The sequence below is a fragment of the Oncorhynchus masou genome, chromosome 12 (genome assembly GCF_036934945.1).
Source record: "Oncorhynchus masou masou isolate Uvic2021 chromosome 12, UVic_Omas_1.1, whole genome shotgun sequence".
NCBI classification, from domain to species: Eukaryota; Metazoa; Chordata; class Actinopteri; order Salmoniformes; family Salmonidae; genus Oncorhynchus; species Oncorhynchus masou.
Window position 1 is genome coordinate 52,514,616 of NC_088223.1, and position 144,179 is coordinate 52,658,794.

General features: G+C 43.6%; 3 protein-coding genes and 1 non-coding gene across 8 annotated transcripts in view; 1 reads left to right on the forward strand and 3 right to left on the reverse strand.

The window, feature by feature from the left end:
• Nucleotides 1-29,566: 29,566 nt before the first annotated feature.
• Nucleotides 29,567-86,459, forward strand: LOC135550378 (serine/threonine-protein kinase PAK 3). 4 transcript variants are annotated; one of them, XM_064981108.1, is made up of 17 exons: nt 29,567-29,765; nt 56,869-57,062; nt 61,726-61,815; nt 62,065-62,165; nt 62,617-62,770; nt 62,956-62,993; nt 64,128-64,190; nt 65,953-66,096; nt 66,719-66,893; nt 67,411-67,474; nt 80,359-80,407; nt 80,584-80,696; nt 81,039-81,156; nt 81,270-81,369; nt 81,508-81,704; nt 81,817-81,954; nt 82,155-86,459. In XM_064981108.1, the coding sequence occupies exons 2-17, from the start codon at nt 56,891-56,893 to the stop codon at nt 82,242-82,244; spliced, it is 1,806 nt and encodes a 601-aa protein (XP_064837180.1). In that variant the 5' UTR covers nt 29,567-29,765; nt 56,869-56,890; the 3' UTR covers nt 82,245-86,459. The 4 variants fall into 4 exon arrangements, with proteins under 4 accessions (XP_064837180.1, XP_064837181.1, XP_064837182.1 ...); XM_064981109.1 differs by lacking the exon at nt 64,128-64,190; XM_064981110.1 differs by lacking the exon at nt 61,726-61,815.
• On the reverse strand, nt 49,198-49,251 carry LOC135551170 (U7 small nuclear RNA). Its single transcript, XR_010457216.1, has one exon. It is a non-coding gene; the product is annotated as a U7 small nuclear RNA (small nuclear RNA).
• Nucleotides 86,458-114,447, reverse strand: LOC135550377 (calpain-5-like). Its single transcript, XM_064981107.1, has 12 exons — nt 114,315-114,447; nt 105,274-105,469; nt 103,827-103,958; nt 103,171-103,379; nt 102,871-103,063; nt 102,179-102,369; nt 101,964-102,041; nt 98,401-98,719; nt 88,036-88,238; nt 87,786-87,907; nt 87,523-87,659; nt 86,458-87,369 (listed from the first exon to the last, which is right to left on the reverse strand). The coding sequence occupies exons 2-12, from the start codon at nt 105,436-105,438 to the stop codon at nt 87,187-87,189; spliced, it is 1,932 nt and encodes a 643-aa protein (XP_064837179.1). The 5' UTR covers nt 105,439-105,469; nt 114,315-114,447; the 3' UTR covers nt 86,458-87,186.
• A 26,401-nt stretch (nt 114,448-140,848) lies between these two features.
• The window catches only part of LOC135550379 (neuronal migration protein doublecortin-like), an 82,994-nt gene continuing 79,663 nt past the window's right edge, over nt 140,849-144,179 (reverse strand). For both annotated transcript variants that reach the window (XM_064981114.1, XM_064981112.1), the window contains 2 exons: nt 143,508-143,605; nt 140,849-143,341 (listed from right to left, as the gene is read on the reverse strand). In XM_064981114.1, the coding sequence (XP_064837186.1) occupies nt 143,285-143,341; nt 143,508-143,605 (155 nt within the window). In that variant the 3' untranslated portion in view covers nt 140,849-143,284. The remainder of the gene's footprint in view (nt 143,342-143,507; nt 143,606-144,179) is intronic.

Below are 144,179 nucleotides of genomic sequence, written 5' to 3' on the forward strand. Positions count from 1 at the left end.
AAGTTAGTCATTGTGTTAAATGTCAGTTGCATCTGGTATTGAGTTGTGTTCCATCCAGGAAGGAGGCTGGACACTCTGGCTCTCTGTTCTACCACTTTGAGTTTTGCTATGAATGGCGTGTATCTCACATGTGTCGACAGCTTGACACCATGTCTCCCTTTGTGCTCCAATTTACTGGATAGAAGAGGGTCTCCCCCCTGCTCTAATCTAAGGGAGGGTAGAGGGTACCTGTCCCCCCTCTCTCTGGTTCTCTTTTCTCATGCTAATGAACTGCCGGACCCGGGGCACCATCTGCCCTCCCTGAGGGTTGAGGTCCCAACCGCTCCAGACGGGCCCTCTTTGTTGCTGTGAGTCCAGGCAGAACGCTGAGGTCCATGTGCTTCCCTTCCTGTGGCCCGTCAGACGAGAGCAGAGCCGATCCTCCATTAGGAGCACGAGCCTGGAGCCTGCCCAAGTATGGTGACTGAGGCAGGGGAGCGCTGAAACGGAAGAGAGGACAGCCAACTCGCGTGCCCCTGTTTCTCGGCCAACAGTTTTCCTTTCATTCATGTCTGTCTGTAGTGAAGAGGGACGGGGGGGATGGGGGGGGGGGGGGGGCAATCACCGTCTGTCCTCATCCATTTTATGTGAAGGAGCATAGTAGCTATTAGGAAACACTGGAGTGTGTGTGTCGTCTAGCTGCAGTGGATTACATGTTCAGCATTGTTGGAATAATAGTTTAATAGTAGTATAATGATTCATCTTAGCAATTAAGATAATTAATCTTAGTTCTGTCATTTGGATGGGCCAGCTGTAATGATCGATTCTGTCGCTATATCGTAGCTCTGTTCAGCGTCCTGAAAACCTTATGGCTTGGTGCCGCTTTGACCTGGTGACAATTAGATGGATGTTCTGCTCTCTAAGGAGCCACGACTAGGGGCCCCATTCAAAGCTTTGGGGGCCAATTTGTGCAACAAATAGCCAAATCTATTTCTTTCAATGATTACCATTGCCATGATTCATTCCCCATCTCCTCTCTTTCTTCTCCTCTCATGAGAGAGAGAGAGAGAAACTATTATAATCAAATATGAATATTATGTTAGAATAAATTGCAATGAATTATTATGACAGATCTTGACCAATCTAGATGGTGTGTGTTGCCATAGGGAGCTCCTGTATCTACCTACTGGTTTAAGCAGGCCTCCAGACCAGACGGCCCCAGTGAACTTTTAGGTAAGTGAACTTGTTATTGAACCCATGCACAGCTCCATGGCACGTAGATTATGCATTGCCGTTGGGTCTGAAAGTGTTGTCCTCTTCGTTTGCAAAACTCCCGTTGAAAAAGCTGCTGCTGGCTGCATTGAGATTAGTTATTGAACTGGTTTAGCCAAGGGAAACAAGGCAGCTTCAGTGTCACATCACACAATAGCCCAGCTGTCAGGGGGAGGGGCTTGCTCAGGCCAGAGCCGTCACGGATAGGGTCTTTGTGTCAGACCTTGCTTGCTGATAGGTGCGCTCTACGAATTCATGCGTCTCTATGCTAGCAGGCACACCACACGCTGATTAATATTGACACAAGGCTTGATTGAGGGCAGGCAAGTGAGCATGGTGGGGGAGGGGCGCAGCTGGGTACATTCATAAATGAAGACTTGGAAAAAAAGAGGCAGGGAGAAGCAGCCTATAGTGTAGTGTTTAATTCTTAGGTTTAGTCTTCAACTCAGCAGGGTTTGTGATATGAAGATACCAGTGGAGGCTGGTGACATGAAAAATGGAGGAGGATGGGAGACCCACGATGTCGGCGTGGAACACATGCAGACGTCAAAGTGTTTCAAAAATTGTCAAATAGTAATTATTTTAACCAAAGCATTTAATAAAGACATTTATACTACAATATTATAGGGAATGGGAATGAGAGGGCTACTGACACTGTTTTGGGAAGGGATCACAGCAGTGATTGAATCAAGGTATGTGTCATTGGCTTGCGTACTGGGAACGGAGTCAGGTACAGGAGAGCAGAGAGTTGTGAACATGCGCACACTTTATTTAGGCAGGAGAAACCAACAGACGGACGCCACTGCAAATGTGCACACAGTCACAATAATATTGTATAAACACAATAACATACCTCGTGAAATAAAACCACGGAATAAACTCATACCAGTAAAGTGGGTCAACATAGACATGTAACACAAAACAATCTCACACAAAGACATGAGGGGGAACAGAGGAATGAATACATGTAGTGTGATTGGGGAATGAAAACCAGGTGTGCAGGGAACAAGACAAAACAAATGGATAAATGAAAAATGGACCTGCGATGGCGAGAAGTCATGGCAGTATGAGGCATGAGTTGAGGTGTTCAGAGGCTTGACTTCAGTGTAGGACAGGATTTGACTGGGAAGACAAAAAAACAATAGATAAAAGACCTAAGAATAAGTTATAGTCCAAGCAAGGAGTAAAATCATTGATGTGTAATAATGTGATTGTGTGTGCGTATGTGATTGACTCTACATACAGTAAAGAGAGAACATTTACAGGGGGACACAGTGCTTAGAGAGGAAACATTCAATGTGCCAGTGGATGAGCGGGCACATGAAACGTGGCTTCAATTCATGTCAGGAGAGAGTTGACAATGGTAGTGGAGTGGAGCTGTCATCACCTCTTAAACAGGGAACAGGAGGGGTCTTAGCTGTAAATACAAATAGCCGATACATTCCAATACAGCTGCGCCATCGTAGGTTGAACAACAAGTTTCTCCATGAAGTCAAACACAGACTGCGCATCTCGCCCACTTGACACTTCAAAGTAGCCCAAGAAACGTTCCTGAATAAAGCCCTGATCATCCACATACCCGACGATAACTGACAACTTCAAGCAGACTGGTGTCACCATAGGTCCCAGTGCGGTGGGGCAATTTTTACCCCTTGGGGCCTGAAGTTTTTCCTTATATGTTAACCTAACAAGAAAAACTATAAGGTATGACAATGATTAATCAGTTGTAAAAAGGTTATTAGAAGGGCTATAATGGGACCAGTTTTTCCTAATCAGATGGGGGGAGGGGGCTGAAAACCCTGTCAAGCTGCAGCAACCTTATACTTGTTCATATGAATTATATTTAGACTAGATTAGGGGAGGGGACTTCCTCTACCCAGACACAGAGACAACAACGGATAGACAATAGAACTCACAGGGCTGAGCTTGCTTTATGCATGTTTGCATCATGCATGCCTATTCAACTGTAGGCCGTATAACATTTTTACTCACATCTGTCATCACTATTATGTTGGATTAAAAACATATAGGCAGCCTAGCCAGCCCAATTTTGAATATAAACCAAATTTGATCACATTCACATTTTCTCCTGACACAAAAAATGGACGATAAATACAACATTATCAATTAGTTACCCTGACCAAATGGCCAGCGCACTTAGGCTGTATGGATTTGCTCTTGTTAGTAGCCTACAGTTGATCAGACTGGAGAATTGTCTCGTTCTCATCCCATACATGTCAGATCTTTATTTTGTATTGAACCTTTATTTAACTAGGCAAGTCAGTTAAGAACAAATGCTTATTTACAATGACGGCCTACCAGAAGACAAAAGGCCTCCTGTGGGGACGGGGGTTGGGATTAAAAATTAAATACAAATATAGGACAAAACACACATCACGACAAGAGAGACACCACAACACGACATAAAGAGAGACCTAAGAAAACAACATAGCATGGCAGCAACACATGAAAACACAGTATGGTAGCAACACAACATGGTAGCAGCACAACATGGTAGCAGCACAAAACATGGTACAAACATTATTGGGCACACACAACAGCACAAAGGGCAAGAGGGTAGAGACAACAATACATCTCACAAAGAAGCCACAACTGTCAGTAAGAGTGTCCATGATTGAGTCTTTGAATGATGAGATGGAGATAAAACAGTCCGATTTGAATGTTTGTTGCAGCTCGTTCCAGTTGCTAGCTGCAGCGAACTGAAATAGGAGCGACCCAGGGATGAGTGTGCTTGGGGACCTTTAACTGAATGTGATTGGCAGAACAGGTGTTGTATGTGGAGGATGAGTGCTGCAGTAGGTATCTCAGATAGGAGGGAGTGAGGCCTAAGAGGGTTAAGATATCTCTAATGTTTAGGTGTAGCCTAGGCTGCTGCAACATTTATAGAATACATTTTTGCTTGGGTCTGTCTGGAGTGATTGTGTTATACAGGAGGAAAGTGGAAAGGCTACTTGAGCACGCGCGGGAAAATGCGCTGCGTCAACCTCTCTCTTTGATCTAATTTTTAATGGATGATGCGATGGAAGCTATCAAATCATTCTTAACCCATTTAATCCCAAATTTTTCCCAGACATGAAAATATGAAAATATTAGTAACCCTTTGAAATAATCAATCATTATTTATTTACATTTTCATGGAAAAGTAAGTCAAAAAGTGTGTTTTATGGTAGGTCACAATTGTGACTGGTGGGATAATGTGATGAATACTGAATGAACATATTTCTCCTATAGAGTCATCCAAATTCTTATACAGTTGAAGTCAGAAGTTTACATACACCTTAGCCAAATACATTTAAATTCAGTTTTTTTTTTACCATTTCTGACATTTAATCCAATAAATTCCCTGTCTTAGGTCAGTTAGGATGACCACTTCATTTTATGAATGTGAAATGTCAGAATAATAGTAGTGAGAATGATTTATTGCAGTATTTATTTCTTTCATCACATTCCTAGTGGGTCAGACGTTTACATACACTCAATTAGTATTTGTTAGCATTGCCTTCAAATTGCTTAACTTGGGTCAAACATTTCGGGTAGCCTTCCACAAGCTTCCGACAATAAGTTGGGTGAATTTTGGCCCATTCCTCCTGGCAGAGCTGGTGTAACTGAGTCAGGATTGTAGGCCTCCTTGCTCACATATGCTTTTTCAGTTCTGCCCACAAATTTTCTATAGGATTGAGGTCAGGGCTTTGTGATGGCCACTCCAATACCTTGACCTTGTTGTCCTTAAGCCATTTTGCCACAACTTTGGAAGTATGCTTGGGGTCATTGTGCATTTGGAAGACCCATTTGCGACCAAGCTTTAAATTAACATCCTGACTGATGTCTTGAGATGTTGCAAAAAATATATCCAAATTATATCCATAATTTTCCTACCTCATGATGCCATCTATTTTGTGAAGTGCACCAGTCCCTCCTGCAGCAAAGCACCCCCACAACATGATGCTGCCGCCCCCATGCTTCACAGTTGGGATGGTGTTCTTCGGCTTGCAAGCCTCCCCCTTTTCCTCCAAACATAACAATGGCCATTATGGCCAAACAGTTCTATTTTTGTTTCATCAGACCAGAGGACATTTCTCCAAAAAGTACGATCTTTGTCCCCATGTGCAGTTGCAAACCGTAGTCTGGCTTTTTTTATGGCGGTTTTGGAGCAGTGGCTTCTTCCTTGTTGAGCGGCCTTTCAGGTTATGTTGATATAGGACTCGTTTTACTGTGGATATAGATACTTTTGTACCCGTTTCCACCAGCATCTTCACAAGGTCCTTTGCTGTTGTTCTGGGATTGATTTGCACTTTTCTCTATGAGACAGAACGTGTCTTGTTCCTGAGCGGTATGACGGCTGCGTGGTCCCATGCTGTTTATAATTGTGTACTATTGTTTGTACAGATGAACGTGGTACCTTCAGGGGTTTGGAAATTGCTCCCAAGGATGAACCAGACTTTTGGAGGTCTACACTTTTTTTTCTGAGGTCTTGGCTGATTTATTTTGATTTTCCCATGATGTCAAGCAAAGAGGCACTGAGTTTGAAGGTTGGCCTTAAAATACATCCACAGGTACACCTCCAATTGACTCAAATGACAAATTTTCTGGAATTTTCCAAGCTGTTTAAATGCACAGTCAACTTAGTGTATGTAAACTTCTGACCCTCTGGAATTGTGATACGGTGAATTATAAGTGACATAATCTGTCTGTAAGCAATTGTTGGAAAAGGACTTGTGTCATTGTTATGTTCTGACCTTTATTTCCTTTGTTTTGTCATTATTTAGTATGGTCAGGGCGTGAGTTGGGGTGGGCAGTCTGTTTGTTTTTCTATGATTTTGGGATTTCTATGTTTCGGGCTAGTATGGTTCTCAATCAGAGGCAGGTGTCATTAGTTGTCTCTGATTGAGAATCATACTTAGGTAGCCTGGGTTTCACTGTTTGTTTGTGGGTGTTTGTTTCCGTGTCTGTGTTTTTCCTTAAGCCATTTTGCCACAACTTTGGTACTGTTGCGACCAAGTTTTAACATTCTGACTGTTCTTGAGATTTCACGTTTATTGTTTTTGTATTCAGTTGTGTTCATGTTAAGTATTTCTTATTAAAAGAACCATGGACACTTACCACGTCCGCATATTTTTGGTCCTCCGATCCATTTTCCAAAAAAGTACGATCTTTGTCTCCTCTTCAGACGAAGAGGTTTTGGAGCAGTGGCTTCTACAGTCATGCACAAAGTAGATGTCCTAACCGACTTGCCAGAACTATAGTTTGTTAACAAGACATTTGTGGAGTGGTTGAAAAACAAGTTTTAATGACTCCAGCCTAAGTGTATGTAAACTTCCGACTTCAACTGTATACACACATTATATATCATAGAGGTAGGTTTCAGAACCAAGTGCACAATTAGTTTGTGCATCACTATTTTGAACTACGATCAGTCAGACCTACTGCCATAACAGTATGTCTTGAATCAATTGATCCTCTTTTCCAGAAACATTTCAGTCATTTTGAGTCTGTTTGTTTTTCTATGATTTTGTGTTTTTTTCCCTTGTCATTGTTGTCTCTGATTGAGAATTATTGACTTTTCTTTTCTGGGTGAGTCCGTTGTACTGCTTTTCCTCACTGTTTTGGTTTTGGTTCCGTTTTTGTTTTTGTACTTTTCTAAGTATTTCTTATCCCCAGAGTCCGTTGAACATATTGACGTTTTCAGATTTATTGTTTTTTTTTCTTCTCCTTACCTCTCCTCTTATTGACTTTTCTTTTCTCCCCAGAGTCCGTTGAACTGCTTTCCTTACCCATTTATTGACTTTTCTTTTCTCCCCAGAGTCCGTTGAACTGCTTCTCCTCACCCTTTATTGACTTTTCAATTTTTCTCCATCAGAGTCCGTTGAACTGCTTCTCCTCACCCTTTATTGACTTTTCTTTTCTCCCCAGAGTCCGTTGAACTGCTTGTCCTCACCCTTTATTGACTTTTCTTTTCTCCCCAGAGTCCGTTGAACTGCTTCTCCTCACCCTTTATTGACTTTTCTTTTCTCCCCAGAGTCCGTTGAACTGCTTCTCCTTACCCTTTATTGACTTTTCTTTTCTCCCCAGAGTCCGTTGTACTGCTTCTCCTCACCCTTTATTGACTTTTCTTTTCTCCCCAGAGTCCGTTGAACTGCTTCTCCTCACCCTTTATTGACTTTTCTTTTCTCCCTAGAGTCCGTTGAACTGCTTCTCCTCACCCTTTATTGACTTTTCTTTTCTCCCCAGAGTCCGTTGAACTGCTTCTCCTCACCCTTTATTGACTTTTCTTTTCTCCCCAGAGTCCGTTGAACTGCTTCTCCTCACCCTTTATTGACTTTTCTTTTCTCCCCAGAGTCCGTTGTACTGCTTGTCCTCACCCTTTATTGACTTTTCTATTTTATTGGCTTTTTCAGTCCTTTTTCATTCACTCTCATCTCCTTTTCTACTGGTATATCTTGAAGCACTCAATGTGCGGTGGCGCTTTGCATTTCTCACATGCATAGGTAGTGCGTTTGTCACAATGACGACATCTCTGGAACCGGTGCATCGTGTTGATTGGCCAGTGAGAACCTTTGTCATATCTTTCCTGATCTTCAACAGGAGCAGCCAATAGAGATCTCCTTCCGTGGCTCAGTGGTTTCGTGAGAAACTTTTGCACGAGAGACTGTGCCACTATCCATGAGAAGGTGAGCAGGTTGATGGTCCCTCCCATAACATCTCTGTAAAATAAATGGCTGTTCACGAGTGCACTGTTGGGACACCACCATTTTTTAGGCCTGATGGAGATATAGTATCTTGAAACCTGTTGGTTGTGAAGTTCAAAACCACCCATGTGGTCATTCTATCCGTTGATGCATTTTGTTTGTGGGACTTTGTCAAAAGGCACGTCCCTCCTTGTTCCATCTCTTGACAGAGGTCTCACTGCATTTCTCCTCCATGCTTGATGCCACTGTGACAGTGTTATTGTCTTTCTAACAGACCAGCAACTTGTCTCCTTGGTTCAGAACCTCAGAGGTTCCCCGAGGTAATTTCATGAAGTCCTTCTGTGGCTTGAATGGGACATCAAACAGACGATTTTGCCTCATCGTTCCAGAGCGCCCATATCCTCTTTTTGTCATTTCATCGAGGAGTGGTTGTCATGAAGGAACTTGCAACCTTGAGGCACCTGAGATTTCTCTGCAACACCAAGAACGACACTGGGTCCATCACCCAACCCAGTCTCAGGGAGGAGAGTGTAGGGTGGTGAGGGGTAGGTCATCATCACTGATAATGTTGTTCCTGTCATGATCTGTTTGCATAGGTTCAGCATATGCATTCAACAGCCTGGCTGGCAAATGGCCTGTCTCCCCCTCATAGTCCATATCTGACCCATCGCTATCACAATCTCTGAGGGATAACTGCAATGTTGCATGCCTTGTCTGGGCAGTCACCTAGATCCAACATATCCAGAACTTGACTCAAAGTGAAACTAAAAGAAAGAACAGAGTAGAAAGTTAGGCAGAACAAGAACTATGTGTATAAGTATGTGTATACCTGGATGCACTGTGTTATCCCACCGGTCACTATTGTTGCCGACAACATGTCTACTCATTCTATGACCACACTGAACAAAGCCGAGTAATTGCAAATGCATGCGTACCAAAAATCTCTGTCCTATCTTAATGTTAACATACTTTACTAACCTTATGTTTGGGAGTTTGATGCAGCCATCCTCTTCTCATGATGCAACCAGGAAGTAAACAGCTCTGGTCATGTGACAATTTACACTAAAAAGGTGACACTGAATATATTTCATTGAGACCCTTTACTATTTCAATATTTGCCGGAAATGCATTGATATATCATTCAGTAAAAAAAAAACTAAAAAAAACAAACTTTTTTTTACGATCACTATTGTGACTGATTTAAATAGGATTAAATGGGATTAAATAGGTTAATTGATTTCGACATCCCCGAACACACAGTAGAAAGTTCCATATGTTCAGCAGGTAAAGCATCGTGAAGTGCAATTACAGCTGCAAGCTCCTTGTAGTTGCACTTGTTAGAGGAACTTTCCCTCTCGTCGTGTCCTTCTTGCGTGCCCCAAAATGCAGTGGTGTTGATAAGCGTCTTGAGAACACCCCTGTTTCTTCGAACTTTCTCGTCGTGTCGCGTAGTTTGAATACGCAGACCTTCGTCAGGATCGATGCGTCTTTTCCCCAGAAGCTTGAATCTGATGTCGGCATGTATATATACTCCCTGATTTTGTTTTGCCGTTTAGCTGAACGATCGATGTTCTTCAAGTCACTGTAACCCTCTTTTGCCCCCAAGACTCAGACCTTCCCAAAAAGCAGGCAAATCCAGCAATACAGGCAGCTTGATGAAAGGCTCCATGTTAACCAGGTATACTTTTGATACCAGTTGGTATTGAACGCCCTCAACTTTCATCCTTCTTCATGAAACTAATCTCAGGCAGAGGTCACGCCTCGGTTTTAATTTGCACCTTTTCCGTGTACCCCAGAGAATGAAAGGGGTTCCTCAACAAAATCTCAACAACATTTGCGGTAGTGTTGGCGGCAAAAACTGTCCACTCAAGCTGGTAGCTAGCTAGATACTGCTACCTGATGGTCCTCCCCTGAGGAGCCTCCGCTGGAAGACACATATTTGGAGAGTCATGGCCAAAGATATGTGGTCACCTGCTCGTCAAACATGTCATGGTCACAACTACGGAGTTGGTCAACCCCTTTGCTGCTACAACAGCCTCCGGCCTTCTGGGAAGGCTTTCCAATAGAACATTGCTGCAGGGGCGATTAGGCCTGGCTCCTAGTCGGAATTCCAATTCATCCCAAAGGTGTTTGATGGGGTTGAGGTCAGCGCTCTGTGCAGGCTAGTCATGTTCTTCCACACCAATCTCGGCAAACCGTTTCGGTTTCGCTTTTTGCATGGGGGCATTGTCATGCTGAAACAGGAAAGGGCCTTCTCCAAACGGTTGCCACAAAGTTGGAAGCACAGAATCGTCTAGAATGCCATTGTATGCTTAAGGGAAATATTTCCCTTGACTAAGGGGCCTAGCCTGAACTAAAAAGAAACCAGCGCCAGACCATTATTCCTCCTCCACCAAACTTTACAGTTGGCACTTTGCATGCAGGTAGTGTTTTCCTGGCATCCTCCAAACACATATTTTTCCATTGGACTGCTAGATGGTGAAGCGTTATTCATCACTCCAGAGAGTGCATAACCACTGCTCCAGAGTCCAATGGCAGCGAGCTTTACACCACTCCAGGCGACACTTGGCATTGCACATGGTGATCTTAGGCTTGTGTGCGGCAGCTTGGCCATGGAATCCCATTTCATGAAGCTCCTGACGAACAGTTATTGTGCTGAAGTTGCTTCCAGAGGCAGTTCGGAACTCGGTAATGAGTGTCGCAACCGAGGACAGACTATTTTTACGCGCTATGCGCTTCAGCACGCAGCTGTCCCGTTCTGTGAGCTTGTGTGGCCTACCACTTTGCGGCTTAGCCGTTGCTGCTCCTAGACGTTTCCACAATAACAGCACTTACAGTTGACTGGGGAATGTCTAGCAGGGCAGTAATTTGACAAACTGACCTGTTGGAAAGATGGCACCCTATGACTGTGCCACGTTGAAAGTCACTGAGCTCTTCAGTAAGGCCATTCCATTGCCAATGTTTGTCCATGGAGATTGCATGGTGGCGAGCTCGATTTTATACACCTGTCAGCAACGTGTGTGGCTGAATTAGCCTGAATCCACTAATGGGTGTCCACATACTTTTGTATATATAGTGTATGTCCCACAGATCAAAAGATATGATACTGTTTGCTGATCAAATGCAATAGCAGCCTATATATTGGCAACCTATTTCCAAAATATATTACGTTTTCAGAGTAGAGGGTCTAATTTTTGACATCAGACGTATAAGAGAGCAGATCAAGGTGCACAGGACGATGAAGCTGTTCATGTTCTCTTTTAGAGATGGATGTCCAGCCACATCCTCGTCAGATGGGGATTTGAGTCTGTAGTTCTTCTTTAAATCTGATAATGCCACAAATGGTGTTGACGTGACATGGTGCTCTCTCTCACTCACACACACACACACACACACACACACACACACACACACACACACACACACACACACACACACACACACACACACACACACACACACACACACACACACCCACCCCTCCCCCTGGGTCCCAACCCACTGCTGGTTGAATCAATGTTGTTTCCATGTCATTTCAATGAAGAAAATGTAATGTGATGATGTTGAATCAATGTGGAAAACTGATTGGATTTGAAAAAAGTAATCAATGTAAGAGAATTTTGTATTTTTTTTCCCACACAATTCTTTATCTAAATCCAATGACATGGTGAAATGTTTTGTTGATTTCACGTTGAATTCACGTTAGTTGACAACTCAACTAAATGTAAATCAAAACGAGACGTTGAACTGACGTCTATGCCCAGTGGGAAGTGTCCACTTAACAACACCCCCAGCCTTATTTTTTATTCAAAGGTGTGTCTCATAGCCTCCCTCTGAACAGCACTTGAGGTGTCCTTGTTGAACGAACCATATTGCAGAAGGATATCCTGCGACCCGCCACACCAATGATCTATTTCTAATACGTTGTGTGGTACTTGGCTTGACTGATGTCTGCTCTGGCTGATCAAGTATTGACTTTGCCTGTGACGGACAACACACTTTTTAAGATCAAAGCTTTCTGGTTAGACTTTGAAAAGGCAATACGCCCTACAATACTGTCTGATTATTCTACCAAGGGCCTTTGAAGAAATATTCCCCTAAACATTTTAATTTAATGAAATGGAAAGTTACACCTTGTGTTATGAGAACAGTTGGATTTGCACACAAATCAGAATGAGCATTCACACTCATTTCAGCTTGCAGGGTGGAATAGGCTACGATGATAAATATAGCTCAGAGTTATGGACTGAGCATTTCCCTGACAAAGAGAGAAAACTGGGTACATTAGAATGAGGGGGAACCTCTTCTTCCACATTGGGAGTGTTTGAAAGTGAACTGAGCTGAGGCCTCCTGTCTGACTGAGCTGTAGTAGTATTGTCCTCTATTTCCTCCCCAGTAAACAGAAGGCTCTGGTGGTGTGAGTCCCCAGGGCTTGGAGTGGAGGGCAGCTCTGTTGACTTTGGTAACATGGGACTAGCTGAATTATTCAGGCATCACAGCGGGCAACCCTATGAAGAGCAGCTGCTATCTCCACCACTAAACTACAGGACCACGCAGGAGAGGCTCGTCCGTCTCCAACTCTCTAGGCCGCATGGTAGGCATATGTACATTTGTAGAGGACCAGTGTAGTTATGGGGTGTTTTCTACTGCTAATAATGAAGATGAAGGGTCCAGGTTTCTTTTTGCCTTGGCGAAAGAGTTCCTCACCAATACACCAATACAGTTGATACATAATCTGATGTGTGAGAACAGGACACACACATTATTCCCTATAGTCTCTTCCACCCTACACGGTTAGGAGATTGCCTCAGGCTGTGCTTCATTTGCTTTTTCATTGTTTGTCTAAGGGCCAAGTTCCCACCTGTTTCCCAGAAAAAGTAAAACATGCAAAGTGGAAAGAAAGGATAAGAGCACAAAATGGAAGGATATTTCTGCAGTTACGAATTGGGAGTGAAAGTAGGTCTTGTGTGAAACTTTATTCAAAAGGGCCTCAGATATATCCACAGTGACAAAAACCTTACCATGAAGTAAATATACGGTTTACTTACAGTTATTTGTTTCAATATCTCACATGTTGGATTCACCTGAATCTCAAAAGCTTGAGGAACCAATTACACAAGAGAGACAGAAAGGTTGACTGGCAAATGAGGTGAGCCCCTCCCTTCACGATAAGGAGAAACTCGCCGTCCTCTGGTCATTCTCACCTCTTCCTCATGAAGAGTAGTACTCTGAGCTCTCCTCAGCACAACTTGATCTGTTTTCCTGTTCAACTGTGAGGTTATACCACCGAGCACAGGTTTTTCAGCTCTCTTCTTCTGTGTTGGGGGACTTTACCGAAAGGAACATTTTCGCTTTTGGTAAGAATGAGCTTTTCCCGCTTTTTCTTCCATTTGCCTCCTGTGGTAGCTAGCGTCACACGGCGAGATACTGAAACTTGACTAGAGTAGCTGCAAGGCTAAGTTAACCTGGCTATCCTACCGACTAGCTTTTCTACCTGGAAGGGTAGAATTACTCTCTTTCTCATTTATCTCAACCCACTACTGTGCCACGTTGAGTAGACCGACTGTCTATCTATTCACTGCCTATCGGTCGAGAGTCACACTTTTGTTTGTCGCAAGACTAACAAAGCACTAGCTTCCTTTGGCTAACATTGTGCTAACTAGCTTGGCTACTCACCCATGTGGCTAACACTAGCTACGTTCACATTGTTAAAGGATTATCTTTTTCTGGCTAGCACTGTGCTAACTAGCTAGGCTATTAGCCCATGTGACGAACACCAGTTACGTTTCATTTTGTTCTCAGATTAGCAGTTTTTTAGCCATATCAGGCAAAGGCACGCACCCCCTGTATGTCGTTTGCTTGGGTCTCGTACACGTGCAGGCAGCGTTTGACGACCCCCAGTAATGCGTCCATTGTAGGTTTGAGCGGGGAGGCTACCTCACAGACTCAACCCTCATAGCCCGATGTCTTGGACGGCTACCCCGAGGACATTAATCCACTCGTCCAGGACTTGGCCCTGGAGACGAGGGAAGGGGATCTCGTCATGGTGAGGGCCTCCTCCAGGCAGCGGAGGAGGAAGAGGACATGGAGGCGCCCTGAGAAACAAGGGGCTGAGAGTTTCCACCTACATAGATGGCTTGGCTCCCCATCCCGGGAGCAAGTGGTTAGAGACACGACTTCCCTTGTAACCCACCTCTCTGAGTTAGGTTTCAAGATCAATCAGATAAAGAGCTGTTTGGTGCCAACAAGAATAGAATACCTAAACATAATGCTGGATTCTCTCTCTTAACAGGCAACACTCTCGGAAGACAGTGCCTCTCCCTGGTTCACAGGAGGAGCGCTCGGTCAAGTTCAGAGCGTGCCTCTGAGTGCTGGGGTTGATGGGGTCCATCTCATTAGTATCTCTTGGCCTACTGAGGATGAGAGACTTCCAATGCTGGGTCCGCATGTCTCTTGGCTCTCTGACACTGGAAAGCCCCTCGATCTTCATTCCTGGCACTCCCCAAGGGCTAATGGCAATGAGGAAGGTGGTGACGACAGACGCGTCACTCGTGGGCTGGGGCACAGTTCACGAGGGGAATGTAATAAGCGGAGTGTAGACCCCACAACTCCACATTGCTCACATAAATTACCTCGAATTGCTGATAGCTGCCTGAGGTGTGGGAGCCCGATGAGCCAGCTAAGGCGTGGAAGCCCAATGAGCTAGCTGGGGCATCCCCGGATCCATTAGCGACGGCACCTGGACCCGACGTCACCAACCAAAACAAAACCCCAAACCTCCCTGATACTTCCTTTAGTGGTGACAGTATTCTGTAAGGATCAGCGCTGGAGACGAGAGGTAGGTACAGGAAGTGAACATTTAATGAAACACGGAGATGAAACCGAACAGGAACCACATCTGGAAAGGGTGAAAATCATGACATCAATGCTGATACAGGGAACAAAGTGAGGAGCAGACAGATATAGCGGAGGTAATCAACAAAGTAATGGAGTCCAGATGAGTCCAATATTGCGCAGCTGCGCGTAATGATGGTGACAGGTGTGTGTAATGAAGGGCAGCCTGGCGCCCTCGAGCGCCAGAGAGGTGGAGCGGGAGCAGGGGTCACACACTGTAAGGAAACAAGTGGTATATTTTTGAGAAATGGTGTGACCAAAAATAGATAATTCCTTACCATTTTAGGCTTTTTGCAAGACCTTATAACAGAGGGAAGGCTCTCTCCACTGTTAATGTTTCTCTAGCCGCTATCTCAGTCTGTCCTAAAGGCTTTGACAATAACATGGTGAGAAAACAACCCTTGTTATGTCATTTCATGAAGGGGTGCATTGCTTACATCTAGTTTCCAAGCCTTTAGTCCCATCATGGGATCTGTCTATTGTGATTGTGGCTATTTCACAGCAGCATTTTGAGCCTCTGGAAATCATGGAGATTATATATCTCTCCTTTAAGACCTCTCCTTTAAGACCGCTTTACTGCGAAGCGAGTGAGTTATCTACATGCTCTGTCAGGTCACCATTGGTGCCTACAGTTTGCCCAGGTTTTTTTCAAGTTTTCATGTTGCCCAACCTTGCCTTTATGCCTAAGGTTAGCAGCAATTACAATTGTCTCGCCTTGGAACTTGTGGCTTTCCACCCCCGCCCTTCCCTTCTACTGAAGACGAGCGGCTCCACCGTTTATGTCCAGTACGCGCGTTGCGCATACGCTTGGATATGACGAGAGCTTTGCGCAAGTTCTACCAACTCTTTGTGTCCTGGGCACCTCCCTGCAAGAGGAGGCCCCTCTCTCGTCAACAGTTATCACATTGGATTGTGGAAGCTATTATTTTGGCCTGTAATAGCAAGGATTTACAGCCTGCGGAGGGACAACTCATTCCACAAGAGGTATGGCTAACTCTTGAGCATTGTACAAGGGCATCTCCTTACAGGAGATTTATTATGCGGCTTGTTGGGCATCCCCTCACACTTTTATGAAGTTCTACTGACTAGACATCACTGCACCTTTATTGGCGTATACTGTCCCCGGTGTTTGGGCTTCTAAGGGTTGACATGTTGAGGCTGCATGTTGCAATACGGGAGTTGGCCATATCCACATATGAGATATCGGAACGAATAATTAAGGGAACTCAAGGCTACTTAAGTAACCCAGGCTCTCTGATATTATGAGAGCGATATCTCACCGCAATCCCCTACTCGCAAGAGTGTGAGAAAGTTGGGCATGCTCGAGAATGACCAGAGGGCGGGCAAGTGGCTCCTTATAATGAGGGGATGGGCTCATTTACCACTCGACCTGTCTGTCTGTCTGTCTTCTTCGAGTTTCTGAGATTCAGGCGAATCCCACATGTGAAACATCTCACTCGTAATATCAGAGAACCTTTGTTACAGAAGTATAATGTATTCCATTCAATATGTGTGTGTGTGTGTGTGTGTGTGTGTGTACTTTTATGTGGGTGTGTATGTAGAGAGTAAACATTACATTGGGTTTATGACTAATATGTGTCATTGAGTGTCTGAGACAGAGGCCCGCTGACCTAATTCGATGCTTTATGTGTAATCTCTTTCATACCCATACACACTGACAGAGGATAGTTTGGTTCCCCTGCTGGTGAACATGGCTGCAGAATGGGTATCAGTCTCATGTGAGCGTGACAACATTGTCTGTTACTGTACATGGTTAAGCCCAAACCACAGTTTGGTGAGTTAATCTGTAGTGGTAAAACACAGTGTTAAAGCCTTAAAGACAGATCACTAAAATATCCACTTAACCCCCCCCCCCCTCCCCTCTGGTTCTCCTCCATAATCCCCTGTATAGACTAGACTGGTGGCTCCAGCCCTGACTCCCACTGACCACACCACTCAGACCAGCTGCCCTGTATAGTATGACATCTACATATGGTATACAGTAGGTGTATGGAGTATGTGCATTATCATGCTCAATACTATTACATAGTTATTATACTATTTTGTCGACTTAAATTGTAGACATTTGATCTTTCTCTCACCCCTGCAACCCCCGCTCCTCCCAGATCTATGCTTCTGTCAGGCGTCTATTTGGGTGAGTGGAGAAGTACTGTAATCAGGTGTGTCTTTTGAGTGCTTCTAATGATTAAGCCGAAAATGGACGTGAGATGGAGGTAACTGTCATTTTACCCCCTTACCAAACAACCCATTTACTCATCCTGGGTAAACCCACTGAAATATTTGTATGCCACATATTCTCTGAGAATTGAGTCAAATCACACCGTGTAATTGATTATGTTTCCTGTCTCACCCAATTGACCATAGAATTACATATCAAATATGTTGATTTTGCTTGATCCCATTGAGATGTTTATAGAATTCTGTTGTTATACTGTCTTCTACATATTACACTTCCATCTAGACATTAAACAGCCTCTTGCATGAATCCTACGAGGAAGAGGGGAGTGAGCCAGTTTTCCTAACCATTCATTAGCTGTGTTAAGCATTTCAAAGGGAGATAGAGAATGATCAAGGGCTTCAGTGATATCTAACTGGCCATGGTGAAAACACAGAACTCTACCCCACCTAAAGAGAGAAGAAGAAGCTTGTCTTTATTGTGTGAGGAAACTAGATTCCCTCCCATTTCCCCTGTCATGCAAATACCTGGCCTCGCCAGCCCTCCCCCTCCTCCTCCATCCCCTGCGGCCCTGCAAATGAGGCAGGTTTCGGATTTAGGAGTGGCCTGCCCTGTGCAGGGGGAGAACCTCAGACAATAGCCTTCCTCCATGCCACTAAAGGGGAGTTAGTAGCAGTGTAGATGTGGCCCAGCCAGTAACGGCACAGTGCCCGTGTCTCATGGTTAAAACATGTAACTCTGTCAAAGAATTCCCCCTATCCTCCCGTTGGGCTGAGCTGACAGGCTGCAACGCTTGTAATCATATCAGTCTGAAGACACGTACACGCGTGACCTTTAGACCTGCAAGGTCCTGTGAGACTGATATTTACCCACGCACGTAGCACTTTTCAACGTTTCAATAATATGAACACAGCCGCTTTTATTCTGCAATACTACCATAGGTCCGGGTGTCAAAACCTTCGCCTTTTTAATCACACGTTTGTGTATTACGTATGTGTGCAGTACTGATCATCTCTGTGCCCCGCACCTCTCTGATTCAGAGGGGTCGGGTTAAATGCGGAAGACACGTTTCGGTTGAATGCATTCAACCGAAACGTTCAATGTACGTTTAATGTATTTATACAGCCCTTTTGAAGGTATCTTTATTGGTGCAACCGACTCGTTATGCCCTTTCTTTTATCTGAAATGGTCCTTGTCTGAAAGTCTGTGTGGTGCAATCTGGGCAATGAGAAACCTATCCCTACATAGTAAGCCAACTTAAATAGAATAAGTAATAAATAATAATACAACAAAAATAATGGATACAAGTATTTTTGCACAAGAACTCAGACTGGAAGATCTAAAAGTAAAACCAAGTGAAACATTATTTTTTTAAAGTATGGGTAAAGATGGAACTTATGTGGTTTCTATAGGTAAGATGGTGACAGTGATTGAGAATGGGGTGAATAATGGGATATTGTCACGGCTTTCGTCTGTAGAAGGAGGAGCGGACCAAAATGCAGCGTGGTTGTTATTCATTTTACTTTAATAAAGAAACTGTACACGAAAAACTAACACAACAACAAACGTGCAAAAACCTAAAACAGTCCTATCTGGTGCAAAACACAGAGACAGGAACAATCACCCACAAACACACAGTGAAACCCAGGCTACCTAAATATGGTTCCCAATCAGAGACAATGACTAACACCTTGAGAACCATATCCGGCCAGACATAGAAATAGACAAACAAGACATCCAACATAGAATGCCCACTCAGATCATATCCTGACCAATCAAAACATAGAAACATACAAAGTAAACTATGGTCAGGGTGTGACAGATATTCTTGATATATGAACTTTCCTTGCAATCAATCTCAAATCCTTTTTGTCTTATGACATGTAAATGTGATGTATTGATGCAAATTGTATCTTTTAATAAAAAATAAAAAAAGCTGAATATACAGGATATTGGAGAGAATCTATAAAATAACAATACGTAGACTATTAAGTATGGAATCTTTTTTTTTTTGCAAAACAACTGTCTGAAAGAGAAAAACAACTGAAAGAAATGTATTTTCTTTTAAAGCTAATTTTGTCAAAATAAATAAATAAATATGTAAAGGGCATCAGCAGTAGATTATCCTACCCATTAAGCGGTAGATAGTAGTAGCCTGCATTAAACTCACTATGCTCTTTATTCATTTTACTTCCCATAATTCTCCTTGCCCGTAGAGGCTAAAATGAGGTCAGACACTCAGGACCTAATGGTCTGCTACCCTGCGTTATTTTCTCATTACAAACTACTACTACCGCTGCTACAAAATCATTCATCTCTTTGGGACACGGTGATGATAGGAAGAAAACAACAGCTAATTATTGAATAACTCAACAACAGATTCATATTGTAGCCTATTGATACTAAATATAAGATCACGATCATATTTTAACAGCTTTTTAGAATACTGTGATATTATTTTGGCCCAGCAAAGTAAATAATCCAGAGCGATTGCGTTTTACATCACTTAAGAAGGCTTTGATATCATGGCTTCTCTTCCAGAATAACTCTGAAAATAATTGAGTACCCCCCAGCGAGGGGTGATATTTTCAAACACACCATCGCGTAGCAGAGCAGGCTCTTCCCCAGACAGCTGAATATAGGCCCCAGTGGATCAGCGGGAGGCTATTACTTGGGGCAGGGGTAGTGGGAGTACAGTTCTGTAACACTGCAGCACCACAAAAGTGCCCCGCTGTCCACCAGCAGCATATAACCAACATGACTGTGTCATTTACTGCAAATGACAGTTATTGCTCGTACAGTTATGTTATGTAGCAGTAACCATGTACCACCTATTTAATAGTCTTGTCACAGTACAGACTCTTGTACATTGGCAGGGGGGGCAGTCAGTGCTACTCTAGCATCCACTATACTACACTACACTCTACTACAACCCTAGTGATGATAATATGGCCGCCTTGTGAGCAGAGGCAGCGGATGGGGTTACCATGACAACCTGCAGTGATTCATTGCAGTATTCAGTCTGGCTAGGTTGCAGGTGGGGGGGGGGGGGGGGTAGTTAACAGTCTTAGCAGCGAATGAAGGAAATTCTGATGAAAGTTAGAGGATATTTTTTATTTTTTCAACAAAGGTAAAGGACAGTAATGAACAGTATGAACATACAGTATGAGGGCCAGGTTAGGTTGTCTCTTCCTCTCTGTAGTCCGTCACCTCCTCCAGGTAAGTTTGGTGGTGGTACGCTTGCAATGGCTGCCTGGCATTGTGATGCAATCATTTCCATGGGAATGTAGAATGTTCATTCAAATGAGACTAACTGAAGGGTCTCCTACAATGGAACGTATTTTTTGTAATAATAATAATAATAATAATAGTTTTATATTTCTATAGCGCTTTTCATAGAATCTCGAAGCGCTTCAAGAGCAAAAAACAAACAAGCAATATTTTACCTTTATTTAACTAGGCAAGTCAGTTAAGAACAAATTCTTATTTTCAATGACGGCCTAGGACGGCTGTTCCATTCATTCTATTTCTATGGTTGTTAGCGATGTAGGCTTCTCTGACTCCTCCTACATGGTCTGTCACATTGTGGTGACCTAGTGACCCCCTCAGGGTTGTCATGATGTCATCCCTCATGCACTGTATCCTGGTGGCTGTGGTTCTGGCTGTTGGCAGTGTTCTGGCACTAGGTTTGAGGTGGAGGTGATGTTTTGGCTGTGGTGTGAAGTACTTTTGGCTGTTGTGCCCTTGCTGTGGACTTGGATGTGGTACAGCTGATATAGATTTGGCTGCTGTGTGGCTGCTGTGTGGCTGATGTAGATTTATTTGGCTGCTGTGTGGCTGCTGTGTGGCTGATCTAGATGTGGCTGCTGTGTGGCTGCTGTAGATTTGGCTGTGGAGGTTGTGGAGGCTGCTGTCAGAGGATGCCCTGGTGACTCGTAGATCTCGTATAGCGGGCCAATTCCAGACAGCTGGTGCTCATTACTAAATGTCACCACAGAGGGAGATGGGCTCACTGAACTGTGTCATAGAGGATATGTATAGGTTTCATTACATAAACCTGATCGGCAGCTCTGTGATGTGAGTAATGTGTGTTGCAGGCTAACCTGTCCTGACCACAGCATTCACCACTCTCCTTCACCAAGACGCCGTGTCTCTAATAGGGCTGGTCTTCTGCTCCGTTAGGTCCTCTGGGCTCACAAGAGATCCTGTGTGAAATATAATGAGAATTGTACAGCTCAGTGGATAGGGCCTAATACTGTACAGCGTATACACTGAGTGTACGAAACATTAGGAACACCTTTCTAATGTTGAGTTGCACCCCCTTTTGCTCTCAGAACAGCCTTCAATTAGGGGCATAGACTGTACAAGGTGCGGAAAGCGTAAGACAGGGATGCTGGTCCATGTTGACTCCAATGCTTTCGACAGTTGTATCAAGTTGAATGGATGTCCTTTGGGTGGCGGACCATCCTTGATTCACGCGGGAAACTGTTGAGCGTGAAAAACCCAGTAGCTTTGCAGTTCTTGACACACTCAAACCATTGTGCCTGGCACCTACTACCATAAACCCATTCAAAGGCACTTCAATATTTTGTCTTGCCCATTTACCCTCTGAATGGCACACATACACAATCCATGTCTCAATTGTCTCCAGGCTTAACAATCCTTAAAAATCTCCTCCCTTTCATCTACATTGTTTTGAAGTGGACTTAACAATCAAGGCGAAATAAGATGGTTGTGGACGGAATTGCAGAATCTCCACAGGAGACCTTGACGGAGTCTGAGGACAAAGTGAGGGAAAAGATTGTTGAGAAATTGAAGATAGACCACAGGAAGATTGAGGTGCAGCGTGCCCACACGATTGGAAAACCCACCACTTGTCCACGTGATAGGCCCAGGCCAAAAGTGGTCAAGTTCCTGAGATTCAAGGACAAAGTAGCTGTTCTGGAAAGAGCCAAGAACTTGAGAGGAACATACTGTATATCTTCCTTAACGAGGACTATCCTGAAGCTGTGCGCCAGAAGAGGAAAGAACTTCTCCCAGCCATGAAAGCTGCCAGAGCGCGTGGGGACATTGCTTACATCCGCTATGAGAGGCTCATTGTCCACCCTCCCTCCCAGAAGCTTGGAAGGGATGAGAGAGCCAAGCCTATGGGTTCATAGCTTCAACCCTGCAGCACACACCCACACACACACCAATTGATTAATGGACTGCTGAATGTATATATATATATATTTTTATCCTGCTTTGTTTGCTCTTTTCCATATTATGTCTGTCTCTGATAAGCTACCCAAGAAAGGGCTGAAAATGGGCCATATTCATTTATGTAGCCTTAGAAATTAGGTTAATGAAATCAATAACTTTATTACATCCGATATATTATCCATTTCTGAGACTCACTTAGATACTTCATTTGATGATACAGAAGTAGCAATATAACAGCTATAGAAGAGACATACATTATTATGGGGAGGTGTTGCTGTATACATTCAGAGCCATATCTCTGTAATGCTTAGATAAGATCTTATGTCAAGTGTTATTGACGTGTTGTGGTTGCAGGTTCACTTGGCACATCTAAAGCCTTTTCTTTTGTGGTGTTGCTATAGGCCACCAAGTGTTAACAGTCACTATCTAAATAATATGTGTGAAATGCTTGATAGTGTATGTTATGTAAACAGAGAGGTATACTTTCTTGGGGACCTGAATATTGACTGGTTTTCATCAAGCTGTCTGCTCAAGAGGAAGCTTCTCACTCTAACCAGTGCCTGTAATCTGATTCAGGTTATTAATCAACCTACCAAACACTACAGGAACAAGATCATCCACATGTATCGATCAGATTTGTACTAATACTGTAGAACTTTGTTCTAAAGCTGTATCCGTACCCATTGGATGCAGTGATCACAATATAGTGGCTATATCCAGGATAGCCAAAGTTCCAACAGCTGGACCTAAAATAGTGTATAAGAGATCATACAAAAGATTTTGCTGTGACTCTTATCTGGACGATGTTAAAAATATTTGTTGGTCTGATGTGATTAATAAGGAGCATCCAGACCCTGCACTTGATGCATTTATGAAATTGCTTCTTCCAATTATTGATAAACATGCACCTGTTAAGAAACAGGGTGTTTGAACTCCTGACCCCTCTCCTGACCCCTCATGTCTCAGCCTCCAGTATTTATGCTGCAGTAGTTTATGTGTCGGGGGGCTGGGGTCAGTTTGTTATATCTGGAGTACTTCTCCTGTCCAATTTGGTGTCCTGTGTGAATATAAGTGTGCGTTCTCTAATTCTCTCCTTCTCTCTCTCTTTCTCTCTCTCGGAGGACCTGAGCCCTAGGACCATGCCCCAGGACTACCTGACATGATGACTCCTTGCTGTCCCCAGTCCACCTGGCCGTGCTGCTGCTCCAGTTTCAACTGTTCTGCCTTATCATTATTCGACCATGCTGGTAATTTATGAACATTTAAACATCTTGGCCATGTTCTGTTATAATCTCTACCCGGCACAGCCAGAAGAGGACTGATTGAAATCAACTTTGGAGAACTGGAAATGAAATTATGGACAGAAAGACAAATTCAACTCCATTTCATTGAATCAGATGGCTTATTCATCACAAAACCATTTGATTTTGGCAATTCTTCATTCTTCATTACTTCATTGACAAAGTGGGCAAACTTAGGCAGGAAATGCCAACAATTAACAGTGAACCATCGTGTTCCTGCATTTAAAAAAATAATTGCAAGTTTGAATTTTCTAAAGTTAGCGTGGGAGAGGCGGAAAAAGTTTTGTTATCAATCAATAATGACAAACCTCCTGGCATTGACAACTTAGATGGAAAGCTACTGAGGATGGTAGCTGACTCTATCTTGAATCTGAGCCTAGAGGAAAGTCTTTGTCCTCAGGCCTGGAGGGAAGCCAAAGTCATTCTGCTACCCGAGAGTGGTAAGACGGCCTTTACTGGTTCTAACAGCAGACCTATAAGCTTGCAGCCAGCTCTTAGCAAACTGCTGGAAAAAATGGTCTTTGACCAAATACAATGCTATTTCTCTGTAAACAAATTAACAACAGACTTTCAGCATGCTTATATGGAAGGGCACTCAACATGTACTGCACTGACACAAATGATTAATGATTGGTTGAAAGAAATTGATAATAAGAAGATTGTGGGAGCTGTACTGTTAGATTTCTGTGCAGTCTTTGATATTATTGACCATAACCTGTTGTTGAGAAAACATATGTGTCATAAAATCAAATCACATGTATTTATATAGCCCTTCTTACATCAGCTGATATCTCAAAGTTCTGTACAGAAACCCAGCCTAAAACCCCAAACAGCAAGCAATGCAGGTATATAAGCACGGTGCCTAGGAAAAACTCCCTAGAAAGGTCAAAACCTAGGAAGACACCTAGAGAGGAACCAGGCTATGAGGGGGGGCCAGTCCTCTTCTGGCTGTGCTGGGTGGAGATTATAACAGAACATGGCCAAGATGTTCAAATGTTCATAAATGACCAGCATGGTTAAATAATAATAATCACAGTAGTTGTCGAGGGTGCAACAGGTCAGCACCTCAGGAGTAAATGTCAGTTGGCTTTTCATAGCCGATCATTGAGAGTATCTCTACCGCTCCTGCTGTCTCTAGGGGGGTAAAAACAGTAGGTCTGGGACAGGTAGCACGTCCGGTGAACAGGTCAGGGTTCCATAGCCGCAGGCAGAACAGTTGAAACTGGAGCAGCAGCACAGCCATGTGGACTGGGGACATCTTGGAGTCATCATGCTAGGTAGTCCTGAGGCATGGTCCTAGGGCTCAGGTCCTTCGAGAGAGAGAAAGAAAGAAAGAGAGAATTAGGGAGAGCATACATAAATTCACACAGGACACCGGATGAGACAGGAGAAATACTCCAGATATAACAGACTGACCCCAGCCCCCGACACATAAACTACCTCAGCATAAATACTGGAGGCTGAGACAGGAGGGGTCAGGAGACACTGTGGCCCCATCCGATGATACCCCCTGACAGGGCCACAGGCAGGATATAACCCCACCCACTTTGCCAAAGCACAGCCCCCACACCACTAGAGGGATACCTTCAACCACCAACTTACCATCCTGAGACAAGGCAGAGTATAGCCCACAAAGATCTCCACCACGGCACAACCCAAGGGGAGGCGCCAACCCAGACAGAAGACCACATCAGTCACTCAACCCACCTCTGCCATATCGTGGATTCAGGGCTATCTATCTAATAGAACCCAACATTTAAAAAATGGAAGCTTCTCTACTGTCAAACATGTAAAGTGTGGTATAATGCAGGGAAGCTCTCTAAGCCCTCTACTCTTTTCTATATTTACCAATGACCTGCCACTGGCATTAAACAAAGCATGTGTGTCCATGTATGCTGATGATTCAACCATATACTGTATGCATCAGCAACCACAGCTAATAAAGTCACTGAAATCCTTAACAAAGCGTTCCAGTCTGTTTTGGAATGGGTGGCCAGTAATAAACTGGTCCTGAACATCTCTAAAACTAAGATCATTGTATTTGGTACAAATCATTCCCTACTGTAAGTTCTACACCTCAGCTGAATCTGGTAGTGAATGGTGGGCTGTTGAACAAGTTGAGGAGACTAAATTACTTGGTGTTACCTTAGATTGTAAACTGTCATGGCCAAAACATGTAAATTCAATGGTTGTAAAGATGGGGAGAGGTCTGTCCGTAATAAAGAGATGCTTTGCTTTTTTGACACCACACTCCAAAAAGCCTCGTCTTGCAGGCTTTAGTTTTGTCTTATCTTGATTATTGTCCAGTTGTGTGGTCAAGTGTTGCAACCTAGTTAAGCTGCAGCTGGCCCAGAACAGAGCAGCATGTCTTGCTCTTCATTGTAATCAGAGGGGGCTGATATAAATACTATGCATTCCAGTCTCTCTTGGTTATTAACAGTTGAGGGGAGACTGACAGCATCACTTCTTCTTATAAGAAACATGAATGTGTTGAAAATCCCAAATTGTTTGCATAGTCAACTTAGACACAGCTCTGGCACACACATTTACCCCACCAGACATGGCACCAGGGGTCTTTTAACAGTCCCCAAATGCAGAACAAATGTAAGAAAGCATACAATATTATATAGAGCCATTATTGCATGGAACTCTGTTCCATCTCATATTGCTCCAATAAACAGCAAGCCCGGTTTCAAAAAACAGATAATGCAACGCCTCTCCCCTATTTGACCTATTTAGTTTGTGTGCATGTATTGATATGTAGGCTACATGTGCCTTTTTGTAATTAAAAAAAATGGTATGTAGTTCTGTCCTTGAGCTGTTGTCTATTAATGTTCAGTATTGTGTCATGTTTCATGATTTGTGTGTATCCCCAGGAAGAGTAGCTGCTGCTTTTGCAACAGCTAATGGGGATCTGGAAAAAAAATACCAAATACCCCCAAAAAAGGATCATAGCGTTCACCTGGATTCACCTGGTCAGTCTTTGTCATGGAAAGGTGTTTGTCATGTTTTGTACATTCTGTTTATTTGGCAGAATAATGCTGAATCAGTTCGATCGGGGCTGTATTCGAATCATTTAGTCATAATGGGAAATCAGGTGAAAGGGCTGTGTCTGTGGAGGACTGGAGGAACACTAGATTCGGTGTGTGTCCATCTGTAACACACAGTGCTTTCAGGGGGGTCATCAGTCCTGCTGAAGGTCACTCAATTCCTCTTTAGTCTCACATTCGGTCACTCCTGTCAAAGATGGGAAGAGGAAATTGGTTTGGTTTGAGTCACGACATCTTAGATAAATGTGATGTGAACAATACAGAATGTATCATACATAACTAAGAAATACAAAATGTGTGTGTGTTTTGTTGTTGTGTGTAATGATGTTATATATGCTGCATATTTGGGTGACTGTCTTTCCCAGCACCAGGGGAGATGGTGTGATGTGCTGATAATTAGCTGTCAGTGTAGTGGTCTCATTCTCTGTAATGTGCCATGTTTTCACTGTTAGAGTAAAGAAGAGTCCTCATGTTGTGCACAGTGACTTTTAGCCCCATGATACTTAGATAGAAATAGTTTTCGCACTTATTTGTTCATAGAAAACACATTCCCCAGAGCACGATGTAAACAATTCATTCTTGTTCTAGTCTTATTTCATCAGGGAAAACTCTTATTTTGTCTCCATGCTGTCTGCCGCTGAAGAACACCTGGTGTCGTCTTTCATGGAATCAAGCTGGGAACTGTCTTGTCACCAGCCATCTCTCAAAGGTGCCCAACTCCCCATACCACATACCACACTCTTTCCCCTATAGACTTAACCCTCTCTTAGACCACATCTCACTTTTTGGAAAAACGGTTTGGTGAAGATAATTGTAATGCACCGGCAGTACTGTCTTGTCCGTCCGTCCGTCCGTCCGTCCGTCTGTCATTACTACAGAGGCAGTGCTGGGTTTGGTTACAGCTGGCTATAGGAGGTGACCATGTGGACAGAGGGTGATGAGAGCTTAGTAATTGAATCAATGAGAGAACCATTACTTTGGTTTCAGGCACAACCAACTGAGTGGGACTCCTGCATATACCCTAATGAAAGTACATTTTGCTGTGTCCGTGTCATTTCCCTGGGAGTTGGATGGATTGATTGTATCAATGTTATTATAATTCACGAGGGCGGTGCAATTCGCATAAATAAACCCTGTCGCAACTGTATACGTGTGAACAAAAATGCATAGTGGATGGGAGTTTCAGTTGTGTAGTTTTAGTTTGATCATTTTAAAATAACCTTAGTTGAGACTGTACGGAGACAGACTAAATCCCCTTCATCTCTCTGCATCAGTGTACTAAAATAAGTGTCTGAATGTTACTGTTAAATATAAATCTAACATGGGGCCTGGTATTTTCTCTCTGCTGCTTAGATGAATCAGCTCTGTTTTTAGTCTTTCGAAATACTGTAGCTCGTTGTAAAACAGAACCTAGTCAGGTAGTTTATTATTAGGTAGCAACCTAACCAGGATATAAGCGATGCAAATGATGTCACCGGGGTTTTCACTATGTCTATGTATCTCATTGTTGTCAGGATGATTGGGCTTATGCTCCAAAGAAAGCTCTCAGCTAGTTGACTTAATTGTCTACGTAAATCAATCGCCCACAGCCATAGAAGAAAAGCAGACTTTGAAAATACATTTCCTTCTCAATATCTATATTTAGAATCCATTTTTGTAGGTATGGATTTAGTCTGCTGCAGCTTATGTGTGATGTCAGTTATATTCCAATCAAATGAAGCCATACATAAACCTCAGCCTATTTTACCATGCTGTTGTTTTGTATAATAAATCCTCAAAATGTTCTTCATTCATATAATTAAACCCATACTTTCTGGGATTCTGATTCTTTCTGGGATTCTGATATTTCACCAAATCACAATTTCTCCTCCACGCCCACAATGATCAATATAAATGATAAGGCCATCGTGGAGATATGTTCTATTATGTCAAACTAGAGGAGGTTTCCATAAGGCATCAGAAGGAAGAGGGGTCCTCCTCAAGGCCTCTGTCCTCCATTTGAGTGAACACTGTCACAGCCCAGCCATATTATTCGTCTTCAATGAGGAATCGACGTTACACGGGTTGTCACGACAACCAGCTGTGATTCAGAGTGCCTGGGATAGGTCTCCACCTCCAGCAAGAAGCACTCGCCTTGAGATCTGAGCAGATGCTGTGCCAGCCAGCCAATCACAGGTGAGCAAGGGGAAAAAGATGACATCATAGGCAAATTAGGGCAAATGGAGTGAGTCTGTGGTTTGTCATCACCGCCCATCCAGGAAGTCCGAGAGAGAGAAATGATTATCTACCTAATTATATGTAATTATTACCTGCTTCACTTGCTTTTGGCAATGTTAACATATGTTTCCCATGCCAATAAAGCGCCTTGAATTGATTTGAATTGATAAATAGCATCTATCAGAGACTGGTGAGGCTGCAAAGAGAGAAAGCACAGTCTACATTAGCTGCCTTCCTCTGTCTGGGGGACAACTACAGTCCACTATGGTTATAGACCATACGACTGGCAGGGTCCAGGAACTGTAAGGGAACTGTAAATAAAATAGTCAACACATTTATACAGCATGATATTGATAGCATTTCAATTAAACCTGATATTGTGAAACTATTTCCAACTGAGTGTTAATCAATGCAGGTCTAATTCTTGCCGTAAGAAATAACACAGAATAATTGGTATCGTTACTGTATTATATGTAATGTGCACACTTCTGGGAAGTAAAGTTAGAGCTAGCAAATCAAGGAGGAAAATGTTTTAGCCATTCAGACTTGAGAGTGGTAGATAAAAAGAGATAGATATTGAAATATAATCCACCCTTCCTCCTGTCTCTCGCTGAGCTAGTTTGGTCTGTGAAACAAAATAGCAACTGTGTCTGCCTCTCTCGCTCTGCCTCCTCCCCCCTAGAGCTGCAGCCTTCATTAATATGCCACCTCCCAGCCAATGGACTGAGCAAGGCGGATGACATCATGAGCTAGGGAACAGTGAGCAGCCAGTGAAGCGCCCAGCCTGCCGAACAAGGCTGAGTTTAGGGTCAGGAACCGGTCTGACAAGAGAATGGCAATCCTGCCTGTAAACTGTCAATAGGACTTAACAGTTAAGGATGAACCTACCAGAATACTGGATCCAAAGGCGACACACCGAACAAGAGAATGTCAAGACATATTTCAGGTAATCCCTTGTCTGTGTATGCGATAGGATATGTGGATATGAGAGGGAGGTGGGCTGTGCATGTAGGGGGTGCTTTGTAGCCTTATTTCCTTCATCCCTGCATTCTGCCTTGCTAGAAAGGAGGAGGAGGAGAAGGCAGCTGTGTTTATCTACGTTGTGTCTTATCACAGAGAGAGAGGAAATGGATGCCCGCATCTGTGTGGATTGGCTTTCAATGCCATTACTGGCCAGCTCAATGTTATCAACCTGCCATCCCCTCCCTCCTTTCCTGGATTTTATGTACCCCACCACCCTTGTGTTTCCAAAAAAGCATCTTTGTTGATGTGAGAGCCTGAATCGGTGGCGTTTGTTAGAGCCGTGAGTGTGTGTGTGTGTGTGTGTGTGTGTGTGTTTGTGTGTTTGTGTGTGTGTGTGCAAGCCCTGTAGCAAAGCAGCAGCTGCAGTGGCAACACGGTAACAAAAAGAGGAAATGCTATTTTGGGTGCTAACGTGTGAGGCTGTGCGAGGCTGTGCGAAGCTGGCGGATGGATCTGAGCCGTAGAAGCTGTGGATGGGGATGGGGAGTGATGGATGGTTATTATGTGCAAAGGGATGGCCCTTTGTTATCTCTGGGCTGTTGCCTCTCGCCCCACTGTTTCAGAGAGGTTGTTTTTTTAGATTATTGATTTTTTTCCTCTTTCCACACATAGACACAGAGAGCTGTGTGTGATGAGGCTCTGTCTGTCTCCTGCTTTAAACATGTATGTGTGGAGTTCTTTCATGGCGGCCCTGCTGGCTGTGGTGACACAGGGAGATATACAGCGTCTGGTCACCTGACAGCGATGGGGATTGGGGCGGGGGGCTGCTCCTGTGGGAGCTGAGCGATCCTGCCTCAGTGAGGGAGGGAGTGGGATTGGGTCAGTCAGTCATCTATCCATTCTATCCATCACAATCGGCTGCTGTTCATCCACACGCTGGTGTCAGGGCAAGATAGAGTAGGGCTGAGAGGACGGGTGAGAGATTCCACCTCTTCCTGGACGCACAGTCATCCCCGTGTTTGTGTGAAGCACAACCTTCTGGGAAAGCTGTTCTCTTTAAAAAAAGGATGCTGGGAAGGCATCTGGGTGACAGTGGAGTAAGGAAGAGGAGGATGTGGGAATGGGTGCTAATCCATGTGTGTGTATGTGTATGTGTGTGTGTTGGGCTGTAGTGTTGATGCAGACATCAGGAGTGTTACATCTACACCCAAACACCTGCTCCATCTCTCTCTGCACCTCACTGACAACCTCCAACCCTCACATACCCTCATTGTTGCTATCAGCATGGCCCATAAAATTAGGAACCACATCAGCTTTAAAGAGGAGCTCTTATTTTTTTGTTTGTGTGAAAGTTCTCTCATCACAAGTAAACATAGATCCAGCGGGCCATTCTAATTCCCTCTGTTTTCTTTAACCTATTCATGTAGAGCCATATAAACACTGATTATACCAGCTGTTTATCTACAGTATTATCTAGTGAAACTGAAGACCTCTTGTCACAGTTGTCCTTAGGTGGTTGCTGGGTGACAGACAGAGTGACAGACAGAGTGACAGACAGAGTGACAGACAGAGTGACAGAGTGACAGAGTGACAGACAGACAGACAGACAGACAGACAGACAGACAGACAGACAGACAGGTACAATGGTGTTAAACGCTGAGCTGTAGTCGATGAACAGCATTCTTACATAGGTATTCCTCTTGTCCAGATGGGTTAGGGCAGTGTGCAGTGTGGTTGCGATTGAGTCGTCTGTGGACCTATTGGGGCGGTAAACAAATTGGAGTGGATCTAGGGTATCAGGTAGGGTGTAGGTGATATGGTCTTTGACTCGTCTCTCAAAGCACTTCATGATGACGGACGTGAGTGCTACGAGGCGGTAGTCGTTTTGCTCAGTTACCTTAGCTTTTTTGGGAACAGGAACAATAATGGCCCTCTTGAAGCATGTGGGAACAGCAGACTGGGATAAGGCTTGATTGAATATGTCCGTAAACACACCAGCCAGCTGGTCTGTGCATGCTCTGATGACGCGGCTGGGGATGCCGTCTGGGTCTGCAGCTTTGCGAGGGTTAACACATTTAAATGTTTTACTCACGTCGGCTGCAGTGAAGGAGAGTCCGCAGGTTTTGGTAGCAGGCCGTGTCAGTGGCACTGTATTGTCCTCAAAGCGAGCAAAGAAGTTGTTTAGTCTGTCTGGGAGCAAGTCATCCTGGTCCGCGACGGGGCTGGTTTTCTTTCTGTAATCCGTGATTGACTGTAGACTCTGCCACATACCTCTTGTGTCTGAGCCGTTGAATTGCGACTCTACTTTGTCTCTATACTGACGCTTAGCTTGTTTGATTGCCTTGCGGAGAGAATAGCTACACTGTTTGTATTCGGTCATGTTTCCTGTCACCTTGCCCTGGTTAAAAGCAGTGGTTCGCACTTTCAGTTTCGCGCGAATGCTGCCATCAATCCACGGTTTCTGGTTTGGGAATGTTTTAATAGTTGCTGTGGGTACGACATCGGCGATGCACTTGCTAATAAACTCACTCACCGAATCAGCATATTCATCAATGTTGTTGTTTGACGCAATGCGGAACATATCCCAATCCACGTGATCGAAGCAATCTTGAAGCGTGGAATCAGATTGGTTGGACCAGCGTTGAACAGACCTGAGCGCGGGAGCTTCCTATTTTAGTCTCTGTCTACAGGCAGGGAGCAATAAAATGGAGTTGTGGTCAGCTTTTCCGAAAGGAGGGTGTAATTGTGTAAAGGCAGTGATGTAGTGCTGTGTTCAAAACAAAACAACTGCAAGTGTGCTTGCTGTATTGCCTCAACGGCACCGCTAGGAGAGCTCATAAAAACACCTTATAGTTGCTGACTCTTCTTTGAGTTATAAAAGTGAATTGGAATTACTTAGGAACTGTGCACACCATCACAAATTCTTCTGAAATCATGTCCGTATTTAGTAACAGATACAATTAGGATTCCTGAAACCTTATTTTGTTGAAATATAATGGGATCTCTGACAAATTAAGCTTATTGATTATACCCAAATTGTCAGTTTTAATTTATAGGATTCAGATAATATTCAATAAATATAGTACCCAACATCCTATTTGGACTAAACTTCTTCCTACCAATGAGTAAGACATGAGGAATCCCCCCCAAAAAATGTCAAAAGCCACCCACTTGCCCCTAACACCCCATGCCAATCCCACCACAACAACCAGTATACAGTATCAGTATATTTGACAAGCAGTATGAAGCTATGGCTTGGAGAATTGCTTCTGCATACTATGTCATGTATTCCTTGTGAATCTGGTGATGTTTTTTCGCTTGCATTATTTGACATATAGAGTGAACGTACCAGGTATTGACCACTAAATGCAGCTGTTTCTGCTATACCGCCACAATATTTGATCCATTGTGCTGGACTCTTGTCTTTATTAAATAGATCACAACATTCCCTTTGCAACCTTGGGTAGAAAAACAATAGATTTGTCTCATTATGAAAATAAATGGTATGGTCCTCCTCACAATTCAAGCCATTCCTCCATGAAATGACATGGAACTTTTCACAAGCTCTAGTATGTCAATGCTTTATATTTTACCCTAGTGTGAATAAATCCAAAAGCCATGGCTAATAATAATATCTTTGACTGGTGTAGATCTGAATAATCATGCAAGAGCATGGCTTTCCTTTGCAGAGTAGAAGGATAAACAGTGATGAGGGGAGATGTTGTGTGTGGCGGCACATGTGTGCACGTGTGTGACAGTGAGGACTGTCATTATTGAAGAGTAGGACTGTGCGTGGTGCTGCTGAGGCTTATCCCCACAGGAGGGAGGATGTGCAAATGGGGGCTTGATGAGGAGCTGGATGTAGAGGAGTCCACTGACAGTTTCTGCTTTGTGCTCAAGCCCAGGCTAGTGATCACTGAGCAGCAGTGTCTATCTCCATCCAAATAAACACAACTTCTCCTGACACCAGAATAACAAGGCCCAGTGTTACAGCTGTACAAAAAGGTCCACTCTCTGGCTCAGGATGCAACACCTGTGATTGGATAAGGAGGTTGCTGGATACCTGTGATTGGATGAGGAGGTTGCAGCACAAGAATGGTGGTGGTTAACCTCCTGGAGGCAGAAGAGAGGACACTGGCTGTTCACTTCACTTCCCCAGTGCAGCTCAATATGTCTCACCCTCATTGACTCCTCACACCTCCAGGCCTGACTGAACACATTAACCACATACTGTATGCTCCTCGTGACTTAAGACACAATTAATTCAGTAGTCTCTCGGACCAACAGAGGCAACCAGATTTAGATCAGAACATATCACATTTTTTTAGGTCAGTTATACGAGTGAAATAAGAGATGTGATCAGAATAGGAGCCGTGTGTATATTAGCCTGAACTAGTCTATTCATAAACAAACAACAGGTTTGTCCGACCTAGCCTACTGGTTGGCTGTCGCCTGGCTGTTTGTCCAATCAGGGTTGTGATGTGTGTGTGTGTGTGCTGTATAGCGCTGTGTTCAGTTCGCTGTGCTACCTCAGGACAGGACAGTATGGCGGTTGGTCGGTGAATGTAACCCAACACATGGGGCTTCTCTTACATCACCTCAGCCAACTGCTTACAAAAGCTCCAGAAGACCCAGCGCCTTGTGTCTGCCTGCTGCCTGTCAGCTGGCCATCTGAAATGTGATATTACATACAAATAGGCCTACAACCGTCTGCTTAGGATAGTAACGTAAAGCCTTATAACACTCTGGTGCTGACGACTGTTGGGCAGTGGGCAATGTGCTCTGCCAGAGTGGAGTAGGTTAGTAACGCTTTGAGCAGAGTGTAATAGCGAAATGGTCTAGTCTTAAGAAGTGTGCTGTGCCCCCAGTGTTGTAGTGTGTGGAGCTGTAGTGTTGTGGTGCTAGGTGATATCAGGGCCATGGTCTGTGTACTGGATTAGCATGGAGGATTGAGAGCCATCTGGCCATTTTGCCTGAGAGAGGTTGGGGTGGAGGGAGGGTGTAGGAAGCACACTCACACACTGACACATTGACCCCCCCCCCCCCCAAATCTTCATGCTCTCTGTCTGTTGCTGGTTGTTGGTGTGTGTTCACGTGCATGTCTGGGTGTGTTTATGGTTTGTTGTACATTCATCTACAGTACCTACCTGCCACCCCTCATTGTGTCATGCAAACATGGACTGTAGGCACTATGGTGTCTTTGAGGATAGGGCCAGTTCAGTAAAGATCAGTCATCGGCCGCCATGGGAACCTGTTTTAACTTTAACCAATATCACATTTTACTAGACCACATCGGCTACACTGTGGTCAGACTCCCAGCCTGCAAGGAGAGGACAGTTTTCACAGCACCTTACAGATGTAACCATGCCACCATCAGACTACTAGCTAACCATGCTATTCCGAAAGCTCCCGTTTCATTTCAAAATCTACAATGACTGTTTCCTCTCAACGTGGTATTATTACGGGGAGGACTGGTGGCAGAGAAAAGTGGTGCTGGCCAATGACAGTATGGGGTTAATGAAGTATCGGCCCCAATCTGTTCCTGTACTACAGCAGACCCGATGACTGACTCACTGACTCACTGACTGACTGACTATGATGGCTTATATGGCGAGAGAGGGAAAGACTCCTATTAGCTTTAGGTCCACTCCACAAGACCTACTTTCATCCACCGACTGCCGTGCCATGTGATTATATATACTACTACCACTAATAATAGACACAGCAACACAACACATAGCACTCAAAATACCACAACGGTACTACTTTTAGGGTAACTTCTGTTACTAATACTGACATAAGACATATTAACACCTTGTTCAATTAAAATGTGACTTTCTAAACCGTAGCTAGCTCGTTGGTTAAGTAAGCGATAATCAACGAGGGGCTATGCGTTCTATGGAAAACAATGAACTGCGTGGACCACAAAGCGCTAGCAGAGTGGAACTGACATTACGCTGAGTTGCATTATTGTCCAGAGAACGCATAGAGCCCAGAGTTGATTATCCCTTTTATACCATGGCTATGATTTAACACATTTGCCACTAGGAATGTGTTCATTTGCCAGTAGAACATCATCATCCACTGAAGTAGCAAGCAATTTTAATATAGCTACAGTAGTTGCCTTGGTACCCAAACAAACAGACTTGTTAGTTTAGCTAGCTAACCAAACCATCAATCCTAGCTTGCTATTATGAGAATCTAATTTAACAATACCAATAATGTTTTCAATTCGATTCTTTGCTTTCAAAAGCAGCCCATAGAAAACATGTAAGAATGAACTATAGCCATTGAATTCTACCGTGCCAATATACCGTGCATTATAGCAAGATAATGCACACTCTAGAATACCCTTCAAACCAATCACAAAGCATTATTTAGCAGCGGATAGAAAATCAAGCCATGGCACTGGCAAATGTCATGACCGTTTACTCACATACAAGTTACACCAGGTCCATATTTAATCCATTTGGCATATGATTATCTCTTTGTAATCCCAACATGAGGCGAACACAACAGCATGATCACTCATAAAAATCCAGTAGGATAGTGCAAGCAAATGTGAACCGTGTATCTGGGACATACTGTATGTATTCATATTCAAAAATGTAATATTCTCACTTTATGTTCCTCTGTAGCTCAACTGAGCATAAAGTGAGAATATTACATAGAGCATGGTGTTTGGAACGCCAGGATAGTAGGTAAAAAAAAATACAGGAACCTTCCCGCTAGCCATGATTGGCTGAGATAATGGATTAGCTTTACATGCCATGTAGCATGCTTCTGTCTATAACATGAGCTGCTAAGTATGCGTGGATAATCCTGTCTACCGCGCCTTTTTTTGGAAGATATCATAAAGAACTGAAAAAGGTTTGGCTACTGCTCTCAACATTGCTGCCCTGAAGTTAATAACGCTATCGACAAAGCTCAGTGGGAATACGTTGTGATGGACTACTTTCTGGAGGATGATAGTGCCACGCTGACGCTCTCTGACTATGAAAATGAATCAAAGAGGAAATCCCTGATTTAGGTAAAAACATTTTCATTGAACCAGACATTGTAAGTGAAAAAAACGGTGTCGTTGTCATGAAAGAAGTTGACCACGTTTTGAAATCAGTGGAATGCCCGGTGAAAGCAGAGAGATGAATGCCAAATGCGGATCGAGTTCTAAGAGGACACAGAAATAAGACTATATAAAACAACTTTTTCTGGATAACATCTTCAAACTAAGGGCAACCATGGCAGAGGGAGAAGCGTTCATCCATATGTATTGGTAAGAGTCTAGCTGTATTTTCAGATATTATAGTTTCTAATTTTGTCAGAAAGTAATTTCCATTGCAAGTTAAAGCGTACTGCTAGCTCGCTCGCTAGCCAACTTCAGCTTGTGGCTCTTTAGCTAATGTAACTGTATCCTGTGCATGTGACAAATACACTTTAGATTTTATGTGTGTTTACCAGAGACGGTAATGTGAAGAACAACATGACCTGCTCCAAAATCAGATTAGGATTTAGGCCAAGGACTAGATCAAGTTTATTTTTACTACTACTTTTTGCTAGTACTTTCAATCATTTTTGTCTTGAAATCTTTGGTTGTTTACGACACTGTGAATCCTTAAAGAGATGGGTGGGGCTAAGGCTTAAGAGGGTGTGAATGATGCTGAATGTGTGTAAACAAAGAAGAGCTCTCCAGTAGGTGTTCCAAAACATTCAAAGGCCATTTTCTCAAAGTTTATTAACTTTCAAAGCACAATTACTTTCTCATTGTTCCCCAACTGCAGTGTTTGATATACCATTTTCTAGCTTAGAGTCTAATTTTATCCAATGTAAAAAACACCATTTAAATTTTGCTACATAGGACCAAATCCAGGTGGTGAGTCACATCTTAGATTGGCGGTCATTTACCAACATTTCGATTAGAAATTCAACTTAACTGAATTGGCTGGGCTCATAGTCAGACTCAGGAGGCATGAATACCATCTACCACTTCCGAGTATATCACTCACTAACGTTCAGTCCCTGGAAAATAAAGTAGACAAGCTCAGGTCGAGGATCTCCTTCCAGAGAGACACCAGGGACTGTAACATACTCTTTTTTTTCCACGGAATCATGGCTCTCTCCAGATATACTGTCCTCGTCCATTCAGCCAGTGGGGTGTAGGCTCTGCAGGGTAGGCTGAGACAACTGTAGAAGCAGGTAGAAGACCAGGACAGTAGTTTACCTTGTTGCCACGAGATGGCAGGGTTGTGACGACAAAGCCAGAGGTGTCCGAGGATGAGTGGCTGTTTGGGGGATGAGAGTTCCATGAGTTGAATGGTTTCGGTGTGGAAGACTCCAATCTGGAGGGTGACTCTCTGTGTCAGGTGCGTGATAAAGCCCGTGCCCAATGGCTGCCAGTCCAGGGTGTTAACCCTTAAGGGAGGAGTGACAGGTATTAGATCATTGTCAGGCTCTTGTACTAGCTGGTGATCGATAAAATGACCTGCTGCTCCCGAATCTATCAAGCTTTCTATGTACTTGGTAAACCCCTTCACGGTTATCAATACTGTGACGGAGAATTGCTTCTGGGAGATATTTAGAAATAAGGACACGCACCTGCATGGCAGCGGGGGGACCTTTATCATCTCTCCGTGGGGGACGAACATGGCAATGGCTGAGTAGATGATCTTTCCCTCCACAATATAGGCAGAGCCCTTTTTGGATCTGCTTTTGATGTTCGATACACGGGAGAAGAGCAGGGCCCAACTGCATGGGCTCTGGAAGACTCGGACAGAGTCATGGAAGGAGAAGGTTTCAGGTTCCTGGGTGGCAGAGTTCTTTGGCAATGAGGTGGTCGATGGAGATGGACATACGAATGTATTGATTTAAATCCTGAAGGTCACCTCTACAGGCCAGCTCCACCTGAAGTTCCCTGTTGAGCCCTCTTCAGTAGACAGTAAGTAAAGCAGCCTCATTCCATCCACTCCTTGCAGCCATGTTGAGGAACTCGAGAGCAGACTCGGCAGCTGAATTACGTTCTTGTTGAAGTTCTACAAGGAGGTCTCCTATAGGACGACCAGAGGGAGAGTGATCGAATACCTCTTTGAAGAGGGTGTGGAAATGGGTCTTGGATCCGAGTTCTGTGCTGTTGGCAATCTATATGGCGTTGGCCCAATCAAGGGCTTTGCCTGTGAGTAGAGACCCAACAAAATCCACCCTGCTCTTGTCGGTGGCGAAGTTAGTGGGTTGTGCTCAATGTATTTGCTGCATTGCATCAGAAATCCCTGACATTTCCAAGGTGAACCGTCATATTGTCCAGGCATAGGTATGAATGAAGGAGGGCTATGAGTTACGATACCTGGCATCGGAGGAGTAGAGATGTCAAAGCTCCTCTTGCTGGGTTAGGCGCCACTGTAGCGTTGCTGATTCCATTCCATTATTGGGTGAGGTATTCTGCACTGAACACTCAGGGAGAAAAAGGTGTAGATTAATGTGCAGAGCGCGGCAGATGTTTATTAAGCCTTCGCAGAAGGCAGGAATCGGGGTCACAGGCAGGCAATGGTCAAACACAGGTAGGCAGTCAAAAACAAACAATACCTCACAACCATACAAACAGAAAGAACTGAACTAAGTAGGGAGCTGATGAGACCAGGTAAGAAATGAACACAGGTGAAATAAATTAACAGAAATGAAAGACAGGGCTACGTTCCAGAACACAAAGAAACAGGGCTACGTTCAAGAACACAAAGAAAAAGAACAAAAGGTAAGAAAAGAAAAGCAGAACCTTACACAAACTGGAAACCCGCATATCCTGAGGCTGCATTTATTGTAGCCTTAATAAGGGGAAATCTAAGGATAACGCTACCGAAGTTCTATCACATCTCCTGTGCTACTCAGGAACTTTGGACCATTGCTACACCCTCTTCCAGGACAGCTAAAAGGACCCCCCACCCTCCCTTTGGCAAATCAGATCATGCCTCCATTTTGCTCCTCCCCTCCTATTGGCAGAAACTTAAACAGGATGTACCCGTGGTAAGGAATGCTCAACATGGATCTGACCAATCGGAATCTATGCTTCAAGATTGTTTTGATCACATGAACTGGGAAATGTTCAGGGTTGCCTCTGAGAATAGTATTGACAAACACACTGACTAAGGGATAGAGTTAATCAGGAAGCGCATAGAGGATTTATTCCCACTGTGACGATTAGAACTTATCCAAACCAAAGACCGTAAATAGATGGCCACATTCGCACAAAACTGAAAGTGCGAACTACCATGGTAAGGTGACTGGGAACATGGACTTGTACAAACAGATCAGCTATGCCCTCCGTAAGGCAAAGCGACAGTACAGGGTCAAAATGAAATCACAATTTAACAGCTCAGGCATGAGATGTATTTGGCAGGGACTTCTGACAATCACAGATTATAAAGGGAAATCCAGCCACATCACGGACACTGACGCCTCGCTCCTGGACAAGTTAAACACCTTATTCGTCTGCTTTGAGGAAAACACAGAGTGACCAACACAGGACACTGACGCTAACAAGGACTCTGAGCTCTCGTTTTCCATGGCCAACTTGAGTAAGACATTTAAGAGTGTTAACCCTTGCAAGGCTGCCGTCCTTCCAAGCTGCGTCATCAGAGCATGTGCAGACCGACTGGCTGGAGTGTTTACGGACATATTCAATCTCTCCTTATCCCAGTCTGTTGTCCCCACTTGCTTAAAAATGTCCACCATTGTTCCTGTACCCAAGAAAGATACCTGGGGAGGACTGCCACCAGTCCTCCCTAGGTAACTGAACTAAATTACTATTGCCCTGTAGCACTCACTTCTGTCATCATGAAATGCTTTGAGATGCTAGTTAAGGATAATATCACCTCCACCTTACCCGACACCCTAGACCCACTACAATTTGCATACCACCCCAACAGATCTATGGATGACACAATTGCCATAGCACTGCACACTGCCCTATCCCATCTGGACAAGATGAATACCTATGTGAGAATGCTGTTTATCGACTTCAACTCAGCCTTCAATACCATAGTGCCCTCCAAGCTCATCACTAAGCTCAGGGCCCTGGGTCTGAACACCGGCCTGTGCAACTGGGTCCTGGACTTCCTGACGGGCCGACCCCAGATGGTGACGGTAGATAACAACATCTCTACCACGTTGATCCTCAACACGGGGGCCCCACAAGGTTGCTTCCTTAGCCCCCTCCTATACTTCCTGTTCACACATGACTGCGTGGCCACGCACGTCTTCAACTCAATCAAGTTTGCTGACGACACAACAGTGTTAGACCTAATTACCAACAACGGAGAGACAGCCTACAGGGAGGAGGTGAGAGCCCTGTCGGAGCGGTGCCAGGAAAATAACCTGTCCTTCAACACCAACAAAGGGAAGGAGCTGATCGTGGACTACAGGAGACAGAAGAGGAAGCATGCTCCCATCCATATCGACGGGGCCACAGTGGAGAGGGTGAAAAACTTCAAGTTCCTCGGTGTGCACATCCCTGACAACCTGAAATGGTCCATCCACACAGACCATGTGGTGAAGAAGGCGTAACATAGTCATTGACACTGATCACTTTTAATAATGTTTATATACTGTTTTACCCACTTCATATGTATTCTGGTATATATTCTGTATTCTAGTCAAGGATCATCCTATATAACTACTGCTGTACACACCTTTTCTATTCATATACTGTCCATACTGTCTATACACATCATTATATATATATATATACATGGCCACACCGAGGAACTTGATATATATATATATATATATAAAACGTAGTTTGGGATCACTTAGAAATGTCCTTGTTTTTGAAAGAAAAGCTCTTTTCTGTCCATTATACTAACATAAATTGATCAGAAATACAGTATAGACATTGTTAATGTTGTATATGACTATTGTAGCTGGAAATAGCAGATTTCTCGCCAATTTCTCACATGGAATAGCCTTCATTTCTCAGAACAAAAATAGACTGTGAGTTTCAGAAGAAAGTTATTTGTTGGTAGTGTATATATATACAGTGCCTTGCGAAAGTATTCGGCCCCCTTGAACTTTGCGACCTTTTGTCACATTTCAGGCTTCAAACATAAAGATATAAAACTGTATTTTTTTGTGAAGAATCAACAACAAGTGGGACACAATCATGAAGTGGAATGACATTTATTGGATATTTCAATCTTTTTTAACAAATCAAAAACTGAAAAATTGGGTGTGCATAATTATTCAGCCCCTTTACTTTCAGTGCAGCAAACTCTCTCCAGAAGTTCAGTGAGGATCTCTGAATGATCCAATGTTGACCTAAATAACTAATGATGATAAATACAATCCACCTGTGTGTAATCAAGTCTCCGTATAAATGCACCTGCACTTTGATAGTCTCAGAGGTCCGTTAAAGCGCAGAGAGCATCATGAAGAACAAGGAACACACCAGGCAGGTCCGAGATACTGTTGTGAAGAAGTTTAAAGCTGGATTTGGATACAAAAGATTTCCCAAGCTTTAAACATCCCAAGGAGCACTGTGCAAGCGATAATATTGAAATGGAAGGAGTATCAGACCACTGCAAATCTACCAAGACCTGGCCGTCCCTCTAAACTTTCAGCTCATACAAGGAGAAGACTGATCAGAGATGCAGCCAAGAGGCCCATGATCACTCTGGATGAACTGCAGAGATCTACAGCTGAGGTGGGAGACTCTGTCCATAGGAAACAATAAGTCGTATATTGCACAAATCTGGCCTTTATGGAAGTGGCAAGAAGAAAGCCATTTCTTAAAGATATCCATAAAAAGTGTTGTTTAAAGTTTGCCACAAGCCACCTGGGAGACACACCAAACATGTGGAAGAAGGTGCTCTGGTCAGATGAAACCAAAATTGAACTTTTTGGCAACAATGCAAAACGTTATGTTTGGCATAAAAGCAACACAGCTCATCACAATGAACACACCATCCCAACTGTCAAACATGGTGGTGGCAGCATCATGGTTTGGGCCTGCTTTTCTTCAGCAGGGACAGGGAAGATGGTTAAAATTGATGGGAAGATTGATGGAGCCAAATACAGGACCATTCTGGAAGATAACATGATGGAGTCTGCAAAAGACCTGAGACTGGGACGGAGATTTGTCTTGCAACAAGACAATGATCCAAAACATAAAGCAAAATCTACAATGGAATGGTTCAAAAATAAACATATCCAGGTGTTAGAATGGCCAAGTCAAAGTCCAGACCTGAATCCGGCAGGGTAGCCTAGTGGTTAGAGCGTTGGACTAGTAACCGGAAGGTTGTGAGTTCAAACCCCGAGCCGACAAGGTACAAATCTGTCATTCTGCCCCTGAACAGGCAGTTAACCCACTGTTCCCACATTGAAAATAAGAATGTGTTCTTAACTGACTTGCCTGGTTAAATGTAAAAAAAAAAAAAAAAAAAAAAAAAAAAAATAATTAACTTGTAAGTCTCTGGATAAGAGCGTCTGCTAAATAATGTAAATGTAAATGTAATGAATCCAATCGAGAATCTGTGGAAAGAACTGAAAACTGCTGTTCACAAATGCTCTCCATCCAACCTCACTGAGCTCGAGCTGTTTTGCAAGGAGGAATGGGAAAAAATGTCAGTCTCTCGATGTGCAAAACTGATAGAGACATACCCCAAGCGACTTACAGCTGTAATCACAGCAAAAGGTGGCGCTACAAAGTATTAACTTAAGGGGGCTGAATAATTTTGCACGGCCAATTTTTCAGTTTTTGATTTGTTAAAAAAGTTTGAAATATCCAATAAATGTCGTTCCACTTCATGATTGTGTCCCACTTGTTGTTGATTCTTCACAAAAAATACAGTTTTATATCTTTATGTTTGAAGCCTGAAATGTGACAAAAGGTCGCAAAGTTCAAGGGGGCCGAATACTTTCGCAAGGCACTGTGTATATATATATATATTCCAGACTTTTATTTTGGGGATTATTTTGGGGATTTGTGTGTATTGTTTTGTATATTTAGGTATTACTGCACTGTTCGAGCTTGGAACATAAGCATTTTGCTGCACCTGTGATAACATCTGCAAAATATGTGTATGCGACCAATACATTTTAATTTGATTTGATTGATTTAGTAGCCCCACAGCTCTCGGTCCATGGTCTGTGAGCAGACAAGGGTTTGATACAAATCCCATATAGCTAGGTCTGTTCTATCAATCAACACACACTACGAAAGTTGGTGTCGCTATGTTGAAATGAGACCCCTTGAAAGCTGTATTCTTTCAACGCCATAGCCAATTGTATAGGCAATCTGCCAAGTAGGTTCACAGTGTGCTAAGAACATTGAATAATGTGTAGGGTCTTAGAAAACCATAGAACAACCCACTCCTCCAAGAGGTACCGTAGGACTGTAATCGTTCCCTCACTCGCGCGCTCGCACACCCACTCACTCACTGGCCAAGATAAAGCAAAGCAGTGCGACAAAAAACAACAACACAGAGTTACACATGGGATAAACAAACGTACAGTTAATAACACAATAGAACAATATGTGTACAGTATACAGTGCAAATGTAGAAGAGTAGAGAAGTCAGGCAATAAATAGGCCATCGGGGCGAAATAATAACAATTTAGCATTAACACTGGAGTGGTAGATGTGCAGATGATGATGTGCAAGTAGAGATACTGGGGTGCAAAAGAGCAAGAGGATAAGTAACAATATGGGGATGAGGTAGTTGGGTGTGCTATTTACAGATTGGCTATGTACAGGCACAGTGATCAGTAAGCTGCTCTGACAGCTGATGCTTAAATTTAGAGAGGGAGATATAAGACTCAAGCTTCAGTGATTTTGGCAATTTGTTCCAGTCAATTGGCACCGGAGAACTGGAATGAAAGACGGCCAAAGTAAGTGTTGGCTTTGGGGATGACCAGTGAAATTTACCTGCTGGAGCGTGTGCTACGGGTGAATGTTGCTATGGTGACCAGTGAGCTGAGATAAGGTGGGGCTTTACCTAGCAAAGACTTATAGATGACCTGGAGCCAGTGGGTTTGGCGACGAATATGTAGTGAGGGCCAGCCAACGAGAGCATACAGTTCGCAGTGCTGGGTAGTATATGGGGCTTTGGTGACAAAATGGATCGCATTGTGATAGACTACATCCAGTTTGCTGAGTAGAGTGTTGGAGGCTATTTTGTAAATGACATCGCTGAAGTCAAGGATCGGTAGGATAGTCAGTTTTACGGGGGTATGTTTGGCAGCATGAGTGAAGGATGCTTTGTTGCAAAATACGGAGCCGATTTTAGATTTAATTTTGGATTGGAAATGCTTAATGTGAGTCTGGAAGGGAAGTTTACAGTCTAACCAGACACCTATGTATTTGTGGTAGTCCACATATTCTAAGTCAGAACTGTCCAGAGTAGTGATGCTCGTCGGGCAGGCGTGTGCTGGCAGCAATCGGCTAGCTGAGAGAGGGGCCTAGCTCGAGGCTAGCTCCAGGCTAACTGGTGCTTGCTTCGGGACATAGACATTAGCCAGGAGTAGCCATTCGGATAGCAGCTAGCTAGCTGCGATGATCAGGTGTAAGGGTTCTTCCAGCTCTTAATAAATCATCCCCCTCCAAATGAATCTCCTCTCTGTGAATACCTACTCCCTAAACAGCTGTGTGTTTGTGTGAATACCAGTATGACAAGTGTACAGTATTACCCATGGAAAGAGATCACTTTAACACAACTGACCCAGAATAAATGACAGGAATGATTTTCCTGTTATTATTTTATTATTTTGTGGAAAATGATTTTGAGCGGTCATTGAGTATAGACACAATACTTCTATGTCTTTTTAGTTCATTTTGCATCAGATGAGCAAGTGGAACACTTCTAGTTGGTCAGCTGGTTAGGGTTATCGCTAAGATTAATACTCCATTTGCTTTGTAGTGAATGACCTTGGGATTCACTGGGATCTCAGAGTAAGAAGAGTTAATCACACACACACACACACACACACACACACACACACACACACACACACACACACACACACACACACACACACACACACACACACACACACACACACACACACACACACACACACACCACATCCCACCTGCCACCTGTTCTGAGCTGCAGTTGAACTGTGGCCCATTGTGAATCTAATGGAGGTCTAGCGGCTGTATGCAAAGCAGGCCCAGTATCCCAGCAGCACCTAGAGGAGGGGGGACTCAGGAAAGAATTCTGGGAGGAGGTGGAGCTACTAGGGAGAAAGACTGATATATCAGTCAGAGGAACAGAAAGACAGATTATACAGAATCAGAATCACATGGAGTCAATTATCTATTACATTTCTAAGGGAATTGAATGAAAGAAGTTTAAATCTAAGAGCTTTCTTGTTCACGTACATTTCCCTTTTACATGATTATCTCTACATTATGGACATGAGGTAGCATTTACTGTACAAAAATAAATACAACTATAGCCTATAGTTTGTACCCAGTGGATCAGTGTGGACCTCCGAGAGTTTTGGAGCTCTCTACCTTGAGACTGGTTCCTCTATTGGCCCTGGCTCCATCAAAGAGAGCCGTTGTTGTCAGATCCCAGGACTGTTTTCTCTCTGTCTGTTCAAGTGAAGAGGAGGATAAAATAATCTTTTCATTCCTTCAATGATTTCTGTTTCCGTGGTGACCTTGACAGGGAAATCACGCGAGAGGTGAGGGTTTGGGCTTTAAAGAGATGACATCTGCTGTGGTTTGGCCTGAGTGTGGTGGTCTGCTCTCCGCTGTGATCAGGGTCTGTGCTGTGCGCCCTCCCCTGTGCTGTGAGGAGAGAGCGTATGGAGAACAAGGCTGTTGTTTTGACGCATCATTTTATAGGCTTTGAAGTAACGCGTGTCCGAATACAAATGTACAAAATTACAATAGGGATTTATTGTCGTCCAACATTTTCAGAGCTACGTAAAAGCAATCAGAAATACTCCAATCCTGCAGAAATAGTCTGCACAGCAAGTCATCCTAGTCTCAAGAGTTGATGATTGGTTATCCTAACAGCTCCCCCCTGTAACAGAGCAGAACTGGATATGCCTCTTCAACATCCACAACAGACCCCATTCCCCAGTTGGCCTGCCCCCCCCCCCCCTCCCCTCCACCAGCCCTAATGCTACACAGAGCCATGAGCCTGAGCCAGATCTAGAGGCTGAGCCTGCCTATCCTGCTCAGTGAGGCTCAACTTAGGCAGGCTCCTACAGCCAGCCCTCCCCCATCCCTCATCCACATCACTGGGCCAGCTCTAAATCACAGTCCTTCTACAGCTCCTCCTGCTTTAGCCGGGGAACTTCAGCATTAATGTTTGATCAGAGCCAAAGAGCAGGGAAAATAACAGCTCTTCATGGATATAGTAATAGTTGAATAGGAAACATCCCTAGTAATATCTGGGATAATGGTGGGCCGTGTACTGTATAGCCAGTAGGCAGTGGTGTGTGTGCTGGCTCCCTGTGGCTTTTTTGACACGTGTACAGTCCTGTTTCTGTCAAGACGGCATATTCTAATGTGGCAACCGTAATGCAAGCCCTGCCGAGCAAGAAAAGGAAGGGCAATTTAAGGCACGTTAGCCTCATGTCCCCGTTGCTACTTTTCTGCCTTTTTTCCCCACAGCTTGCGGTCTTAAATTGGCATCATGGTATCATTTTGACGATGCTGCGTATGATGAATAATCCAACCAGAATACTTTTTTTTTTAAATTAAGTATTGCGCTATTTATTGATGAATCACAGAGAGACGTCTCTTGATGACAGAGCGATTCTGTTTTCCCTCCTGGGCAGTTGACATATTTAAGCATTACAAAAACCTCTTGTTATCTAACCCTACCATCGTGTACAAAGAAAAAAGAGTGTTGTTTGTTGATTGCCGGTGCTGTTGTTTTTTAAAAATGTTGGATGGGATCAGAGATGGAGAAACAGGAGATGCTCCTTAGGGGCAGTGCACTCATACAGTGGAAAGTACACTAACTGCCTCCCTGCCTGTTAGTCTGCTGACATTGCCCAATAAATAGGTCAGTGTTTTACCCTACAGTCAGTGAAGGATAAGGAATGTATGGGCGCCTGTGATGCGTCCATCTTTATCTGACCACTCAGCAGTACTAAAGCATCCATTAGTCATGTGACTAGCCAGAGGGCCACACCCATGGGGGAGGGAAAAGAAGGGAACTTCCTGCAGTCGACCTGCTGATGACATCATACGTGTACTGCAGAGATATAGTTAGCTAACAGTGCAAATGCTTTTACTTTCTATGTACTTATCCTTTCACTTCTAGTGCATTGATTCTAGCTCCCAGTATTTACAGTATAGTGTATTGTGCGTTCCCTGATGAATAGATAGAGTACTCATTGAGTATGCTTTATATTACAGACCCCAATGCCTGCGGTTGTTGACACAAATCATCATATTCATGAATATGCCCCCGTGGCCTACACGCAGGTGTAGTCTTGATGATGTAGTCCTTGTAGAGGACCATGAGTCAGAGGTGCCATCGATGAAGCCCTGTGCTGTGGCCCTGTGGTCCTGTCTGTCTGTGGAGGAATAATGGGATGCATTCGCAAGTGTTGTTTCAATGACCTGCGGGCGGAAGGCTTTGAACTTCCTTTCACTTTGATTGGCTGACCAGATAAGGAACCTGATTGGTCTGTGTTATTACTGTAATGGTCACATAAGTCCTGCGTCTGGGCGCTGGATATGAACTACAGTACAACACTGCTCTATTATAGTGACCTAATGAAAAGCACAACTGTTTTACCACAAGATAGTGTAGACGGTCTCTCAACATGGCGCCTGTTTTTACGTAACAAGGGCCATGACTGATGACATCATGGTAACCACAGGATTGATATCTTTCTCAGAGGTAGGCTATTGAGTCTAGCATGGAATATTTCATGATTAACAGGACAGAGATACAGGCCCTAAGTTCCTCCAGGAAGGAAGAGGATAAAGTAAATAAGTTAGGTTAGAGACATTGGAAATCAGTTGATCTTTTCTGATCAAAGATACCGGGTAGCGTTAGCCGCTTGTGATCAATCTAACGCCGTACTCTAAGCTGTTCCCAGATAGTGTGCAGGGTAAGCATACTGCAGGTCGGGAGACAGACAGTCCTCTATTCTGTAAAAGTGAAACTAACGACCTCTCACTCCTGGTGGGGAGAGTAACACAATCTAACAGAAGCCCTCATGTGCATTCAGGAATATCCAGAAAAACTGCTTCAGATGGGGAATATACTGTAGCGTGACTCACCACACCCAGACAAGTGTAGGAACTAGCTTTGTATTGACTGTTTCAGTCCCACCCATATAAAGAAAATACTATTGTTTACTAAATTTCAAACTATAGTATATGCTAGTATATACTACGGTGTTTTTATATTGCTGTAGTATTTACTATAGTGTTTTGTTTTACTATCTTTGACACAGAACTGGGTCTTCCTCCTTGAGGAAACCTACTGGACATATACTAAAAGAGGACATTTCCATAACCTGTAGGCAACACAATATATGGGCAATACTTGGCATGTAGGTTTCTCACTCATGGGTGGCACAAATTGGGCTATGGGAGAGAGAAATGGGTGGGGTATATGCAAAATAAATATGAGAATATCGACACAGTCTGTACTATAGTATTCTACAGTATACTACAGTTTATGACAGAATTCTATAGTAGGCCTTGAGTACTATATTATCGAGGGTTACTACAGTGTGTAGGATAATATGTTGCAGTTTACTACTGAATTCTACAGTAAGTTCTACACATGATCAAGGGATACTACATTGTGCAGTATTGTATTCTACAATTTACTAAAGTTTACTACAGAATTCTATAGTAAGTAATGCACATGATCGAGGGATACTATAGTGTGTAGTATACTACAGTTTACTGCAGTTACTACTCTCTCACTCACTTACACACACATATACTGTACATACACACACTGCAGCACTTATCTGCTTAAGGTGGAGTCAGCCCATCTCCCCACACTGTGAGTGAACCACCTCTGTCTACCTCTCTGACAGACATAAATCAGGGGGTTTCTCATGGGAATGATCTGACTTAAATCTAACAAACTGTTTTCCCATGCTGAGGCTTGATGATGTAACAAACTCTCCACAAACATTTAGATAAAGGCTTCTAATCCACACACACTCAAGCGTGCATGCACACACACTACAGTAGGGATGGGCGCGGTTAATTGAATATTCGGATATACGAACGTATTTTAGTGATCAATTACATGGGGGTGGCAGGTAGCCTAGTGGTTAGGGCTTTGGACTAGTAACCTGCAAGGTTGCTAGATCAAATCCCTGAGCTGACAAGGTAAAAATCTGTTGTTCTGCCCCTGCCTTGTTAACCCGCTGTTCCTAAGTTGTCATTAGGCCTATTTTAAGAACGCAAAACACTCACCAGAAAACCTTGTTACAGAATCAGTTCCATCATGGTGATATTATTCCATCATGGTAATATTACTTCTCTTTCACTGTTGCTGTTAACCAAACCACTGGAGAAAAGCAGCATCTGTTTACCTCTGCCATTCATCGAGAGTCAATAGCAATTACTATCCGGATAACTTAAAAAAATTATGATATTAGTCGAATAATCAAATCATTTAAAATCTGCATCCATACCACGCATAAGCACACACACACGCACACGCACACGCACACACACTTCAAATGGGAAACCTGGAACAAGATGGCGCCAACGATGGTCGCCCTGTTGCTAGCTCCCAACCAACGTCGCAGGCTTTTGTTTATTTTAGTGTTATTTTTTACTTTAATTGAACAGAAAGGTTCCAGTGTTATGTCCTATGAATGACAAGAACTTATGGACATCAGATCAAGGATAACTCACCACAAGTTTGAATTTCCAGAGCTGGATCCTTTGTCTGGATTACCCGAAGCAGTTCCTTTCATCACTGGAGCCCTTTTCCCAAGAAGATGCAGCCGGAGAAGGGTAAGGCGAGCTTTAGTACTAGTCCGATTTAAGTTAAAAGGGTAAACCACCCTCCGCTTCCTAGTATATTACTTGCTTATATTACGTACAGTCTCTGGAAAATAATGTTTGCAAGCTCAGAGCGCCGATTACCTACCAGATAAATACAAGAGACAAAATTAACTGCCTCACATAGACTTAGATTTTGGGGGAGGGGCCTTTATTAGGCTATACAGCCATCAGGGTTTTCCAGACATCGCACGGACTAAGAAAAATTACTTTGCGGGAAAAACAAAGGCGGAGGAGTATGTTAAAATCAACAACTCATAGTGTGATTGTAGGAATGTACAAAACCCTTAAGAGTTTCTGTTCCCCTGACCTGGAGTACCTCATGATCAAATGCCAACCCCATTATCTCCTGAGAAAAGGCACCTGTGGTATGGTCTGTACAACGCTGGTCCGACCAATCGGAATCCATGCTACAAGACTGTTTTGTTCATGTGGACAGGGATATGTTCTGGGCCGCCTCTGGGAATAACATCAACAAATACACTTATGCTGTCTCTGGGTTCATCAGAAAGTGCATAGAAGATGTTGTTCCTATAGTACGATTAGAATATACCCAAACCAAAATCCTTGGATAGATAGCAGCATTCGCACAAAACTGAAAGCAAGAATCAATGCATTAAACCACGGCAAGGTGACTGGAAACATGGACGGAGTACAAACAGACCACCTATGACCTCCACAAGACAATCAACGAGGCAAAAAGACAGTACAGGGAGAAAGTGGAGTCGCAATTCAATGGCTGAGACATGAGACGTATGTGGCAGGGACTTCAGAGTGTCACTGATTATAAGGGGAAAAACAGCACACCTTTTTCCCACGCTTCGAGGAAAACAACACAGAGCCGCCGAATTGGACCCCCGCTGCTTAAGAGGACTGCGGGCTTCCGATCTCTGTAGCTGACGTGAGTAGGACCTTCAAGCGCGTTAACCCTCGCAAGGCTGCTGGTCCAGACGGCATCCCAAGCCACACTCTCAGAGCATGCGCAGACAAGCTGGCTGGAATGTTTACGGACATTTTCAACCTCTCCCTATCCCAGTCTGTCATCCCCATTTGCTTCAAGATGGCCACTATTGTTCCTATGCCCAAGCATGCAAAGGTAACTGAACTAAATTACTATCGCCCTCACACATTCACTTCTGTCATCATGAAGTGCTTTGAAAGGCTAATCAAGTACCATATCACCTCCACCTCCATTGAACCACTGCAATTTGTATACCGCCCCAACAGATCCACGGACAACACAATCGCCATTGCACTGCACACCGCCCTATCCCACTTGGACAAGAGGAATACCTATGTGAGAATCCTGTTTATAGACTATAGCTCAGCTTTTAACACCGTAGTGTTCTCTAAACTTTTCACTAAGCTTAGGGCCTTGGGTCTGAACTCCTCCCTGTGCCATTGGGTCCTAGATTTCCTGAGGATCGGCAACAACACCTCCGCCACACTGATCCTCAACACGGGGCCCCACAGGGGAGTCTGCTCAGCCCCATCCTGTACTCCCTGTTCACCCATGACTGCGTGGCCAAGCACGACTCCAACTCATCAAGTTGCTCACGACACGGCAGTGTTAGGCCTGATTAGCAACAACAAAGAGACAGCCTACAGGGAGGAGGTGAGAGCCCTGTCGGAGTGGTGCCAGGAAAATAACCTCTCCCTCAACATCAACAAAATGAAGGAGCTGACCGTGGACTACAGGAGACAGAAGAGGAAGTATGCTCCCATCCACATTGATGGGCTACAGTGGATAGGGTCAAAAGCTTCAAAGTTCCTCGGTGTGCGTATCACTGAAGACCTGGAATGGTCTCACCACACCGACAGCGTGGTGAGGACAACAGCGCCCGTAGCACTTCAGTCAGCTGAAGAAATTTGGCATGACCCCAGGACCTTCACGAGCGTCTACAGATTCTGTTGGGCTGCATCACTGCCTGATATGGCAACTGCACCACCCTCAACCGCATTGCTCTGTGCGGTCAGCCCAACGCATCATCGGGGGCACGATGCCTGCCCTCCAGGACATTTACAGCACAAAGGAAGGCCAACAAGATAATTAAGGACCTGAGCCACAGACTGTTTACTCTGCTACGGTCTGACAGACGGAGTCAGTACATATGCATCAATGCCAAGGCCGAGAGACAAAAAAACTGCTTTTATTACCAGACCATCAGACTGTTGAACAGCTTCTATTACCAGGCCATCAGACTGTTGAACAGCTTCTATTACCATCAGACTGTTGAACAGCTTCTTTAACCATCAGACTGTTGAACAGCTTCTACTACCAGGCCATCAGACTGTTGAACAGCTTCTATTACCAGGCCATCAGACTGTTGAACAGCTTCTATTACCATCAGACTGTTGAACAGCTTCTTTAACCATCAGACTGTTGAACAGCTTCTACTACCAGGCCATCAGACTGTTGAACAGCTTCTACTACCAGGCCATCAGACTGTTGAACAGCTTCTATTACCAGGCCATCAGACTGTTGAACAGCTTCTATTACCATCAGACTGTTGAACATCTTCTTTTACCATCAGACTGTTGAGCAGCTTCTATCTCCAGGCCATCAGACTGTTGAACAGCTTCTATTACCAGGCCTTCAGACTGTTGAACAGCTTCTATCACCAGACCATCAGACTTTTGAACAGCTTCTATTACCAGGCCATCAGACTGTTGAACAGCTTCTATCACCAGACCATCAGACTGTTGAACAGCTTCTATCACCAGGCCTTCAGACTGTTGAACAGCGATTACTAGCCGTCTACCAGGTGATGCACACTCACTCACAAGAAACACACACAAGCTGTCACACACACTTCATACTCACAAACACACACACATACACACTCACCCACTCACACACAGCAAACACTGCTGTCCCATGTCATAGAGACATTGAACCACTGGACACTTCCCGTTTCACAATGTTTCACAAAAACTGTATTTCTGCAACGCTTGTGATTGTTTCCACATTTCACTTATGCCCTTTCTTGCACTATGATTTTTTTTCTTCTGATAAACATCTATTTTTTGGGGGATTCAAGCCTCAGTTTTGGATTTATTCAATTTTTCGACAGTGTGCAGGTCTCCATCTCTTTCAATACTGTATTCCCAACATCGCTCATTCTAATGTTTATACTACTGTACTTTGTATTTAGCTACACTGCTTTTACTCACCGCATATACTGGATTCTACTAATGTACATCTAATTCTTAGTATTGTCACGCCCTGGCCATACAGAGGCTTTTATTCTCTATTTTGGTTAGGCCAGGGTGTGACTAAGGTGGGCATTCTAGTTTCTTTATTTCTATGTTTTCTATTTCTTTGTGTTTGGCCGGGTGTGGTTCTCAATCAGAGACAGCTGTCTATCGTTGTCTCTGATTGAGAACCATACTTAGGTAGCCCTTTTTCCCATCTGTCTTTGTGGGAAGTTGACTTTGTTTAGGGCACGTAGCCTTTGAGCGTCACAGGTTGTTGTTGTTGTTGTTGTTGTTGTTGTTGTTGTTTTTTTGTGTGTTTATTGTTTTGTTCGGTGTCATTTTGATTAAATAAAAGAAAATGTACACTCACCACGCTGCACCTTGGTCCTCTCCTTTCAACAGCCGTGACAAGTATATCTGGTGTAAATTCATCCTATGTATGTGCATATAGATTGCATTTTGATTCATGTTACAGTGCTATCTGGTTAATCTTACAGTGCTATCTGGCTATCTTGTTAATTGGATTCGTCCCGACGTCCCGACGTTCATTCTTCATTTCTTGTTGTACTTTCTTTTTCTTTTCTTTTTTTTACATTAAAATGATTTGTGAACTTGTTTGACGTTTTACTGTATTTTTAGGCGCTAGTAACATCAGCATTTCGCCGCACCAGCTATAACATCTGCTAAGCTGTATATGCGACCGACAAGCTTCGATTTGATTTGACACACACAGGCATTTGCAAGTGGTCCGGGAGTGAATCCTGTGCTGCCTGGTGGCCTTTGTTCACTAATGTAGGTCTCCAGTCTAAGAGGCTGCGTGGCCCTGAGACTGTTGGACTGTAAATCACATGATGGGCCTCCAGGGCGAGGCTGTGAAAAGAGCCTAAGATGGAGGATGGAAGGATTGAGGATGAGGGAGGGGATGAGAGATATGAACATGTAGCCCAGCGCTCACTCTCCATATCCCGGTTGCAATTTCACAGTCGAACAAAGTCATTGGACACTATTAGCACCATTCCAGCGCCAGACAGCTCATTAGCTCGCGTCCTTCTAACAGCCTGAGAAGAATGTGCTGTCTCTTGAAGGTTGCGCTTCCTTGACTTTCACTTGGTTACATTGGGAGAGGGAATTACCCTAATTTAACTGAATCTGTAGCTGTTTTCCTCATCTCAAACTGTAGTCAACAGGGTTCAGGTTGACAATGAGTATACTGTCTTGAGCCTAACCTTAACTTGCACAGATGAATCCCCATAGATTCTTCCAGATGGCTATCCCATCTTTATCCGGGAGCCCTCTCCACATGACCTAAATAGGTCAATGTTCCTGATGTAGTTGGAATCCCTAACTAGGGGTGTGCTCTACTGCAAGCTGCAGATCTGTCTCACTGTCCTGTATGCTGCTGCCATTCCTAGAGGGCCTACTGTTTACTATGCGGAGCATGCTTCTGTCACTCTCATGATATTACCCTGGTCCTGATGCTCCAGGAGAGGGCTTCAAAAGCCAACAGCTGCAATAACAATGTAAGAGAGCAGCAGAGAAAAATAAGAAACTCTGTTGGAGCCTCTGCTTCATATTATATTACTGCCCTAACCTAGGCCCTACCCTTACTGGGCCCTACCCTTGCTGCAGCTGAGCAGCCATGCCCTATAACACACATTCTAAATTGCTGGCCCAAACGTCCACCTCACACATTCACATTTAGGTACAGAGTTGCCTGAGAGGATGTTGTGTGACGTGTAACAAGCACAGCAATGTAATGGAACACAATGTGACATACACTGCGAATGGTGAGATATGTTTCTGAAACATGCTTCGTCGTGGGCCTACATAAAATATTGATCGATTTGAACGTCAAGTGTGTTTTAATAACTGGAAGCGTCTGTTTGTACTGAGGCCTGGTTGAATCTCTGATGATCAGGCTACACATGGAAAATACTGTACATGCTGCAACTGCAATAGTACAGTAGTCCAGGATTTTACATCCGGGATGTAACGGTTTGACTATGCTGAGGACTAAATTGTCTGTTTACAGATGCTTCCTAATGAAGTCAGATGTGTACTGCTGGATTTATCTACCCCTAGATGAATATAAATCGATGGGCTGCAGTCTCCATACTATACACTTTCTTGTCAGTTTCTCTCCATCATCTCAGCGGACGATGATCTCAGCAAAGATCTGTAATCTACTTGGAGCTTCTGTCGAATGTAGTCATTTAGATGTGAACATGGTTTTATAGCTAGATGTTTAACCAGTCTGTAAGTCTTGTGATTGGATTGTACTTTCCTCTGGCACGCGGCAGATCTAAAACATTACACAGAGTAGTTCCTGAACACAGAGGCCTTCCTTCAAGAAAAATATTAGGAACCAGAGAGTGAAACTATGACAGGAAATTGTAGGTCTAAGTAAAGACAGATTATGGGATCTTGTGCCCCCCCTGGAGCACAGAGAGAGCCCTTCTTGTGACCCGTGGAGATTTAAAACACGCTGGCTTGAGGCTGCTCATGCCTCTACTGACAGCGAACATTACACAGTGAGGGGGAGACAGACAGCCATCCGAAGACTATTACCTTGTAGAGTTTTGTTGAACTCCTGACAAAGTCTTACAGCATTTGTACTCAAGTTCAAAACCATTACAACATTCCTCACATTTCTTGATTCAGTTATTTGGAATTATTTTATTTTTTTAAATGTGGGATGGATGTTGATCTGTTTAAAGCCTGCAGTGTGCAGAGGGAGTGGTGGATTTCGAGTATATTTTGATATCTCAGGGGAGAGCCTGTAGACATGGCTGTCTTCTCTCTTTCCACTTTGATCCTAAGAATCCCTTACTTTATTTTCTATCATAGCCTCATGCTAAACTTCCCTCTCTCTTGTTTTTCCCCTTCGTCCTAGGATACTGTGAGTGTTACTAAAGATGTCCGATAGTGTCGATATTGAAGAGAAACCGCCAGCCCCTCCCTTGAGAATGAACAGTAGTTCCCGAGACTCTTCATCAGTGAATCACGGCTCCAAACCTCTCCCAATGGCTCCTGAAGAGAAGAACAAGAAGGTTCGCCTGCGCTCCATCTTCCCTGGAGGAGACAAGAGTGAGTAGACATCTGCATCACCCTTTACTATTGTATAGAACTAGGGCCCTGAGTATGTCCTGACCACGTCACCTAAATATGAAAAACTAGGCCTGGAGTTCTTGTGGGTTTCCACGAAACCCGAGACATCCTCACTGGCTCACGAGGTCAAGTGAAAACAAGGAACCCATTGATCAGTGATCTAGTCACATCACTGTTTTATTAGGGTTAGGAGCCCTCTCTGAGCTATGCAATTTGGGATATGGGTATTGTATTTATTTTTAGCTCTGCCCTCGGCAAAAAAGTGAAACAATCTCAGTTATATAAAAGTTGCTAGAGTCATATAATCCTTGTAAAAACAGTTCTTATTCAAAAAATATTGAAAATCACTTCTTCAAGAATAATGACACCGATTTCAACGTACAGTGCATTCGGAAAGTATTCAGACCCCTTGACCATTTCTACATTTTGTTAGGTTACAGCCTTATTCTAAAATGTATTAAATTGTTTTTTCAATCGACACACAATACCCCATAATGACAAAGCAAAAACAGTTTTTTATTAAAAATGAAAAACAAAAAAAATACATTTATATACAGTACCAGGCAAAAGTTTGGAAACACTCATTCTTACTCATTCAAGGGTTTTTCTTTATTTTTACTATTTTCTACATTGTAGACTAATAGTGAAGGCATCAAAACTATGAAATAATGCATATGGAATCATGTAGTGACCAAAAAAGTATGAAACATATCAAAATATAGTTTATATTTGAGATTCTTCAAAGTAGCCACCCTTTGCCTTGACAGATTTTTACACTCTTGGCATTCTCTCAACCAAATTCATGAGGTCACCTGGAATGCATTTCAATTAACAGGGGTGCCTTGTTGAAAGTTAATTTGTGGAATTTCTTTCCTTCTTAATGCATTTGAGCCAATCAGTTGTGTTGTGGCAAGGTAGGGGTGGTATACAGAAGATAGCTCTATTTGGTAAAGGCCATATTATCTCAAATAAGAAAAGAGAAACAACAGTCCATCATTACTTTAAGACATGAAGGTCAGTCAATTCGGAAAATGTCAAGAACTTTAACGTTTCTTCAAGTGCAGTCGCAAAAACCATAAAGCGCTATGATGACACTGGCTCTCATGAGGACCGCCACAGGAAAGGAAGACCCAGAGTTACCTCTGCTGCAGAGGATAAGCTCATCTGAGTTACCAGCCTCAGAAATTGCAGCAAATAAATGCTTCACAGAGTTAAAGTAACATACACATCTCAACATCAACTGTTCAGAGGCGATTGTGTGAATCAGGACTTCATAGACGAACTGCTGCAAAGAAACTACTACTGAATAATAATAAGAGATTTGCTTTGGTCTAGAAACACAAGCAATAGACATTAGACTGGTGGAAATCTGTCCTTTGGTCTGATGAGTCCAAATGTGAGATTTTTGGTTAAAACCGTCATGTCTTTGTGAGACGCAGAGTAGGCGAACAGATGATCTCTGCATGTGTGTTCCCACCATGAAACACGGGGGAGGAGGTGTGATGGTGAGGGGGTGCTTTGCTGGTGACACTGTCTGTGATTTATTTAGAATTCAAGGCACACTTACCCAGCATGGCTACCACAGAATTCTGCAGCGATATGCCATCCCATCTGGTTTGGGCTTAGTGGGACAATCATTTGTTTTTCAACAGAACAATGACCCAACCCACCTCCAGGCTGTGTAAGGGCTATTTGACCAAGAAGGAAAGTGATGGAGTGCTGTATCAGATGACCTGGCCTCCACAATCACCCAACCTCAACCCAATTGAGATGGTTTGGGATGAGTTAAAATCAAACGTTTTGTCACATGCGCCGAATACAATAAGTGTAGACCTTAACGTGAAATGCTTACTTACAAGCCCTTAACCAACAGTGCAGTTCAAGAAGAGCTAAGAAAATATTGACCAAATGAACTAAAGTTAAAAAAAATGATAATTAAGAGTAACACAATTACGTAACAATAATGAGGCTATATACAGGGGGTACCGGTACCGAGTCAGTGTGCGGGGGTACAGGATAGTTGAGGTAATTTGTACATGTAGGTAGGGGTGAAGTGACTATGTATAGATAATATACAGCGAGTGGCAGCAGTGTACAGTACAACAAACAAATGGAGGTGTGGGGTGGTCAATGTAATAGTCCGGTGGCCATTTGATTAATTGTTCAGCAGTCTTATAGCTTAGGGGTAGAAGCTGTTAAGGAGCCTTTTGGTTCTAGACTTGGCGCTCCGATACCGCTTGCCATAAGGTTGCAGAGAAAACAGACTATGACTTGGGTGACTGGAGTCTCTGACAATTTTATGGGCTTTCCGCTGACTATTATATAGGTCCTGGATGGCAGGAAGCTTGGCCCCAGAGATGTACTGGGTCGTACGCACTACCCTCTGTAGCGCCTTACGGTCAGATGCCGAGCAGTTGCCTTCCCAGGCGGTGATGGAGCCGGTCAGGATGCTCTCGATGGTGCAGCTGTAGAACTTTTTGAGGATCTGGGGACCCATACCAAATCCTTTTAGTCTCCTGAGGGGGAAAAGGTTTTGTCGTGCCCTCTTCACAACTGTCTTGGTATGTTTGGACCATGATAGTTTGTTGGTGATGTGGACACCAAGGAACTTGAAACTCTCGACCCGCTCCACTACATTCCCATTGATGTTAATGGGGGCCTGTTCGGACCGCCTTTTCCTGTAGTCCACGATCAGCTCCTTTGTCTGGCTCACATTGAGGGAGAGGTTGTTGTCCTGGCATCACACTGCCAGTTCTCTGACCTCCTCCCTATAGGCTGTTTCATTGTCGTCGGTGTTTAGTCCCAGGGTCCTTAGCTTAGTGATGAGCTTCATGGGCACTATGGTTTTGAACGCTGAGCTGTAGTCAATGGACAGCATTCTCACATAGGTGTTCCTTTTGTCCAGGTGGGAAAGGGCAGTGTGGAGTGCGATTGAGATTGCGTCATCTGTGGATCTGTTTGGGCGGTATACGAATTGGAGTGGGTCTAGGTTATCCAAGAGGATGCTGTTGATGTGAGGCATGACCAACCTATCAAAGCACTTCATGGCTACCGACATGAGTGCTAAGGGGCGGTAATCATTTAGGCAGGTTACCTTCGCTTCCTTGGGCACAGGCACTATGGTGGTCTGCTTGAAACATGTAGGCATTACATACTCAGTCAGGGAGAAGTTGAAAATGTCAGTGAAGACACTTGCCATTTGGACCGCAGAATGAAGGAAAAGCAGCCAACAAGTGCTCAGCACATGTGGGAACTCCTTCAATACTGTTGGAAAAGCATTCCAGGTGAAACTGGTTGACAGAATGCCAAGAGTGTGCAAAGCTATCATCAAGGCAAAGGGTGGCTACTTTGAAGAATCTGAAATATATAATATATTTTGATTTGTTTAACACTTTTTTGGTTACTACATGATTCCATATGTGTTATGTCATAGTTTTGTTGTCTTCAATATTATTCTACAATGTAGAAAATTGTAAAAGTAAAGAAAAACCCTTGAATGAGTAGGAGTGTCCAAACCTTTGACTGGTACTGTAAGTATTCAGACCCTTTACTCAGTACTTTGTTGAAGCAACTTTGGCAGCGATTACAGCCTTGAGTCTTCTTGGGTATGACGCTACAAGCTTTCCTGTATTTGGGGAGTTTCTCACATTCTTCTCTGCAGATCCTCTCAAGATGTGTCAGGTTGGATGGGGAGTGTTGCTGCACAGCTATAGTCAGGTCTCTCCAGAGATGTTCGATTGGGTTCAAGTCCGAACTCTGTCTGGGCCACTCAAGGACATTCAGAGACTTGTTCAGAAGCAGCTCCTGCGTTGTCTTGGCTGTGTGCTTAGGGTCGTTGTCCTGTTGGAATGTGAACCTTTGCCCCCAGTTGGAGGTACACACTCTGGAGCAGGTTTTCATCAAGGATCTCTCTGTACATTGCTCCATTCATCCTTTCCTCGATCCTGACTAGTCTCCCAGTCCCTGCAGCTGAAAAACATTCCCACAGCATGATGCTGCCACCACCATGCTTCACCGTAGGGATGGTGCCAGGTTTCCTCCAGACCTGATGCTTGGCATTCAGGCCAAAGAGTTCAATCTTGGTTTCATCAGACCAGAGAATCTTGTTTCTCATGGTCTGAGAGTCTTTAGGTGCCTTATGGCAAATTCCAAGCGGGCTGTCATGTGCCTATTACTGAGGAGTGGGTTCTGTCTGGCCACTTTACCATAAAGACCTGATTGGTGGAGTGCTGCAGAGATGGTTGTTCTTCTGGAAGGTTCTCGCATCTCCACATAGGAACTCTAGAGCTCTGTCAGAGTGACTATCGGGTTCTTGGTCACCTGCCTGACCAAGGCACTTCTCCACCGATTGATCAGTTTGGTTAGGCGGCCAGCTCTCGGAAGAATCTTGGTGGTTCCAAACTTCTTCCATTTAAGAATGATAGAGGCAACACTGTTCTTGGGGACCTTCAATGCTGCAGAAATGTTTTGGTACCCTTCCCCAGATCTGTGTCTTGACACATTCCTGTCTCTGAGCTCTATGAACAATTCTTTCAACCTCATGGCTTGGTTTTTGCTCTGACATGCACTGTTAACTGTGGGACCTCATATAGACAGGTGTGTGCCTTTTCAAATAATGTCCAATTATTTGAATTTACCACAGGTGGACTCCAATCAAGTTGTAGAAACATCTCAAGGATGATCAATGGAAACAGGATGCACCTGAGCTCAATTTCGAGTCTCATGGCAATGGGTGTGTTTTTATTTTTTTTATAAATGTGAAAACATTTCTAAAATCCAGTTTTTGCTTTATCATTATGGGGTGATGTGTGTAGATTGCCGAGGATAAAAAAAAATCAATTTTAGAATAAGGCTATAATGTAACAAAATGTGGAAAAAGTCAAGGGGTCTGAATACTTTCCGAAGGCACTGTATCATCTCTTTAAAATCCCTGTCCCTGTATTAGAAATAGATCTGCATGTTCTTTTGTTCCTCCGTGCAGCAAACAAGAAGAAGGAGAAGGAGCGTCCTGAGATCTCCCTACCTTCAGACTTTGAGCACACCATCCATGTTGGTTTTGACGCTGTTACAGGGGAGTTCACTGTAAGTTTCAGTTTCAGTGTCAAATCGTTTTTGTCGTATGTACAGGACACACGTGGTATATCACCATCTAACGAATTGCTTACTTGCAGGTTCCTTCTCGACAATCCACCAACAATAAGAACTAATGAAAGATAAGAATACGAACATAAAGTAAATGGCTTATTAGAATAGAATAAACATTTTAGCATAAGTATATTACAGGAAGGCACAAGTTATAGTCCAATAGTACATCTTTAAGTGACAGATCAAGGTATTTCCAGTGCATATATTTAGACAGTATATCACAGACAAGGAAGGTGTCTAGTAGTAGCTATTAGTACACCTTTATCACCCATATTACCACTACTTGTTAACTATAACCCAGACATGAAAAGGTGTGCAGTGGCGGTAGCAATGAGGTCAAAGAGTGGATCTAACCCCTGACCTATGACCTGTGACCTCTCTCTCCCAGGGCATCCCAGAGCAGTGGGCACGCCTCCTTCAGACCTCCAACATCACCAAGCTGGAGCAGAAGAAGAACCCTCAGGCCGTGCTGGACGTGCTCAAGTTCTACGACTCCAAAGAGACGGTCAACAACCAGAAATACATGAGTTTCACCTCCGGAGGTGAGAACACACAAACACACAATGCCCAGATCATCTCGCTGTCTTACGTTTTCTGAATAAAAAAATAAAAATGTGCTACTGAGCAAAAGCTTTGACTATTTATTGGAGAGTCTACATGCGGATCTGTCAGCGTGTTGTCACTGCTAGAGAATTGGACGTCGGGCAATGATTCCTTTCTCTTTCAGACAAATCCGCACATGGATACATAGCAGTCAACACTCTGGTAAGTGCTCACCCATTTCAAACATGTTCCTTTCCTCTCAACAACTAATTAGCCCACATTTATTGAAGGAGAAACAAATATGAGCTTGCACGCGTTGTAGTATTCTCTCCTCAGACGTAGAGTGCTGTGGAGCTTTTGTAAGGACTGTAAGCGAAGACTGTCTATTATCATTACCCTGACCTCACACGACTGTCTCAGAGTCTAAACGTCCCTTTGGAAATCAGCCTAATGACTCTCTCTGGGCTTCCACAATGGCTCAGTTTATCTTAATAATGAACCGTTTTGTCATATTTCATATATTTTGAAAACCATTGTCCCTATAGGCCCTTGATCGGGTAGTTGTGTATGGGAAACTGTCTACACAAGAGATGGAACCAGTCTCCTCACTGTATGATAGCTAGACTGATAAGTTCTAGTCGGAACTAGAAGCACAAGCATTTCGCTACACTCGCATTAACATCTGCGAATTTGGGGGGGGGGGGAAGTTGCTATTGACTAAATATTCTTTGGACAGTTTCATTGGTGGACTGAGAAAGAAGACTCAGATGGTCATGTGCACTCACCTGCATTTAGTCTTTCTGTCTGTTGTCACTTTACCCCTGGCTTGGGTGTGAGGAGTCTGAGCACGGAGGCCCTTTTCTCGATTATGGTTTTGTTATGTCTGGAGAAGGCTGTTGTTCCCAGGCAGTGGTGCCGGCCTGTTGACTCCCAGCCCTCTGAGGGTCCTGACGAAGTGTTGATCGAGCAGGTCCGTAAGGAGCCGGTTCCTGAGCCCGGCAGTGGGTACCACGCCTCTCAATCGCTCAGCCCTCTGATATATGTAATAACAACGGTGGTGTTAAGTTACAGTCCCGAAGCGAAAGGTTCTGCCACTAATATCACTGTAGTGATCACCTTGGCATCTCCACTCCCCAAAACATGATTTGTGTCTCTTCACCCAGGAAAATCTCTCCTCAGTATGTGAGGATCCATTCATCTGTGTTAGATGTTGATGATGTCATTTATTCCCCATCACTCCGTAGCGGTCCCCTGCCCTCTGCCCTCTCCCGTCCCGCTGTAGTCCAGTCCATTGCTCTGTAATGTTGTGTGGGTCTGTGTTCAGTAAATCCTCCCATTTTCAACCTTCACATTCAGAACCGACTGCTGTCGTCTGGGCCTCCTGTCAGCCATAGAACCTGCAGCGCATTATTTGACAAGGTAACTCCTCCATATTACTGTCTACATACCTCTACATTGGCTATACTCTAAATTGAACCATTTTGAACTCTTAATGTTGTTGATGCTGGATTTGCCCAATTCTCCAGGCTCCATTGGATGAAAATGAACAGGACTTACCAATGAACATGACTTGCCATCCGCAAATGTTTGAGATTTTAGAGACATCGTAGTTCTCTATATTTAACTTGAAACTGGCTACATTTCGTAATGTAATGGATGCATCTCTATTTCACCACTTGGCTGTAAGCATTTCCTTTAACCAATTCCAAATGGCCCATCCTTTAACTGCAGGGGCTGTGAGGCGCATGCCTGAGAGGGCTGTGACGATACTCACATTCCTGCACGTCTGATCCCATGTGCACCACGTAGCCAATATGTGCCTGCTTTAATAGTCCATCGGTTGTTTGGATCTGGCCGCATGGCCCAGTAGAAACCTGCTAGCCTAGCGCTACTTACCATTAGCCAGCTAGCCTCTCATCTCCTCTGCCCGCCTTCAGCTCTATCTGTTCTGTCTCTCGGGCTCTTCTCAGAACACTGACCCTTCTTATCCCCCCCCCATGGCAGGGCTTAAACCAGACCACCTTCCACTGCCAAACAAAGGACTGCTGGCTTGCCACCATTGCATAGCCTGCAGCTAGTCACCACTACTGCTATGCTGTGCTGCTTTGGCTGTTCTTTGCCACCTTACATTGCATACTCAGGCTAGAGATGGATGAAATCTATCCCACCTTACAGAACAAGTTCACCCAGATGATGGTGTTTCTGATGGCGTACAGTACAGAGGGGAGAGACATTGAGAAATCATTTACAGAGGAGCAAATAGGGATAGGGAGGGGCCTTTGCATGGCTCTTTCACCACCATCATAGTTGGCATTGTGGCCTACCATACTGTAAGACTGGATGATGTTTTTAGTGGCTCCTGGTTGGAGTTGGAGTGTTGGGTCAGGGGTTGTTTTGCATGTTTGGTTCTCCAGGTCCAACTGTATGCTGTATTATGCAGTTCTATGAGCTGACGCGGAAATACATCACGACAGAGTTTATCGGGGAGGCAGGTTAGCCTAGTGGTTAGAGCGTTGGACTAGTAACCGCAAGGTTGCAAGTTCAAATCCCTGAGCTGACAAGGTACAGATCTGTTGTTCTGCCCTTAAACAGGAAGTTAACCTACTGTTCCTAGGCCATCATTGGAAATAAGAGTTTGTTCTTAACTGACTTGCCTAGTAAAATAAAATAAAAAATCCCTGCTGTCCTTGTTGTAGCATGTTTTCTAATTTGAACTGTTCTTAACTCTCATTTTAACTCTGCTTTTGCTGTAAAATTATTCACTCTCAAACCTCACCCTCTACAACACCCCCCCCAACCCCACCCAAATCCCATCCATGCCATACTCCACTCTCTTGTCTTTTCTCTTTCTGGTACATACCTCAGCCCATAAGCCATTCTAGTAGCTATCCTCTCCAGGTTTAAGCAAGCTGATCATGTCGAATAACTACATTCCTAATTACACGTGTCAAATCCATTACAATCTTTCTGTTTTACCCCATCCTAGTTCACAGCCGAGCACCCTGTTGTCATAGAAGGTGTTTATTGTGAGCTTGGACATGCTTCATTACATGGACCATTAGGAGTCCCTGGACTAACCATTGACAGTAATGCAGGTGATGCGGTCTGTCCCAGCGGTATCAGATTGTCACAGTCCAACGTACTACAGACCTCCTCACTGACCCCTTGTTTTACCCCTCAGGGTGCAAAGACATCCACAGAGCCCCCGATAGCACCCCCTGTGTCAGAGGAGGAGGAGGAGGAGGAGGAAGAAGAGGAGGAGGATGACGATGATGACAATGAGCTTCCGCCCGTCATCGCACCTCGACCTGAGCACACTAAATCTGTGAGTCACACTGAGGTTATGAACGATGACTTAAAACCTTGTTACATATCTAGACAGACTTACAGTCTTACTATCTCAACAACTCAACTCACTACAGAGCTGTAGTGTTCATGTTTCCCTGCTCCTCTCTGACTGTGTCTGTGTCCTGCTCCTCTCTGACCATGACTGTGTCCTGCTCCTCTCTGACCGTGACTGTGTCCTGCTCCTCTCTGACTGTGTCTGTGTCCTGCTCCTCGCTGACTGTGTCTGTGTCCTGCTCCTCTCTGACCATGACTGTGTCCTGCTCCTCTCTGACCGTGACTGTGTCCTGCTCCTCTCTGACCGTGACAGTGTCCTACTCCTCTCTGACCGTGACTGTGTCCTGCTCCTCTCTGACCGTGACTGTGTCCTACTCCTCTCTGACCGTGACTGTGTCCTGCTCCTCTCTGACCGTGACTGTGTCCTGCTCCTCTCTGACCGTGACTGTGTCCTGCTCCTCTCTGACCGTGACTGTGTCCTGCTCCTCTCTGACCGTGACTGTGTCCTGCTCCTCTCTGACCGTGACTGTGTCCTGCTCCTCTCTGACCGTGACTGTGTCCTGCTCCTCTCTGACTGTGACTGTGTCCTCCTCCTCTGCGTACAGATATACACCCGCTCTGTCATCGAGCCCTTGGCGCCTCCCGCCCCTGTGAAGGAGGTCACAACCCCGCCGGAGTCCCAGGTCTTGCCAGAGAACACGTCCAGCACTCTGTACCGCAACACCGACCGGCAGAAGAAGAAGTCCAAGATGACAGACGAGGAGATTCTGGAGCGACTGAGTATGCTGTCTCTCTGTGGACCTATGGAGCATGGAGAGTCCCATAGAGAGTGTGCTGTAACTGTACTGTGTTGTGTGTCTAGGTCTCCAAACCCATCCTACTGCAGTGATTAGTGTGGGCTGCTCAGTAAGCCAGAGATTACAGCCTTAGGATGGCCAAGCGCCCCTCCGTAGTCTGAGTGCTGCAGTGTCTGCCTGTGTCCCTGTCCAAAAACATCAGCAGTGCTCTACTGAGCAGGCCAACCGTTCAGCATGCAGCAGTGTATTTGGCTGCAGTACGATGCCCCACAGCGGGCCACATCCCTGAGTGGCGTGGGCAGAGGAGTGTGTGTGTAATGCAGGGTTGCCTTCCCCATGGCCGTGCTGTGTGTGTGTGTGTGTGTGTGTGTGTGTGTGTGCATGTGCGTGTGCGTGTGTGTGTGAGTGTGTGTGTGTGTGTCAGCCTGACCTAGACCCCCTATTGTCATGCTCTCACACCCTCTACACTCTCCACTAATCACCTCTCTCTCTCCTCCCAGGGAGCATTGTGAGTGTGGGGGACCCCAAAAAGAAGTACACACGCTTTGAGAAAATAGGACAAGGGTAAGTCCACCTTCAATCCAAATCCACCAGCTACTTACTTTCTCTTATTGGACCAAAGTAGTCTTTGGTAGTCAGCCCAGCGTCTTTGGTAATCAGTCCAGCGTCTTTGGTAGTCAGCCCAGCGTCTTTGGTAATCAGTCCAGCGTCTTTGGTAGTCAGCCCAGCGTCTTTGGTAGTCATCCCGGCTGAAAGAAATAAAGACTGAGTCTCACTCAGAAGTGACCAGAAACAGGGAGGAGAGAAAGAACGAAGGGTCTGAGAGAGAATAGAGAGAAGTAGAGAGGAAATCAGAATTGTATCTAGGCTTGGCTGCGGGCCAGATGAGCTCAGCCTGCTCTCTCTCTCTCTCTCTCTCTCTCTCTCTCTCTCTCTCTCTCTCTCTCTCTCTCTCTCTCTCTCTCTCTCTCTCTCTCTCTCTCTCTCTGAGAGAGCTGGAGTTTCGGGTGAGCTTAGCCCTGATATCACCACTCCCTCCACCTCAGTCCTGAACACAACAACAGCAGCTTCCAGCTCCCTCCAGCACTGCAGAGGCATTCTGTTTGTCTGTGTAGCCTCATCGAACACACCCCTAAGGGCTCCCCTGATCAATGTGGGTGGTAATGACAGACAATCTACACACACCGTCTATAAATTAAAACAGCTGTGCAAAAAGATAAGAACACTACTCTGTGGTTACACACAGATTCCTCTGATTGAATCGACCGGAAAAATGTTATCTAATGATGTGATCTGTTAACAAACCTGGAGATTGATCACATGAGACTATTCCTGAGGAGTCAATAATTAGTCTGGATTGGTTGCACAGCTACATAACAGAGTGTTCGTTACCTGGCCTGAATGCATGGTACCAGTGTCTGGGCCAGGGCCTGGGCCTGGGACTGGTCCTGGGCTGGGCCTGGGCCTGGGCAGGGCCTGGACTGGGCCTGCCTCCACGAGAGCTGACTGAACCAAACATGAACACTCTTTCATTATTCATACACTCTCACAACGCAATACACTGGTGTAGCGTGACAGTCTCAGGGATGGATGGAGGGAGGGGTGGAGGGAGGGAGAAGAGGGAACAGAGTGAGGGAGAGAAGTGGGGAGAGAGAGAGATGTGTGACTTGACCCAAGCTCTGACTTGTCACTTGTGAAATCAGTCTTCCACTTCATTCTGTCTAATAATAACTTAATAACATGAACTTTATTTGTATAGCACTTTTCAATGCAGGTAACAAAGTGCTTCACGTCATAAAATAATAATATAAAAGTACTAACAAAGACAGGAGGAAGGAGACCGAAAGAAGAATCATACATTAAAAGCACCTTTATAAAAGTTTAAACCTTATGAAGACTTCAGCAGGGATTTAAAGAGGCAGTGAATCTGCAAGCCTGATCTCCTCTGGCATACCATTCCACAGTCTAGGGGCCCTAATGGCAGATGCCTGGTCTCCTCTGGCATACCATTCCACAGTCTAGGGGCCCTAATGGCAGATGCCTGGTCTCCTCTGGCATACCATTCCACAGTCTAGGGGCCCTAATGGCAGATGCCTGATCTCCTCTGGCATACCATTCCACAGTCTAGGGGCCCTAATGGCAGATGCCTGGTCTCCTCTGGCATACCATTCCACAGTCTAGGGGCCCTAATGGCAGATGCCTGGTCTCCTCTGGCATACCATTCCACAGTCTAGGGGCCCTAATGGCAGATGCCTGGTCTCCTCTGGCATACCATTCCACAGTCTAGGGGCCCTAATGGCAGATGCCTGGTCTCCTCTGGCATACCATTCCACAGTCTAGGGGCCCTAATGGCAGATGCCTGGTCTCCTCTGGCATACCATTCCACAGTCTAGGGGCCCTAATGGCAGATGCCTGGTCTCCTCTGGCATACCATTCCACAGTCTAGGGGCCCTAATGGCAGATGCCTGGTCTCCTCTGGCATACCATTCCACAGTCTAGGGGCCCTAATGGCAGATGCCTGGTCTCCTCTGGCATACCATTCCACAGTCTAGGGGCCCTAATGGCAGATGCCTGATCTCCTCTGGCATACCATTCCACAGTCTAGGGGCCCTAATGGCAGATGCCTGGTCTCCTCTGGCATACCATTCCACAGTCTATGGGCCCTAATGGCAGATGCCTGGTCTCCTTTCCTTTTCAATCGAAACGTTGGAGTGGTCAACAGTGCCCTGCCAGAGGATCTTAGGCTGTGTCCTGGCTCGTAGGAAGATTAAAGATCAGAGATATAGGATGAGGCTAAACCGAGTCTAGCCTTAAACGTGATTAATAACATTTCATCTATTTTAAAAGTGACTGGTAGCCGGGGCAAAGAAGCTAAAATAAGTGTGAGACGGTTACATTTTCTGGTGCAGAACTGCAGCATTTTGAACGAACGGTAGACGATGGAGTGAGTTCTGACTGAGACATGTATACAAAGAGTTACAGTACTCTAGTCGCGAGGGGGAAAAAGCATGTAGCTATAACTTTCTCCGGATCAGTGACTGAATTAAAATAATTGACTTGAGTTATTTCTTAGAGGATAAAAGCAGGACTGGGTGACCTTTTTAACATCCAGTTTGAGGTTTAGGTAAAGGGTCAAAGACGACACCAAGGTCTTTGGCCATACGCTTTACATTGGTAGACAAAGAACCAAGGTTATTTACAATCTGGGTTCTAGCAAGGTGGGGGGACAAATAAAACAACCTCTGATTTCTTATCATTGAGCTGGAGAAAATTTGTGGAGGGTAGCTATGCTAGCTTGGCCGTTGGGTTTGATTAGTAAATAAAGCTTTGTGCCATCCGCATAGCAGTGAAACGGAATGTTATGATTGCAGATTATGTCACCAAGGGGAAGCATGTACAGGGGAAAAACGATGGGGCCCAGAATTTAACGCTGGGGGACACCATAGTGATTAGCTACTGGGGATGAGACTGAACCACCCATGCTCGCTGAGAAATGTCTGCCTAATAGATATGACCTTAACCTGTCAAGGTCAATGCTGGAAGATTCCCAACCACCTCTCCAGCCAACAAATATGTTATCCAAAAGAACTAGAATGGAGAATTCACCGGCATCGACAGCCCACAGAAAGTCATTACGGACTGTCAATAAAGCATTTTCCGTGCTGTGAAGTGAACTGGAATTCCTGTCTGGAATTTTTCAAGTATGTTATTCATGCTAAAATAAGCCACCAATTGCTTGAAAGCAACATCTAAAATCTTGGATTAAAACAAATGAGTTTAGAGATGGGTCTATAATTACCCAGTGAGGAGGGTTCTAGATTGGGATTTTTAAGGAGAGGTTGGACCAGGGCAGTTTTTAAATAGGCTGGAATGGAGCCAGAGGTCAGGGAGCTATTTACAATAGACAGAATGTTGGGGCCAATAGTAGGCATAACCTTTTTTAGTCGTCTAGTAGGGATCATGTCCAAGGGGCAGGAGGAGTTCTACATGTGTGCTACAGTATCAAGGAGGGACTCAAAGGATATTTGCTCAAAGGAGCAAAATGAAGCCATAGACAGTCTCAGAGTAGTTGCCTCAAGTGCCTCCTGACAGGAAATGGTGGTATGGCGTTGACTACTGTCATTCTGAGATGAATCTTAAAAACTGTTCGCAGAGGTCAGGGGATGGTGGCATTCTCTGCCTGTGTCTGCCTCATTGCTGAGACTTCAGTGGAAACAGACAGCTTCTCCCACGTGGCAGAATTGAGTGGGAAAATTCGCTAAATGCTATCAAACCGAAGAAACTCCCTGAAGGCAGCCTAAAATGTAGCTGAATTTGTCGCTAGCCTCTTTTTGGAGGGGTCTGAAAACTCTCTAAATATAGCGGGAAAAGTTGTTAAATTGACAACACTGATAATTTTTCAAATGAACTCTCAATATGCCAACATTTCATTCAAACAATGCAAATCCACAGCCAAACACTGACTGGAATCAGTTGATGATAGGACTTAGACAAGTTGTAAATGCAACATGTACTGCTATTGTATCAGATAATAGCACTGACAGCTTTCCAAGAAAACTCAATCTGAGACATTTATGGTCTGTTTAAATATATTTTAGAGGCTATTTATACAAAACATTTGCATAACACCTCTCTAAACTGTATTTATAATTATATGACAATATTTTAGGTTGACGATAATTATATTACACGTATTCCACATGCCACATGACTATTCTTCTACATAAGTGAAGTCTGGATTATGCCTCTACCAATTAGACTGGTTTGGATTTCTCCCTGATCAATATGGCTGCCATTTTCACCCCATTATGGAACTTTGAGTGTTTATAACATAGCCCCTCTAGTAATTCAATAGGATCTCTATTGGTTAGACTGCCATGGTGCACTGGTAAAGTCAATGTAGAGGAAACTAGGTTGAAGTTCATGGTGTATAACCAAACATTAAACCAGACCCCTGGCAGGAGACTCAGTCTGTTCCTGGTTATATTCCTTCACCATGGGACTGTGTTATAATCCTTCACCATGGGACTGTGTTATATTCCTTCACCATCGGACTGTGTTATAATCCTTCACCATGGGACTGTGTTTTATATTCCTTCACCATGGGACTGTGTTTTATATTCCTTCACCATGGGACTGTGTTTTATATTCCTTCACCATGGGACTGTGTTTTATATTCCTTCACCATGGGACTGTGTTTTATATTCCTTCACCATGGGACTGTGTTTTATATTCCTTCACCATGGGACTGTGTTTTATATTCCTTCACCATGGGACTGTGTTTTATATTCCTTCACCATGGGACTGTGTTTTATATTCCTTCACCATGGGACTGTGTTTTATATTCCTTCACCATGGGACTGTGTTTTGTATTCCTTCACCATGGGACTGTGTTTTATATTCCTTCACCATGGGACTGTGTTTTATATTCCTTCACCATGGGACTGTGTTTTATATTCCTTCACCATGGGACTGTGTTTTATATTCCTTCACCATGGGACTGTGTTTTATATTCCTTCACCATGGGACTGTGTTTTATATTCCTTCACCATGGGACTGTGTTTTATATTCCTTCACCATGGGACTGTGTTTTATATTCCTTCACCATGGGACTGTGTTTTATATTCCTTCACCATGGGACTGTGTTTTATATTCCTTCACCATGGGACTGTGTTTTATATTCCTTCACCATGGGACTGTGTTTTATATTCCTTCACCATGGGACTGTGTTTTATATTCCTTCACCATGGGACTGTGTTTTATATTCCTTCACCATGGGACTGTGTTTTATATTCCTTCACCATGGGACTGTGTTTTATATTCCTTCACCATGGGACTGTGTTTTATATTCCTTCACCATGGGACTGTGTTTTATATTCCTTCACCATGGGACTGTGTTTTATATTCCTTCACCATGGGACTGTGTTTTATATTCCTTCACCATGGGACTGTGTTTTATATTCCTTCACCATGGGATGTGGACTTGATGGGACTGTGTTTTATATTCCTTCACCATGGGACTGTGTTTTATATTCCTTCACCATGGGACTGTGTTTTATATTCCTTCACCATGGGACTGTGTTTTATATTCCTTTCCTGTTATATTCCTTCACCATGGGACTGTGTTTTATATTCCTTCACCATGGGACTGTGTTTTATATTCCTTCACCATGGGACTGTGTTATATTCCTTCACCATGGGACTGTGTTTTATATTCCTTCATCATGGGACTGTGTTTTATATTCCTTCACCATGGGACTGTGTTTTATATTCCTTCACCATGGGACCGTGTTATATTCCTTCACCATGGGACTGTGTTATATTCCCTTGGAGCTGATTCAGAAATGGAAGCATCGTAAAAACATGGGCAGTGGTTCTGCCCTCCAGCACTCAGAGGTGTAAAATGTCAGGGCAGAGAGAGGGACATTTTTGAATAGAGGTGCAGATTACTGTACCCGAGCCAGGGGTGCCAAACACACAGAGCTTTTATCAGCTTAATGTAATCTTTGTCTGGCTAATTCAAAGGCTGCTCAGGCTACTATAGAGGGAATATCAAATCTGTGATTCCACTGGAGCCTCAATACCCCTGTGGCACAGGGATCAGAATAACACATCATTTACGCACAATACATATACTGTATATGTTACAGAACATACACTTTGCAATGAGTACATGTTAAAAAGTGCACTTTAAATACACTGTACACTTGGCAGAGTAGGTTCACATGCCAGTCTTGAACTGTATGCATTACAGAGTTGGTGAACATCATAGAGGAATGGGCACGCCACATCAAGTGTCCTGATCGTCGTTGTAAGCATACTCAGACCAAAGCGCAGTGTGATATCGGTTGGACATCTTTTTATTATAAGAGCACCGAACAAAAAAACAATAAAGAATACACGACACGTGAAGCTCATGCAGTGCCCACATGCAGCTACACAAAAACAAGATCCCACAAAACACAGTGGGGAAATGGCTACCTAAATATGAACCATTCCAGGCCAACATGATAAACACACTAGATCACCCACCCTAGTCACACCCTGACCGAAACAAAATAGAGAATAAAAAGGCTCTCTATGGTCAGGGCATGACAGTATCCCCCCCCCCCCCCCAAAGGTGCGGACTCAAAACCTGAGGCCAAAACCTGACTCTATAGGGGGGGGGCGTCTAGCGTCTGTGGCGGCTCCGGTGCGGATCCGCCAGCATCGGTGGCGGCTCCACGCACTAGGCCTCCAGTGAGTCTTCCCAGTCAGGTGCGTCCTGTGCCTGCTCCCCGCATTTTCCCTGAGGTGTGTGTCACCAGTCCGGTGCTACCTGTGCCGACCCCACGCATCAGGCCTCCAGTGCGTCTCTCCAGTTCAGAGCTTCCGGTGACGCTTCCCAGTCCAGAGCTTCCTGCGATGAGTCCCAGTCCAGAGCTTCCCGGCGATGAGTCCCAGTCCAGAGCTTCTGGTGACAGTTCCCAGTCCAGAGCTTCCGGTGACTGTTCCCAGTCCAGAGCTTCCGGCGACAGTTCCCAGTCCAGAGCTTCCGGTGACTGTTCCCAGTCCAGAGCTTCCGGTGACTGTTCCCAGTCCAGAGCTTCCGGCGATGAGTCCCAGTCCAGAGCTTCCGGCGACGATTCCCAGTCCAGAGCTTCCGGCGAAGAGTCCCAGTCCAGAGCTTCCGGCGACGAGTCCCAGTCCAGAGCTTCCGGCGACGATTCCCAGTCCAGAGCTTCCACGAGTCCCAGCGACGAGTCCCAGTCCAGAGTCCAGAGTTTCCGGCGACGAGTCCCAGTCCAGAGCTTCCGGCGACGAGTCCCAGTCCAGAGCTTCCGGCAACGTTTCACAGTCCAGAACCTCCAACGACGGTCCACAGTCCGGAACCTCCTGAGACGGTCCACAGTCCGGAACCTCCTGAGACGGTCCACAGTCCGGAACCTCCTGAGACGGTCCACAGTCCGGAACCTCCTGCGACGATCCACTGTCTGGAACCTCCTGCGATGGTTCACGGTCCGGAACTTCCAGCTCCAGGACAGGAGCCTTCCTCTGCGCCGATGCCCAGTCCGAGCACGGCGTCCAGTCCAGCTCCATGGCAGTAGCACTCCTCTGCACCGATGTCCAGTCCAAACACGGCATCCAGTCCAGCTCCATGGCAGTAGCCCTCCTCTGCACCGATGCCCAGTCCAGACACGGCACCCAGTCCAGCTCCATGGCAGTAGCCCTCCTCTGCGCCGATGTCCAGTCCAAACACGGCATCCAGTCCAGTTCCATGGCAGTAGCCCTCCTCTGCGCCGATGTCCAGTCCAAACACGGCATCCAGTCCAGCTCCATGGCAGTAGCCCTCCTCTGCACCGATGCCCAGTCCAGACACGGCACCCAGTCCAGCTCCATGGCAGTAGCCCTCCTCTGCGCCGATGTCCAGTCCAAACACAGCATCCAGTCCAGCTCCATGGCAGTAGCCCTCCTCTGCACCGATGCCCAGTCCAGACACGGCATCCAGTCCAGCTCCATGGCAGTAGCCCTCCTCTGCGCCGATGTCCAGTCCAGACACGGCATCCAGTCCAGCTCCATGGCAGTAGCCCTCCTCTGCGCCGATGCCCAGTCCAGACACGGCATCCAGTCCAGCTCCATGGCAGTAGCCCTCCTCTGCGCCGATGTCCAGTCCAAACACGGCATCCAGTCCAGCTCCATGGCTGTAGCCCTCCTCTGCACCGATGCCCAGTCCAAACACGGCATCCAGTCCAGCTCCATGGCAGGAGTCTTCCTCTGCACCGATGCCCAGTCCAAACACGGCATCCAGTCCAGCTCCATGGCAGGAGTCTTCCTCTGCACCGATGCCCAGTCCAAACATGGCATCCAGTCCAGCTCCATGGCAGTAGCCCCCCTCTGCACCTATGCCCAGTCCAGAGACGGCATCCAGTCCAGCTCCATCCGCAGGATGAGCGGGTTCTTCGGCCCGCACCAGAGCCGCCACCGAAGATGGTGGATCCGCAAGCTGAGCGGGTTCTTCATCCCGCACCAGAGCCGCAGGGGGGGGGGGGGGAATACTGTCACATCCTGACCATAGAGAGTCCTTATTTTATATGGTGGAGTAGGTCAGGGCGTGACTGGGGGGTTAGTCTAGTTTATATTTTCTATGTGGGGTTCTAGTTTTCTTTTCTATGTTGGTGTTTGGTATGATTCCCAATTAGCGGCAGCTGGCTATCGTTGTCTCTAATTGGGGTTCATATTTAAAGTAGCATTTTTCCACCTGTGTTTTGTGGGATATTGTTTCTGTGTAGTTGCATGTTAGCACTCCATTGTAGTCACGTTTTGCTTAGTCTTTATTGTTTTGTTGTGTGGTTTACTTATTTCTAATAAAAGATGTATGATTCCAACGATCGTGACACCAAGGTTATTATAGTAAACTAAAACTAAAACAGAAACTAAAACAAAAACTAAGTTAAAGAAAAAACAATTTAGTAAACTGAAATAAAATAATTAACAAACTCAAATCAAATGTTATTGGTCACATACACATATTTAGCAGATGTTATTGCGCGTGTAGCAAAATGCTTGCGTTCCTAGCTCCAACAGTGCAGTACAAATACTGCTATACTGAAACTATTATAATTTTTTTTCTCCAAAACAATAGAAAATAAAATGGAAACCAATGTGAATTATGTTCAGTTTTAGTTTTTTTTGTAAAAATGTGATTTTCAATCTACATAATTAGGTGGGCAGCCAAATTATAGCGATGTTTCAAAAAGACCTAGCTTGGGCATCACTTTCACTCGCTATCCCTAGCTAATGGGAAAAAATGACTATGTATCAAACTTGATTCTTCTTACATGTCCTACTAAAGTTACCCCTAGAGTTGATTGACACACCCAGTTAGCATAGAACAAAAATCCCCATCAAAGTCCATCTGTTTAAGCCAATGTTGGCCTTCAGCATCTGCGGTGCAAGGTGGCAAAGTTACAGCAGTGTCTGTCAAACCAGGAAACATGCTGAAAATCGCTCTTCTCACAAAAATGTCTGCAGAATATGTCTGCAGAATACAGATATGCATCTATTGGTCACAGATACCTTTAAAACAAAAGGTAGGGGCGTGGATCAGAAAACCAGTCAGTATCTGGTGTGACCACCATTTTCCTCATGCAACGCGACACATCTACTTCGCATAGAGTTGATCAGGCTGTCGCTTGGGGAATGTTTTCCCAGTCCTCTTCAACGGCTGGGTGAAGTTGCTGGATGTTGGCGGGAACTGGAACACGATGTCGTACACGTCTACCCAGAACATCCCAAACGTGCTCAACGAGTGACATGTCTGGTGAGTCTGCAGGCCATGGAAGAACTGGGACATTTTTCAGCTTCCAGGAATTGTGTACAGATCCTTGTGACATTCATGCTGAAACATGAGGTGATGGCGGCGTATGAATGGCACGACAATGGGCCTCAGGATCTCGTCACGGTATCTCTGCGCATTAATTGCCATCGATAAAATGCAATTGTGTTCGTGGTTCGTAACTTACGCCTGCCCATACCATAATCCCACCGCCACCATGCGGCACTGGTCACAGCGTTGATCTCAGTAAACTACTCGCCAACACAACGGCATTCATGTGGTCTGCAGTTGTGAGGCCGGTTGGACGTACTGCCAGATTCTCTCAAATGACGTTGGAGGAGGCTTATGGTAGAGAAATTAACATGACATTCTCTGTCAACAGCTCGGGTGGACATGAATGCAGTCAGTATTCCAATTGCATACCCCGTCAAAACTTGAGACATATGTGGCATTGTGTTGTGTGACAAAACTGCAAATTTTGAGAGAAATTATATTTCTGTGCATACGGAAAATGTCTGGGATATTTTATTTCAGCTCATGAAACATGGGGCCAACAGTTTACATACATATTTTGTTCAGTAAACTTTCATATCCCCCCAAAATGATTTCATAACTACAAAAGATACACTTCATGTGAGGCATTTTAGATTCCCACGGAGGTGTTTTGTGTTGCACTTCCCGACCTAATGGAAACTCGGGAGGGAACAAACAAAAACATTGCTCAAAGCTGTGTTACACACAAAACATCTGCTCGAAGCTGTGTTACACACAAAACATCTGCTCGAAGCTGTGTTACACACAAAACATCTGCTCGAAGCTGTGTTACACAAAAAAAACATCTGCTCGAAGCTGTTACACAAAAAAACATCTGCTCGAAGCTGTGTTACACAGTGGAAATCTGTGGTAAAACAGCTAACAGCAAGTACATCTTTTTTATTTGTAAAGTTGATTTTGTATGATAACTTGTGTTCAAGTTTAGTGTTCAAGGTTTCCAAAACTGTATCGCAATCAAGGATAAATTGTTTGTAGAGCATTTCACACTTGACCAAATAACCTCAGCTAATCAAAAGGGATGTGGAAGGACTGAGTCATGAGAAGGGCTAACCTAACCTATGACCTGACTCCTCACCTTATGTATTACTGATCCACAGTTTGCAAGAAGCGACATCAAAACAATTATACAACCCAAATAGCTCCAAGCCTCCCACACATCCTTTCTGAAACTGAACAATATAAAAACACATTTTTTTTTTGTATTTAACCCTTATTTAACAAGGCGGCCTACCAAAAGGCAAAAGGCCTGCTGCGGGGATAGGGGCCTGAGATTAAAAATTAAAATTTATACAATATAAATATAGGACAAAACACACATCACGACAAGAGAGACAACACAACACTACATGAAGAGAGACCTAAGACAACAACATAGCAAGGCAGCAACACATGACAACACAGCATGGTAGCAACATAACAACAACATGTTAGCAACACAACATGGTAGCAGCACAAAAACTTTGGCACAAACATTATTGGACACAGGCAACAGCACAAAAGGCAAGAAGGTAGAGACAACAATACATCACACAAAGCAGCCACAACTGTCAGTAAGAGTGTCCATGATTGAGTCTTTGAATGAAGAGATTGAGATAAAACTGTCCAGTTTGAGTGTTTGTTGCAGCTCGTTCCAGTCACTAGCTGCAGCGAACTGAAAAGAGGAGAGACCCAGGGATATGTGTGCTTTAACAGACCTTTAACAGAATGTGACTGGCAGAACTTGTGTTGTATGTGGAGGATGAGGGGTGCAGTAGATATCTCATCAACCAGTGGGTCTTGTGACGGGTATACAGAGATGACCAGTTTACAGAGGAGCATAGAGTGCAGTGATGTGTCCTATAAGGAGCATTGGTGGCAAATCTGATGGTCGAATGGTAAAGAACATCTAGCCGCTCGAGAGCACCCTTACCTGCCGATCTATAAATTATGTCTCCGTAATCTAGCATGGGGTAGGATGGTTATCTGAATCAGGGTTTGTTTGGCAGCTGGGGTGAAAGAGGAGCGATTACGAAACCAAGTCTAGATCTTCAGCCTGCAGCTTTAGTATGTGCTGAGAGAAGGACAGTGCACCGTCTAGCCATACTCCCAAGTACTTGAGTATGAGGTGACTATACAAGTATGAGGTAGTAATAACACCTGTGGGAGGTGGGGCATTCTTCTTACCAAACCAGTAGTCCTTTGTTTTGGAGGTGTTCAGAACAAGGTTAAGGGTAGAGAAAGCTTGTTGCAGACTAAGAAAGCTTTGTTGTAGAGCATTTAACACAACATCCAGGGAGGGGCCAGCTGAATATAAGACTGTATCATCTGCATATAAATTAATGAGAGAGCTTCCTACTGCCTGAGCTATGTAAATTTAGAAGAGCGTGGTGCCTAGGATCGAGCCTTGGGGTACTCCCTTGGTGACAGGCAGTGGCTGAGACAGCAGATTTTCTGACTTTATACACTGCACTCTTTGAAAGAGGTAGTTAGCAAATATAAACAAATATAAACTTGCAAATCAGGTCTGAAAACATACTGAAATTAAACTGAATTCTAAATAAATATCCCAAAAAATTATAGAAATAAAAAACTATAATAACCTTGCTTCACACACACTTCACATGCAACTCAGACTCACCACTCATAGCAGAATGAGCTCTTGACATTATCCACATATGCAAGGGGTATAATGTGTACATTATATACTGTAGGGACATAACCCCTGCAAGACATGTATAGAAATCAAAGAGGAAAGGTAACTTTATTGACAGGTTTATGACTTGTATTAGTTATTACTGACCCAGAAGCATTTAGTGTTGCCTTTTCAATGGCCAATCATCAATGCTGCCCTCTGGTGGTCAAATAAAATGCATTCAAAGGCATTGTGTAATAGTTTTCACTAAGCTTATTGTGTTAATAAAACAATAAGGAAGTGTCCTCCAGGCACTGGAGAGTTGCATAACTCTAATATTATCGAGATAGATACCGTGGAGGGACATGTTTTGGATGGATAGCTTGTGTGCACCATAATTTGTTCTATCTCCTTGCATGAAGACTTGTTTCTATGTGGAACTAATGCATTGTTCTCTTGTTTCCTCAGGGCATCTGGCACTGTATACACAGCCATTGACATTGCTACTGGCCAGGAGGTAAACTAACTTAACTACCGCAGTCCCTTCAGAAAAACATCCACATCTTACGTGTCTGTCTGTCACCCTGATTAGCCATCTCTTCTGGCTAATCACAGTAGCTGTAGCTGTGTAGTCTGCCGGAAGAGCACCGAAAGCACCATCTAATGTCCCGTCTGCTGTTGTGCCTCTGTTAGGTGGCCATCAAGCAGATGAACCTCCAGCAGCAGCCCAAGAAGGAGCTCATCATCAATGAGATCCTGGTGATGAGGGAAAACAAAAACCCCAACATAGTCAACTACCTGGACAGGTGACCTTCATAGCCATGGTTACTGATGGGGAAAACCGCAAGTATAGCAGATCCTGTAAATATGACCATTTCGTGCACTACTATACTCAGCGAAATGGCATTGACCACGAGCAGCACCGTAGCTATTGGGATGAGCGATATTCAAGACCTCACTCTCACACAGTCACACACATTATCTAGCGCATGTGCACGGGTTCGCCCTCACGCGGTTAGAGCGCGGTAGCCAGGGCACCAACACAGAGCTTCAAGCTCCAGTGCTCTTAGTTGATACGGACATCGACCCACTTTGCTGTTGACTTTCTGGATCCTACCTTTAACCTCTCTGTCCTCCTCTGTCTGCAGTTACCTGGTAGGGGATGAGCTGTGGGTAGTGATGGAGTACCTGGCTGGAGGCTCACTGACTGATGTCGTGACTGAGACCTGCATGGACGAGGGACAGATCGCTGCAGTCTGCAGAGAGGTAAGAGACCAGCCCACAAATACCCCCTAGTGACTTGAGCTGAGCCCCTTTTGACCACTAGCTTAGGCATTTCCTCTGATCCAGATGTGTGTCTGTGTCTCCACTCTCTACAGTGTCTGCAGGCTCTGGACTTTCTGCACTCCAACCAGGTGATCCACAGAGACATCAAGAGTGACAACATCCTGCTGGGCATGGACGGCTCGGTCAAGCTCAGTAAGTCATCTCACTAGTGAGGGACAGGCAGGAGGGACCAGGGTGGAATGATAGTCAATTGGATGTTGCGGTAGAGGGTCGTGTGGGGAGTGGTGGGGTTGAAGAAGCCGTGTCTGACATGTTCCTCTCTCCCTAAAGCCGACTTCGGGTTCTGTGCCCAGATCACCCCAGAGCAGAACAAGCGCAGCACCATGGTGGGCACGCCCTACTGGATGGCACCCGAGGTGGTGACCCGCAAGGCCTACGGGCCCAAGGTGGACATCTGGTCCCTGGGTATCATGGCCATAGAGATGGTGGAGGGTGAACCTCCCTACCTGAATGAGAACCCTCTCAGAGTAAGACACATTATCTACAGTTCACACACATCCAGGGATATACTGGAGTTATTTGATCAGTAAGGGCCAATAACTGATTGGCCCTCTCCACCCCTCTCTCCCATCCCATCAGGCACTGTACCTTATCGCCACCAACGGGACTCCAGAGCTCCAGAATCCTGAGCGATTGACCTCCGTGTTCAGAGACTTCCTCAACCGTTGCCTGGAGATGGACGTGGACCGCAGAGGCTCAGCCAAGGAGCTCCTCCAGGTACTGACCACCATGTTAACCCCAACCTGACCACACTGACCACTAACATAACCCAAACCTTAACCTGACCACTCTAACATAACCCAAACTCGACCACACTGACCAGTCTACCCCTGCATTACTAACATACTGCTCTAACCTTGAATCACAGTCTGTAGAGCTTTCCCCTCATTACTGTTCTTCGCTTGTGTTCTTTGCAGCATTCGTTCCTGAAGTTAGCCAAGCCTCTGTCCAGCCTAAGCCCCCTGATTGTTGCAGCCAAGGAAGCCATCAAGAACAGCAGCCGCTAGGAGGCGCTGTGTGTCCACACACAGAGCTGGACACTGCTCCATGGGGTTGTGAGACAGGCAGCACAGGGATAAACAGTAACCAACCCCCCTGCTGCCTCATACAGAGGATGGACAGCTGGCCTACAGGGCCTCTCAGCGGCCGAGATGCTGCTACTGAATCACCTTCCTGCCTCCTCTTTTAGTCCGCCAGCATTCTGTACATGTGGAGCAGTCCATCGGTACTGTGTAAGTGTGTGTGTGTGTGTGTGTGTGTGTGTGTGTGTGTGTGTGTGTGTGTGTGTGTGTGTGTGTGTGTGTGTGTGTGTGTGTGTGTGTGTGTGTGTGTGTGTGTGTGTGTGTGTGTGTGTGTGTGTAAGCTTGTGTGTGTGTAAAGTGTGTGTGTGTAAGTGTGTGTGTCCTGTGAGGGGAGTAGATGCTCCTTAACAAAAACACAAAAAAAGAGAAAATACAAAGAAAAAACTTGTGCTCCTTTTCAAGAGGGAGAGATCCAGGAAGCATTGAGAGCTTGTGATTCCTTTCCTTTCCCTTTCCTTCCCTTTCTGTCCAGCGATCACCTCGGTTCCCTTTTCTTCTAGGTCTTTCCGATAAGGCCTCTCCTGCATTGAACATTTTACATGAGAGACAGACTCTGAGACTCGGGAACCGACATATGCCTGCATGACTTTGGCTCTGTGTAACCAACTTGCAACCTGCTCATCCTCTGCAGGTGTGTGTGTGTGTGTGTGTGTGTGTGTGTGTGTGTGTGTGTGTGTGTGTGTGTGTGTGTGTGTGTGTGTGTGTGTGTGTGTGTGTGTGTGTGTGTGTGTGTGTGTGTGTGTGTGTGTGTGTGTGTGTGTGTGCGTGTGTGTGATGTTCAGAGATCTGACATAGAGAATGTCTGGGCCAAGGCTGTAGTGGAGGCTGATTCAATCACTACTGCCTCTCGGATGGGCCACAGTGTGTTCACGTTTCCAAAGTCAAAAGCTTTGAAAACATTTTCCAGTTCTTCAAGTTCAAGTATGAGACCCATGTTATGAACTTACTACCTGTAGTTAGTTAAAATCGATTTAGTAAATTAATTTATTTGTAATTGTTTGTCCAGAGTCAATTTCCAATCAGAACGTCTGAGACGCGTCAGTTTCTGAAGGTGTCACAATCTACTGCAGGACACTAGACTGGACAGACTAGACTGGACAGACTAGACTGGACAGGACAGACTAGACTGGACAGACTAAACTGGACAGACTAGACTGGACAGGACAGACTAGACTGGACAGGACAGACTAGACTGGACAGACTAGCATGGACAGACAAGACAGGACAGGACAGACTAGACAGGACAGGACAGACTAGACTGGACAGGACAGACTAGACTGGACAGACTAGACAGGACAGGACAGACTAGACTGGACAGACTAGACTGGACAGGACAGACTAGACTGGACAGACTAGACTGGACAGGACAGACTAGACTGGACAGACTAGACTGGACAGGACAGACTAGACTGGACAGACTAGAATGGACAGACTAGACTGGACAGGACAGACTAGACTGGACAGACTAGACTGGACAGACTAGACTGGACAGGACAGACTAGACTGGACAGACTAGACTGGACAGGACAGACTAGACTGGACAGACTAGACTGGACAGGACAGACTAGACTGGACAGACTAGCATGGACAGACTAGACAGGACAGGACAGACTAGACTGGACAGACTAGACTGGACAGGACAGACTAGACTGGACAGACTAGACAGGACAGGACAGACTAGACTGGACAGACTAGACTGGACAGGACAGACTAGACTGGACAGACTAGACTGGACAGGACAGACTGGACAGGACAGACTAGACTGGACAGACTAGAATGGACAGACTAGACAGGACAGGATAGACTAGACTGGACAGACTAGAATGGACAGACTAGACAGGACAGGACAGACTAGACTGGAGAGACTAGACTGGACAGACTAGACTGGACAGACTAGACAGGACAGACTAGACTGGAGAGACTAGACTGGACAGACTAGACTGGACATGACAGACTAGACTGGACAGACTAGACAGGACAGACTAGACTGGACAGACTAGACTGGACAGACTAGACTGGACAGACTAGACTGTATTAGTGTCTATGTGAGGATAGCCTGCCAACAAAAATGAGCTTGAAAATATTTTTCAGTTTGCCAATGTTACCACTTGTTTCACATCAGTGAGCCTTACTTTTGCTTTAACCTCTGATCTGTGAATTTACCTAAATGTATCTGAAGCAGAAGCCATTTGTTCAAATGAGCACAATCCCTGAGTCTGTCTGTCTGTCTGTCTGTATGTCTGTCTGTCTGTCTGTCTGTCTCTCTCTCTCTCTCTCTCTCTCTCTCTCTCTCTCTCTCTCTCTCTCGCTCTCTCTCTGTCTCTCTCTGTCTGTCTTTGTCCATCCATGAGGAGTGTATATATAGTTTTTTTTATAGGATGCCGTTCTTTAGCTTCCTCAGCGTGAGTTAAGACTCATTACTCCAGTGTCTTGTCGCAGCTAAACTTTCCTAAGTACTGTGTGAGTTTAGTTGTATCTGTTTCTATGCGTTTCCGTGAGTTTTTAATGTGTGGCCGCAGATTGGTGGGTGTTAGTTAATCATTTGTCCATGAAAATGTTTTTGGATTGATGACTGAGTGCCATTGTATAATTGTAACCTATCTTACGGACCATTGAAAACAAGAGGATCACATTCCCCTTCACTCTGCCATTCCTACCATCCCATAGCAGAGGCTACTGGACAAGTACTCTGAAAAGCTCTCTCTCTACATAAATATAGACTGTTTCTTGATTCTTAATTCAATAGCTTACTTATAACCATCCCTGTGACATTCTCTGTCTGTTCCATAGTTGCCACAGTTTCCCTTAGGACTGTACTGAAGTCCAGACCTGGGACAGAGAGAGTAGGAGACAGGATAGACACTTGTCCTTGTGTTGTGTCTATAGCCCTGGTAGTGTGTGTGTGTGTGTGTGTGTGTGTGTGTGTGTGTGTGTGTGTGTGTGTGTGTGTGTGTGTGTGTGTGTGTGTGTGTGTGTGTGTGTGTGTGTGTGTGTGTGTGTGTGTGTGTGTGTGTGTGTGTGTGTGTGTGTGTGTGGATGACTGGGAGTGTATGCATGAGTGGCTGTGTGTACACGTGTGTGTGTGTGAGCACGTGTGTGTGTTTGTAAGCGAGAGAGCTACCTCAGCACTAGATGCCACTCCTGTTGTCCACCTTAACTCAGACGGTGAGGTGCAGGGTAGCTGCTCACTCGTACCACCACTGTAGGCTATACGTACTGTAGAAATGCAGGAGAGCCATTGCAAGGAGGACATGGCCGATTTCATGCATGGGAAGCAACACATGTTAATTCATTTTCCAAGTAGGCTAACATTGTTAGAATATGTGTGTATGTATGTAAATAAGATGGAAAAAATGCAATGACAATATTCAGGTTGCTCTATAGTAGGCCTATGTATTTGTAAATGGTTTGCACCCTGGAAATTGAACATGAAAATAAACATTGTCTAAACGCTCCTGGATGGACCAATCCTGCTTGGGCTGTGTCAGACAGTACTCCACCTGGACACAGAACCAATGGAAGCAGTCCTCTCTGTCTCCAGCACACCCATGGAGCCTGTCTGTCTGTCCGGAGCACGACTGCTGAGTGTGCCTGTGGCTGAGAGTATCAGGGACCTCACAGAGACGATCTGCCCTGTGACCTTTGGTCTCACCTATGTACCTGAACTATGAGCACAAAGATGAACTCTGGGACAGCTAGCGGCCCCCCGGCCTGCCCCACCCCGCCCCGCCGGTCCGCTCCTCTTCTGCGGTCGCTCCTGTACATTCCTCTCTTTTGAATGTGTAAACCTGTACACGTGGTGTGAAAATTCCTCTATAAATGTGTATCAAGAGAATGGAACAAAGACAAAAAAGCGTTTCTTTTTAAATTATTCCTATTATTATTCTACTATTATTATCATGTGGGTTTGTTAACCGCTGATCCGTCTGGTAAACCTCAGCAGGCCCCGTCTTTGGAAACAGACAGATGAGAAAACGCGACAGGGGAAAACTAAGGTTTCGGATAAGCTATTTTTAATTGTGGTTAAAGCTATAGACTTTTTTAAATTATGAATTGTGCATGGCTGTGTCTTGAGTGTAAAACAACAAAATACTGCAGTTTGGGAACTGGACTGAAATAAAATAAAAAATTAAAACATCATTGTAAATGAACTTTTTTGGTTTGAATAGATGTACTGTGACCTTTTAGTAGGGATTACCTGGCAAATCATTTTGAGCACGGGGAGTATGGTAGTTTAGACACATGTAGTATACCCTTTAGACATTTCAAGTTGCTCAGTGGAAGGACACAAATTGATGACCATAGTCCAAAACTTACACTGTAGACACTGTACATTCAGGTTATTCAAGACTTGACAATATTGTGTAGCAAAAACTGAAACCTTTTTCGTCTGTTTCTCAACAATATCAAAAGAGGCACATACATTCCTATATGATAACAAACATGTTATTAAAATGTATATGTTGCATCATTTTGTATACAGATACAACATGTGTATCACTTCAATGAGCTATTTTGTTTCATAGTGTATGGTTTAGCATAAAATAATTGCATTTTGTCTTGCTTCATGCTGACTTTTTCACATTCATTCAACCTTTCAAAAAGGCTTAACTTGTCTCTTTACAAAACACAAAGTAATGCAATAACAGTAAGAAAAAATGTACTCCGGAAGGCTTGAAGGTTCTTCTTGGTCAATGACAATGCCAAGTCCTTAAAAGAATTGATAGTCATTCTGACAACCAAATGATGTCTTGTAGTGATAAGCTCCTATCCAAAGTCTCCTTCTGGCGTTGTTGTTGCAAGGAAGAGGTGACAGAGTCTGGTATACATTGTCAATGTGACCCAGGTAGTAGTCAGCTGATCCAGGTCACATCTCTGTGAGCTCGGTGCAGGTGACGATGCGGAGGGTGATGGAGCCAGGCATCTCGTCGGCCTTGGCTCTGCCTCTTTTCCTTAGCTGGAGCCTCTGGGGTTTGGTGGAGTCTTTTAACGAGCCTGTCAGAACCACCTGGCCCAGGAACTGGTCCTTCACAGCGTTACTATTCCACACCTGGGGAAGAGGACAAGTAGGGAGGGGTAGACCAGGTAAGACCAAAGCATGAAAACTACACTAACACTAAGGACATCAAATGTACCAATTCATGAATCACTTCATCTTTAGTTCCCATTGGTATGTATGGCATTTGACACCTCTATATATTACCTCCACAGTGATTGGCTTCCTGGGCTTCTTTCTGTAGAAGATGGCTCTGGTCTCAAACACCGGGTCCAGGGTGTCTGCCTTAACTGTTGACCGGACTGAGCGGCCCTCACAGGACACAATCACATATGGATCTGCACCTGCACAATGACACAGTATGAACCAGCCATAAGGTCATGCTGAGTAAACTCTGATAATGTCTATTTCTGACTTGTGTTTCCCTGTAATGTATAGTATTCATTAGAGGTTGTGGAGCGTTCCCTAACCCCCTGTGCCGTCCTGGTTCTCCAGCCCCTCTGCTCCGTGGATGTAGATCTGGGACACAGCATGGGGGTAGCCAGTGACTGCACTCCAACACCTCATCCTGGGCTTGTGTTCTGTTAGCTCTCTGAGAGACAAAGGGAGATCATCACATACCTTTAAAGTACTGCTAAAAACTGCATCGACATCATACTAAAGTGTGTCATTACATCTAAATTGGGGCTCTTAGCTATGCAACAGGACTAGTTCCAGTACCTGCATCCTGAGTCTACATCAGTGTAAATGCGCAGCATGAACTCTCCCAGAATCTCCGGTTTTAAGGTGGAGGGGATGATGATGTAGCGACCCTTGGGGAGCGTGACCCTCGTGAACACCGTGCGGGCGTTGATGTACTTCGACGTTTGCACGTTCGTCTGGGTGATAATGTTATGCATGCGGTACTTTCTGTTTAGTTCCACCTTAAATCAGAAGAAACCATTTCTCACCATGATTGTTCCGCCAATGTTTGTTATTTCAGCTTGAACAGATTGATTTAGCGTTTCAATGGTAACACTTCATTTTAATTAAGGGGTCCTTATTACAGTGTGCTTACATATGTAATTACACTGTAACAAGTATTGTAGTTAATTGTAATAATTCATAGTTACACTGTAGTAACAACATGTATCTGGTGGTAATTGCAGTCTGTGATTACAGGAGTGTAACAATGAATGTTTGTTACCATAGCATCCAAAATCAACATATATCAGCCTGCACAAACCACATGATAAACAATATTTTACATTGTTAAATCATTTAATTGTGCATTTGACAATGGGTCAAGAACACACTTTTCCAGCTTACCAATGACCATCGAAGGTGATCATTTGCCCAATGTATGAAAATTGTAAACATAGTGCCCCACGGTGACGGTGGGGTTATGGTATAGGCTGGCATAAGCTATGGACGACGAACACAATTGCATTTTATCGATGGCAATTTGAATGCACAAGGTCCTGAGGCCCATTCTCGTGCCGTTCATCTGCCGCCATCACCTCATGTTTCAGCATGATAATGCACGGCCCCATGTTGCAAGGATCTTTACACAATTCCTGGAAGCTGAAAATGTCCCAGTTCTTCCAAGGCCTGCATGCTCACCAGACATGTCACCCATTGAGCATGTTTGGGATGCTCTGGATTGACTTGTACGACAGCGTGTTCCAGTTCCGGCCAATATCCAGCAACTTCACACAGGCATTGAAGAGTGGGACAACATTCCACAGGCCACAATCAACAGCCTGATCAACTACAGTATATGCAAAGGAGATGTCTCGCTGCATGAAACAAATGGTGGTCACACCAGATACTGACTGGTTTAATGATCCACGCTCCTACTTTTTTTAAAGGTACTGTATCAGTGACCAACAGATGCATTTCTGTATTCCCAGTCATGTGAAATCCATAGATTGGGGGCCTTATGAATTTATTTCAATTGACTGTTTTCCTTATATGAACTGTAACTCAGTAAAATATTTGTTATTATTGCATGTGTCACGGTCGTCCTCCTCTTCATCTGAAGAGGAGAGGCGAGAAGGATCGGAAGACCAATATGCGGCATGATATGTGTTCATGTTGAATGTTTTAATTAAAGAAAAAACTGAACACAGAAACACTATACAGAAACCAGTAAACAAAAATAACAACCGTGAAGCTAATGCGAGCTGCGCTGAAACAAGCCATCAACATAGACAATCACCCACTAACAAACAGTGCAACCCAGGCTACCTAAGTATGATTCTCAATCAGAGACAACTAATGACACCTGCCTCTGATTGAGATCCATACTAGGCCGAAACATAGAAATCCCAAATCATAGAAAATCAAACATAGACTGCCCACCCAACTCACGCCCTGACCATACTAAATAAATACAAAACAAAGGAAATAAAGGTCAGAACGTGACAGCATGTTGCATTTATATTGTTGTCCAATATAGTTACCATGTACAGAATAGACTTTCCATGCAATCTGTACATTTTGGGGGAATTAGCTAGCACACCACCTAATTGTCTATTCTTGACTAACTAGCTAGCTAACTACCTAAAGCTGGCAAATATGCTATGATCACTATTCGCTAGCTAACTAGATAGCCAACATTAGCTGGGCTCGATGGTCTTATCTTCCCTGAACCTTGTCCTCAGGGTAGCCGTACCGTAAGGGTATTACGTGAGACTCACCCAGCATGTTAACGTTAGCTTGCTGGCGAACTACTTGTGTCGACACAAGCACTATTATTGCTAGCTGTATAACACAACAACGAGCTAGGTAGCTAACTAGGCCTAGCTAGCTACAGTGCCTTCAGAAGGTATTCATACCCCTTGACTTATTCCACATTTCGTTGTGTTACAGCCTGATTTCAAAATGTATTAAGCATCTACACACAATACCCCTTAATGACAAAGTAAAAACATGATTTTAGATTTTTTTGTATTAAATGTATTGAAAATGAAATACAGAAATATCTCATTTACATAAGTATTCACACCCGAGGCAATACTTGTAGACGCAGCTGGGGGTCTTTCTGGGTAAATCTCTAAGAGCTTTCCACACCTGGATGAATGATTGTTGATCATTGCTAGACAACCATTTTCAGGTCTTGGCATAGATTTTCAAGTAGTTTTAAGTCAAAACTGTAACTCCGTCACTCAGGAATATTCACTGTCCTCTTGGTAAGCACGTCGTGTAGATTTGGCCTTGTATTTTAGGTTATTTTCCTGCTGAAAGGTGAATTCGTCTTCCAGAGTCTAGTGGAAAGAAGACTGAACCAGGTTTTCTTCTAGGATTTTTCCTGTGCTTAGCTCCATTCTGTTTCTTTTTAATCCTGAAAAACTCCCCAGTCCTTACCGAATACAAGCATACTCATAACATGATGCAGCCACCACTATGCTTTAAAATGTGTTTTATTGGATTTGTCCCAAACATAACACTTTGCATTCAGGACAAAAAGTTAATTGCTTTGCCACATTTTCTGCAGTATTACTTTAGTTCCTTGTTGCTAACAGAATGCATGTTTTTTTTTACATTTTATTCTGTACATGCTTCCTTTTTCTCCCTCTGTCAATTAGGTTAGTATTGTGGAGTAACTACAATGTTATTGATCCATCTTCAGTTTTCTCCTATCACAGCCATTAAACTCTGTAACAGTTTTAAAGTCACCGTTGGCCTGCTAGTGAAATCCCTGAGTTGTTTCCTTCCTCTCCTGCAACTGAGTTAGGAAGGATACCTGTATCTTTGTAGTGACTGGGTGTATTGAAGGCCATCCAAAGTGTAATTAATAACCTCGCCATGCTCAATGGGACATTCAATGTCTGTTTAAAATATTTTACCCATCTACCAACAGGTGCCCTTTGTAAAGCATTGGAAAACCTTCCTGTGGTTGAATCTGTGTTTGAAATTCACTGCTCGACTGAGGGAGCTTACAGATAATTGTACGTGTGGGGTACAGAGATGAGTTAATCATTAAAAAATCATATTAAACACTATTATTGCACACAGTGTCTATACAACTTATTATGTGACTTGTAAGCAACATTTTACTCCTGAACTGATTTAAGCTTGCCATAACAAAGAGGTTGAATACTTATTGACTCGAGACATTTCAGCTTTTCACTTTTGTAATTAATTTGTAAAAATGTTGAAAAAACATAATTACACTTTGACATTATGGGGTGTTGTGTGTGGACCAGTGACAAAAAAAAGCAAATTAATACATTTTAAATTCAGGCTGTAACACAACAAAATGCGGAAAAAGTCAAGGGGTGTGAATACTTTCTGAAGGCACTGTATACTACATATGCATAAACTATAGAAATGATGATGATAATTGGGGGTAATGTAGAGCGTCTATGCTAAATTGTCATACGTTCTTCTTCTCTACCACAGATTCCCACAAGGTATCAGACTCCAGGATGGGAAAGGAACAGATGAAGACAGTCAGACAGATTTCTATTGTTACTTGTAATGTTAAAAATAGCTAGCTATCTAGGCTACTCACCAAATTATATAAGCTTCAGATTTGAAAAACCACTAGATTAGTTATTTTTTATGTTATTGAGTAGTCCAAAAGCTTTGTTTAATCTAAATAATCAAAGTATTAATCTAACAATAAAAATCCTTATTATTTTGTTGCAGTAAAGTTGACTAAAGTAAAAGCTCATCTTTTGTTTGTAAGTATTTTTACTTGATAACAGGTAATGGGTAATTATAGTTACCTATGAGCAATTTCTATATAAAGTTACACTTCACTTTAAAAAGCAAAATCCTGTGTAACAACTAGGCCAACCTTGTACTCATGAACAGGGGTGCAACTTTCACTGGGGACAGGGGGGACACATTCTGAAATAACATTTTTTAAGATCCTTGATCAAGTACTGTATACAGTGCATTCGGAAAGTATTCAGACCCCTTTTTCAACATTTTGTTACGTAAAGCCTTATTCTAAAATGGATTCAATTATATTTTCCCTTTATCAATGTACACACAATACCCTACAATGACAAAGCAAAAACAGGTTTTTATAAATTTTAGCAAATTTATAAAAATGAAAACTTAATATCACATTTACATAAGTATTCAGACCCTTTACTCAGTACTTTGTTGAAGCATCTTTGGCAGTGATTACATCCTTGAGTCTTTTGGGTATGACACTACAAGCTTAGCACACCTGTATTTGGGGAGTTTCTCCCATTCTTCTCTACAGATCCTCTCAAGCTCTGTCAGGTTGGATGGGGAGTGTCTGGCTGGGCCACTCAAGGACATTCAGAGAACTTGTCCCAAAGCCACTCCTGCGTTGTCCTGTCTGTGTGCTTAGGGTCGTTGTCCTGTTGGAAGGTGAACCTTCACCCCAGTCTGAGGCCTCTCTGTACTTTGCTCCGTTCATCTTTCCCTCAATCCTGACTAGTCTTCCAGTCCCTGATGCTGAAAAACATCCCCACAGTGTGATGCTGCCACCACCATACCTCAGTTTAGGGATGGTGCCAGGTTTCACCCAGACATGATGCTTGGCATTCTGACCAAATAGTTCAATCTTGGTTTCATCAGACCAGAGAACCTTGTTGCTCATGGTCTGAAAGTCCTTTAGGTGCCTTTTGGCAAACTTCAAGCGGGCTGTCATGTGCCTTTTTCTTAGGAGTGGCTTGTGTCTAGCCACTCTACCATAAAGGCCTGATTGGTGGAGTGCTGCAGAGACGTTTGTCCTCCTGGAAGGCTCTCCCATCTCCACAAAGGAACTCTGGAGCTCTGTCAGAGCGACCATTGGGTTCTTGGTCACCTCCCAAGATTGCTCAGTTTGGCCGGGCAGCCAGGTCTGAAAGTCTTGGTGGTTCCAAACTTTTTCCATTTAAGAATGATGGAGGCCACTGTGTTCTTGGGGACATTCAATGCTGCAGCAATGTTTTGGTACCCTTCCCCAGATCTGTGCCTCGACACAATCCTGTCTCGGAGCTCTACTGACCTGTCTCGGAGCTCTACGGACAATCCCTTCCACCTCATGGCTTGATTTTTCCGCTGACATGCACTGTCAACTGTGGGACCTTACATAGACAGGTGTGTGCCTTTCCAAATCATGTTCAATCACTTGAATTTACAACAGGTGGACTCCAATCAAGTTGTAGAAACATCTCAAGGATGATCAATGGAAACAGGATGCACCTGAGCTCAATACTGAGTCTCATAGCAACGGATCTGAATACTTATGTAAATAGGGTATTCCTGTTTTTTTTGTATAAATTTGCAAACGTTTTTAAAAACCCTATTTTCCCTTTGTCATTATGGGGTATTTTGTGGAGCTTGATGAGGGAAAACGTTGTTTAATCAATTTTAGAATAAAGTTGTCATGTAACAAAATGTGGAAAAAGGTCTGAATACTTCCCGATGAGGGAAAACATGTTGTTTAATCAATTTTAGAAGAAAGTTGTCATGTAACAAAGTGTGGAAAAAGGTCTGAATACTTTCCGAATACACTGTGCTTTTTTACGTGTTATTTCTTACATTAGTTCTGGTCTGACTACGGAGACGGGCACATCGTGCCCCACTCCCTAGCATTCTTCTCGCCAATGTCCAGTCTCTTGACAACAAGGTTGATGAAATCCGAGCAAGGGTAGCATTCCAGAGGGACATCAGAGACTGTAACGTTCTTTGCTTCACGGAAACATGGCTCACAGGAGAGACGTTATCGGAGGCGGTGCAGCCAGCGGGTTTCTCCACGCATCGCGCCGACAGAAACAAACACCTTTCTGGTAAGAAGAGGGGCGGGGGCGTATGCCTTATGGCTAACGAGACGTGGTGTGATCACAGAAACATACAGGAACTCAAATCCTTCTGTTCACCTGATTTAGAATTCCTTGCAATCAAATGTAGACCGCATTATCTACCAAGAGAATTCTCTTCGATAATAATCACAGCCGTATATATTCCCCCCCAAGCAGACACATCGATGGCTCTGAACAAACTTTATTTGACTCTTTGCAAACTGGAATCCATACATCCTGAGGCTGCATTCATTGTAGCTGGGGATTTTAACAAGGCTAATCTGAAAACAAGACTCCCTAAATTGTATCAGCATATCGATTGCGCCACCAGGGCTGGCAAAACCTTGGATCATTGTTATTCTAACTTCCGCGACGCATATAAGGCCCTGCCCCGCCCTCCTTTCAGAAAAGCTGACCACGACTCCATTTTGCTGATCCCTGCCTACAGACAGAAACTAAAACAAGAAGCTCCCACGCTGAGGTCTGTCCAACGCTGGTACGACCAAGCTGATTCCACACTCCAAGACTGCTTCCATCACGTGGACTGGGACATGTTTCGCATCCAGGAAATGAGCAGGATTTTTGAGGCTCCGTTTTCCATTGTCTCCTTATATGGCTGTGAATGCGAGAGGAATGAGTCTGCCCTTTCTGTCGCTTTCCCCAAGGTGTCTGCAGCATTGTGACGTATTTGTAGGCATATCATTGGAAGATTGACCATAAGAGACCACATTTATTGCGTCACTGAAAAGTTTGGACGTTGTTGGTGACTGAAATTTTCGGTTACAAAAGGGAGCGATTTTTACACAAAGATTCTTTCAGGAAAAACTGAACATGCTATGTAATGTGAAAACACAAAAGGTAAATGATTTTATTTATTTGGCGAAAATGTTGCTAAGTTAAATGCTACCAAAACTAAAGCTTAGACAATAACATTGACGAATACGCTGATTCGGTGTGCGAGTTCATTAGAACGTGCGTTGAAGATGTCGTTCCCATAGCAACGATTAAAACATTCCCTAACCAGAAACCGTGGATTGGTGGCAGCATTCGCGTGAAACTGAAAGCGCAAACCACTGCTTTTAATCAGGGCAAGGTCACTGGTAACATGACTGAATACAAACAGTGCAGCTTTTCCCTCCGCAAGGCTATCAAACAAGCTAAGCGTCAGTATAGAGACAAAGTAAATCTCAATTCAACGGCTCAGACACAAGAGGTATGTGGCAGGGTCTACAGTCAATCACGGACTACAAGAAGAAATCCAGCCCAGTCACGGACCAGGATGTCTTGCTCCCAGGCAGACTAAATAACTTTTTTATTTCAAACTATTTTACATGCCATTTGACAAACTTTTTTAACAAAAAAATGCTGAAAAGTCTCTCCTTCACTGCAAGTAAAACATTTAAACAGTTAAGGTGAGTAAAACCGTGTTAACCTCTCGCAAGGCTGCAAGCCCAGTCGGCATCCCCAGCCGCGCCCTCAGAGCATGCGCAGACCAGCTGGCTGGTGTGTTTAAGGACATATTCAATCAATCCCTATACCAGTTTTGTTCCCACATGTTTCGAGAGGGCCACCATTGTTCCTGTTCCCAAGAAAGCTAAGGTAACTGAGCTAAACAGCTCCGCCCCGTAGCACTCACTTCCGTCATCATGAAGTGCTTTGAGAGACTAGTCAAGGACCATATCACCTCCACCCTACCTTCCACCCTAGACCCACTCCAATTTGCTTACCGCCCAAATGGTCCACAGACTTGGCCATTCTCAACCACACTGCACACTGCCCTAAACCATCTGGACAAGAGGAATACCTATGTGAGAATGCTGTTCATCGATGTTTTGGATCAACACCATAGTACCCTGGAAGACAAAGCTCGAGACCCTGGGTCTCACCCCGTCCTGTGCAACTGGGTACTGGACTTCCTGTTTTCTTGGGCCGCCCCCAGGTGGTGAGGGTAGGCAACAACATCTCCTCCCGCTGATCCTCAACACTGGGGCCCCATCAATTTTAACCAGCCCTTCCTGTACTCCCTGTTCAACGAAAAGCAAGCACGCCCAACTCAATCATCAAGTTTGCGGACAACACAACAGTGGTAGGTTTGATTAGTGAGGACGGCCTACAGGAGGAGGTGAGGGCCCTGGAGTGTGGTGTCAGGACATAACCTCACACTCAACGTCAACAAAACTAAGGAGATGATTGTGGACTTCAGGAAACAGCAGAGGGAACACCCCCCTATCCACATCGATGAAACAGTAGTGGAGTTTGTCACAGACAAACTAAATTGGTCCACTCACACAGACAGCATCGTGAAGAAGGCGCAGCAGCGCCTCTTCAACCTCAGGAGGCTGAAGAAATTCGGCTTGTCACCAAAAACACTCACAAACTTCTTCAGATGCACAATCGAGAGCATCCTGGCGGGCTGTATCACCGCCTGGACGGCAACTGCTCCGCCCACAACCGTAAGGCCTCCAGAGGGTAGTGAGGTCTGTAGATCACCGGGGGCAAACTACCTGCCATCCAGGACACCTACACCACCCGATGTTACAGGAAGGCCATAAAGATCATTGACAACACCCACCCTGAGCCACTGCCTGTTTCACCACTATCATCCAGAAGGCGAAGTCAGTACAGGTTCAAAGCTGGGACCGAGAGACTGAAAAACAGCTTCTATCTCAAGGCCATCAGACTGTTAAACAGCAACCACTAACATTGAGTGGATGCTGCCAACACACTGACTCAACTCCAGCCACTTCAATAATGGGAATTGATGGGAAAGGATGTAAAATATATTACTAGCCACTTTAAACAATGCTACCTAATATAATGTTTACATACCCTACATTATTCATCTCATATGTATACGTATATACTGTACTCTATATCATCTACTGCATCCTTAATGTAATACATGTATCACTAGTCACTTTAACTATGCCACTTTGTTTACATACTTATCTCATATGTACAGTGCCTTGCGAAAGTATTCGGCCCCCTTGAACTTTGCGACCTTTTGCCACATTTCAGGCTTCAAACATAAAGATATAAAACTGTATTTTTTTGTGAAGAATCAACAACAAGTGGGACACAATCATGAAGGACATTTATTGGATATTTCAAACTTTTTTAACAAATCAAAAACTGAAAAATTCGTGCAAAATTATTCAGCCCTCATTTCACAAATGCTGCAAAACAGCTCCATCAACCTCATTGAGCTCTGTTTTCAAGGAGGAATCCTCAGTCTGCAAAACAATTCTGCAAGGAGGATGTTTGATGCCTGAAATGTGGCAAAAGGTCGCAAAGTTCAAATAATACTTTGCAAGGCACTGTATATACTGTTTACCATCTACTGCAAAGTTATCTTTCGCAAGGCACTGTATATACTGTACTCGATACCATCTACTGTATCTTGCCTGCGGCTCTGCACCATCACTCATTCATATCTTTATGTACATATTCTTTATCCCCTTACACTGTGTATAAGAAATTCGTTTTGGAATTGTTAGTTAGATTACTTGTTGGTTATTACTGCATTGTCGGAACTAGAAGCACAAGCATTTCGCTACACTCGCATTAACATCTGCTAACCATGTGTATGTGACAAATAAAATTTGATTTGATTTGAGTACACATTAACTACAAGATATGCTTCATTTTAAGTAGCTAAATCCTGTGTAACACCTAGTAATTGCGTTGTACTTATGCATGTATTACATGTACTCTGTGGTGTACTAGTTGGTTTAGTTTCTCACTTGGATGGCAAGGAGGATCAGATTTTCATAATCGGTAATGTACACAGTAATTATAAGTACTTTATTTAATATAATCTGGGATGACACCCATATGGTAGACCCCAGTCAGTGAGGTTGACCTATATCTTATCTGTTTTAGTAAACTCAATCAAGTTACAATTAACTGCAATACTTGTTACAGTGTAAGTACACATGTAATTACACTGTAATAAGAAGCCCTTAAAATGAAGTGTTACCGAATAATTTCGTGATTACAGGTCTCGTAGGAAGTTCTTGTCCCAGGCATGAACTGGCCAATGTGGCCATTATTGGTCATGTCTACCCATTATTATAAACACCCACTGGCTGATTTGCTGTTTGTTCAACGGATGAAGAGAGAAAAAGGAAATTCCATTGATTTAGCCAAATTCTTGTAGAGATGGGGAAGCCAAACATGTAGCACAGAGAACTTCTCCTCTAAAATAAACTGCAGTTGGACCACCGCCCCACGCCCCAGACATACACCCTGTCCTTTGGACAAACCCTCACTGACCCAGTCTCTCACCCCAGTCCCACTGCAGTCAATCTAAGAGGGTGTTAATATGAACTACCTTGAAGATGGCGAAGCCAATGGTGAGGTTCTCTCCTTGGCCGATACGTCTGTGGATCTTCATATCTCTCTGCTGTAGGGAGATCAGAACCTCATCCATCTCCTTGGTCATGTCAAACAGGTACTGAGGGTTCTGTAGGAAGGTCTGTTTGTAGTTCATGCAGCCACCACAGCGGTTGTGCAGGGGCTCTGAATGCTTGGTCCAACTCCCGAAATGCACCACTTCGTGCCATGTCTTGTGGATGGTGAGCAGAGAGGTGTTGATGAGATGACACACATCTGCATCCGTGAAGTACTTACACCAGTCTGTAAACGCCATCCTATGGAGATAAAACAGAGAGAGAGACACACACAAATTAAGACTGGTAGATACCATAAAACTTCAATCAAACGCAGTCCATTTTGATAGCTGGGCAACAGCATACATTTCAGCAAATAAACACCGGTTTCAAATAAATGCTGGGTCTAAATGAATTGTTTACTAGGTTTCCATGGATTATCATGATTTTTTTTTAGGTTTAATGTTTTATTTGTTACAATAAATAATTCAGGAATGAATTTAAATAATTATGGAAATCTGTTTTTACACAGATTATTAATTGTATTGACCAGATACTCAAGTGGCCGCTCTAACAATGAAAATAAGTGTCTTCAAAAATGGAAGGCAGTCAGAAGGAGTCAAGATCAGGTGGGACCATTCTAGCCAATGAGAGCGCAGATATGTGTGTGAACAACTAATCTAACGTAGAATGCATAAAGGTAACCCCTTGACAAGTAAAATAAACAAATGTTCAGGGAAGTTCTGTTCTGCACTGTTCAACCAATCCAGTAACTGTGGAGGAGTTAAGATGGAGTGTCGCCTTGTTAACGTTCCAAAGTGGAAATCGTGTCACAGGCTCTTTTTCCATTTCACCTGAAAACTGTAACATCCGGTTATTGAGGACTCGGCAGAGGCTCGTGAACATCAGGCACAACTCTGATGTAAAGTACTTTTTCTCAAAGTTGCCGGGATGTCACGTGTCCTACTTATATCAGCACTCTCGCAACAACCTAAGCATTACAAACAGTGTAGTTATTCCTCCGCAAGGCAATCAAACAAGCTAAGTGTCAGTATAGAGACAAAGTAGAGTCGCAATTCAATTGCTCAGACACGAGAGCTTTGTGGAAGGGTCTACAGTCTATCACTGACTACAAAAAGAAAACCAGCCCTGTCGCGGACACCGATGTCTTGCTCCCAGACAAACTAAACAACTTCTTTGCTCGCTTTGTGGGCAATACAGTGCCACCGACACGGCCCGCTACCAAGACCTGTGGGCTTTCCTTCACCGCAGCCAACGTGAGTAAATCATTTAAATGTGTTAAACCTCGCAAGGCTGCCGGCCCAGACAGCATCCCTAGTCTCGTCCTCAGGGCATGCGTAGACCAGCTGGCTGGTGTGTTTATGGACATATTCAATCAATTCCTATCCCAGTCTGCTGTTCCCACATGTTTCAAGAGGGCCACCATTGTTACTGTTCCCAAGAAAGCTAAGGTAACTACATCTATCGCCCCGTAGCACTCATTTCTGTCATCATGAAGTGCTTTGAGAGACTAGTCAAGTATCATATCACCTCCACCCTACCTGACACCATAGACGCACTTCAATTTGCTTACCGCCCCAATAGGTCCACAGACGACGCAATTGCAATCACACTGCACACTGCCCTAACCCATCTGGACAAGAGGAGTACCTATGTAAGAATGCTGTTCATCAACTACAGCTCAGCATTTAACACCAAAATATCCTCCAAACTCATCATTAAGCTTGAGACCCTGGGTCTCGACCCCGCCCTGTGCAACTGGGTCCTGGACTTTCTGACAGGACGCCCCCAGGTGGTGAGGGTAGGAAACAACATCTCCACCCCGCTGATCCTCAACACTGGGGCCCCACAAGGGTGTGTTCTCGGCCCTCTCCTGTACTCCCTGTTCACCCATGATTGTGTGACCATGCACGCCTCCAACTCAATCATCAAGTTTGCAGACGACACTACAGTGGTAGGCTTGATTACCAACAACAACAAGACGGCCTACAGGGAGGAGGTGAGGGCCCTCGGACTGTGGTGTCAGGAAAATAAACTCACACTCAACTTCAACAAAACGAAGGAGATGATCGTGGACTTCAGGAAACAGTAGAGGGAGCACCCCCCTATCCACATCGATGGGACAGTAGTGGAGAAGGTGGAACGTTTTAAGATCCTCGGCGTACACATCACGAACAAACTGAAATGGTCCACCCATACAGACAGCGTGGTGAAGAAGGCGCAACAGTGCCTCTTCAACCTCAGGAGGCTGAAGAAATTTGGCTTGTCACCAAAAACACTCACAAACGTTTACAGATGCACAATCGAGTGCATCCTGTATCACCACCTGGTACGGCATCTGCTCCGCCCACAAACGTAAGCCACTCCAGAGGGTAGTGAGGTCTGCACAACGCATCATCGGGGGCAAACTACCTGCCCTTCCAGGACACCCACACCATCCGATGTCACAGGAAGGCCAAAAAGATCATCAAGTACAACAATCACCCGAGCCACTGCCTGTTCACACCGCTATCATCCAGAAGGCGAGGTCAGTACAGGTGCATCAAAGTTGGGAACGAGGGACTGAAAAACAGCTTCTATCTCAAGGCCATCAGACTGTTAATCAGCCATCACTAACATTGAGTGGCTGCTGCCAACATACTGCCTCAAATCTCTAGCCACTTTAATAATAAAAAATTGCATGTAATAAATGTATCACTAGTCACTTTAAACAATGCCACTTTATATAATGTTTACATACCCTACATTACTCATCTCATATGTATATACTGTACTCTATACCATCTACTGCATCTTGCCTTTGCCGTTTGGCCATCGCACATCCATTTATTTATATGTACATATTCTATTCATTCCTTTACACTTGTGTGTAAAATGTAGTTGTGAAATTGTTAGATTACTTGTACTTGTAGATATTACTGTATGGTCAGAACTAGAAGCACGAGCATTTTGCTACACTCGCATTAACATCTGCTAACCATGTGTATGTGACCAATACAATTTGATTTGAATACTTCTGTTTGAGCAAATAAGCCATACAAAAACATGCACAAAAACAGTCAACAGCGTTGGGATTACAGACCCCTTGAAATCGGTCAATCGCCCTCTAGTGGCAAAAGTAAAAACTGACAAAACCACAAAAAAATATATATTTTTGAAGAAATAGAGGCATACTGAGACAAAAAAAACGTGATACAGTGTACAAATGATAACACATTAGTGCAGGAAATTAAGAATTTTTATAAAATGATGGAAGTGAATGCTGGTATTAAACAATTAAATATGGCAAACGAGAAAAAGCTGTGTGATTTAAGGAAATAGACATCTGGCTCAAATAGAAGTCTGTCTCTAAAAAGTGCCTGTTGTGTTGATTTAAGCAAATAAACACCCCGGGCTATTAATTGAAATTTTACGGTAGATAAACCACTATCTAGTGTGCTGAACAGAAGAGATAATAGTCTTTAATTGTTTTGTTTACACTCACCAGAACTCCCCGTCGTTTTCTACTGTGATGCCAAGCTTATCCCTCTCCATGCTGCCAACCCTTTCCCACTCTGCTGAGCTGAAGTGAGGAGGGGGAGAGACAACAGGAAAGATGGAGAATGAAACAATGAGTTGATGTGTTCACTTGGGCACTGAAGTGTGGAGAGGTTGAACTGCATGTGAGCGGGGAGGATAAAGGCTCCATGTCCTCCACACCTGTCACTCCAGGCTCCGTTCCACTCAGTCTTTCCCCAGGGGTTTCTCATGCGGATCAGGGGGATGGTCTTGTTCTGGAAGTAGGCCATCAGACCGTGGCCCAACCGTACTTTCTTCACTGCAGTCACTGAGTAGGCATGGCCCTTCACTAGCCCGCACGCCATCCAAGCCTCGATTTCAGAAGGAGACGCCTAAGAGTGTGACAAACACATTAGTCAGTCACTTCCCACTGGGCACACACTGGTTGAATAAATGTTGTTTCACCCTAATTTGTCAACATCCTGTGACATGGAATCAATGTGGAAAATACATTGGATTTAAAAAAGTAATTAACCAGTACGGTTTTTAATATAATTTCAACCAGGCTTGTAAACATTGAAATTAGGGTACTCTCTGTGCGACTTAAAGTGGTCCTATGGACAGATACTGAAATCTCCGCTGTGGAGCTTTGCAGCTAAGTTGAAGATTTACCATAATTTCAATATTTACAACGCTGGTTGAAATGAGAAACTGTACTGGTTGATGACTTTTTTCAAATCCAATGTATTTTCCACGTTGATTCCACATCACAATACGTTGAAACAACATTGATTTAATCAGTGTTTGCCCAGTGTGTTCTGTCCCTGTGACAGTTACCTGTGACTATATACAGTGTGCTGACCAATTGAAAACGATCAATTGAGAAGACAGACCTTGATGGAGCAGCTAATGATTCCACCCCTGTCGTAGACTTTGAGCAAGTCCTCAAACAGGTTGTCTATTTTCTCCTGGTCTTTGTGGAAAACTTCCGCCTCCAGGTTAATGGCCTCTGTCACGGCTCCACTGAAATCAACAACCGCATCACCAGTGTTGCCCCCATCCAGCGACTCATAGCAGCCAGAGAGCCTGGAGACAAGAGGAGAGAGAGGAGAGACAGACGAGGACACAGAGAGGTCAGAGGGCAAAAAAGGGTAGTTGAAAGGTGGGTTGAGCAATGTTTAGAGTATACTGACTTGGCATAGGCTTTTTCAAGCAGGGCACTCCAGAACTCGTTGTTGAGTTTGGAGTGGCAGTAGATGAGCTCTCTGTTGATGGTGGGCAGGCGATCATCCACCACCACATCCACCCACTCCCCAAACACCCAGAACTGGAAGTGGAAGATACCAGCGTAGTTCTCCGGGTGCTTAGAGTCCCATTCCTGCTCCTTCCAGTCAGGGATGACCTGTCAACACACAGGGCTTCACGGTGAACCACATGTCTAGTCAAATGTTAATAGTTTTAAACTTGGGTGGGAATATTGGCGAGTGCTTATTTTCCTAGCCAGGTTCATTTGAATATAAGGAAAATATTAATGTTGCTGAGGGATAGTAGGGTGATTTAAGAAGGAAATATGACACTGTTTTCCATTCAATGACAGTAAAAAGCCCCTCAGGTGAATTCCTCTCATCAACTATGTTAATTAAACTGAGTCAGGTATCAACAGTTTGGAATGACATAGATACCCATCCACATACTTCACATACATTACGTATGTGTTCCTTCCCAAACAGCACCATGTATATCCCCATAAGGGGACTAAAGGGAACGAATACACACGGAAATCCACATACAGTCTTCTCTTGCAACGCTCATCTCAGACTGTGACCAGACAGGAGGAAATCAAACTCACCTTCTGCCAGAGGTCTGTTTTCAGTGCCAAGCAGGAGCACGCCGCCACAAACCAGCAGTTACCCACACGGCCCTGGTTCAGGTCATGGGAGCTGATGCCCTCCACAAACAGATGAGGCTCGTCGCTGATTTCCTGTACCGACAGGTGGATTTGGAAAATGCAAATACTTCTTAGAATGTGCTCAGTCATTATGCTTGTAACAATATTTTTACTTACCAAATAGTTCTGGCTTTGAACATGTTTGGTTTTAAAAATGAGTTGGAACTCTTGAGGTGTTGTGCTTGTGTGATAAATGAGAAATTGTCATTTCTCTTCTTGTCACTTGAGCTCTTGAGCAACGTACCATATAATGCACAGATAAGGGAATACATTCATTTTACAGGAATGCTATAACTCTGTCATCCACCACTGAACAGAATGGCAGTGAATCAACCTTAGATTTAAAAAAATTATCTGACACTATTGAAACATATACTATATTTCTCACACACTATGTAAAGTATACATTTCGAGACCATTCCCAGTAACACCCTCACCCCAATTTCACACCACAGTTTGTTGTTTGTTACCACCATGACCATTGTGGATGACATGACATTCACCATGACATACATCGCCAAGGCCAGCGTTGTTGTTCCTTATGGACAACTTTTAACACAATCCTCAGAGACAACCACTCAACAGGAATTAACCTTTGAAGTGCTCCATCACAAAATGTTGTATGAGCAAACAACACCTTCCACAATACCTTTATGTGGCTAAATATAACACAATAATACTGTTTGTACATCAATGCCAGAGGTCTTGTAAAAGTCTTGTCAAAGCCAGAACGTATGAAAGTTCAATCATAAACATGACATCATTGGTTTCAATATTGCACCAGAGGAAGGTCAAGACCTGGTCCCAGACAGCAGTCTATAGCACTCTGATAAGCTTTAATTTGACTAACATCAAACATCAACCTATAAATTGGTGTTTTAAGCAATAACATTTCTCCCAAAACTATGAGGAAAAACATGAGCAATACAAATTGTGACATTCTATTTCCTGTTTTATGTTTTTGCATGCAGACAGTGCCTGCAGACTCTGCTTTTTGTATTACATATAAAATAATAAAGCACAGGTTTATTTTTCTCTTGGTCAAATCTGCTCACTGGTCAGGTATCTGCTCAGGTGACTGCTCAGGTATCTGCTCAGGTGACTGCTCAGGTATCTGCTCAGGTGACTGCTCAGGTATCTGCTCAGGTGACTGCTCAGGTATCTGCTCAGGTATCTGCTCAGGTGACTGCTCAGGTATCTGCTCAGGTATCTGCTCAGGTGACTGCTCAGGTATCTGCTCAGGTGACTGCTCAGGTATCTGCTCAGGTGACTGCTCAGATGAATCCAAAATCAAATAGAAAAGTTTAGAATGAGTCAAGTGCTCTGTTTAGTCGTCTCAGTCACTCACCCGTGGTCTCTTCCACTCCACCATACCAGGAGGTGGTTTCCTGTAAAACAGGGATGCGTTGGTGACAGGAAACTCTGGATCCTCAAACAGTTTCTTGTCCTCCAGACATTCCTTCTTCAGCTCCGAGTAATGCTGGTTCTTGTATGAAGTGGCCGTGGAGAACATGGTTCAGACGCTGCAATCTCCAAACTGCAAACTGACCACAGAAGAAGACGTCATGTTACTTTATAGGCAGACTATCTGGAGAGTCCTTGTCAGTTGAGGGTCTGTCATTGTTCACCTTTGACTCTGGGTGTCTGGACAAGAGCTCAGCATACCGTGCACTAATACACCCCATAAATCCCAGACTAGCTCTTTCTTGGAAAATGTTGTAATGGCATTTTTTCCTTTGAATCATCATTGTTTGGACATAGTCTCCAAGGCAAACTCCCACAGGGCAAACAATTGGTCTCAGGATAAATACATCCAATACCCAATATGCTAACTATTGTGCATATTTTAATAAATGGAAGCAAAAACAGTCTTCTACAAACAAAATCTACGAACAAGTACTCTACATCACTTTCAAAGTTAGGGTCAACCATGGATTTTACTGTACTCTACTGAACATATTTCCTTAAATATCTTTTTATTGTGTGCTTTTACCAGGTACTGCTGGAATGTCTAGCAATTTCATGCACATCTTTGTGTGAGAAATTTAAAGTGGTAACTCAAAACATTTCTAAACTATTTCTAAAGCATAAATAGCGCTCACTTTAGATTAAGGGCTGAAAAGATGCTCTTTCAAAATGGCTTGTAAATGATTTATTACGGACCCTTAAAAATAAAGTGTTACCAAAACAGCAAAAGGCTCAACTTTTACTGGTTTTGAGATGGAAACATCGCATGTGTGCCAAGTTTTTAGACGAAAAACATCTGTTCAAAACATCTTCTGTCCTCTGGGAATATTATGATTTTCTAACTCTTTGACTGGTACAGCGCACTTTACCCCATCACCCTGACCCCTGACCACAGAGGTCAAACTCTTTATAAACAAGATTAGATCTGATATTGTGACTGTCTGCCACTGCAGTCACGTCCTTTTGCTGTCTGCCATGAATAACACAGACACAAATCATTCCATTTTGTGGTCACCGGAGCGCAATCAAGCTCTAAACTCCCAGTGAGTTGTCGATAATTACGTTTCCCAAAAACATTACACACTTTAGAAAATGCCTATCAGAGTGAAGCCCATTAGTATCACAGTGAGATTCAGTTCATGATAATGCTGTCATGAGGGTGATGACAGTTCATTATCATCATGTCCAACATGTCCAAGCTACCTTCAGTTTTCAGACAGAACATCAAGCAGAAAAGCCCCCACATTCAATACACTAGAATAATTAGTGGAATAAATGACTCTGTCCTTCTCTCTCTCTCCTGTACACTGTCTCTCTCGTTCCTTCACACTCAGAACAGCCACATTGTACATTGACTGCATGTATCTTCCTCAAACTAAGACAAAGAAAGCAAAGAGATACTTAAATATATGCAGGTGGCTAATTGTATTATTTATATTATAAACGTTTGTCATCGTGAATCTTGCCCTGGAGGCAGAACTGAGCAATTTCCACTAGATGGGCCAGCTGCAAAGTCTAGATTGTCTATATAGTAAACATTCATGATAACAAACATTTAATTTAAGGTTAGGCATTAGGGTTAGCAGTGTAGTTAAGGTTAGGGTTAGGTTTAAAGTTTTATGACTTTGTGGCTGTGCCAGCTAGTGACCATGAACCCTGCAGAGATGCCTCCAGGGCAAGACACATGAGAATAAATGACAACCTGTGTCACGCCCTGACCATAGTAACCTGTTTACTCTCTGTGTTGGTTGGGGTGTGATAGTGACTAGGTTGGGTCATCTAGGTTTTTTGTATGTCTATGTTGGCCTGATATGGTTCCCAATCAGAGACAGCTGTTTATCGTTGTCTCTGATTGGGGATCATATTTACGTAGCCATTTCCTCATTTGTATTTGTGGGATCTTGTCTATGGATAGTTGCCTGTGTGCACCAGTAGCTTCACGTTTCATTTGTGCTTGTTTGTTTTGTTTTGCTGAGTTTCGATTTATTAAAAATATGTGGAACTCTACTCACGCTGTGCCTTGGTCTACTCATTACGACGAACGTGACAGAAGATCCCACCAAAAATGGACCAAGCAGCGTGTACAGGAGGAGTGGACTTGGGAGGAGATCCTGGATGGTAAAGGACCCTGGACGCAGGCCGGGGAGTATCGCCGTCCAAAGGAGGAGATAGAGGCAGCGAAAGCGGAACGGCGACGATATGAGGACATAGCTCAACGAAGCAAGCCCGAGAGTCAGCCCCCAAATTTTTTTGGGGGTGGGGGTGCACACGGGGAGATCGGCAGAGTCAGGGTTTAGACCTGAGCCAACTCCCCGTGCTTACCGTGGGGAGCGTGTGACTGGTCAGGCACCGTGTTATGCGGCGATGCGCACTGTGTCTCCAGTGGGCATTCACAGCCCGGTGCGTTCTTTGCCAGCTACTCACACTTGCCGTGCGAAAGGGAGCATCCAGCCAGGACGGGTGGTGCCGGCTCAGCGCTCCTGGTCTCCAGTATGTCTCCTCGGACCAGGATATCCTGCGCCGGCTCAAAGCACTATATCGCCAGTACGCCTTCACAGCCCAGTGCATCCTGTGCCAGCGCCACACACTTGTCGGGCTAAAGTGAGCATCCAGCCAAGACGCATTGTGCCAGCTCTATGCTCCAGACCTCCAGTGCGCCTCCACATTCCAGTATGTCCTGTGCCTGCCCCCAGCACTCGCCCTGAGGTGCGTGTCATCAGCCTGGTTCCACCAGTGCCGGCACCACGCATCAGACCTCCAGTGCGCCTCCACATTCCAGTACGTCCTGTGTATCCTCCCTGCATTCGCCCTGAGGTGCGTGTCACCAGCCTGGTACCACCAATCCCGGCACCATGCATCAGGCCTCCAGTGCACCTCCACAGTCCAGAGCTTCCGACGACAGTTCCCAGTCCAGAGCTTCCTGGTGACAGTTCCCAGTCCAGAGCTTCCGGCGACAGTTCCCAGTCCAGAGCTTCCGGCGACAGTTCCCAGTCCAGAGCTTCTGGCGACAGTTCCCAGTCCAGAGCTTCTGGCGACAGTTCCCAGTCCAGAGCTTCCGGCGACGGTCCCCAGTCCGGAACCTCCAATGACGGTCCACAGTCCGGAACCTCCAATGACGGTCCACGGTCCGGAACCTCCAACGACGGTCCACGGTCCGGAACCTCCAACGACGGTCCACGGTCCGGAACCTCCAACGACGGTCTACGGTCCGGAACCTCCTGAGACGGTCCACGGTCCGGAAACCCCTGAGACGGTCTGCGGTCCTGAGCCTCCAGCGACGGTCGGCGGTCCGGAGCCTCCAGCGACGGTCGGCGGTCCAGAGCCTCCAGCAACGGTCTGCAGTCCAGAGCCAACAGCAGGGGTTCTCAGTCCAGAGCCAACAGCAGGGGTTATTAGTCCAGAGCCTCCTGCGACGATCCATGGTCCGGTTCCTCCGGCGACGATCCACAGTCCGGTTCCTCCGGCGACGATCCACGGTCCGGTTCCTCCGGCGAAGATCCACAGTCCGGTTCCTCCGGCGACGATCCACGGTCCGGTTCCTCCGGCGACGATCCACAGTCCGGTTCCTCCGGCGACAATCCACGGTCCGGTGCCTCCGGCAACGATCCACAGTCCGGTGCCTCCGGCGACGACACACGGTCCGGTTCCACCTGCGACGATCCCCGCACCAGAGCCACCATGGGGGAAGGCGTTGGATCTTCATCCCGCACCAGAACCGCCCCCGATGGTAGATGACCACCCGGACCCTCCACTATTGAGTCAGGTTTTGTGGTCGGAGTCCGCACCTTTGGGGAGGGGGGGGAGTACTGTCACACCCTGACCATAGTAAGCTGTTTATTCTCTGTGTTGGTTGGGGCGTGATAGTGACTAGGGTCATCTAGGTTTTTTGTATGTCCATGTTGGCCTGATATGGTTCCCAATCAGAGACAGCTGTTTATCATTGTCTCTGATTGGGGATCATATTTAGGTAGCCATTTCCTCATTTGTATTTGTAGGACCTTTTCTACGGATAGTTGCCTGTGTGCTTGTTTGTTTTGTTTTGCTGAGATTCGATTTATTAAAAATATGTGGAACTCTACTCACGCGGCGCCTTGGTCTACTCATTACGACGAATGTGACAATCTGCTAAATAAATAATAAAATATGCTTTTATCCAAAGCGACTTACAGTCATGGTGTACATATTTTACACGTGTAGTCCTATACCAATCATTCCCAATTTAAGTATCTTTAAAAGAAAGCTAAGAAAAACTACCGTCTACTCTACCTCACTCATAGAAATTGGTGGAATCCCTGTGGAATGTTTCCGACACCGTGTAGAATGCCCCAAAGAATTCAGGCTGGTTCGGTACTACATAGGTCTACCAAATAAACTGGCCGGTGAGTGTATGTTTGGCTCGCTAGTGGCTTGTGTGGATATTGTACTGTATACGGTGGTTAGCTAGAGTCTATACTACCTGTATTAACTGCTTATTTTGTAAATCGGGAGTTGCTGTAACAAAAATTGAGCACAAAAAGGGGGAGAACTGGGGAGCTCTGAGGTACAGGAACGCATTATATATATTTTTTACCTTTATAATAAGGTAAGTGGCAAAGAGCAGTACAGTAGAGGCACTTACCAGGGCAGTGCACAGACATTTTGGGGGGCGTGGTCAACAACAACAAAAAGTGCACCCCAAAAAAGATTTCCCTGCAACCCGCTGACACAGATTCTTTCAGCAATTATTACAATACGAGGGGAAAGCAGCAAACCGATGAGTAAATTATTTTGCTAAACTATTTTGAACTTTAATAAATTCTACACTTACTAACAACGACTAACAATTCCATTGAAAATAGAAGATATTTAAGAAATAATGCAGTCTAACATGACTATATTCAACCCAATTCCATTTGTTGCCACTGTCATGTAATCCAGTGGTTTTCAAACATTTTGACCTGCGACCCTCAAAAAGGAGTCGTACAAAACTTGCGACCCCCACGCACATGAAAAACTAAATAATCTGCATTTTACACCTGCATTTGGAGCTGAAAGTCATTCATTTTAGCAGCCAATATCAACTGGGGATATATCATGTCACTTCTCTGGAGCACAGGGTCCTCATTTATCAATATTGTGTATAAACTATTCTAAATGCACAGTGTATAAACTATTCTTCTTATGCACAGAAAAAAAGTATGGTTTCTCAAACAATCCTACGACCGTAATATGCACATCAGTAGGAGATAACCATCTCAGCCTCAGAATAACCATCTCAGGCTCAGTGCTCGTGCATTAACCATATTTGGTTAAAATCATCCCTTTCAAACCGATGGGGACTATACAACATCGTACTATGAAATACAAAAACACAACCAAAAAAAGCTTAGATTTTTTTCTTCCCTAGACTTAAATAGAGCTACTAGTGTCAGAGATTGAGAACAACCAAAGGGTTAAATTTGTCCTTTCGAACAATTCAATGCTTCAGCCTATGACCTCCCAAGTGGTGCAGCGGTCTAAGGCACTGCATCACAGTGTTGATCCCCGGCAATGCCACAACCCACAGTGACCGGGAGTCTCATAGGGCAGTGCACAATTGGTCCAGTGTTGTCTGGGTTAGGGGGTGGCTTGGCCAGGGGGGCTTTACTTGGCTCATGGCGCTCTACTTGTGGCGGGCTGGGCACCTGCAAGCTGGCAACGGTCGTCAGTTGAACGGTGTTTCCTCTGACACATTGGTGCAGCTGGCTTCCAGGTTAAGCGAGTGGGTGTTCAGAAGCCGTGCGGATTGGTGGGTCATGTTTTGGAAGATGCATGACTTGACCTTTGCCTCTCCCAAGCCCGTTGGGGAGTTGCAACTATGAGACAAGATCGCAATTGGATATCACAAAAAGGGTGAGAAAAAAAGAATAATGCTACAGCCCACGCTTCTATGCAAAATACAAATTGTTGTTCAATATTTTGTTTATTATTACATTATTTTGTTAATATCTCCTGCCTTGGTATAGGCTCTGAAATTAAATAGGCTCAAATGTGATGTCACACTCCTAATCCTATTGCACAGCAGTACTACAGCCTACCCACACTGTCACATAGGCTACAGTCAAGGCTACCGTTCTATTTACTTTAGTGCATGCTTGGCTATTAAATTAGTGATTGATAAATGGTAGCCTACGACTTGTTGTGAAGCGGGAAATCATTTCAATCAGTCAAGTCAGAAAAGGAGAGATGGCCTGCAATATGATTATGATTTAGGCCTATATAAAAGTCAAATAAAATATTATACGACCTGCTGTTATGCGTGTATCTTCTTACCAACAGCAAAGGCATTTGCTCTATCAGGCCTATGTTTAAATGTTGTTATTAGCCTGGCATTATTCTAATTCCAGTGCATCAAACACCTCACATTTCCCCCAAATGAACAATAAGCCTATTTGCTTTCAGTAGTTGATCAACCTTCTAGAAGTTGTGCACGTGGATGGTTTGAGATTTGCGTGGAGATGTACTCACAGGCACTTTCCCGTCAAGTTCAAAATAAATACCAACCTTTGCAGGAAAAATGGCTCAAGTGTGTATTTTTTTTGTGTGCACGCACGTTTGATAAATGAGGCCCCAGAGCAAGCAAAATCAAATGGCCTACTTGTAGATGAGGCTGCAGAATTGGATAGAAAGCATGCTCTATCTGCATCACACCAACACTTTGGAGGGAAGCCTTTCTACACCACCTGGTCTCAGAGCATTTCGTATTATTCTGTAGGTAAATCCGAGACACTCCGTTTAGTATGATATGTTAGGTTCGTATGGTATGTATTAATTTTTGGATGTCCATCACCCATTTTGTATGATATGCTACGAATTACAATTCCCATTATATGTTATAATTTGCAAAACGTACAATATGTTACGTATCTGATAAATGTATGATATGTTATGAATTCTAGCTAGGTGGCTAACATTAGCTAGGCTAGGGGTTAGGGTTAGTGGTTAGGGTTAAAGTTAGGGTTAAGTTTAGAAATTAGGTTAAAGGGTTAAGGGTAGGTTATGGTTAAGGGAAGGGTTAGCTAAAAATGGTTAGGGTTAGGCGAAGGGTTAGCTAAGTAGTTGCAAAGTAGCTAAAAAGAGGTAAGTAGTTGAAAAGTTGCTAATTAGCTCAAGTTGTCCACAATGAGATTCAAACTCGGAACCTTTGTGTTGCTAGACATGAGTGTTATACGTCCACCCACACCAAACCTAACATATCATACCAATCTGAGTGTCTGGGATTTACGTTTACTATATTAAGGTCTAGTCTATGAGACCAGGCTAGTCTGCAGGCTGCAGAGTGCTCATTGCCAGCCGGGTAGCGAGGGCTATGCACAGACATTTGTTCTCAAAATGAAAAAAGGCTGTTACATTACTTTAAAAACAAACATTACTTTCATAATTCATTTATAACACACCGAAATCCTCAGCAGGAGGCAGGCAGGTAGAGGTGTAAATTGGGGTTCAATGTATTTACACAGCGCTGGTGATGAAGGTGACAAATGTACAATTCAATTATATTTACAAAGTTCGAGACTTCAAATTTGTATTCAAAAGAAAACATATCTCAGGCTAAACCTGTACGAACCATACAAGGCCCGGGTGGGGGTCTACCAGGCTCAGCTTAGATACTGCCTCCCCTTGAGCTACCCAAAAGTGATCTGCCGAAACATTCCCAAAACGGACACTTTATATGCAAGAAGCCACACCTATTCTGGCACACATGCCAGGTACATGGGGTGGCAGGTAGCCTAGTGTTTAGATTGTTGGACTAGTAACTGAAAGATTGCAAGATCGAATTACTGAGCTGACAAGGCAAAAATCTGTCTTTCTGCCCCTAAACAAGGCAGTTAACCCACTGTTCCTGGGTTGTCCTTGGAAATAAGAATTTGTTCTTAACTGACTTGCCTAGTTAAATAAAGGTAAACATTTTTAAACATTTATGGGTGTTAAACAACATTGGACAAGATGGAGAAACTGGACACGTTCTCCAAAGACAATTAAGAAAATGACAAAACTGATAAATATAATTAAATAAACCAAGCTTATTAGAACAAGAGTCAAGCAGTATTTGAGCACTCCACACGTTTCCACTAAAGGAATGAGAATGGTATGAATGTAATAATATATTGTTTGAATGTACAGAAATTACCATTAACCAAACATTCTAGATTTGCCCTTCCAGATTCCAAAGTGGCCTTTTTGAGTGGTGGTCATTGTTGTTCCTCACAAATATCGTAATAAATTCAGCTAAATATTCTACATCTGTTTCTCATAATATTGAAGGCAGTGTGATGATACAGCTGCTTATCTGAAGACATATATCAAACTAGGCTTATCTGAAATCTGAAGATTATCAATCAAATCCCACTGTCACTGTTCTACTTACCACGGTTGTTGTGTTTACTACGATAATGGTCTATTTTAGTGCATGCTGATGCAATAGTCGTAGACTCGGTGTCACCAGCGATCTACTAAAAAGCTGTGGCTGTTCAAATGATTTTGGTAAGTTCATAAGAACTCATTCTCAAAGATTTTGTTACTAATACGGTCAGAAAAAGAATGGTGCCAAAACTAAAAACTGAATTCACTGTCATAATGTCTGTTTGATACATGTTGTAATTGGAATACTATAATCACTATCTCATTGGGAGTATGTAGGCCAACACATCCAATTGGGTTTCAGTTTGACATAGCAGAGCTGCCCTCGATGCAAGTTGTTTCATGGACGCTGTGATAGACAGCGTTCCGTTCCCTCTACAACTGCTACTGAAGAAATTGAGTGATACTGCTGCTGAAGGGGAGAACAGGTTACGTAGCCGTCTTAAACAAGACAGTTTGACAACTTTATACACGAGGAAAATGGCTCAAGTTAAATGTCAAACCAAATGCAGGTCTAGTTCTCCACAGTGTTGTGGCTCTTACCTGTTCTTGTCCTCCTAAAATCCCAATGGAAATCCTAGAGTTCCTTACAGGGTTGTTAAGATGCCACCTCTGATACGCCTTGTCAAGTTCTACTGGGATGTTCCAACTACAGCCAAAGGGTTGTGTCCTCCTATCTGTCCCCTCCCTATGACAACAGTCTGCATCATTCAACTCCTACTTACTATCTCTTTGAGTCCCACGGTAACGTCAGCACGTTTTAGTGACCCTTTGAAACACTGTTTGAGCTACAGACTTCTGCATCTGCTGGTGCCAACCATTAGCCTGTGCAATTAATGGGGGCTGAGCTAGAGCAGTGTTTGTGAGACAATGGCAGATCCCCAAAACTGTTCTTCTCACAAAAATGCCTGTAAATTCTGAACAGTTAGAACCTCAAAAACTATTATGACTCCACTACGAAAAGCTGAGACTCACTCAAACACGTATGTAATCTGTTCTGCTCTATGACACTCACGAGCCACACAAGAGTTGCTAGAAGGTAAGGTTTCTTCTACATAGAAGATCATTGGACATCCCAGGAAATAGTGTCTGTAATACTAAAATAAGCTCACATAGTTGCGGTCACAAACTGACTAGTTTAATTTCAAACTGAGCAAACCATTTCTGTACTTACAGCAATCTTTTGAATTGATTTTCTATCAGGTTTTTGCTTGGCGGACAGGCCAGGCTCCAGGATGACATGCCTGAGACGGCATTTTAAATCCATGGGGGGTCACAACTAGTATTGTTTTAGAACCCTAATAACACAAGTTAGATTGGTCCTATACTGTTCAAATGTGCAAATGTTTTATCTGACATGTAGCCATACACAAACTTTGCATTACATAATAATAAGAGAGATAAAGTATATATATAACTATTTTTTTTAAATACACAGCTATTAGTTCCAAACAGGACAATCAACAATTTCTGAAATAAAATGTTCTTGTTGTTTTTCACACATAACCCCCCCCCCAACCCTAAGATAGACAAAACCATAATAACCAAACACTAACAGAAAAAAATAATCTAATAACACAAATAAATAAAAAGTTCAATATGCAGTCGCAGATAGATCAGATTACGCTTCGACTAGAGTCAATATTCTCATAAGAAAATAGAGAATATGCAGATCTACAGTTACAATGCCTCTACAATATCACCGGTTTGCAAAAACACACAAAACTGATTTGAAATATTATGAAACTCTAGGGCTTTCTTTTTCGCTATATAAGTACATTTTTCTAGAGCCAGGCTTGACGTTAATTATTTTAATCAATAGCCAAGTGAGGGGGATCTGACATACTTCCAGTGGAGAGCAAATAAATGTGTAGCTTGTAATAGACAGAGGTCAAAAATTTCTTCTCTCTCCTATGTAAAGAGAAATTCTCTGGGTAAAAGATTTAGGATGCAAAGTTTAGGGATTAGTGGTATTGGAGTAGAGGTAATCTCAGAGATGTAGCGCAGTACTGAGATCCACAACTTTTGTATCTCAGCACATTCTGTCACAATCGTTGTAGAAAGTGGACCAAAGCGCAGCGTGAGTAGAGTTCCACATATTTATTGAGGTGAAACTTCAAACAACATATAAATAAACGAACGTGCAGTTTGTAACACACATAGCACTAAACACAAACAATATCCCAAAACGCAGGTGGGAAAAGGACCACACTAAATATATCCCCAATTAGAGGCAACGATCATCAGCTGCCTTCAATTGGGAACCATACTCACACCAACATAGAAATTAAAGACTAGAACACCCCCTAGTCACACCCTGACGTAAAACACCATAGAGAACCCAGAGGGCTCTCTATGGTCAGGGCGTGACACATTCCCACAGGCAATGATCTAAGGTGCCTAAATGTGTGTTACTATTAACACACAGGTCTGGGATATTAGGATCAAATTTGTGAAGCTTATTAACAGGGATGATACACACAACCGTGAAAAATACGGAGGTTACTGGGCAACAGAGGACAAACAGCAGAGAGGCTAATGATCTTGGAGCAGAACAAAGTGGCCCGGGCCTTATTGAACCCCTCCTGGAGGTCCTGGTAGTCTGCGCAGCTGAAGCCAAGGGGATCCCAATATCACGGGAACCTGTGACAACTCCACCAACAGGAATTTGATCATCTCACTGTGGTTTCCCTGACATTCGTAGCTTGACGGTGGTGGTCTGGTGGGTGACCCAGCCTATAGAGCGCCCGTCCAGCACTCTAATACCCATGGGAATGGAGAGGGGTTGAGTGGGGATGCCAGCTCAAATGCCAGGGTAACGTTCATGAGACTCACATCGGCCCCCGAGTACCTGGAGAGACTTGTACTGGTCGCCCCACAGCATGATGGCATTGAGAGGGGGTGAGTAAGGGGAGAAGAACAATTATCTTTAAGACCCACCAGTGTACCGACTCAAACGAATGAGCTTGAAGGGACAGGTAGACAAAATGACCGGCAGTACCGCAATACAGACAACTCTGGGTCTCAAGTCTGCGTACTGTCGTGTCTTTGGCTATGCCGGATTAAGTGATATGACATGGTATTCTATAAAATAATTTAAATTGAACAACAATTCCATGTGAATCCGACAACTCTGATGTGTAGACTTTCCACTGTAGAGTTTATGTCATCTTATCATTGATGAGAATGTCTCAGATGACAACCGAACTGACATCATATTCATTAAGTACCACCGCCTATGTTCAATTGGTCGGATTACCAGAATATAGTTCACTTCCCCCCACCTTCTGATATTCCCAGAATCTCTATGTTGACCAAGGGGTTTTCAAAATGTTACATCAGTAGGGTAGAGAGAGGAAAAAGGGGGGAAGAGGTATTTATGACTGTCATAAACCCAACCCCAAGCCAATGTCATGACAGTACCGAGCTGTATCGGCTCAGGAAGAGGTGAATCGGCAGTCTCCGGAGGTTCTTGGAGGACACGGGTAAGCCCAGATCCTCTTGGGGACGTAGACGTTGGGGACTTCATCAGATGCAAGGTGAAATCCCTGAGTGAGCGATTGGGACAGCAATCGGACCTCTTCTCCCTCCTACGTTCCATTGATCTGGATGGTTAAAGTGATGATTGAGTCGAGATCCGTCTGTAGTTCTCGGGCTGCCAGCTCATCCTTTACCTCATCCGATAATCCGTGCAGGAACATGTTGAACAGTGCTTCTGGGTTCCAGGTACCCTCCTGCTAGCGTGCAGAACTCCACCGCATAGTCTGCCACACTGAGGGTGTCCTGCAGAGGAGATGGGAGGAGATGGCGTTGCGGAGCTGGTCCGAGGCCTGCTGGGTCAGTCATGGCCAGTTCGTACCATCAGGTTTCAGGTAAGACCCAAGTGCAGACTGTGTAGAAGTAACAATGTTTATTGTAGCAACAGGGGCAGGCAAACGACAGGTCAAGGCAGGCAGTGGTTGGTAATCCAGAGCCAGGCAGAGCGGTCAGGCAGACGTGCTTGGAGTCATGACAGGCAGGGGTCAAAACCAGGAGGGCGAGAAAAGAGAGACTGGAAAAAGCAGGAGCTGAGACATAAAACATTGGTAGGCTTGAACAAACAAGACGAACTGGCACAGACAGACAGAAAACACAGGTATAAATACCCAGAGGATAAGTGGGGAAGATGGGCGACACCTGGAGGGGGTGGAGACAAGCACAAGGACAGGTGAAACAGATCAGGGTGTGACAACTCGTTACCATGGGTTCATAATTTGTTGAACTTGAGTTAATTCTGATGTGATTTTATTACCAAGATATGTGAAACCTTGTTCTGTATTCACAAATGGATGCTGTACAACTGGATTCAGTCTCTTTTTCTTGTTGAGGAAAATAATGGAAGATTTGGTTTTATTAACTTCAAACCCAGAAAACTGACCAAAGTTGTGAAATCAAATTGTTAGTGGCAACTTCTGCATATAAAATCTTACTCCATTTACAGAAGTGCTTCCCAAACCCAAATCTCTTAATAAGCACTTCAAATAAATAAGACCACTCAACGCTATCGAATGCCTTCTCTGTATCAAGTGAGAGTATGGCAGTATCAGGGGACCCTTCACACATGTTTAGTAACCTCGATGTTTTTCATGAAGACATTTTGGTCTTGGTGTATTAGATATGGGAGCACTCTATCTAATCTCCTGGCTAAGGTGTTAGCAATCATTTCTGAGTTGGAGTTCAGAAGAGAAATCGGTCTGTAACTTTCACATTTTGTTGGGGATTTATCAGGCTTCAGAATAAGAGTGATTAAAGCACTCCTTCGAGGGGGGGGGAAACAACCTTTCTGAATGGATTCAGCATACATATCAAAACGTTGACCTAGAAGTGTGTCCTTAAATATGTTATAAATAGCTATTGGGAGCCCATCTGGACCAGCCGCTTTACCTCCCTTCATAATGAAAATAGTATCAAATATTTCAACACCATCCAATTTCTTTTCCTAATGCAATTTTGTGTCTTCTGAAATAGATGGAAATCAAGACCATCCAAAAAGGATGTCTGATTAGTTAAGTTCTCAGAAGATTCCGTTGTAAAAGTGTGTTGTAGTAGGAAGCAAATGTTTGTTTTATTTCTACAGGATACATTGACAATTGTCCTTTAAATTAGGAATTGCATTAATGGCGCTGTCTGAATTTAACTTCTTAATGCACCAGGCCAGCAATTTCCCAGGTTTTTCACCGTGATCATAGAAGGACTGTTTCAGCCTTGTTAAGCTTTTCGCAGCCTTTAAGGTGGAAAGTTCTTCATACTGATCTTTAAGAGCAAATCATTCCTTTGTTTACTTCTACTGAGTTATCCAATAAAACGTCCCTCTTCAATTCTCTGATTTTGCTGTCCAGCTCTCTCATTTTCAGATTTCATTGATTTGAAACTGGTAAAATATTTGCCACTTAATATATGCTTTGAAAGCCTCCCATCTTGTACTCGTTGACGTTTGGTCAGTGTTCAATGTAAAATAAACATCTACAGTTGAAGTCCGGAAGTTTACATACACTTAGGTTGGAGTCATTAAAACTCATCTTTCAACCAACTCCACAAATTTTTTGTTAACAAACTATATTTTTGGTAAGTCGGTTAGGACATCTACTTTGTGCAGGACACCAGTCATTTTTCCAACAATTGTTTACAGACAGATTATTTCACTTATAATTCACTGTATCACATTTCCAGTGGGTCAGAAGTTTACATACACTAAGTTGACTGTGCCTTTAAACAGCTTGCAAAATTCCAGAAAATGATGTCATGGTTTTAGAAGCTTCTGATAGGCTAATTGACATCAGTTGAATCAATTGGAGGTGTACCTGTGTATGTATTTCAAGACCACAATTAGTGGAATTAAGACATTAACATCACATCACATTAACAACAATGACATTAACATCACAGAAAAATCTGAAAGATGTATTGAAGTAAAAAGCAAAAGCCTAAACTATACATTACATTCAAAAATCAGTCAAACAGCCAGTAGACTTAGATGAGGGAAAACCAATGGTGGCCAGGTCCATAAAGGTTGTAGCTTACCATTTAGAAGAGTTGCAGCCTCCTCCATGCAGTGCTGAACCTTATAAGAAGTTTCTGATTCCATTCTCCTTCCTGCCGAATTTTACTTGTCAGGTCCCTCTCAAACGCCAGCTGTGTAACATGCTGTGTCATGCTGTGTCTGTGTTCACTGAATACGTTCTTCAGGGTGGATAAGGAATGGCGAGTCACAATAAACTCCCTTTCTCCTGGTTCAGTTTTGGTTAGATCCAACAGGTCGTCAGGTGCTAGTGCCTGGTTTAATGGAGGTGCAGGTGCTTGTTGTGATGTTACCCTCTTGCTGCTGGTGCAAGGCCCTGGCTCTTCTTGATGTTGTTAGTCAGCAGGCAGCTGGGGGATGGGCAAGGATTACACTTGCTGTAGGCACGGGCCAGCAGGCTGCTCAGTGAGCTCGGCTTTGCTCTCGTCTCGACATGGTGGTCATTCGTTTTTTTGTTCTTGTCAGTGCCCAGACAATTTCGGATATCCATGCTGATCAAAACTTAGCAAGCTATAATTATTTAGCGTGTCGCTAGTAGTTGCTAGCTAGCCTATTATTAGCTGTAGCTGTCTGCAAAAGTGAACATATTTCTTCCCTCTCTGTGCGAAGAAAAAATTGTCAATTTGACCCCGCCCTGGGTGGGATCCAATGAGCTTCCTAAACAAGGTAATGAAGGTGCTACCTTATGACAGTGCATGGCTAGGTGCCCAATCAGAAGGTATTTTGGTATTTTGACTACTAAATGTTACATAACTATACCAGTCATATACCATTTGTTATCTTATGCGGAAACAAAACAGTGTGACACACATTCTATCCACCTCACTAAGATCCATGTTTTCAGATCTTATTTTTTGATTGACATTTGTCATTAAAAGTCATGAATGCAAATTGTTTGTTCTACTTGTAGCCCTAGCTGTCCTGATAATTAAATGGTGAAACACGTCAATGCAAGGTTAAATATGAGGGCAGAGCAGCCAGATTTATACAATTTGTGAATTTCAGGATACACCGCAATGTTATGTTCCACTCCTAGAAGGATTGTATCCCCCCAACACATTCATACACACACTGACTGAAAAAAGGACTGACAAGTTTTTTGGGCAGTTGGCATCATGCTAAGTGCTGTCCCCCAGCCAAATTCCTTGCTAGTGAGGTAAGATGACAGATATGTTATCAACTGCATACCTGGGGCCGTTAGGCTCTCCAAGGTGCAGGGTGCTGAGAGGGGATGTATTGAAAAAGCCAGTAGAGGAGTTGGGAGGAGAGCCTAGTCCCACTCTGTTGGATCAAAGGAGTCAGGCCGTGCCCGTCTCTTCTACTGATAAACCGATCCCCACAATAGTTAGCATACCTGTTAACAGAGCTAACAGTCCCAGGATATGCAACAGCTGTTTGGATGAAACCACAGAGATGTATCTAAGAACAGATATAGCCCTTGGTTCACTCCAGACCTGACTGCCCTTGACCAGCACAAAAACATCTTGTGGTGGACTGCACTAGCATCGAATAGTCCCCGCGATATGCAACTTTTCAGGTAAGCCAGGAACCAATACACGCCGTCAGCCAGGAAAGCAAAGGCTAGCTTTTTTAAACATAACTTTGCATCCTGTAGCTCTAACTCCAAAACGTTTTGGGACACTAAAGTCCATGGAGAATAAGAGCACCTCCTCCCAACTTCCCACTGCACCGAGGCTAGGTGACACTGTCACCACCGATAAATCCACAATAATTGAGAATTTCAGTAAGCATTTCTCTACAGCTGGCCATGCTTTCCTCCTGGCTACCCCTAACCCGGCCAACAGCTCCGCGCCCCCCGCAGCTACTTGCCCAATCCTCCCCAGCTTCTCCTTTACCCAAATACAGAAAGCAGATGTTCTGAAAGAGCTGCAAAACCTGGATCCCTACTAATCAGCTGGGCTAGACAATCTGGACCCTCTCTTTCTAAAACTATCCGCCGCCATTGTTGCAACCCCTATTACCAGTCTGTTCAAACTCTCTTTCGTATAGTCAGAGATCCCTAAAGATTGGAATGCTGCCGCGGTCATCCCCCTCTTCAAAGGGGGTGACACTCTAGACCCAAACTGTTATAGACCTATATCCATACTTTCCTGCCTTGCTAAAGTCTTCGAAAGCCAAGCCAACCATTTCGAGTCCCACCGAACCTTCTCCGCTGTGCAATCCAGTTTCCGAGCTGGTCACGGGTGCACCTCAGCCGCGCTCAAGGTACTAACGATATCATAACCGCCATCAATAAAAGACAGTACTGTGCAGACGTCTTCATCGACCTGGCCAAGGCTTTCGACTCTGTCAATCACCGTATTCTTATAGGCAGACTCAACATCCTTGGTTTCTCAAATGACTACCTCGGCTGGGTCACCAACTACCTCCCAGACAGAGTTCAGTGTGTCAAATCAGAGGGCCTGTCCGGACCTCTGGCAGTCTCTATGGGGGTACAACAGGTTTCAATACTCGGGCCGCCTCTTTTCTCTGTATATATCAACGATGTTCCTCTTGCTGCTGGTGATTCTCTGATCCACCTCTACGCAGACGACATCATTCTGTATACATCCGACCCTTCTTTGGACACTGTGTTTACAAATCTCCAAATGAGCTTCAATGCCATACAACACTCCTTCCATGGCCTACAACCAAACTTAAATGCTAGTAAAACTAAATGCATGTTTTTCAACCGTTCGCTACCCGCACCCGCCCGCCCGACTAGCATCACTACTCTGGACAGTTCTGACTTAGATTATGTACAAATACCCAGGCATCTGGCTAGACTGTAAACTCTCCTTCCAGACTCATATTAAGCATCTCCAATCCAAAATCTAGAATCGGCTTCCTATTTCGCAACAAAGCCTCCTTCACTTACACCACCAAATATACCCTCGTAAAACTGACTATGCTACCGATCCTCGACTTCGGCGATGTCATTTACAAAATAGCCTCCAACACTCTACTCAGCAATTTGGATGCAGTCTATCACAGTGCCATCCGTTTTGTCATCAAAGCCCCATATTCCACCCACCACTGCGACCTGTATGCTCTAGTCGGCTGGCCCTCGCTACATATTCGTCGCCAGACCCACTGGCCCCAGGTCATCTATAAGTTTATGCTAGATAAAGCTCCGCCTTATCTCAGCTCACTGGTCACAATACCAACACCCACACGTAGCACGCGCTCCAGCAGGTATACCTCACTGGTCATCTCAAGAGCCAACACCTCCTTTGGCAGCATTTCCTTCCAGTTCTCTGCTGCCAGTGACTGGAATGAATTGCAAAAAGCACTGATTTGGAGACGTATATTTCCCTCACTAACTTTAAACATCAGCTATTTGAGCAGCTAACCGATCGCTGTACATAGTCCATCTGTAAATAGCCCATCCAATCTACCTACCTCATCCCCATATTGTTTATATTTACTTTTATGCTCTTTTGCACACCAGTATTTCTACTTGCACATCCTCATCTGCACATCTATCACTCCAGTGTTAACTTGCTAAATTGTAATTACTTCGCTACAATGGCCTATTTATTGCCTTACCTCCTCACACCATTTGCACCCACTGTATATAGACATTCTTTTTTTTCTATTGTGTTATTGACTGTACGCTTGTTTATTCCATGTGTAACTCTGTGTTGTTGTTTGTGTTGCACTGCTTTGCTTTGCTTTATCTTGGCCAGGTCACAGTTGTAAATGAGAACTTGTTCTCAACTAGCCTACCTGGTTAAAACCTCTCCGGGATATGTGGGTCGGTAGCGTCCCACCTCGCCAACAGCCAGTGAAAGTGCAGGGCGTCAAATTCAAAACAACAAAAATCTCATAATTAAAATTCCTCAAGCATACAAGTATTTTACACCATTTTAAAGATACAATTCTTGTTGATCCAGCCACAGTGTCTGATTTTAAAAATACCTTCCAGCGAAAGCACCACAAACGATTATGTTAGGTCACCACCAAGTCACAGAACAACACAGCCATTTTTCCAGGCAAAGAGAGGAGTCACAAAAAGCACAAATAGAGATAAAATAAATCACTAACCTTTGATGATCTTCATCAGATGACACTCATAGGACTTCATGTTACACAATACATGTATGTTTTGTTCGCTAAAGTAAAAAATCTCATGTTACATTGGCGCGTGACGTTCAGTAGTTCTAAAACATGCAGTGATTGTGCAGAGGGCCACATCAATTTACAGAAATACTCATCATAAATGTTGATGAAAATACAAGTGTTATACATGGAATTAGAGATATACTTCTCCTTAATGCAACTGCTGTGTCAGATTTTTTTTAAACGTTACAGAAAAAGCAAACCATGCAATAATCTGAGTACAGCGTTCAGACAACAAAGCAGCCAAAAAGATATCCGGCATATTGTGTAGTCAACATTAGTCAAAAATAGCATTATAAATATTCACTTACCTTTGATGATCTTCATCAGAATGCACTCCCAGGAATCGCAATTCCACAATAAATGTTTGAATTGTTCGATAAAGTTCATAATTTATGTCCAAATAGCTTCTTTTGTTAGGGCATTTGGTAAACAAATCCAAACGCGCGTTCAGGTCCAGCCGAACGTCGGACAAAAAGTTTAAAAAAGTCATATGACAGGTCATAGAAACTTGTCGAACTAAGTACAGAATCAATCTTTAGGATGTTTTTATCATAAATCTTCAATAATGTTCCAACCGGACAATTCCATTGTCTGTAGAAAAGCAATGGAACGAGAGCTAACTCTCTCGTGACCGTGCCTCATGAGCCTGTGGCACTCTGCCAGACACCTGGCTCAATCCCCTCTCATTAACCCCCACTACACAGTAGAAGCCTCAAACAAAGTTCTAAAGACTGTTGACATCTAGTGGAAGCCTTAGGAAGTGCAATATGACCCCATTTACACTGTGTATTGGAATGGCAAAGACTTGAAAAACTACAAACCTCAGATTTCCCACTTCCTGGTTGGATTTTTCTCAGGTTTTCGCCTGCCATATGAGTTCTGTTATACTCACAGACATCATTCAAACAGTTTTAGAAACGTCAGAGTGTTTTCTATCCAATACTACTAATAATATGCATATGGAACAGAGTAGCAGGCAGTTTACTCTGGGCCCCTTATTCATTCAAGCTACTCAATACTGCCCCCTTGTCACCAAGAAGTTAAATAATAAAAGATAAAAAAATTCTGCATGATTGCCTTTAGGGTTTTCTATTGAGATGCTATCTCCCCCCTAAAAAATGTGAGCAGTGACAGACTTCCAGGAATACAGTCTAGTTCCCTTTCGTGTTTCGTCATGCACTCATTGTCTGTGAAGCTGACTGTTTATTGACGGCTGGTTGCTCAGTCTAATGAAGCGGAAAGTCAGTGCCATATTAAAAGTTAATGGGCTGGAAATACAGCATAATATTGGTATACAGAGCCATGTACTGTCTTGATGAGGTAGCATTGGTAATTGGATAAGCTGTGTGGTCATCCACATAATGTAGTGGTCTGGTGGGACCTGTTTGACCTGAGACAAGCCAAAAACTCCAGTGGGCGAATGTATCAACCATGCATACATTTCTTACTCAATTCTGGCGTACATCGACAACATACAGTATACAGTAGGCATGTTTTCATTGATAAATCAGAGCCACATTATAGTTGTGCTCTTGTGAACGAGTGCCTTAACCCTGGCTGGAAAACACCATCCATTCACCTTTTATGGTAACAAAAATGCCCTCGTTTGCTCTGTGATTTGTAAATGTTGAAACTGGGCCATGTCCATTTCTTAATGAGCCAGGGCCTGTTTTCCCAAAAGCATCTTAAGGCTAAGTTCATCTTAGAAACATGTTTCTAACAATGAACTTAGCCTAAGATGCTTTTGGGAAACCAGGCCCAGTGCAGTCCAAAATGTGATTTTCCTATGTTTAATACACATTTTCCACACTATGAAAATTATGATAATGCATTTTTAGTACGAGTTGTTTGAAAAGGCCGCCTGAAATTTCAGCCTGTTTGGCGGGATAGAGTTTTGGCTTGCCTGGTGATCTCACCAGGTGATAGATTGGTTAATAGACCAATGATAAAGACAGTTCCAAAACTCTCTGCCAATAACAGCTAGTTTTCTGTTTCCCCCTTCCCACTCAGACCACTCACAGACAGTCCCTAGCAACAACAAAAAAGGAGAGACATGCCCTGCAATATGATTTAGGCCTCTGTATATAATAAAAGTAAAATAAATATATGAGGTGACATGCTGCTAAGCAATCTTCTTAACAATGGCAAATGCATCTGTTTTATAATCAGGCCTACGTTGAAATGTTTTTATTAACCTAACATTATTATAATTCCAGTGCATCAAACACCTCCATTTCACCCGAAAAGAACAACATTTGCTTGCAATACAGTTGATCAAGCACTAACAGTTGTGTGTACTGGTGGTCTTAGATTTGCATGGAGATGAGGGCACTTTCCCATCAAGTTCAAAATGTATATATCAACCTTTGTGGGAAAACTGGAGCATGCAAGGTTTGGAATCTTTTTTTGTGTGCACCTTTGATAAACAAGGCCCAAGCAGACAGAGATACACCCTGTCTGGCTGCCTGGCCTGGCCTAGCCTGGCCTGGGCCAGGGGACAGTCACACAACTCTGAACATGGCTACAGCAAATTAGGTCATATCCATGCAGGAGTGAAACATATAGCCTGAAGTGGTTCCCCAAATAAAGGGAACACATCTGGATTAACAGAGATGGGAGCAAAGATGAACCATCTGAGCTGCTGCCTCTGAAGTCTCCTATACAAAGTTCACAATATCAATATCACAATACCAGTAGGACTTGTGATGTTGCAACCCAATATACTGTAAGCTAAGCATGAACGAATGAGGATGCATGATGAACTTACTGTGCATGTAGTTTCTGCAGTCCAGCTTAACTCTCTCAAGGGTCCAGTTATAGATTGTGTAACCAGTGGTGTAAATTACTTCAGTGAGAATACTTTAGTGAGAATACTTTTTTTTTTACTGTTTATATTATTGAAACTTTTACTTCAGTACATTCCAAAAGAAAATAATGTACTTTTTACACCATACATTTTCCATGACACCCAAAAGTACTGTTTATTTTTTTTAATGCTTAGCAGGACAGGAAAATGGTCCAATCCAGGAACTTCAAGATAACATCCCTGGTCATCCCTACTGCCTCTGATCTGGTGGACTCACTAAACAAAAGTGCTTAGTTTGTAAATTGGAGTGTGCCACTGGCTATTATGCCGTCTCGTTTGCTTAATTTAATGAATTTAAAATAATTATTTGATATTGATATTGATATAATAATTTTTTGATATTTAAGTATATTTTAGCAATTACATTTACTTTTGATGCTTAAGAATATTTAAAACCAAACACTTTTTAGACTTTTACTTAAGTAGTATTTTACTGGGTGACTTTCACTTTTACTTGAGTTATTTTCTATGAAGGTATCCTCAAGTATGACAGCTGGGTATTTTTCCACCACTGTATGTAACGCAGCGTGACTAGTCCTCTCCATGCTGATGTGACGGCAGTGCACACTCTAGGGTACCCAGATATTTACGAACACCACACTGACTCACTCCAAAAAACGTAATTCACGCTAATGATTATACTTACAAATAGAACTTCCTGCACAACAACTCTCTAAAATGTCCCTCCATTAACATTCTCACCATCAATTGCGTACACAAGGTCAAGGTCCTTGTGTCATCCATGAGAAAATGAATAGGAAGTCGCTGCGTCATATTCATGCTGGTTCATTCCCAGACATCTTGTGGTGAATATAAAGCTCCTGTCATTCTGTGGAGCATTGTGTTCAAAGGCAAACAACGCACAGCCCTCCACTTGAGTACTGGCAGAGATGTGTCCCATGAACGGCTATTTATATCTTAATCAGCCTGTGCCCTGTTCATCAGTCTGAAAACTACCCATAACCCCTGTGTGCTTTCCAGTTACACAGACAACAGACATTAAAGCTGTAGGAGTGTGAATGTGAAGTCACTTTTACTGCAGTTGCTACAGATTTAACTGTTAGTCCTCTTTTGGTAACTTGTGTCTGGCCCTGCCTGTGCCAGTTAAATACCATAAGACACGATTGTTAGCTATAAACCCATTTCCCTTCTAAATACATGTCTCGGGCAACCACAGCTGAACCCTATAATCAGCAGTTCACACAAAGCTAAATCATTGTACGTGTTTCAGTAATTGCAGTAATTATAGAGTCCAGACCTCGGGTCCTCATGCCAAGCTCTAAGTGGATTCATTTAGGTGGGCATTGCAACCTAAGGTAATATCCTAAGGGGAACTTCGGAGGGAGCCAGCTACTAACTAGATTGTTCGATGAGTATTTCGCCCCTATACCAAGGTCGCTCGACCGTTGTGCATGTCAGCACCACTGTGGACCTCCACCAGAGTTTCCTCTGGCTTCGCCCTGCCCAGGCATAGTTCATTAAGCGTGCGTAAATGGAACATAATTCCATCTTTATGCACTTTTCTCTCTGCACGTATTCTGAATAGTATGCTATTCACCCGCTATTCGTTTTGGGGGTGGAGATCAAATAAATGAAGGTGTGGCAGAGGTATGTCTACAGATATACTGTATTCTGATTTTGACTTTGTTCCCTCATTATTCGACCACCTTTATGCGAGACGAAACGATGAATAAGGTCGAGCAACCTGTCGGTTTCAAGTGGAACAGCATCTATTTTTTTTTACGATAGAAATAAAACCTTTCTCCATGCACTGTAATTTCCAAATTGATAAGAGCTAGGTCAACGAGTAAGCCGTTTGGATAAGGGGATTGTAAATATAAATAACACTTGTTTCAGATCTATTTTACATTATGGTCACTGGAAACAAATGTGAAACCAGTCATATGGCAGCAAACTGAATCCACTCTCACATCGGTACCTGGTTGCAAAGGGCATCAATATCTTAAGGGGGTGACTCTCCCATAGACATCAATGCGATAGCATCTGGGTCTGGTGTACTGAGTTCATTGACTTTCATTGAAAGTCTATATTCGACTTCGTAATTGTAGTGTTGCGGCAGACAAAAAGCTATTTTCAGGTGTTGTGGTTTTGCTGTTGAGTCCCTGAAGGATGATGCCTCTGCCATCATTGTTTTACTGTCCTGTATGATTTGTGAGTTATTTTGTCTTCTCAGCTCTGGCTTGTGGAAGACAACTGCAGCTCCCTCTCCCTCTCTCCCTCTCCCCCATTCCCTTTCCCCCTCCCTATCTCTCTACACAACAGTTTGGAAGCACACTATATGTGTGATGAATTGTCAGGACAGGAGTCAGGACAGGAGTGATTGTAGTCATTTTGTTATGGGTTCACCGCAGAACTGAACCAATAAAGATGATGGCAACTGTTTATAACAGACATGAACAAGGTCTTAAGGGTCTTGGGCTGGGTTTCTACTAAGCTAGCATATGGAATTGTTTTAAGGTGGTCATACTAAGAATCATTTAGCTATTCTATTTTGAATTTTAGGACCCCTGTAGGTATCAAAAAAGATATATAAAAAAATGATTTGATGATACATTGAATTTGTCCTTACTGCTGTTAGCCCATAGAAATACATTGAATACCAGATTCATACATGGAAAAACAGTTAGTCCAAAAATATATCAAGAGGAAGTATGTTTTAACAGGCAATTTGCCAAGGAAGGATACTCTGAGCGCAGCTCAGTCCAGAAATCTGGCAGTGACATCTCATTAAATTCTATTTTCACAGAACCGCTTGTTGCAATTTCGATGAGGCTCTCTTGTTCAGATATCGGTAAGTGGACTGGAGGCAGGGCATGAAAGAGCCATTTTTACTGGTGTCCAACATGTATTTCAAACTGTCAGGCATTCCCTTGGCAGCACAAACCTCTCGGTGGATGCTGCAGTGTACCCAAGTGGCGTCGGGAATAACTTCTTGCACGTGCGTTAACACTCCAGTGTGTCTCCCTGTCATGGTTTTTGCGCCATTAGTACAGATACCAACACATCTTGACCACCAAAGTCCATTTGATGTCACAAAGCTGTACAGTACTTAAAAAAATATCCTCTCCTGTTGTCCTGGTTTCCAGAAGAGGATGTCTTCCTTAATTGACCCCCCATAAACGTAACGGACATATACCAGGAACTGTGCCAGGCCCGCCAAGTCTGTTGACTCATTCAGCTGTAACTCATATAATTCACTGGCTTGTATGCGAAGCAGTAATTGTTTCAAAACATCTCCTGCCATGTCACTGATGCGTCATGAAACAGTGTTGTTTGATGAAGTCATTGTCTGTATAGTTTTTTTGGCCTTTACCCCCAGCATTGTCCCAGCCATATCCGCGGCAGCAGGAAGAATTAAGTCCTCCACGAGGGTATGGAGCTTGCCTGCCCTAGCCACCCGGGAGCTCACCATATAAGACGCTTCTAGCCCCTTCTTATTAATGGTATCTGTTGCTTTTATACATATCTTACTACTCGAAAGTCGTCTTAATTCTCGTTAAAAAAAAACAACATATTTTTCAAAATGCCTTGTTTTGTTTCTAAATGTCTGCCCAAGAGTGAAGGTTTCCTCAAGTTGTGAGATAGTACTTTTGCACATATAACATACTGTGGCTGAGGAAAGGCACTACTCCCAATATAAGTGAACCCCAAATCAATGTAGTTCTCACCATATTTGCACCTCTTCGATGGTCCAACATCCGTCTGTTGTTCAGTGCTTTCCTGGGTAAAGGGGCAGTAGCTCTTCGGCTGCATCAGAATCACAACTGTCAGTGTCCATGCTAGCTGGGCTAACAACAAATGTAGAATTACTGATGCTAGCATTGGATGTGCTCGTGGAAGCAGAACAACTTGTTGTCGACAGATGCAGGTGTAGTACTGCTGGTATTAGCAGTGCTACCAGTAGAGCTGGTACTGTATGTGTCTCTTTGGACGTGAGCCTTACTATTTTTAACCATTTATCCATTTTCAAATGGAATGAGCAGCAGCTATGTAACGGTTAATGTGATTGGATGTTAATTATTTGACTAGGCTACCTGTATTTGACATTGTGTTGTTATTTCACTGAACACTAGATGGTTTAATTTTATTTTTGGCAGTAAAACGAGACTGTGAAAATGTGATGGGAATTATTTTTTTTTTTATTATAATAAAAAAAAAATGTGAATCACGTTTTTATTTAGCGTACCCCTGACGGCATTGCACGCACCCCAGTTTGGGAATACCTGGGCTAACATATTACAAGCTGTGCAATAATTTGGGACATGTAGCCTATTCGGATCATTATGGAAGGCAAACCAAACGTAGCAGTTTAAATCTGGAGCCTGATGCATGGTTCACAATGACTTGACCGTTGTTATCACAGTTCCATGATTAGTGAGGATTATTAGTGTAGATTTATAGTACTACTGTTCGACCCCTATTGTACACATCTCACCCCCACATCTCACCCCCACATCTCACCCAATATTTTATGGATTGAACAATTGAATATGGCAACTTTCAGGAAGATTCAAACCACTGTATTTTTTTATTTCCCAATATATTGAGCATATAAAGGCTCTCCAAACCTGTTTAAAAAATTTTTTATAAAGACTTTCCTAACCCTAAAGAGTAAGAGGATTTTAAAATATAACAATTGGTGCGGAAAGGAGAGAAGATGTGTGTATTTACATGGCTGTCTTTAATTGAGCTCTTATATTTTGAACCATCTGTCCATATATTCTAGTGATTCTGTCGAGAAAATGCTAATTAAAGGTACACCAAATTTGAATGAATGTCTTTGGAAAAATGTGCTGAAAACCCTATTGAATAAAAACTCCATGAGAAAATCTGTTGGCCAGCAAGTGGGAGGGTCCTGCATAGGTAAAGGTCTTCGTAGAATGGTGGAGATAGCCTGTCTGAATCTGGCCCTTAGTCAACTACTCCATGCCGTGGCAAGTCCTACACATTCCTACGGAAAGGTGAGAAATAAAGACATGCACTCGTCATGCACTGATGAGGCAGGCACCAGATGGCAGACAAGCCAAGGTGTTGTTCTGGACAATATCATGAATAGCCAGTGGTGATAAAATAGTGTTATGCCAAAATAAGGGTTAAAGCCACATTAGGGTTAGGGTTGGTTAGTATTGGTGTTGAGGTTGAGGCTAGGATTAGGGATGTGGCCGTGAAGTTATTGTTTGGGTTTTGGTTGAGCTAGAGTTGAACTAAATCTAACTCTAACCCTCACCATAGCTTCATATCCACATCCCGATTAAACCCTAACCCTATCCTCAAATACAACCCTAACCCTAACCCTAGCCATAACCATAGCAGTAACCCTAACGCTAGGGAGGGAGTCAGTTCAACTTCCGACGCAGCACGATCTGGCTGTCAGTCTCCAGAGCCAAGAGCACCACGACATCCGGTCTATGGCTCATGCTGGGGTCTGTCGATGGCAGAACTTCAGTCCTGCAGCAGAGGGCACTAGAGCCACACATTCATGCCACATGGCCATCAGATCAGAGGGACATGGCCTAGGCTAGGGAGCACTCAGTGTTCTTCTCTGTTTGATCTGTGTCTTGCGAGTCATGTGTTGTGGTGTATGAGTTGATCGTGATTATTCACAATAGTCCATGGCCTTAGAGGAGGAAACGTTACGAAGTGGATACAACCATGAAATTTGGTAGAAACATTCCTCAGGACTATTAAAACATCCCAGAATGGGTGCCCATTTCAAAGGGAACACTGAAACGAGTTATCAAAAAAATGGTAAATGGCTGCCATAATAGCTGGTATTTGACCATAAAAACATTATGCAACAGATAAAAGCATGACATTTGGTACAAACATTCCTCAGATAATATGAAAACATCTAAGAAGGGGTGTTCATTTCAATCCAGATCAAGAGGTTGGGTAGACAACCAACATCTTGATCTGCTGGCATTATCCAACCACCAACCCACAACTTGGTGGTTGGATAATCCTTGGTAAGATGGAAGAACAGCCCAGCAAGGAGGACAAGGATGTCTATTCCACTGTTCAAATGATCGTGGTTTGTGCACACTTTTGAAGGGAATCTTAAAGATGAAGACATACTCTTGTATCTGCCTCTTCGTGGTCACATTCCACCATTGATGTCAGAGCACCCTTTTTGTGACCACAGACTCATCAATTGTAGCATATATCTCTTTGCCATCTTCAAATTCATTGGCACACCTTCTGTGTCAACATTTTTAAAAGCTCCTGTTCGTTATTAGGATTTTCTGAGAAAGTCATAGAACTTACATGGAAGCTTAGTTGTCTTCCCAACTTTCTTTCAGATGCCTTTTCCTCGCTTCTCTCTTGTTGAGTCTTGTAGATTATCTTCTTTGCATGTGTCCCACTCAATATCAATTTTAGGGCACCGGTGGGTAGGAATCTACAATGATCAGGCATAGCATATCCGATTTTTCACTTGGAAGGTGGAAAAACAAATCGAGGTTCCCATTTTTAAGCAGTGGCACATTATTCCTCTTAATGCTCTGATGGATAGATGTGTTCCTATCCACAATTACTTCCTTGAGGTATGTTTTATATTGAGAAGTGCCTAGTTTCTCAAGGAATTAATATTACGGACTCTATTTTCGTCTGGCATTAAGGCAGAGCTAGTGTTAAACGCAAGTTCGTTTGCAATTTCGTCAAGTAAAGACTGTCGCACTGACATCTTCCAGGCCTAAAGCCGGGTTTGGCAATTTACCTGTCTAACATCAGCCTGCTTACGCTCAGATGGGAGGGGTGGAAATATTTGAGGCGTGTCCTTAAAAACATGATTCAAAGTGCTAATTTCAGGCAACGCTAGTAGGGATATTTAAGACCAACCAAAACTTGTTTTTAGTGGTGACGCAGATGGTTATTGCATGGATTTTGACAGTGGAAACACAGCCTTTCAGCCGTTACGTACACTGCCCATATGCGCATAGAACAAGATGTGATTTGGTGCCTGTATACTTCGTAGAAACATCAAACACTGTTTTTTCCCCATTTTGTTTTATTTGATTTAAAACCTAGTATAGCCCCCCTGCTCAATGAAGCGTTTTTTCTTCTTGTCCTGTCTAATGTAGCTAATCAAGTACAGTAGGATAGTCAAGACCGTCAAAAAAGGGTTTGGCTCATGAGACTGCTTGGAAATAAATCTTAATCACCAAAGGTTTATTAAAATATGAAATTTGAGAGGAGCAAAACAGTGAGCTGACATCCCCTTTTTATCTATGTATTGTAGGCAGGCGTACATTATTTTAGCCATGCTTTGGATGTGAGTAAAACTCCCTCCATGATGTAGGCTACATGTGTCCATGACCATCATGAAACGAGAGATGAGAACCTCTGTGAATAAATCCAATCACATTTTATTTGTCACGTGCGCCGAATACAACAGGTGTGTAGACCTTACCGTGAAATTCTTACTTTACATGCCTTTAACCAACCATGCAGTTTTAAGAAAATAGAGTTAATAAAATATTTACTAAATAAACAAAAGTAAAAAAAAAAAATTCGAAGTGACACAATAAAATAACAATAATAAGGGTGAACCTTGTATTTAGAAGTTATTTTCCTGTAATAATTGTTTGTTTTCCGTTTTATATTTGTAAAACTAAGCCCTCTGTAAGCCACCATTTCCCGAGGCCTACTATAACGAAGGCTGGCTCAACAGCGTTGCGTTGTGTCTTTTTTTATGCTGGAGATGTTATGATATCATTACATTTAAAAAACTAAAAAACAAACAGATTGCTTGTTTTTCATTGAGTTGAATTAAAACCAAACTTATCAGAATGATTCACTGTCCAATGCCACTTCTGGAGAAGTGTGGATGCAATCTGTAAAATGGTTCCAATATGTATATAAAACATATTTGGGAGCAGTATAACGGTGAGTGGATATTCTCCCTTTCTCTTTATATCGGATCTTTGTCCAGCTACTGTGAAAAGTTTGGATGTGTGTAAAACCCTCCATGGTTTGTGTTGTTTTGACATTTTTTGCCCACATGAAGCCCATAAGTATGGTGCCTGTAAGTGTTACTGTAGACAAGGCCTATTTAAAATAAGTTGTTTTGCTTTGAATTTGCTTTGAATTATTTGCTCTCTTTTTAGGATTTGTCAATAATGAATTTAATCTTGCTTATAGACAACATTTGACATATCCACGCTCAGCCATAATGAGGGGCTTAGCCCTTAAATCAGGGTGAATGCTATGTATATATTTCCACATTGAAGCCATGCAGTTACTTAGAACAATGTGGACTGCAGACAGGTTCAAGTTAACGCATTTAGCAAAGATTTACATTTTGCTATTTTGTTTCTGTAAGCTGTTTAACAAACTGTAATGGACTAACATTGGAATTGGAGTTGATTCCAAGGCAATACATCATAGTGTAACGGCATTCTTCAGTGGACGAAGGATCGGACCAAAGCGCAGCGTGGTTAGAGTTCAACGTGTTTAATAAAGACCATAAACGTGAACACTTTAAAATTCCAAAACAACAAATGTGAAAAATCCGAAACAGCCCTATCTGGTGCATAGACACAAAGACAGAAGACAAGAAACAACCACCCACAAAACCCAACACAAAACAGGCTACCTAAATATGGTTCCCAATCAGAGACAATGACAAACACCTGCCTCTGATTGAGAACTATATCAGGCCAAACAGAGAAACGGGAAAACTAGACATAGAATGCCCACTCAGCTCACGTCCTGACCAACACTAAAACAAAGAAAACACAAAAGAACTATGGTCAGAACGTGACACATAGACTATAAATACAGAACTTGACGCAACCACATATATAGCCATGGAGCACCTTTTGATTGGCCAGTGAGGAGCCAAGCCTCGACACACCCACAACTTGTTTATTCATCAAAACCCAGCCCTTTCAAGCCAACCCAGCAACTGTGCTGATACCTGTGGTTGTGAAAATAGCTAAAATATTTCTGACAAATCCCTCAAACCTATAGCTCTACCGTCATCGCTTAGATGAATCATAGCGTTAGGTTGGTTAAAATTGAGCTTTCTATGTTGACTGTTGTTAGCCATGGTCTCAATAAATTAGCTGCATAATGTAACTCCTAGGGTGTCGCCAATTTTTAAGCTTGATAACATGTTTTTAAGGTGATTCATGTAGTAGTTCAGCAAAATTATGAAATATAATGGCATATTGTTGAAGACTGGTCCACTACTCACAAATACATATTTTGATTATATAAGGCAACAAAAATTCAACAGCAAAAAAAAAATCTGATTCTATATTGGCGGCCATATTGGATTATGTAAAAAAGGAAATTGGGGTGCCATGCCCCAATTTTTCATCACCCCTTCTAATATCAGGTAATACATCTCAAAGATAATCTCTACCAAATTTGACGCTTGAAAAACACCATGTTATCAAGTAAAAAAATTGCCATCACATCCTAGGAGTTCATTTATTGAGAACACGGGTAATTTACTCTGAATATAACCTAAAACTGGGGGTAGTTGTTCTAACAGGCTTTTACCCTAATGGTTTCATATCAAGGTGACATTAGAAAATTGCAGCGTAATGTAAAAGCCAATGTTAGAATGACCATCTCCAGTTTAAGGTCACATTGAGAGTAAATTACACAATTGCCCCAAAATTTGGGCACCCCTTCTAATATCAATGAATACATCCCAAAGAGAAGCTCTACCAAATGTCACGCTTGTATCCGCTGCGTAACAGTTTCATTACTTTTTGATGCTACCCACTGGGCACACACAGTTTCCATGTAATTTCAATGAAATTACACGGAACAAAAATATAAATGCAACATGTAAAGTGTTGGTCCCATGTTTCATGAGCTGAAATAAAAGATCACCAAAATGTCCATATGCACAAAAAGCTTATTTATCAAAACAAAAATGCACAAATTTGTTTAAATCCCTGTTAGTGAGAATTTTTCCTTTGCCAAGATAATCCATCCAACATTACACAGGTGCAGCTTGTGCAGGGGACAATAAAGGGCCACTCCGTTCATCCGCCGCCAGCACCTCATGTTTCAGCATGATAATGCACGGCCCCATGTCACAAGGATCTGTACACAATTCCTGGAAGCTGAAAATGTCAGAGTTCTTCCATGTCCTGCATACTCACCAGACATGTGACCCATTGAGCATGTTTGGGATGCTCTGGTTCAACATGTACGACTGCATGTTCCAGTTCCAGCAAAATCTTAGAAATTGTTGCATGTTACGTTTATAATTTTGTTCAGTGGATAAGGCCCTGAACTAGAAGGAAACTTGTAATGCATTGTGTGGATTTATTATTGTGTGTATGTATTATATTTTCATGTAAGGCTACTTGTTTACAGAAAGAATAAATTTAAAGGGGGTGACAGCATTCACCAGGGAAACATTCCAGGGACACAGACAAAGCAGATCGTGTTTTCATGTAATCAAATTTATTTGTTGTTGATCTTTTTTATATGACAGCAATGTTCACAAAAATGATAGCTTTGTATTTTAATTTCACTCAGTTTTGATCTTTACATTGTACAGTTGTGTAAGGACCATAGAAAACCCAATCAAACTCAATATTGGTACAATGTAGTCTACTCGTGGGATTTAAAGCATGCAATCTGACTTAAAAAGGTTTCATTTTACAAAGATAAGTTATTTTTTGGAGACAAAACTCACATATGAGAAACGAAAGGAACATACAGCAAGCCACAGGTCTAATTCTATAATTTTGCAAACTATCCTCTAAACTACGGAAAGTTTGTTTCTTTTCCTTCTAAAGTCGATAACAGTAGAAATATCCACGAGCAAAAGGAATTTCTCGCAAAATGAATATTGATGGAAACAAAGGCAAAAAAAGAGGGCCTGACAGAGAATCGTAAACACGGACAGCTCAATCAGCAAATGAGATGATCTGACAATCATGATTGTTTTTGTTTACAGGAACGTGAACTATATGAAGGCAGTTTGGGCCATCTGTTGACTAATGTGCTATACATATTCAGTGTTTATCAGTCATTGTGATCAGTAACGATGCTCAGTAATGACCACAGATGAATAGCTCTATGATCCGCGGCTGACAGGGGATGACTTATGGCTGTTAAGTCTGTTGTTGACTAGCCTTCTACGGTAAACCGAACCTTCGAGTTGTTACAAATAATACACGAGAACAACGTTAGTTTCTTAGCTACATTATCGAACAAATGTAACTATTTTATCAAATCTGTTTATTATTGTTGAGTAATATTGTAGTGATTCAAGGGTTTTTTCTTTATTTTTACTATTTTACACATTGTAGAATAATAGTGAAGACGTCAACAATATGAAATAACACATACGGAATAATGTAGTAACCAAAAAATTGTTAAACAGATCGAAAATATATTTTATATTTGAGATTCTTCAAAGTAGCCACCCTTTTGCCTTGATGACAGATTCGCACACTCTTGGAATTCTCTCAACCAGCTTCATGAGGTAGTCACCTGGAATGCATTTCAATTAACAGGTGTGCCTTGTTAAAAGATCATTTGTGGAATTTCTTTCCTTCTTAATGCATTTGAGCCAATCAGTTGTGTTGTGACAAGGTGGGGGTGGTATACAGAAGATAGCCCTATTTCGTAAAAGACCAAGTCCATTTATGGCAAGAACAGCTCAAATAAACCAAGAGAAACGACAGTCCATCATGACATGAAGGTCAGTCAATACAGAACATGTCAAGAACTTTGAAAGTTTCTTCAAGTGCATTTGCAAAAACCATCAAGTGTAAGGATGAAACTGGCTCTCATGAGGACTGCCACAGGAAAGGAAGACCCAGAGTTACCTCTGCTGCAGAGGATAAGTTCATTAGAGTTACCAGCCTCAGAAATGATTCCTGATGAGTCCAATTTGAGATTATTGGTTCCAACCACAATGTCTTTGTGAGACGCAGAGTAGGTGAACAGATGATCTCCGCATGCGTGGTTCCCACTGTGAAGCATGGAGGAGGTGTGATGGTGCTTTGCTGGTGACACTGTCTGTGATTTATTTAGAATTCAAGGCACACTTAACCAGCATGGCTACCACAGCATTCTGCAGTGATACACCATCCCATCTGGTTTGCGCTTAGTGGAACTATCATTTGTTTTTCTACAGGACAATGACCCAACACACCTCCAGGCGGTGTAAGGGCTTTTTGACCAAGAAGGAGAGTGATAGAGTGCTGCATCAGATGACCTGGCCTCCACAATCAGCCAACCTCAACCCAATTGAGATGGTTTGGGATGAGTTGGACCGCAGAGTGAAGGAAAAGCAGCCAACTAGTGCTCAGCATATGTGGAAACTCCTTCAAGACTGTTGGAAAAGCATTCCAGGTGAAGCTGGTTGAGAGAATGCCAAGAGTGTGCAAGCTGTCATCAAGGCAAAGGGTGGCTACTTTGAAGAATCTAAAATATATTTTGATTTGTTGAACACTTTTTGGGTTACTAAATGATTCCATATGTGTTATTTCAAAGTTTTGATGTCCTCACTATTATACTGCAATGTAAAAAAAAGTTTAAAAAAAAAAGAAAAACCCTTGAATGAGTAGGTGTGTCCAAACATTTTACTTGTACTGTATGTTGAGAGTGTGCGCATGATTGCATAAGGTAGTCATTAGGGTTGACCATCTCTCTGCGGGTGTGCTGGGGTTTATGAGGACCAATTGGTTTTTGCACCAAGTTAGAGGAATGCCTGAGTTTATATACAGTAACTGTAGGATGTCATATCCAAGTGGATGAATTACATGCATCTGAATTGAATAGTGTAAGGTACACAGTTATTGTGGAGGTATTTAGCTTGTACAGGTGGTTAAGTACATGTGTTGATAAATGTTTTTTCTTAGGATTGTCTTATTGCAGTTTTAGGGCTCTATTCAATCCGTATGGCGGAAGTTCAGCTTTACAGCATGATTTAAATCTAAAGGCAATGTTCTCGCGTTCGCGGAGACTGCATTCACGGTGAACACAATCTGTAACTCCTCAGTGATGCAGATATAAAAGAGCCCTTAGTTGCACTTGCATTCAAATCTTGGTTAAATCATGACTAACATTTAAGATATACTGTAGTAAATTATATGATGGATTTAGACACTTTTTGTCTGTCTATAGATGTATTTACTACTTGAAACTCATTGACATGCTATTCTGTTTTTATGACTTGTCTTGGACACATGCTCTTTGGTGAGACAGAATGTCTTCCAGACGTCTGGTTAGGTTTTACTAAAGAGGAAACAGTACAGAACAGCAGTAGCAGTGGTTCAGTGCTTGGCAGTAGCTTCGGCAGGTCTACTAAAGTGCCACTGTCTCAGCTGCATTGAAAGCAGTGTAAACGTGGGGAGCAGTCCCCAGTTGTGTACAGTGCAATTCACTTCCCAGACACCCCCTGTTTAAACTGGAGATTAACGTTTACTGTTGAGAGAGACTCCCGGTTACCATGGTGATTGAGACGGCCAAAATGGTGATCATGAACAGAATAGTAATACCATGCTTTTCACACAGCGTCTGCTCTTTTCTACCTCTTAACGTCTCATCCAGACTTCCCCCTACCATGAACACACATGCGCAAACACGCATGCGGACACACACATGCACGCGCGCATGCACACACACACAGAATAAAACACACTCACATGGACACTGTCAAATACATCCCCAAAACCTGTACCAAGGGACATAGGTATAGCATAGGGCTTGTATTGTGTTACCATGGTAACATATCGCAGTTGTTTCCCTTGCTATTTTTAAAGGGTGATATGACCACTTAAAATCCTTTTCTAAATTCACCGACGGTTGCAACACAGACCACACCTAGTAATGATCAAAAACAGACTGGAGATGGACTGTGATTATGACTTCATCATGATGAGATTCATGGATGTGAATATGGATTGGTACTGTGTGTATGTATGGCAGTGGTGTGGCTAAAACAATGAGACAGAAATGTAAAATTGTGTTGCTCAGTTAAGACTGAGCGAACAGCCATCATTTGAGTACAGCCAGAACGGGAGGTGGAACACAACTCTTTTAATTGCAAAAGGGAATTGGTTAATACATAGAGTGAAGCACTGAAACAAGCCACTGTGACATTGCAAAAAACACCATTAAAGAGGACGTTGTACATTTCCCAGTAAGCCAATTCATTCCATCAGAGATTCATTCAGAGAGAACAGAAAGAGAGTATGTCTGCACTATGATATAGTTACCCTGGCATTCTATCAAAAACAATGTATGAGAGATCACACTGCGCTGATGGCAGCTCCACAATTCAAGACATTTAAAAATGCTCTACAAACAGTTTGTTAACAAAGAGGCCATGTCTTAGTTTTCCTGTTTGTTTTGTTTTTTTTATCATTTTTTTTTTTAATCAAAAGACGGCAATCCAAAAAAAAGAGGCACCACTGGAGGTGAGATTTTGGCCCACACCTCCTGTATTATATGGTGGTGGCAGCATCACACAAAACAACCGACTGACACTGTTCATGTTAAACTGTAGAAAATCTGGGGCAAAGAGACAAGATATTGAACAGCTGGTGAGATAAAGTGGAACTGAATTCTCCAGAAGAGACTTTTATTTGACAAAGTGTTGATTCCCAGAAGATGTAAAAGTGGACATGCAGCTGTAGTGCTGACATCACAGTGACATCACTCCCTGCAGATGGCGGGTGTAAGAGGTGGAGAGTGTGTTGTGCTGCTCATTTGAGTCAGATTTGGGTCAGGTCCAGAGAGAGGTTCACACTGGATCACTTTACATACGTAAATACCTTACATACGTAATACTTGGTCTAGTATTTCACACTATTCTTTGGGACGACCGCCACAGAAAAATGTCCATATGCCTGCACTATAAAACAATGATGTGTTCATCAGATTTCGCCGGACATCCTCTCTAGGAACATGACGTTACTATAACCATTCATGTGTGACTCGTCAAGAAAAGGAACAATGTTTTAGACATATATATTACTTCATTTTTTTTAATAATACTTTTTTTTTTCTTCGAACAAACAATTCAATTTCCTCCTATCTAAACTTTTGTATTCAACCAATAAGCACTAAGAAAAAAGATTTAGCCATGCAAAATGTGAGAAGCTCTACTCTATTGTTTTCTGTGCTGGTGAAAATCTATTTACCCTACATGGACATGGTCTGGTTAGAATGGTCTCATGGGAGGCCCCAGTAACAAATAGACAGTACAGAGTACAATAGCAGACAGGTATGTCTCCACTGGGGGGAACTACACATGATCTACATTTTAGATTTCCACTTTGCGTGATACAATATATACTTTGGCTTTGACATTTTGTTTTATTGTCAGAATCATTTATTCTAAACTTGCCTCAATATAAGTACACCTGGCTGTATCACATCTCCATTGAAGTCTCCATCGTAGAATCAGTCACAAAAAGGAGTTCAAATAATCATCACCAAAATACATTTAAGAATCCCAAACCGTTATTCAATAAAACAAAAAAGGACGTGCTTGTTTGTTTTAAAAAGGGCAATTTTTTTTCTGGCTTTGGTTGGTTTGTACACACTAGTATAACTTACCCCAGTAACCCTACTCTACATGCCCACGGTTTCAAATCCGCTTGGCTCCACTGTGCCTTGCAGTTTTTGAAGACCTCATAGATAGATGACGCACAGAAAACATGTTATGTTGACTCAACGTTTGGCAGGCGATGTATTGACGTTTTGTGAAAGCATAGTTATGAATGTTAGGCATTAGCTGGGATGTTGCAATGGCTATACACAGTATTTACAGTAGAGGAGGACATTCACCTCTCACGGATAAAGCGCCTTCCCCTAAAAATGTTCTCGTTACTTTTAACAGCTTGAACCATAGCACAGAAAGAGAGAGGACAAAGAGGGACATTATGAGCAAAACGTGACTACTGACTACTACACCCCAGAGATATAGTCCATTTGCTGCTTGGAATTGTGCACTTGAATTGGGAAAATCGTAGAAATGTGTGATTTTGCCCTATATCAGAATGCATGGTTTTCAACTGGGGAAAAAAATACAGTTTTGTAGTTACATTGTGGGAACTGCATCTTTGAAATGGCTTGTTAGTAAATGATGTGCCCCTTCTGAGAGCATACGAGTAACCCCTGGACTTTCACACAATAGAAGGATTTGGCGAATTTGTTAGATGCAGTAATTCGTACATCATTGTCGTATACGCCCAGCATATACATTCTTAACAACATAGGATATAAAAAAACAAGATCTAGTGGTGAATTCTCAAGCAGCAAAAGGTGGAACAGCCGTGGTGGCCAAGGTCAGGTAGACACGTGGCACCAGGGAGAGATCAAATGGAGAAGTCCTCCCGGATAGTACACTAGAGGACGCTGGCCGTCAGTGAAGTTGGAGAGCACCAGAGATACCTCCGAGTGGCAGGCCAGGGGGAGACGGGTAGGCAGGCAGCAGCTGACAGACAGGAGGCTCTACATGGATTCCCCAAGAGAATCATCATCATCCAGAGATAGGGGCAGGTAGAGATCCTACAGGGAAAAACATAGGAGGATCATAATCTGAATGAGCTAGGGGACACATCCTCTTCAATGAGTTCGGAGCTAAGCTATTGGTCTTGTAGGTGCAGTTTGAGAGAGGGGAAAGAGAGAGGGAGGGATAGGTAGTGGTATTTAGGTAGTGGGGTGAATGGGGTACCTTCTGCTTGCGGTGGATGCCTGGGCTGTTGGGGGTGGAGGTGGGGGACTGCTTGGAAATTGGGGTGGAGAGCTGGCTGCTGGAGGCCGTCCCATTGGCTGTGAGAAACCAAACGGAGCGAGAAAGAGAGAAAAGAGAGAGAATACGAAAGGTAAATGGAGAAAGAAAGAAAGAGAGAGAGAGAGAGACCAGTGAATTAGACAGTGTGTATGCCAGGACTCCTTGGCCCCAGAGTAGGGTCATTCCTGGGCCTTGCCCTCACTTGGTTGTAGACAGAGTCTCTCTGGGCGGCTGACTGACTGCCCGGGTCCCTGTTTGTTCCTCTCTGCTGGAGGACATTTGGCCATTGCTCTACAGCCCTGGCAGGTTGCTAGGATACCCTGGCCTTGACAGTGTTTACATCTGAGAGTGGTGTGATGTGTCGTAGTTTGTGTAGTAAGACTTTTCGAAAGGCTTTTGTCTTTAAGAGAAAAACAGAATCCTTAAGGAAAGACTTTGAAACAGATGGCTAGCCTCTCTTCCAGTCTGAATTGTAAACAGGCACAGTGGAGCAAGAGCTTTGCAGATGAAGCCAACTCCAATGCAATGGAGTTCATATCTTCATCCAGACCTAAAATGTCTGTTTAACTAAAACCAGGAAAACAAAACTAAAAAGCCAAGAACGGCCTCAAA

Bases quoted from the DNA above. Each gene is read 5' to 3' on its own strand.
- LOC135550378 (XM_064981108.1), top strand. From the start codon at position 56,891: ATGTCCGATAGTGTCGATATTGAAGAGAAACCGCCAGCCCCTCCCTTG. The intron at 62,994-64,127 runs GTAAGTGCTCAC...CTTCACATTCAG, and splicing joins ACATAGCAGTCAACACTCTG to AACCGACTGCTGTCGTCTGG. The intron at 64,191-65,952 runs GTAACTCCTCCA...TTTACCCCTCAG, and splicing joins GCAGCGCATTATTTGACAAG to GGTGCAAAGACATCCACAGA.
- LOC135550377 (XM_064981107.1), bottom strand. From the start codon at position 105,438: ATGTTCTCCACGGCCACTTCATACAAGAACCAGCATTACTCGGAGCTG. The intron at 87,660-87,785 runs GTTAGGGAACGC...GTCATTGTGCAG, and splicing joins GAACCAGGACGGCACAGGGG to GTGCAGATCCATATGTGATT. The intron at 87,370-87,522 runs GTAATATATAGA...CCTCTTCCCCAG, and splicing joins GGAAGCCAATCACTGTGGAG to GTGTGGAATAGTAACGCTGT.